This window comes from Hippocampus zosterae, unplaced genomic scaffold (genome assembly GCF_025434085.1).
Source record: "Hippocampus zosterae strain Florida unplaced genomic scaffold, ASM2543408v3 HiC_scaffold_22, whole genome shotgun sequence".
NCBI lineage: Eukaryota > Metazoa > Chordata > Actinopteri > Syngnathiformes > Syngnathidae > Hippocampus > Hippocampus zosterae.
In genome coordinates, this window is record NW_026262818.1 from 3,385,252 (window position 1) to 3,529,115 (window position 143,864).

The window sequence follows — 143,864 nt, forward strand, 5'->3', positions numbered from 1 at the left end:
GGCCGAGTTGAGCATGTTTTCTGAGTTTGAATGTATCTTCATAGGAATGAGTTGTGTGATCAAATTAATCAAATTGAAAGTATCTTCATAGGAATGAGTTATGTGGTCAAAGTAATGGTGATTTAGGCTTCAGGGGGTCATCCTGAACAAAATACATGTTGAAGTGTGTGCATAAGTCCTTTGGTTTAGGAATGAGTTATGTGGTCAAAGTAATGGTGATTTAGGCTTCAGGGGGTCATCCTGAACAAAATACATGTTGAAGTGTGTGCATAAGTCCTTTGGTTTAGGCGTGACACTCAATTTGAGATTTTATTGCTTTAAATGTATTTTCAGGCCGAGTTGAGCACGTTTTCTGAGTTTGAATGTATCTTCATAGGAATGAGTTGTGTGATCAAATTAATGGTGATTTAGGCTTCAGGGGGTCATCCTGAACCAAATACACGTTGAAGTGTGTGCATACGTCCTTAGGTTTAGGCGTGGCACTCAATTTGAGTTTTTATTGCTTTAAATGCTTTTTCAGGCCGAGTTGAGCACGTTTTCTGAGTTTGAAAGTATCTTCATAGGAATGAGTTGTGTGGTCAAATTAATGGTGATTTAGGCTTCAGGGGGTCATCCTGAATAAAATACATGTTGAAATGTGTGCATGAGTCCTTTGGTTTAGGCGTGACACTCAATTTGAGTTTCTATTGCTTTAAATGCATTTTCAGGCCGAGCTGAGAACATTTTCTGAGTTTGAATGTATATTCATAGGAATGAGTTGTTTGGTGAAATTATTGCTCACTTAGGCTTCAGGGGGTCATCCTGAACAAAATATGTGTTGAAGTGTGTGCACAAGTCCTTTGGTTTAGCTGTGACTCTCAATTTTTGTTTTTATTGCTTTAAATGCATTTTCAAGCCGAGCTGAGCACGTTTTCTGAGTTTGAAAGTATCTTCATAGGAATGAGTTATGTGGTCAAAGTAATGGTGATTTAGGCTTCAGGGGGTCATCCTGAACAAAATACATGTTGAAGTGTGTGCATAAGTCCTTTGGTTTAGTCGTGATACTCAATTTGAGTTTTTAGTGCTTTAAATGCATTTTCAGGCCGAGTGGAGAAGGTTTTCAAAAGATGTCTGAAGCCTAAATCACCATTAATTTGATCACACAACTCATTCCTCCCCTCCGTGAGTCGTCACCTTACCGTGGTGGAGGGGTTTGTGTGTCCCAATGATCCTAGAAGCTAAGTTGTCTGGGGCTTTATGCCCCTGGCAGGGTCACCCATGGCAAACAGGTTCTAGATGAGGGGCCAGACAAAGCACGGCTCAAAAGACCCCAATGATGATAAAAATAAATGGATCTAGGTTTCCCTTGCGCGGGTCACCGGGGCCCCCCTCTGGAGCAAGGCCTGGAGGTGGGGCTCGTTGGCAGGCGCCTGGTGGCCGGGCTTACACCCATGGGGCCCGGCCGGGCACAGCCCGAAGAGGCAACGTGGGTCCCCCTTCCCATGGGCTCACCACCCATGAGAGGGGCCAAAGGGGTCGGGTGCAATGTGAGCTGGGCGGCAGCCAAAGGCGGGGACCCTGGCGGTCCGATCCACGGCTGCAGAAGCTAGCTCTTGGGACATGGAATGTCACCTCTCTGGCAGGGAAGGAGCCCGAGCTGGTGTGTGAGGCAGAGAATTTCCGACTGGATATAGTTGGACTTGCCTCCACACACAGCCTGGGTTCTGGTACCAGTTCTCTCGAGAAGGGTTGGACTCTCTTCCACTCTGGAGTTGCTCACGGTGAGAGGCGCAGAGCAGGTGTGGGCATACTCATTGCCCCCCGGCTCAGTGCCTGTACATTGGGGTTCACACCGGTAGACGAGAGGGTTGCCTCCCTCCGCCTTCGGGTGGGTGGACGGGTCCTGACTGTTGTTTGTGCATATGCACCAAACAGCAGCTCAGCATACCCACCCTTTTTGGAGTCCTTGGAGGGTGTGCTGGAGAGTACTCCTGCTGGGGACTCCATTGTTCTGCTGGGGGACTTCAATGCTCACGTGGGCAATGACAGTGATATCTGGAGGGGCGTGATTGGGAGGAACGGCCCCCCCGATCAAAACCCGAGTGGTGTTTTGTTATTGGACTTCTGTGCTCGTCACGGATTGTCCATAACGAACACCTTGTTCAAACATAAGGGTGTCCATATGTGCACTTGGCACCAGGACACCCTAGGCCGCAGTTCGATGATCGACTTTGTAGTTGTATCATCGGATTTGCGGCCGCATGTTCTGGACACTCGGGTGAAGAGCGGGGCGGAGCTGTCAACTGATCACCACCTGGTGGTGAGTAGGCTCCGATGGTGGGGGAAGATGCCGGTCCGTCCTGGCAGACCCAAACGTATAGTGAGGGTTTGTTGGGAGCGTCTGGCGGAATCCCCTGTCAGAAGGAGTTTCAACTCCCACCTCCGACAGAGCTTTTCCCATGTTCCGGGGGAGACGGGGGACATTGAGTCCGAGTGGACCAGGTTCCGTGCCTCTATTGTTGAAGCGGCCAATCTGAGTTGTGGCCGTAAGGTGGTTGGTGCCTGTCGTGGCGGCAATCCCCGTACTCGCTGGTGGACACCAGCAGTAAGGGATGCCGTCAAGCTGAAGAAGGAGTCCTATCGAGCCTTTATGGCCTGTGGGACCCCAGAGGCAGCTGACGGGTATCGACTGGCCAAGCGGACCGCGGCTTCGGTGGTCGCCGAGGCAAAAACCCGAGCGTGGGAGGAGTTCGGTGAGGCCATGGAAGCCGACTTCCGGACGGCTTCGAGGAAATTCTGGTCCACCATCCGACGTCTCAGGAGGGGGAAGCAGTGCACCACTAACACTGTGTACAGTGGGGATGGGGCGCTGCTAACTTCGACTCGGGACGTTGTGAACCGGTGGGCAGAGTACTTCGAAGACCTCCTCAACTCCACCAACACGCCTTCCTTGGAGGAAGCAGAGCCTGGGGACTCTGAGGTGGGTTCTCCTATCACTGTGGTTGAAGTCACCGATGTGGTTAAAAAGCTCCTCGGTGGCAAAGCCCCAGGGGTGGATGAGATCCGCCCGGAGTTCCTCAAGGCTCTGGATGTTGTGGGGCTGTCCTGGTTGACACGCCTCTGCAACATCGCGTGGTCAACAAGGAGAGTGCCTCTGGATTGGCAGACCGGGTAGTCCCTCTTTTTAAAAAGGGGGACCGGAGGGTGTGTTCCAACTACAGAGGGATCACACTCCTCAGCCTCCCTGGTAAAGTCTATTCAGGGGTGCTGGAGAGGAGGGTCCGTCAGGAAGTCGAGCCTCAGATTGAGGAGGAGCAGTGTGGTTTTCGTCCCGGCCGTGGAACAGTGGAGCAGCTCTACACCCTTCGCAGGGTCCTTGAGGGTATGTGGGAATTCGCCCAACCAGTCTACATGTGTTTTGTGGACTTGGAGAAGGCGTTTGACCGTGTCCCTCGGGGAGTTCTGCGGGGGGTGCTTCGTGGGTATGGGGTACCGAACCCCCTGATACGGGCTGTTCGGTCACTATACCACCGATGTCAGAGTTTGGTTCGCATTGCCGGCAGTAAGTCGGAATCGTTTCCAGTGGAGATAGGACTCCGCCAAGGCTGCCCTTTGTCGCCGATTCTGTTCATAACCTTTATGGACAGAATTTCTAGGCGCAGCCGAAGCGTTGAGGGGGTCCGTTTTGGGGGCCTCAGTATTGCAGCCCTGCTTTTTGCAGATGATGTGGTGCTGTTGGCTCCTTCAAACGGGGCTCTCCAACTCTCACTGGAGCGTTTCGCAGCCGAGTGTGAAGCGGTTGGGATGAAAATCAGCACCTCCAAATCTGAAACCATGGTCCTCAGTCGGAAAAGGGTGGAGTGCCCCCTCCGGGTCGGGGAGGAGATCTTACCCCAAGTGGAGGAGTTCAAGTATCTTGGGGTCTTGTTCACGAGTGGGGGTAGGAGGGAGCGGGAGATCGACAGGCAGATCGGTGCAGCGTCTGCTGTGATGCGGACGTTGTATCGGTCTGTCGTGGTGAAGAAGGAGCTGAGCCAAAAGGCGAAGCTCTCAATTTACCGGTCGATCCACGTCCCAACCCTCACCTATGGTCACGAGCTATGGGTCGTGACCGAAATAACGAGATCCCGGATACAAGCGGCTGAAATGAGTTTCTCCGCAGGGTGTCCGGGCTCTCTGTCAGGTTAGTCCAAATTGACACTCAAGAATAACCAAAAGGAGGAGACAGGAGACTCGATTCTGGTACCAGGAGGGAACGAGGAGAGCGTTCGGTTTCAGTTCTCCACACGGAACCCTAACGATCTCCCCCTTCACCCCCTCATTTATTGGGAAAAGCTACTACATAGGTGTGTCCAACCTAAAGGGTGGGGGCTGTTGAACACACTCTGAACTTGTTTGACTATGTGTGTGTATGTGAGTGCAAGTTACGTACATGTGTGCAAATAGACATAAACATCCCGTTGCAGCTGGTGTTGATGGCTCCATTCACGGTTCAGCCTTGCTCGCTGTTTAGTCTTAACAGTTATCTCTTCCCAGCCACGTCCTCGGAAAAGTGGTTGCGACCCTAACTTCTCACACAGTACGGCAAGCAAAAGTGAGCACATAATGAAGAGCATATAATGATTATAGATGTGAGTAAATAATAAAGGATAAATCTTTATTGAAAGCATAAGCGTTCTTCATTGCAGGCAAAGCAAACTAATGATTGGGAGCATAAGCGTTCTTCTTTGCAAGCAAAATCAAACTATACTGACAGGCGGAAGCATTCTTCATTGCGAGCATAAAATGACGACACGAGAATCAATCAAATAATACGTGAATGTATGATTACTAGAAAATAATAAATCCAACATTCCCCCCTGTTCATCCTACATTTGCTCGTATCATCACACAGAACCTTCCCGAAGGACTTTATTCAGTGGAGTCATGCCGCACACGCAAACATAGTTACACCTAGGGGCAGGGAGCAAAACGACTAAAAACCATCTATGACCCCCTGATGCCGAAGTGAAATCACGTCATCTTCCGAAGAGGCATAATCAACCTCAGAATCACCGTCATCAAACAACAACAGAGGATACATCTCGTTCACTTTAGACGTCGTGGGCGCCACAGCCGCAGTAATAAGCCGGACAAGCAGCACTCTGATACAGGGAATGCAACAGCATCCACACAACGTCAAGACAGCTGCAAGAAGAGCAAAAGAGATTAGTACATAACACACCAAATCCTTGTACTCTCCAAAGGCTTTATGCCACCACTCCGCCCAGAAGGACGTATTCACGCCGGAATGGGCCCTTATCTTGCGATTCAGGGTGCGGAGGCCTTCAATGGCCCTGGTGAGGGCGCCATCAGGCGCGGTGTTGTTAGGTATGAACGTACAACACTGGTCACCAAACATCGCACATACTCCATTGGTCTCTGCCAAGAGCATATCAACCGCGATGCGGTTCTGAAACGCCATCAGGGAGGTGGCCGCCAATTGCTCTTTTATAGCCAAGACGGCTTCTTCAGTAAAATTTCCGAGCCTCTGGACGTTGTAGTGGAGGTAGTTGATCCTGTCAACATTCTTATTAGGGGTAACCCAAATGAAAATGGATTCCCAACCGGCAGCAATCTGGTTAACCAACTTATACTCATCTGGCACGCCACGAGGAACCCCAATTGCGTCTATATAGGTGGGATCGCCATCCCTCCAGGAGGCGGCACGCCGGAACCGGAGAAGGTTGCTTCCCGTCATCGACGATAACGCCGCCCCCTGTATATCCTCCGCTGTTGATGGAAACACAGTTACTGGCAAAAGCAGTGATACCAACGCACAGACACCGCTAGCACCCTTCAAAGTATCGTAAAGCTTAATTTCCCCACACCACCACCACACATCGCCTCTAGGAACAAGGGGTACCGCAACATCAAAGACGGCCCGACACCACTCGGAGCTCAGAAACCCCACCGACCGCCTACCCCCAGCCACCCTGACGCAAGTAAAATTCGCGCGCGCCACCTTCGCCGAAAAAATTGGTGTAACCGATACAGCCTTAGTCAGAGGGTACGTGATGTGCCATTGACGACAAGAATAGATTGGAGTTCTTTTTGTCATTATTTCCAGAAAACAATGATCGGGCAGCAATGTAGGAATTATCCGTAACAGCGGCCTCGGCCCCATACAGGTAACACAGCTATAATTCACCAGGGAGGAAGCATGCTCCATTAACAATAACCAGTTATTCCCGGTTTGAGAAACTCCGGTCATCGACAAAATTTTATCATCCGTTGTCACGTCGCTTTCCAATTTTACCGTAACGCCATGCGACCGAGAGAAACCGTCCAGAGCCTGAATGGGCTTCGCCAGGCTACGGGAAATACACAACTGAATCACGAAGTAGGGGCATCTCCCCCCATAGGGGCTCAGATAAAACACCAGACACGGTTCCGAGTCGCAAGAAAAACCTTGGAAAGTACGTATGGTCACTTGCATGCCCACTTTAACGTGGACCATATGTATTAACGGCCTCAATTTCCTAGCACAGCCGTCTGTGGTCCACTTACGCCAATTTGTCCCCGTTTCAGCAACTAAATTCGACCAAGCCCTAGATTTGTACGTCAAATACCATGTGTAACCTCGAGCATAACTACGGGCACTATACGAATGTGCTTTGGGCCCGGAACTAAATATCGTCCCATCTTGTGTCAACTTAATCTGCTCCCAAGGAATAGTCATCACAACAGTTGTGTTATGTGGGAGGCAAAGCTTTACTCCTCGTTCAATCTTGTTAGGTGTATTGTCCGACGCACATAGTTTAAAATCATGACCTGGGTGTATTGCTGTCTCTGTGTCTATCTTTATCATCCTGACAGAATATGAACGCTTAGCCCGATCAATAACACAATCCCCCCCCTGCACAGAGACAGCAAGCACCAAAACAAAAAGAAAGCCGACCGCATAACAGGAACGGGGGAAACGCAACAACCAAAACACGGACATGTCGACAGGAACAGTCCCTAATCGAGGGAGAGGTGTCTTACAAAATCTTCCGCCGGCCGTTTGATGTTTTCAGTAACTAAAATACTGCTCCCACCGCGTCACCGGTCTTGCTCACCTCCCCCGATGGATGTTCCTATCGAGATGACCTTCTTACAATGCGAAAGATGTATCCAAGTTCCCCTTTCCGCGATCCGCACGGCAGTCGGAGTAGACAGCAACACCTGGTGAGGGCCCAACCACTTCGGAGAGTCCCAATGCTTCCGTTTGATGCTCCGAACCAGCACCCAGTCACCAGGAACAACCTTGTCATCCTGTTGAGAAGAAGCACAATCGCCCTCCGGTAATCTCAAGTCATTCCTTGTTTCTAAAGTCTTTCTCATGTAATCAGCCAAATTAGCCTCATTATCTAATTCCCAACGCGCGGAAAACACCGGCAACTTGTATGGCCTCCCAAATAAAATTTCAAACGGCGACGGAGCCGCCACACCCGTAATATTAATATGCAGTTTAACCAAATCTATACACTGCGTCCATGGCCTATGGGTCTCAGCCATGCATTTCCTTAGTCTATTTTTAATCGTAGAATTCATTCTCTCCACCAACCCAGCAGATTGCGGATGGTATGAACAATGGTGTCTAAGGTTTATATGAAACAATTGCCCTATTTTATTAATGATCGTGTTCACAAAATGCGTACCATTGTCACTGTAGATGGTCTCAGGGATACCATATCGAGGTATAATATCCTTACACAAAGCTTTAGCCACCGTCAAAGCATCCGGGTGTTTTGTAGGGAAAATTTCAACCCATTTTGAAAAAGCATCGATAATGACCAAACAATACCGCTTCCCTTCGCTTTTGTTCAATTCAATGAAATCCATGTGTAATCTTTGAAATGGGTATGTAGCCTTAGGAAATTGACCCCATCTCGGACGTAAATTTCCCTGAGAATTATGCTGCGCGCAAATTAGACAGGCCCTACAAAAGGCAGTTGAATATAGATTAAACCCATAAGCCGTGAAATGTTTCTCAACCAGAGACACCATTGCCTTCGCTGAAACATGTGATGCCCCATGACTTAATACAGCAGCCCAATTAAAAAGGTTTTGGCAAAATAGGTTTCTTTTCAGTGCCGACATAAATCCTATCTTGTAACGCAGCCCCCTTTTTCTCCCACATTTTCCGTTCACTGATTGGACTTTGTTGCTGCATATCAAATAAGATATCATTTTGCAAGATATTATCATTTTGCTTACAATCTACAATTGCCAAAAAAGGTTTAGAGGCGGCATCTCTCGCTGCTTTGTCTGCAAGAGCATTTCCAAGACTGATGTAATCAGTGGCTGTTGAATGCGCTGTGCACTTACATATGGCGATTTGCCGTGGTAACTGAACCGCATTCAGCAAATTTGACAGAAGGTCCGCATGTGTAACAGGTCTCCCCGTGGAATTTACCATCCCCCTATTTTTCCAGTACTGTGCAAATACATGACATGTAGAAAACGCATACTGACTGTCCGTAAATACAGTAACAATCTTATTCGCCATCAGTCTGCACGCTTCAGTTAATGCCACCAATTCCGCAGCTTGAGCCGAGTAATGTGGTGGTAAAGGCTCGGCCTTTAATATTTTGTCTGCAGTTACCACAGCATATCCCGTTTGCGTTTTTCCATAAGCGTTCTTTTTAGATGAACCATCAACAAAAATGACTTCCCCCGTTTGTAATGGCTGATCACTCAAATCAATTCTACATTTCGTAGTTTGTTCCGCCAGTTCCTGACAATCATGTCGTTCACCATCATCAGGAAGTGGCAACAGTGTGGCTGGATTCAAAGTTGTGCACCTCTCCAAGGTGAGATGCGGCTGAGACAGCAATATCGCTAGACAAGACAAATGTCTCGCAGGGGACAAAAAGGTCATGTTTGTCTGCAGAAGCAGAGCGGCAACTGCATGGGGTACTCTCAGTATTAAGGTGTGAAATAGCACAATTTGGGAACTGCATTTTACTGCCATAGACGCCGCAACTACAGCCCTGACACAGTGGGGAAGTGCACAAGCCACACTGTCTAGCCTACTTGAGAAGTAAGCGATTGGTCTTAGCTTATCTCCATGTTGTTGTGACAAAACAGACGTCATGTATTCATCCCGACAGTCAACCATCTGAATGAAAGGCTTTGAGTAGTCGGGCAATGCCAAAGCAAGATTCGACGTCAGCATTTGTTTAATTTCACAGAAAGCTTCTTCTGCCTCTGTTGTCCAATGTAGCAATGATGTCATCTTCAGGTCCTTTTCATACATCAATTTAGACAGAGGGGCGACTATCTCCGCATAGTTTGGAATCCATCCCCTGCAATAATTAGTCAATCCCAAAAAGGACATCATTTGTCTTTTTGTCCGTGGTTTCGGTGCTTGCAAAACAGTTTTCTTCCTACTCTCCAAAATAGTTAGACCTGATTTACTGAGGCTATGTCCCAAGTATTTTACTTGTTCCCTACACAACTGTAGCTTGTTTTTACTGACCTTGTGACCCTCCTGAGCTAAATGATTGAACAACGCTAGAGTGTCTGTTTTACAAGCATCTAGATTAGGTGATGCTATTAGGACATCATCCACATAGACTAAAATTTGGCTCCCTCCTGGAGGAACGAATTTTGACATGCTGGCGGTCATCATCTGGGAATAAATTGTCGGGCTTTCACAAAACCCCTGAGGTAATCGCGTAAAAGTATATTTTTTACCTTCAAATGTGAATGCAAACCAAAATTGACTATCTGTATCAACTGGTACGGAAAAGAATGCATTACTAATATCTACCACAGTAAACACCATCGCATCAGGATCTAAACTATTCAAAAGTGTGTGTGGGTCTGGCACACAAGGTGCTCTTTGAACTACAGCTGAATTCACCGCCTGCAAATCAAGAATCAATCGCCACCCCACGGAGGGAGGAGCTTTCTTAACAGGAAAAATGGGTGTATTACACGGTGAATCATTACACTCCGTTATAACTCCTGCCTTAATCAAATCACTAATCACTGGTCTGATTCCGTCACGTGCATCCGATTTTAAAGGGTATTGCCTCACACAAGGCCTATATTCGCTTTTTGGTCTTATCTGAACAGGGAGCGCTCCTTTTATCAAACCAACATCCGAAGGGCTTGTAGACCATAAACTATCTGGTACGTTTTGCAAAAAGTCTCCTTCATCTGTGGTTAAGAGCAAATGAGGATGATCATTCTTAAATCAATAAAGGTGTGTACCTTCTCTGACCTGGACAGTCCAAAATAGTGGTTTCCTGTACACTTCAGCTCTTGCACTATACTCCAAACCTCTCCCGTCTGGCACCCAATCAGACATCAGTTGTCCTTCCTGGACAAAGGGTCCCAAGGTGGACCACTCCACCTCATGCGCTTTGTACAAAGAAATATGGGGGACAAACTTTTCTTTATAGAGTGATTGTAACTTTTCTGAGAGCCGTACTCCTGCAGCCACAGTAGAAACACCATCAAAATACAAATAGTCAATTGTTATCTTAGCAGGAGTAGCTCGATTTAGCGCTCTTTCGTAGTCTGAGTTGTGACCCTCTGTGCTCTTACGCCACAACACAACATGCAAGCAGTCACTCTCCATTTTCTCCTCCAGCTTGTTAACGTGTAGTAGCCCCTCAGACAGGAGCGCATCGCAGGTTAGCGAAGGTAACTTATCCGGCAAGTCCAATGTGTAATACAAAAGGACGGAGGGTCTGCCTTTTATCACATTGATGTTAGCCATTTTTATTTCATGTCGCCTCTTTATTTCTATGACACCTGTCGGTGATGGGACTAACGACAACCCTAGCAAAAGTAAACCATCTCTCCCCAGTAAATTGATGGGACACTGGGGCATCAATAACACCGACATTCTACAAGTCTCCCCCTGCGGATCTCTGATCCACACTGGGTCAGTCTCTAAAGCCACGGTGAGCATGCCGCTAGCTGCTCTAACAAACCTCTGCTTAAAGATGGTGGCACCAGGAAAAGGGTCCCTACAAGCTGTCTGACTGGCTCCGGAATCACACAAAAATGTTAGCGCTTTACCATTTACCATCAATGTTACTTCAGGTCTAACAGAAGTCTGAGCCAAAATCTCCTGCAGATTGAGCGCCACTTCTAACTCCTCATCTGCGTCATGAGTTATCTTTTGCTGAGACCCAGTCATGTCTAGTCATGCACTCGCAAATTTATTTTTGGGACAGTCACGGCAAATGTGTCCTGTCTCTCCACAACACCAACAAACTTTCTCCCTCCTCATCTTTGGCATGCCTCTGCTACGATGGCGGCTCTTGTTGTCATTGTCAGCCTCACGGCCACGCCCATTAAACATCAGTTCTTTTCTCACAAGGAAGCTGTCGGGTCTCTTAGATTTTTCTTGCAAAATTCTTTCAGCGTGCAATGCCTGGTTTATATACTGCTCAAGACTACCAGTTGGTTTGTCGACCCAGTGTTTGTCAATCCATTGTCGAATGGAACTATTAGAGTGGGCATGGAGAACGTTTTTCAACTGTTCTTGAAAAACACTGCCCGGAGTGTGGTCTTCAAGAATACCACTGTTGGCCTTAAAGCACTCAGTCATTCTGGTGCGGTACTCTTCAAAAGATTCACCTTCTTTTTGTTTCGCCCTACTGATGGTAGTATAATTTGCTCTCTGTTTATATTTATCCTTCGTACGTTCTGCCAGATCTCGCACCCTATTTATCAATTCACTGCTATCATGAGGAAGTATCATGCCCCCCTGCTTGGGGTCCCAGCCTCCCCGTACACTATGCCAATCACCCCGCATCGCCGCCATCCAAACTTGTTGCACCTCAACTCCATTTAGATGATATGATTTTCGCAGATCCTCCATTTCCTGGACAAATTGTACCACGTCAACCTTATGCGATGTAATGCCGTCTACGGCTTTTTTTACATCTTCTTGTGTCCATGTTCTATAAACAAGAATGACAGGCGACTCATCTTTTATGTCTGGATTTGCAACTTCAATCATGGGAAAAGCGTCTCGTACATCGCTCCTGGATGAGTCAACCTTAGTCGCAGCAGGGGAAAAAACACTACCCCAATTTTTTGAAAATTCCACTCCCAAATCTCCTTTTCCCCTGGTGGCCATCGGATGGCCCCCTCTGTAAGAGGGTGGAGGGGATGGTGGAAAAGGAGGAGATGTCGGAAGAGTCGGATATAACGGTGGTGTAACAACAGTATTTGTGGATGCCATCTCCAACGCATTTTCTCTTTCTACTTTCAACTCCAATGCATTCTCTCTTTCTACTTTCCGTTTTCCCCCTGTCAGTATACCTACCGGACCCGATTCGTCATCTTCTTTCCTGTGAAACATAACGTCTCCCTCACTTCTTTCACTTGCACAATCCCCTCTTTTCACTTTCTCTAAACCCCTCTTTACTTTCACTTTCCGCCTCTTTTCAGCCAAAGACACCCAGAAATCAATGTCTCCAAACCCATCCTTATCCATTTTCGTTTTGACATTCTTGCACATCGATCTAATATCATCCTGCAGGCGCATCAACGTTTGTATATTCAGCTGCCCAGCGAAATTGTATTTTTCTATCCACGTATCTAAATGTTTTATCTTCGAAGGACATTGGCTCTCTACGAATCTCCAGTCCTTACATGTTAACCGCGTTTTGGGATCACCTCTCTCCACTGTCTTACTATAATGAACCCCCATTGCGAATTAGGAGGTGGAACTTTGAGAATTTGGATAATTTGGAATTTATTTTTCAGAGTCAGCGATTTACCTAGGGTAACTAGGCTGACTGTTCCCTTGAACAGGGTGGCAATTTCTCCGACTGAGGTAATTTCCAACCTTCTACCACCAAGGTGGCGGGAAATTCTTGCCTCTGCTTCCTCAGACAGTTGCCACAACAAATGTCCTGTTCAGATGAGGTAGCGAACCTCCACTCACACAGTTACACAGTCACACATTTATGCGCATTTAATTTGGCTTTATCCTATTACCTTGACCAGAGGTAACGCACTATATAGAAATTATTATTATAAATGTCCCCACTGTGGGACGAATAAAGGATATCTTATCTTATTTATACCCGGGGTTTGACACACATTATTTACACACGGAGTTTAAGCACGTGCAGGACACCGTCGCCCTCATCAGTTTAGAGACTTGCACGGTCTGTATGCCTGATAGGGACTAGTATGGCTCAGGGCTTTGCGGCGCGCAAACACTCAATCACCGTTGAAAGAGTTCCTTCTCAACAAACCCCTCTCAGGCTCACACAGGGTCTCGAAGCAAGGGTTGGAACCAAACTACAACACCTGCCCTGAGAGTGTTTCAATTGAAAACAGGTTTAAAGACCCCGACCTCCGTCTTTACAAACCCGGCGCGCAAACACTCCTCGAGTGTCGATGCGGAGTTTAAGTACGTACAGGACACCGCCGCCCTACTTACCAAGAGTAGTCCTCTCTCCTCTGGGATTCGCTTCAACCCTCAGCCCCCAGACGAGGAGCCGAAACCCAGTCCCAGAAAAGGGTGTCTTTGCCGTGGCCACGGTCTTCCTGGTCCTCGACTCAGCCTCTGGAGGCGTCAGGTATGTTGCGATCCCGGACGAGCCCCCAAAAATGTCAGGTTAGTCCAAATTGACACTCAAGAATAACCAAAAGGAGGAGACAGGAGACTCGATTCTGGTAAAAGGAGGGAACGAGGAGAGCGTTCGGTTTCAGTTCTCCACACGGAACCCTAACGATCTCCCCCTTCACCCCCTCATTTATTGGGAAAAGCTACTACATAGGTGTGTCCAACCTAAAGGGTGGGGGCTGTTGAACACACTCTGAACTTGTTTGACTATGTGTGTGTATGTGAGTGCAAGTTACGTACATGTGTGCAAATAGACATAAACATCCCGTTGCAGCTGGTGTTGATGGCTCCATTCACGGTTCAGCCTTGCTCGCTGTTTAGTCTTAACAGTTATCTCTTCCCAGCCACGTCCTCGGAAAAGTGGTTGCGACCCTAACTTCTCACACAGTACAGCAAGCAAAAGTGAGCACATAATGAAGAGCATATAATGATTATAGATGTGAGTAAATAATAAAGGATAAATCTTTATTGAAAGCATAAGCGTTCTTCATTGCAGGCAAAGCAAACTAATGATTGGGAGCATAAGCGTTCTTCTTTGCAAGCAAAATCAAACTATACTGACAGGCGGAAGCATTCTTCATTGCGAGCATAAAATGACGACACGAGAATCAATCAAATAATACGTGAATGTATGATTACTAGAAAATAATAAATCCAACACTCTCCCTTAGAGATAAGGTGAGAAGCTCAGTCATCCGGGAGGGGCTCAGAGTCGAGCCGCTTCTCCTCCACATCGAGAGGAGCCAGATGAGGTGGCTTGGGCATCTGATTCGGATGCCTCCTGAGCGCCTCCCCGGTGAGGTGTTCCGGTCATGTCCCACCGGGAGGAGACCCCGAGGAAGACCCAGGACACGCTGGAGAGACTATGTCACCCAGCTTGCCTGGGAACGACTCGGGATCCCCCGGGGAGAGCTGGAAGAAGTAGCTAGGGAGAGGGAAGTCTGGGCTTCCCTGCTAAAGCTGTTGCCCCCGTGACCCGGTAGATGATAGATGGATGGATGGAACTCATTCCTATGAAGATACATTCAAACTCAGAAAACGTGCTCAACTCGGCCTGAAAATGCATTTAACTCAATAAAAACTCAAAATGAGTGTCACGCCTAAACCAAAGGACCTATGCAGACATTTCAACATGTATTTAGTTCAGGATGACCTCCTGAGCCTAAATCACCTTTCATTTGATCACACAACTCATTCCTATGAAGATACATTCAAACTCAGAAAACATGCTCAACTCGGCCTGAAAATGTATTTAAAGCAATAAAAACTCAAATTGAGTGTCACACCTTAACCAAAGGCCTTATGCACACATTTCAACATGTATTTAGTTCAGGTTGACCCCCTGAAGCCTAAATGAGCATTAATTTGGCCACACAACTCATTCCTATGAAGATACATTCAAACTCAGAAAATGTGCTCTACTCGGCCTGAAAATGCATTAAAAGCAATAGAAACTCAAATTGAGTGTCACGCCTAAACCAAAGGACTTATGCACACACTTCAACATGTATTTTGTCGGTGGGGGATGGGCGGCTAATTTGTTGCATTTCTTTCCCTCATCCCTTTTTCCACGGACGAGGGGTGCGCACTCTTGGTGTTTTGAGCTCTCAGCGGTACTTGATGTCTGTTGTAAAAGTTTGCTTTTCCAGTGGAGGTGCAAAAGCATCCAGCAGGCGGAAATCCCAGGCTGCTTCCTATCCAAGTGCGATCATGATCGATTTTCGTGCAGCGGGCTCCCTCTTCTGGCAAATAATAGTATTACAACAAGACGTTGCTCAGTCAGATCAATGTTACGGAAACGATTTCAACCCGTAGCAGAAGTGAAAGTTGAATGAGAAATGAAAGCGATAATTAATAGTAAAGGGGAGTTGATTGGTGTAGTGAATTGGAGGTGGGTGCTAAAGCTTACAGCACCTGGTATTCCCAGACGGTCTCCCATCCAAGTACTAACCAGCCCCGACCCTGCTTAGCTTCTGAGATCGGACGAGATCTGGCGTTCTCAGGGTAGTATGGCCGTAAGCGAAGGTCATGGTCAAAATTTCCCTCTTTATAGTTTACAAGCGCCTCCAGGTCTGGAGAATGGGCAAATTTGTTGCGATTTGTTCCCTCCTCCCCTTTTCCACTGACGAGGGGCGCGCACTCTTGGCGTTTTGAGCTCTCAGCCTGTCAGGCTCGCATCAGCTTTGCTACGAGCACGCAGCTGCAGTACTGTACTTGATGTCTGTTGGGAAAGTTTACTTTTCCAGTGGAGGTGCAAAAAATAGACAAGAGACTTTAAAATGTCAGCTAAATGGTGTGGGTCTCCAAGTTAAGGCTGAGGTGAAAATAATGAGAAATGAAAGCACGAAATAACGTGAAAGAATGCAATTCCAAAAATATGCATGGCAGACTGATTGAACACTCTAAATTGTCCCTAGGTGTGAATGTGAGTACGAATGGATATTCGTCTCTGTGTGCCCTGCGATTGGCTGGCAACCGATTCAGGGTGTCCCCCGCTGTAGATCTGTTTATTATTTTGTATAACGTCCCAATTACTCAGCCATTCTAACCCGCTGTTATGCCACCCGTCCACAAGGTGTCGCGGGAGCTCGGTTGTTGATTAGCAACACGAGGAAGCCTGTAACACGTTCTTGGTGCTGCTGAGTAAAAACCACTTTCAAGCTCATCAGGACTGGTCTCTTAATATCAAAACTACATGGTGTCAGAAGTGGGATCCTTCAAAAAGTCTGCAGGGTCCACGGAGACAGTCTGTGCTGGTGGTGAGCAAAAAGGACGAGATTTTACCTTCGTGAAAAGGCAGCGATGGCGGACGGATTTCGGCGGCCTGATCTTCTCATCTTCGACAGCAATGTCGCTGAAAATTGGCGTAAGTTCGAGCAAGAATATGATATATTCATAGCCGCAGCACACAGTGACAAAAATGCTAAAACAAAGGCCTACATATACTCCTAAATCTGGCGGGACCGGAGGCCATTGAAAGAGAGAGATCGTTCACATACGACCCAGCAGGTGTCAGACCAAGGCGTGGAAATAACCGCAGCGGAGTCACGGGAAGATCCGACATGTTTGAAAAGGAAGTTCAAAGAAATATGCAACCCAGAAACAAATATCATAATGGAGAGGCACGGTTTCAACGTGAGACATCAAAAGCCAGGAGAAACGATTGAAGCTTATGTGACTACATTACGCAACATGGCAAAAACGTGTAATTTTGGAGCATTGCAAGATGAGCTAATCCGAGACCGATTAGTGTGTGGAATTAACAGTGATAGCATCAGACGTTCACTTCTCAAAGAAACTGAGCTGACACTTGCCAAAGCAGTGCGCATTTGTCAAATAAACCAGCTCACTGACCAACGTAGCAAAATGCTAGCTGCTCCAAAACACGTGGCATCAACAAGTGTGGACGCTGTACAAATAAAGCGCAGCCACACATTTAAAAAGACTCACAACTTCAAAAAGAAACAAGAGAAAATACAATACAATACAATACATGCTGACTTATATTGGCGACTGAAATCTCAAATTGCAGAAATTGCGGTGGTTCACACGTAGCCAAACTTGACCAGTGCCCAGCTTTTGGACAACAATGTCACACATGCAAGAAGCCAAAACACTTCAAGAGCCAGTGCAGGTTCGCAAAAGCACACGCAAGAGGCAGACAAGTAAATCAAATATCAACTGATGATTCAGACAGTGATGAAACATTCACTATCGAGCACCTAACACTGGAGGGCGAGAATAGTCACAAGAAAGAAGGCTATTGTTCTGTTGCAGTCGGAGAGAAGATGCTAAAGCTCAAAGTGGACACGGGTGCGAAGTGTAACGTGATTTCTCTGAACACCTGCAAGGACATGTTTCAGCATGAGAAAATACAGCCACAAGACAAGCAGATCAATCTAATCGCTTTTGGAGGAACAAAGATCAAGTCTGCAGGCACGATTACTCTCAAATGCAAATTAGGAGAAAAGAGCTATGACCTAATTTTCCAAGTTGTGAAACAAAATGTGCAGTCAATCGTGGGACTCAAGGACAGCGTGAATATGAAACTAGTTAGTTTCAGCAAAGAAGTTTTTCACATTGATGCGATTCCAAATGAAAGCTTTGAGGAGAAAGTATTTAAAAAGTACAAAGATCTATTCAAAGATGAGCTTGGGGAATTACCAGTGACCTACTCGATGAAGCTCGCATCTGATGCAGTCCCAGTCATCAACTCCCCACGACACGTTCCAGTGCCAATGCAACAGAAGGTGAAAAGTGAACTCCGAAGAATGCAAAAACTTGGTGTGATCTAACCAGTTGACGTACCTACTGAATGGGTGTCGAACATGGTAGCCACTCATAAGAAAGAGGGTGACGATGTGCGTCTATGCATCGATCCGAGGGAGTTAAACAAGTCGTTAATGAGACCACACCATCCCATGCGTACAGTTGAAGAGCTTGCAGCACAAATGCCCGAGGCAACCGTATTTTCTGTCTTGGACGCGAAGAGTTCATTTTGGCAAATAAAGCTAGATCATGCCTCGTCCCTGCTCACAACATTTGCCACACCTTTTGGTAGATTCAAATTTCTGAGAATGCCATTTGGGATTAACACAGCTTCCGAAGTTTTTCAAAAGGCCATGGAACAAATCTTTACAGGTTATCCATGTGCAGTGATTGTCGATGATATCCTTGTCGGAGGAAAAGGGATTGAAGAGCATGACCGCAACCTCAGGAAAGTCCTAGATCGTGCAAGACAAGTCAAACTCAGGCTAAATCACAAGAAATGCAAATTCAGATTGAAAGAGGCGGGTTATGTTGGACATGTTTTCACAGACAAAGGACTGAAAGCTGACCCATCGAAAATTGCGGCGAGTAAAGATATGCCTCCACCTGAAGACAAGGTTTCTCTTCAGCGGTTCCTAGGAATGATTAACTATCTAGGGAAGTTCATTCCAAACTTGAGTGAACTGTCAGCGCCATTGCGCCAGCTGCTTCACAAAGACATTGTATGGTGCTGGACGCATCATCAACAAGAGGCGTTCATCAGAATCAAAGCGTGCATCACAAGCCCACCAGTGCTTCAGTACTATGACATAAAGAAGGCAGTGACCCTCACCTGCGATGCATCTCAGTACGGCCTGGGAGCTGCATGCCTACAAGATGACAAACCAGTTGACTTTGCATCACGAACTTTGACGGAGACGGAGAAGAAGTATGCGCAGATCGAGAAAGAGCTTCTCGCTGTTGTGTTTGCATGTTACAAGTTCTATGATTACATCTACGGAAAACCAGTGTTGATTGAAACCGACCACCAACCATTGGTCACCATCCACAACAAGCCCTTTCACACGATCCCAGCGCGATTGCAAAGAATGATGCTCAGACTACAGAAGTTCAACCTAACACTCGTTTACAAGAAGGGTAAACATCTCTACATTGCGGACACATGTCTTCAGACACTGACGCGCTACATCCTACAAAGTTGGCCCACACGGGTAAGCTGTGTACCTGAAGCGATCAAACCATTCTTTAGCTTTCGAGAAGAACTGACTGTTGAAAACGAGATTGTTATGAAAAATAACAGAGCCGTTGTTCCAGCTGTTCTACAGGAAGTGTACTTGCAGGAACTACACAAAGGACATCCAGGCATGGAGTCTATGAAAAGAAGGGCGAGAGACACTGTTTTCTGGCTCACAATCAACTCTGACATAGAGGACCAAGTAAAGTCATGCAGTGTTTGCAACAGCCTCAAGCCTCACCAACAAAAGCAACCACTGAGACTACACAAAGTTCCAGATCTACCATGGTCCACCACAGCTACAGACCTATTCGAATGGGACAACAATAACTACCTCGTACTCGTGGATTCCTACTCCGGATGGTTCGAAGTGGACAAGCTGGAAAACATGACATCGATGTGTGTCATCAAGAAACTCAAACGCCAGTTTGCAGTGCACGGAATACCTCAGAAACTATATTCTGACACTGGGACTCAGTTCACCAGTCAAAGCTTTCGTGATTCTTCTGAGTCATGGGAGTTTGAACACGTTACGAGCAGCCCTGAATTCCCTCCGTCAAATAGTCTCAGCGAGAGAGCTGTTCGTAGTGCGAAAAGACTACTGGAAACAACAAGGAGAGATGGAACCGATTTCTACCTAAATCTATTATATCTGCGAAATACACCCAGAGACAGTATCCTTGGATCTCCAGCTCAGAGACTGTTTTCGAGAAGAACACGGTCAACTTTACCTGTCTGCAAGAAGTTACTCAAGCCAAACGCAATAGCCACCAAAACTGTCAAGTATCAAAACCGAATCGTAAATATTTTGAATGAGATTAATTTTCTGTTCCTGAAACTGTTGCTAATTTGAATCAGCCACTTATTAGCCTTCATGTGTGTTTAAAAAAAAAAAGAAAAAAAGATTTAAAAGGAGGGATGTAGATCTGTTTATTTTGTATAACGTCCCAATTACTCAGCCATTCTAACCCGCTGTTATGCCACCCGTCCACAACGTGTCGCGGGAGCTCGGTTGTTGATTAGCAACACGAGGAAGCCTGTAACACGTTCTTGGTGCTGCTGAGTAAAAACCACTTTCAAGCTCATCAGGACTGGTCTCTTCATATCAAAACTACACCCGCCTACTGCCCGGAGACAGCTGGGATAGGCTCCAGCACCCCCCGCGACCCTAGTGAGGATCAAGCGGTTAGGAAGATTGATTAATTAATTAATTAATTAATTAATTAATGTTCTGGATAGTGCCTTGAACTCGATTAGTAATTAATGAATGAATGAATCAAATTAATTGATTAATTAATTAATTAATTAATTAATAGCATTCACAAACACATTTTAGACAATTGTTTGTGTCTGAGTGCCTAAGCAGTGTAATTGTAGCAGGTTATTGTATATGCCGTATCCATGCAGAAATGACATTTAAATCTATTCGGTTTGTCTTTCTCCACAGACAAACAAAAGTAAAGATGACCCGCCAATGCAGAATGTAGTTTTTCCACATTAAATCTTGTAAAAATATACCTCAGGTCCACTATGAATGATGATAGATTAAGCAAACTTGGTGTATTTAGCATTGAGCCTCGGAGGTCGATAGCACTGAATCTTGAATCACTTATTGATTGGTTTGCCAGAAATCACCAAAATTGAAGAATACAGTTGCTCTAATAGTAGGGCAGTTTACGACTGTTCCAAAAGATCTGCACATATGAATCTTTTATCAGCACTTAATTCAGTATTACTGTGATTATTATACTGTTTTTCATGGTCACTGTAATGTTATGTCTGCAAAGTTTTAAGAGTTTGATGGAAATAAAAAGTCAAATAAGATTTCAAATCTGTGTCTTTTTTTGCCCCGGGTTGAATGTGCCCCTTTATCAAAACCCCTGGCCCCAGCCAGGCCCACTCAGTGAAATTGATCTTGAACCGCCACTGTTGGTATACTTCCTCAGGGTAGTATTGCCATAAACAGAGGACGACCCCGAAATTAACTCCTTTGTTAATTAATTGTTAATTAACCTTTGTTAATCCTCTACAGTGACCCCAGGTCGGTGGGGAGGGAGCATTTTGAAGGTTGCGGTCTATGTATTTGTGGGTCTTCTCCAGGCTGCTTCCCATCCCTTTACTGTTTCAAATGGCTCACATCCTAATCGAGTTCAAGGCACTATCCAGAACATGTATCTTTGAATTTGAATGTGTATTTGATTTTGATTAATTGTTCAGCCTAAGTATACACACATGCACTTACACACACGCACGAGCATACACTGTTGAGGAACAGAGAACGAAACCCTCCCATATTAATATCTCAGATCTGATGATGCGTTTGAAAATACGAGTCTTTTGAAAATGTGTTTGACTGTATTCCAATTTAGATTTCAGAGGGATATTAAAAAATCCCTTGTTATCACACGAACAACACAAACATTTTACAGTACTTCTGGACACGCGAGACTGCCCCAGGATGTCAGGCAGGAAGTTGTAGTCAGATTTAATGTTGTATTTCAAAATAAAATCTATTTTTAAAATGTACGCAAGACCTTCAATGTCAACAATTTCAGAGAGAGATCAAAAAAATATTCCTAAATTACCACTTAATTTAACCGCATCGACGTCCCCATATTTATTTCAAGCTTTTGAAATGTACTTTTGCACAAGGTTCTCGGCGCCTTACCGTAATTCCGAGTATAAACATTCGAAAACTAAGTGGAGGCTGGCCTGACCGCAATGACAGGAAGTGCTCCTCTTGCAACATCACTGCCACGTCTCTGCAGCAGCAGCAGACGGGATGGGCTGTGGGGGATGAGAGGGAGAGAGCAGGAGTGACGGAGGAAATAGCGAAGAGAGGAAGGAAATAGCGAAGAGAGGAAGGAAATAAGCAGCTCCGGCTTGATGTCTTGAATGGCCTCTGTGAATCTCGTCGTAGTCTCTATTGTTTGAAACGTGGTCTTCATCGATGCTAAGCTCAGGAACAATGGACGAATTCGTTACCGAGGAGGAAGAGCCTTGGTACGACCAGCGGGACTTGGAGCAGGGTAAGATCCTCCTCTTTGGCCGCAGCATCCCAGCAGGAAACGGCCGCCGGTCGGTGTGCATCTCTCAGTGGCACCCGCAATACAAAGGCTTTCATGTGCACGAATGGAATATCACTTTTGCATTCAAATTTTTTTTTGTGGCGTAGTCAAAATTAGTATTGTTTAGTTGAGCCCTAAACATGTCTCAAAAGCAGACAGCGTGCGTGGCTGTATTTTTTTCTCCCTCCACAACAAAGCATTGAACGTCTGCCAAGCAGAGCATTTGCTTTGCTGGAAGTGGCCAGTCTCAGTATCTTGTGTTTTTTATTCGAAATGTAGATTTAGATCTGACATTTCGATGACGACTGGTTAGCAGAACATGAGTTTATAATAAACTCATGTTCTGCTAACCAGTTAACAAATGACATTTTGCCGAATGTCAACGGGTCCAGCCTATTGGTCAGTGTTGTATAGTGTAATGCACTTATTCTGTGCAAATGCGACCACTATTTCTGAAAAAGACACACGCTTTTTATTTGCCATGATTTTTTTTTGTTCCTGTGTGCATTTTTCTCATTAAAAATGCAGCCAAAATGATGTGACCAAACACGGAATATTTTTTCCATTTAATATTTTTGTGTGTGAGTGCTCTTCAAGGCACGGCAAAGAAGCTTTCTGTATATACCGCATTTCATACACAATATAATTCAACATTTTGAGATTGCCTGGCAACCCCGCCTACTACCCGAAGACACCTGGGATAGGCTCCAGCACGCCCGGCGCATCTTGTCAGGATAAGCGGATCAGAACTGGATGGATGAAGGGATGCATGGGTGTATGGATAATTCAATGTGCTTTACAAGGTTTAAATTGAGCATTTAAAGACAACAGAATCTAAGGCACTCATAAGCAAATAAAGGACAAGGAACTTTATTTTGTGAACTTACTACTACCACTACTACTACTACGAATAATAATAATAATAATAATAATAACAACAACAATAATAATAATTTGGACTCCTTCTCCCAAAGACAACTGGTTAAAATGTTTTTCCTAAATGTTTAAATCGAAGTTGTCGATTCCGAACTTACCCTTGATTTTTCTCCAGCACATCAGGTCTTATTAATAAACATCATATAAGAACAAGTACTACATTTAGTAATATTTATTCCAGTAATTAAAGATTGGTTTCAGCAACAGGTGGATTTTTTTTCTTTTTGGAAACATAGCTATAAATTGCAGTACATGGTCATAAAATCGGTCTCGTGCAAGTTTTCATGCGATGGAAGTATATGAAAGACCTAATATGCTCAAAGAGTCAAGACATTTTTTAAGTCAGAGTCAAAAACATGTTGAGGGACACATAAAGCCATCTCTGATAAAAATCTGCTGTTGACCAGTGATATTAACCCTTTCATGAACCTTGTAACCTGATAACATGAGAATCTGTCCACTGTCGTAAGTGCTGTCCCTAAAAGGGTTAAAAAGGCTATGCCAGTGCTTCATGCTGTGATGCTGAACCCCACTTACCTAATTTCCAGTCTCTCTTTCATGCTCAGTCACTGTGCAAAATCATCAGAATAATATATTCCTGAAGGTGAACCAGTGCTGATGCAGAAACTGTGCAATGCACCAAAATGACTATCAGCGGATGCCAAAAAGCCTCACATGGGATAAAATGGCTGTGTGTCAAAGTGTGCTGTGTCTAGGTGATGGAACAGAGTCATTGTCAGTTCTGTCCTTTGACCACGTTAGCATGCATCTTTGTTTGGGCCTATTGTGTGTGTGTGTGTGTCTGTGTGTGTGTGTGTTTCTGCCAGAATCTCGACTGGCTGAATTCCAGGAAGCAAATGCTTGGCCGTTACCAAACGGACTTGTTGAAATCAAATAAGAGGCCTCCCAAGCTCTTTCAGTGCTCCAGTTTCAGTGTTTACATTTGAGCAAGGACAGAGCATCTACATGTCACTGTACTGGGCTTCAACACATCACTATCAGGGGAGATATACAGAATTACTTGTCATCTATAACACAAAATGAATGCCTGAATCACAAGATAGGAAGAACAGAAGATGTCTTGTTTTCCACAATCCAGTCACCGGGGTGACACGAGCGCCAAAGTAATAATGCTTTTGGAAGAAATCAACAGGGGAATAGAAATACATGTTATGCGTGTCACACGATTCAGAGTTATCGTTTTTCATTCAGCTATTCAATCAGAAGAATGAAGGGAAAAGTTCAGGAAATTAATATTTTAAGCATGATTCAGTAATGTGTAACTCTTTGAGCTGTGGTGGCTTCCGCTTCAGGCCTGTTTGGAGCAAACCGACGTGAGTGTGTGGCAAGGATCGATTGTAATGTTTTCGAATGCAATTATTAGTATTGATTGGTCTGCTTCATTTTTCGCCTTTTTCTCTGGCTCTTATGCTTTCAGCTGTTTGCCTCTGTCAAGCAAAGGAGAAATTACAAATGAACTGATAGATGCTGAGACCCTCTTTGTTTGTTTGGTTTAGATCTCCCTTAGTTGACTCGGCTGTGGTGCGAGCTCGTCTGAGGTAGCTTTTTGTTTTTAATTTTGTGTATTTAAGAAATAAATAGAAGCAAATGCAGAGTTAGCATATCAGATTTTATTTGAGCAAAACTAGTTAAAGTAGTCTTGAAATTGTGTAGGAATGCTGTCAAATTTGAATTGCTGAAGCGCTTCGAAAATAAATTAATTTAGGGCTACACTACTGATTAAATCAAAACTATAGTTACAAATACAGTATGTCCTTTTTTGGGGGCTGTGAGAGGAATAAGTATTATATCATTCCGATTTCATTGTGTAATTTTTAGAGCTGTCAGTTTAGCGCGTTTTTATTGGCATTCATTTAAATCAGGCATGTCCAAAGTCCGGCCCGCGGGCCAAATCCGGCCCGCGGTCGAATTTCATCCGGCCCTCAGCCCCCGTATTAAAATCAGTGCCGTCTGGCCCGCAGGTTGGGTGCAATGGAACACGTGTTGCATTGACTGAAGTCTCGTAGACTGGTGAGTGATGTTTCATAGAGTACTGCTTCCCTCTAGTGGCTAAATGAGTAATAGCATTCACTAAATGAGTAATAGCATTTAGACACTAGAGGGCATCACTCACGAGTTAACAAGACATCACTCCGTGTTTATATTGACTGATATGTCATATTTCAAATTCCTGTTTCAAATGAACCAAAAGAAATTCTTAAGATTGTTGAAATTAAAATAAAAATGGAAATGTGAAACAGACTGGCTTACTAAAATTTGTTGAACAATATTGTTGTTCAATGTTAAGAATGTCAGCCAAGGTCGGCCCCCCGACATTTTACCACATAAAATCTGGCCCCGTTGGCAAAAAGTTTGGACACCCCTGATTTAAATGAATTTTAACGGGATTACATTTTTTCTCGCGAGATTAACGCGGTACACGTCACAAGCGGATGTTACGTTGCTCTATAAATACACCAGAAACAAAACAACAAGCGCGCTGCAGAAGTCCACGCCCATGTCTGTTTTGCCAGCCACGGCAGCGCGAGACACCGAAAAGTGATACTTAGAGTTTATGAATGGAAAGTTTACTTTTAAATAGTTGCCATATTGCTCCACTGACAAGACCAAAGTTATCTGTTCTTCTCTCTCTCTCTGTATCATACAGGTATACGATGTATGCCACTGACGCGATTGTTACTTGTTTGGAACTATTTTGTGTGGAAGGTTACAGTGGTCTGTGTCCATATAAATAGAGCGGGTGGAGCTTCACTGTGTTCGTCTGACAGCGACAGTGCGCTACGGTGGTAGCGACCTAGCGAAAGTAAAACGTCTCCAGTGTTGTCATCGAACCAAGTGTAGTCATTCGAAATGAGGTCTACACAAAACCGTAGAGAGACTTCCGCGCAAGAAGGACCAACACAATCAACATAGCCTGACTGTGTTCGGGGAGTGACCCCCCCCCCCGACCCCCCCTTCCAGAATGGTTTGCCCCCCGCCCCCCCTTCCAGAATGGTTTGCCCCTGCAGCACGGGGGAAGTGCGTGTGCTTGTTTGTACGGCCGGCAGTTTCGAATACAGCGTCACATAATGAACACTGGTGTCCGGTGTCTCGTTATTCTTCAACAAACACAGAAACAGACTGCTGTGTTGAAAGCAAACTTGAGAAAAACGAAGTATGCAACCATGGTTTAAATCCACTATAGGCTGAGTACTAGTGTACCTTAGATGTGCACTTTATAATGTTATATTGCTCTGTATTGATTTCATTAAAAAAAGCTGTTAGAGCAGCTGTTGTGTGACAAAATATTTTTTCACCGTTTTTGATGGACAGTAATATTGTGTGAGAGATTATGTGTGAATAACTGCACCAAGTGAAAAATTGTTCACGTAAAGTTGAAAATCGAAATTGTTATTTCAGTAAATATTTGCATTTGGCACATAGAAAACTGATTCATGATTCCATGTTGATGAGAGCATTAAAATGGGGACAAAATGGGACAAAAAATGTAAAAGGAAATTCATAAACGATATAAATGTGTGAGTAATCACGATTAATTTTTTAGTTCATTTGAGTTAATTATGACAGTTGCATTTTTAATTAGATTAAATATTTTAATCGTTTGACAGCTCTAGTAATTTTTTAAAGTCCTCTGGGTGAGATGATTGTATCACTATATTTTTGCATTTCTGATTATGATCCGACTTTGTACTTTTTAATGGGTTGTATACAAACAGACTCTGGAATGTCTACTTGTCCTTCAAGTGTGGAATTAAACAGTTCAAACTCCCCATTACTGAAATTTTTTTCTATGAGTGAGTCTGCCTGCTGCTAATTTCCAAATAACCACACCAAACCCTGACATGGTTAGCATTTGAAACATTTTCAGAGAGATTAGTGTTCGCTAAAAGCGTTAGCTTCTGATAAGTGGCATTCTGTATTGCCTCGTTAAGTTGTTGAGTGTGCGGTGGTGGGTATTTGTGTTTGGAGATGTGTCGATATGTTACATACACAACAGTGTAGTGTAGGAACTCCCGCATCCCTGAGTGAAAATGTTTTTGGTTGTCTTTTATAGTGCTCTGCTAGCTACACCCCCAGTTATCATAAATCTATACTTCCCATTAGCCGAACAGTAGAAGGAGCCCAAATTTGGGGTGGAGCTTCGAACGGATAAGGGCATTTACATGCAAAATGCGTCTCAACTTACAACATTTTCTATTTAAGAAATTTCTTCCAGAACCAATTACAGTAATTTCATAAGTAGCGGTTCAACTGTACAAGAAACAGGATGTGAAAAGTGTCCTATAATCTTTGAGGTGTTGTCCAAAATAACCCAAAGACATCCTGGAACGATGAAAAAAATATATGCTGTCAACCATGGCTGCAGTTCATAAAAATGAGCAGCTGCAGTGGTTTTTTTTGTTTTGTTTTTTTTCCCCGGGAGTTTAACACCCCATTTATTCACCTAATCCTTTTTGTCACTTGCATATCCCATAATTTTTCTCGACCTGAATTTCTCTACTTTCTATTAATATTCCATCATTTCATCCTTTATCGCTCTATTCCATTCTCACTTTCTGTGCCCTTTCTCGGTGCGCACATTATTTATTCAACACTTCCTTCATCTTTCCCATTTTTTAGACCTCCACCTGGCTGCAGAGCTGGGAAAAACATTGCTGGAGAGGAACAAAGAGCTGGAGGATTCGTTGCAGCAGATGTACATAACCAATGAAGAGCAAGTGCATGAAATTGAGGTAGGAGAGATAGCGATACAGTACTGGCAACTCTGTCTTCATACATAGGGTCACTGCCCTACCAGGGGGCGAGTCCCTCAAATCCTCCCACCCCCCAAGTATCCATCCATATTAGTGCTTATCTTCATTAGGGTTGCGGGTGATCCGGAGACTCAACTGATTTAGGGAGAGAGGCTGAGTAGTAAATCCTGGACAAAGCGCCAGCCAATTATAGTGTTATGCTATGGAAGTGGTTGGACCCCAAAGCAGGAAGAGGTCAGCATATGAATGAATTGAAGGGAAAAGAATCTTTTTTATTTCAAAAATTTAAAGTCATAAATAAAATGGAGAAATACAAAAACTAGCCCAAAAAAAGGGGGTACAAAAGGCAGTAGTATTGGTCGATATCGAACCAACTCATCTCTCTCTGTCTACATTCAGGGAAACCTTTTCTCTAGCGTATGTACATCTTTACGCAATATGGCTGCCGATATGCCTGTATTTTTTTCAAATTTATTTTTTGATGATTTACTGTATGAAATCTTTTTTATTAAATGAGTACAGTAAGTGCATCGACCTCACAGTGCAGTGGTGCAGGGTTCGACCTCCCCGTGTGGAGTTTGCATGTTCTGCTCGTGCCTGCGTGGGTTTTCTCCGGGTACTTCGGTTTCCTCCCACATCCCCAAAACATGCACGACGGGCTGATTGAACACTCCAAATTGTTTGTGGGTGTGAGTGTGAGTGCGGATGGTTGTTTGTCTGTGTGTGAACAAAGGTTTTCATCGACAAATACTCAGAAAGTTTTAGTCTAGTTTTAGATCCAAATAGACATCGAAGGTTCCCACCCAATAACAATAACTTTCTGATCTACTTAGGACAGTGGTTCTCAAATAGGAATGCTGTAGGTCCACTTTTTTTTTTTTTTAATAAGACGAAGGTACGGTCCCATGCACGGCGGTCATGGGGAGCAGGACTACATGCCCATTTAGTATGGTCAAGCCAAGCTTATACAAATCAACACACCTCACAACCAACCAATAATGGGGTGCATGAAAATAACAATTATTCACTTTGCCTGTACACAACAAATAATGAAAGGTATTGTGTTGAGGCACAGGAATTCCTGTATTTTGTTAGTTTGTAAGTTGTGCCTGCTTAGTAATAGAAGTAGCCCTTTTAGGGAAATAAGACATTTTTACTTTAACTTTGTTCAACAGTAGTTGTCTTTTTTCCCTTAATTTAACAAAAATAAAATACTCATTTTACCAAAATAAATACTAAACATGACAACAAAAATATCCTTTTGCAAAGAATACAACGGATAATTTTAACAAGCGATCGCGGTGATGCGCAGGTTAGTCCACAGATGCACAGTCCAAAAATATACAATGTATAACGTAAAAGTCACTTTATAATTTATTATTTTAACAACAAAGCGTGTGACGGAAAAGTGGTTAGAACTGCACGACTGTCCGTGTTTTATGTTATGTGTTGTGTTTATTATTTTACTTTATGTTAACTGTTTTGTAAAGCGCTTTGTTACAGCTGCCGCTGTTGTGAAAGCGCTATATAAATCAGCATGTATTGTATTGTATTGTATTGTATTGTATTGTATTGTATTTTATACAATTTGCAGAGGGTCCGGACAAAGGAGGTCGGCGGTCCGGTCGTGGATCGCGGTCCGTCAGTTGAGGAAGGCTGATTTAGGACTATGCAATACGCACAGATAAAGTGGTAACAATGAGAATCAAAATAAGCCAAGAACCAAAACATTTTCTTTGGCAATTATTGTGGCTTTATTTCTGTGAACCAACATGCTAAAGTGCAATGAACGTACACATGCCCAAAATATGAGCAATGAATGATGAAACTAAAGTAATCCTGTGAAGGTGTTTGCACATCTTAGATTAATTTTGAAATTCCACCCCAAAGTTATTTCTCCATAACTGTTTGTGAATCATGTGTACGGCAGCTGAAATCGTGTCCATCACCGCAGGGACAGGAATCTGAACCATAAAAAAAAAATACAATAATACTGTATATTCAGGACTAAGCCTAATCGGCAAGAATATGTGTGTTTATGTGTTTATTGCCCAGTACCTGTCCAAACAACTGGAAGTCCTTCGAGACATGAATGAACAGCACGCCAAAGTGTACGAGCAACTGGATGGCACCGCAAGAGAACTTGAACACACCAACCAAACACTCGTGATTGACAGCAAGGCCTCACAGCAAAAGATAGAGAGGTAAAAACCTCCGCTCTCGCTCAAATGTGGCGCCATTTTGTTTAAAAAAAAAAGTCCTGCATTTTGGATCAGGTTAACGGGGACAATTGAGACGTTGCAGAATCAGGTGGAGTCCCTTTCGGGCCAGGTGGAGCAGTTGCGGTCTGTGGAAAAGCTGAGAGTCAAAAGGGAAAAGAGGGAACGACGCAAGACCATCCACTCCTTCCCTTGTTTGATGGAACTTTGCACAGCACCCAGGTATGGTGGTCCCTCTGCTGTCTGGTGATTCTTGACAACATATACCTTGACTTGCTCCTGATCAGTAAATCAGCCCTCCTCCCGTCCTCCGTACTGCTCGGCCTATGGCGAATCCGACCTTTGTGACAAGGCACTCGTAAGCGGGCTGACCCATGTTGGGCGAGCTCTGATTCTGCCTGACTCAGCGGCCATCTGCTTGCTTCTACTTGTAAAAGACAAGCCCAGAGTGTGGAAAACATGTTCACGCCCTTAAAAAGAATGAAAGCATATTCAGCTATACTTAGGAATCACTTCAAAACAACCAAAACAAAGTTCTGTCCACAGACAACAATCCAAAATAATACAGATAATACAATTTAACATAAAACAGTCTTCATGTGGAGCACATGCACATTGTAAACACACCCAGCAGGTCCACTGCATTGACGAATTCAACAAGCAATTTATGAGGCTTCTGAGAAGCTAACACTATTAGCTAACACGAACCTGCACATCCAACTAAACTCACTTCAATTCTACTTACTGTGCGCAAAGCCACTACTATGTAGGGACTTTTGTGTTTTTTTATTTTGAATCTGTGTGGTGGTATGTGACTCAACTGTCTCAAAACAAGCAGCAGCAGTTTGGCAGATAACATAAGTAGATATTCTTCAAAAAACAAGCAATGTGCTGCTTTTGGCCAGTTTAGCTAACTGTCAAACTAAACATAAAACAAAAACAATTCAATGTATATTTAAAACAACGACATAGTGTCAGCCTTTTTGGAGTCATTGGATGGAGAGTACTCCTGCTGGGGACTCCCTTGTTCTGCTGGGGGACTTCAATGCTCACATGGGCAATGACAATGATTCCTGGAGGGGCGTGATTGGGAGGAACGGCCCCCCCCCCCGATCAGAACTCGAGTGGTGTTTTGTTATTGGACTTCTGTGCTCGCCACGGATTGTCCATAACGAACACCTTGTTCAAACATAAGGGTGTCCATATGTGCACTTGGCACCAGGACACCCTAGGCCGCAGTTCGATGATCGACTTTGTAGTTGTATCATCGGATTTGCGGCCGCATGTTCTGGACACTCGGGTGAAGAGAGGGGCGGAGCTGTCAACTGATCACCACCTGGTGGTGGGGGAAGATGCCGGTCCGTCCTGGCAGACCCAAACGTATCGTGAGGGTTTGTTGGGAGCGTCTGGCGGAATCCCCTGTCAGAAGGAGTTTCAATTCCCACCTCCGACAGAGCTTTTCCCATGTTCCGGGGGAGGCAGGGGACATTGAGCCCAAGTGGACCATGTTCCGTGCCTCTATTGTTGAGGCGGCCAATCTGAGTTGTGGCCGTAAGGTGGTTGGTGCCTGTCGTGGCGGCAACCCCCGTAGTCGCTGGTGGACACCAGCAGTAAGGGATGCCGTCAAGCTGAAGAAGGAGTCCTATCGAGCCTTTATGGCCTGTGGGACCCCAGAGGCAGCTGACGGGTATCGACTGGCCAAGCGGAACGCAGCTTCGGTGGTCGCCGAGGGTAAAACCTGAGCGTGGGAAGAGTTTGGTGAGGACATGGAAGCCGACTTCCGGACGGCTTCGAGGAAATTCTGGTCCACCATCCGACGTCTCAGGAGGGGGAAGCAGTGCACCATTAACACTGTGTACAGTGGGGATGAGGCGCTGCTGACTTCGACTCGGGACGTTGTGTGCAGAGTACCTCGAAGACCTCCTCAACTCCATCAACACGTCTTCCTTGGAGGAAGCAGAGCCTGGGGACTCTGAGGGGGGCTCTCCTATCTCTGTGGCTGAAGTCACCCATGTGGTTAGAAAGCTCCTCGGTGGCAAGGCCCCAGGGGTGGATGAGATCCGCCCGGAGTTCCTCAAGGCTCTGGATGTTGTGGGGCTGTCCTGGTTGACACGCCTCTGCAACATTGCGTGGTCAACAGGGAGAGTGCCTCTGGATTGGCAGACCGAGGTGGTAGTCCCTCTTTTTAAAAAGGGGGACCGGAGGGTGTGTTTCAACTACAGCGGGCTCACACTCCTCAGCCTCCCTGGTAAGGTCTATTCAGGGGTGCAGGAGAGGAGGGTCCGTCAGGAAGTCGAGCCTCAGATTGAGGAGGAGCAGTGTGATTTTCGTCCAACCAGTCTACATGTGTTTTGTGGACTTGGAGAAGGCGTTTGACCGTGTCCCTCGGGGAGTTCTGTGGGGGGTGCTTCGTGGGTATGGAGTACCGAACCCCCTGATGCGAGCTGTTCGGTCACTATAACACCGATGTCAGAGTTTGGTTCGCATTGCCGGCAGTAAGTCAGAATCGTTTCCAGTGGGGGTAGGACTCCGCCAAGGCTGCCCTTTGTCGCCGATTCTGTTCATAACCTTTATGGACAGAATTTCTAGGCGCAGCCAAAGCGTTGAGGGGGTCCGTTTTGGGGGCCTCAGTATTACATCCCTGCTTTTTGCAGATGATGTGGTGCTGTTGGCTCCTTCAAACAGGGCTCTCCAACTCTCACTGGAGCATTTCGCAGCCGAGTGTGAAGCGGTTGGGATGAAGATCAGCACCTCCAAATCTGAAACCATGGTCCTCAGTCAGAAAAGGGTGGAGTGCCCCCTCCGGGTCGGGGAGGAGATCTTGCCCCAAGTGGAGGAGTTCAAGTATCTTGGGGTCTTGTTCACGAGTGGGGGCAGGAGGGAGCGAGAGATTGACAGGCGGATCGGTCTGCTGTGATGCGGACGTTGTATCGGTCGGTCGTGGTGAAGAAGGAGCTGAGCCAAAGGGCAAAGCTCTCAATTTACCGGTCGATCTACGTTCCAACCCTCATCTATGGTCACGAGCTATGGGTCGTGACCGAAAGAACGAGATCCCGGTTACAAGCGGCCGAAATGAGTTTTCTCCACAGGGTGTCCAGGCTCTCCCTTAGAGATAAGGTGAGAAGGTCGGTCATCCGAGAGGGGCTCGGAGTCGAGCCGCTTCTCCTCCACATCGAGAGGAGCCAGATGAGGTGGCTTGGGCATCTGATTCGGATGCCTCCTGAGCGCCTCCCTGGTGAGGTGTTCCGGTCATGTCCCACCGGGAGGAGACCCCGAGGAAGACCCAGGACACGCTGGAGAGACTATGTCACCCAGCTTGCCTGGGAACGACTCGGGATCCCCCGGGGAGAGCTGGAAGAAGTAGCTAGGGAGAAGTCTGGGCTTCCCTGCTAAAGCTGCTGCCCCCGCGACCCGGCCCCGGTAGCGGTAGCTGATGGATGGATGGATAGTGTCAGCTAGCCTAATGATATCATACAGTGAGAAATACCAGAGGCACACAAGCTAACAATTAGCATCTATGTGTGAAAGTCATTGCCAAATGAATACATTTTGTTGAAACTTTATTTGCAAATTCATCATTGTTGTTTATCTCATAAGGCATTCTGAGTATTGACTTGACATGGTTGCATGCTGTTATTTTTAGCAATCGCTGTGGTCTGTTAGCAGCAATGAGCTCCTCCCTTCAGCTTTTTCAATTTGAGTGCGGTCAAAGAAATGAGAAAAGTGAGGAAGGAGCCCGTGATTAAAATTGAGAACAGTGACTCGAGGAAGCTATAGTTACTGTATTTTTGCACTATAAGGCGCTTCAGAGTATAAGCCGCACCTTCGATGCCTATTTTAAAACTGTTTTCACACATAGGATGCACTGCACTAATCATTTCATTCATTTCAATGGAGAATGTGATTCTCCCCGCTGTTCTGAAAGATTAACTTGCCCAAAATAGGCAGATGAAGGATTCACATCTTTAATTTTACACTTGATGGGTTGGCAGGCACTCCAGATACTCAAAGCAAGCAATTCCCCTCAAATATGTCCCCTTCAAAGCTCGTTTTTGTAAATTGTCTCAGGTACGAGGATGAATTTGTGGTGGGCAGGGCTGAAAGCTTTACTTTGGAACCGAAGCGTCAGCCATTCGAAGAGGAGAACAAGCACCTGAGAGAGGCGATATCAGCTCTGCGAGCGGCCATCCGGACAGAGCGGGGCCGCCGAGAGGGTGTGGAGAAGGAGTGCAACCATCTCCTTGCAGACTTCTCCCGCCTGCAAACACGCGTGCAGGTGATTGTTGCGCTATTTCTTTACGATGAGTCACCAACTTACAATGTGATTTTTTATGATTCTTATCCAAGGATGCCGAGCGTTGCCAGGCAAGGGTACGGGAGTTGGAAGTGGAGCTGCAGGAGCTACAACAGCTACGTCGCACTCGGACTTTCCTTCTTGGAAACGAAGACGACGGCGTAACTCTGACCCAAACGGTCCTCAATAGCACCCCGGAGACCGACACCTTCCTGGAGGGAGATGTTGTCGATACAGGAGGGGGTGTTAGGGAGAAGGCGGAGGGGGGCACCGGTGTGGACGGGGATGCTCTCCCAGAGTCAAACCCAGTCAGGAAAAGCTGTAGCGACACGGCACTCAACGTCATCATCGCCCGGGATGCGTCTGGCCGCAGGAGAGGAAGCTACGCATTTCACGCCAACAGCGTGAGGAAGAGAGGGATGTCCATCCTCAGGGAGGTCGATGAGCAGTACCACGCATTACTCGAAAAATACGAGGAGCTGCTGGGAAAATGCAGGCGCCACGAAGAAAGCCTTTGCCACGCGGGTGTCCAGACATCCCGACCTGTTTCCCGAGACCCTTCCATGAAAGACTGTGCTGTGGGCCACGTCCCTGCACCTCCGCCGACCCCGACTCAGTCCCCCTCCACACCAGAAGCCATCGAGATGATCGGCAAGCAAGTGGACGCAGTTGATAAGCGTCTGGGACAGAACGCTCCAGAGTACAAAGCGCTCTTCAAGGAGATATTCTCTCGGATCCAGAAGACCAAGATGGATATTAAAGCTTCCAAATCTCCAAAATCCATCAAATCTAGCAAATCCAGTAAATAGTGACGTGTCTCATTATACAGGACGGTTGTAGTACAATATCAATGTTTAGTGCTTCTGCGCTGGGAAACATCCACAAAGCACCAAGTCATATTGTCATACTGTATTTTCTGCACTATAAGGTGCTTCGGATTATAAGGCGCACCCTCAATGAATGTCCTATTTCAAAACTGTGTTCATATATAGGGCGCACTGCATTATAAGGCGCGTCAAATAGAAGCTCCAATAACGGCTGCCTGCGGTTGAGCTATGCATCCACTAGATGGAACTGCGCTAAAGAGAATACAGTACAATATAATATAGTTTATTTATATAGAGCCGAGCCATGCATAACTGGTCACAAACACAGACATGAAACATGTAAACACAAATGGCATTACAAAATTATACATGAAATACAAAAGTTATGAAGACAATTGATTCAACAAAAAGGCGCAATAAACCTTGTGGGCTCCTATCCTCAAGGGGCTAAATATCCGTAGAAGTCTTGCTTGTCTCCTTCTTTCGTTTCGACAGTAGTTAACTGTGCTTGGTGTATTATCATTGCTTCATAATGGCTGCGCAGAGCTCACAAAGTAGTTGTCTGTTGGAGTGTGTGTTGGCGAATGCAGATGTCAATTAGTGTCGGGCAGAAGACTGTTAGGTTACAATTGGTTCCTGTTAATAATCACCACAAGATGGCACTCCAACAGGGAAACAACTAAATGAGGACTATAAAGAGACTCTAACTAACGCCATTTGTAAGGTGCATCGGATTATAGGGCGCACTTTTCTGAAAATGTAATGCTTTTAGTTGCGCCTTTGTCAAAGGTTTTCTCGGACAGTAGAAGTAGAAGTTAAAGAAATGACTCGGCACACAGGGATAATTGTCTTCAATATCGATGGAAGCGGATCTCTGAGAACGAACGACGGTTTAGTTGCTCCGCGATTACACTTAGTATGCAAAATACAAGAAAAACACTGCCCCCGATATTTTCATGGCGCAACCCCGGTCTGGCCCCTCGGTCGTGATTGGTTACCTGTGTGTAAGCTTTGAACCACCAGTATGCTGGCACCTTTCTGTCGGGTCTACATTGAATCAACATTTTGCAGACGGCCAATGTTGCCTGGGCGGGACGGGTGTTTCCAAATCATCTTTTGTTGTTCAACCGCTGTTGCCGAATTATTCATTCCCCCTTTGTGACCGAGTCTAGCCCTCTCTCCTCTGATCGTCCACCTGCATTGACGTGCTAATTGTGGACTTCAACAGCCCTCCGGCCTTTGTGCACAGGCATTTGGGGGTGCTGGATACGCACCCAAACATTTAGATGTGCCCAAATTAAATGAAACTTTAAACATGATACAATTTTGCTCATAGATTCCTCTAACAGCCTTATACTGTAGTGCGGAAAATACAATACTCATCCATCCATTATCCAAATCACTTGCAGATGATGGAGCCTATCTCAGTTTACTTTTGTCGAGAGCCGGGGTAGACCCTTGATAGGGTGCCAGTCAATCGACGTACAGATAAACAATTCAAACTCACATTCACACCTATGGACAATTTATAGTCTTCAATTAAAGGGGAAGTCACATCAAAAATGCTCTCAACATGACTGAATGACTCAATTTGACTGAAAAGAAATTCCTTTAAAAAAAAGGGAAAAAATAGTGAAGCACTTCGTTTGTTACTGTTAGCAGACGACTGTAATGAAATACGAATAGGCAACAAAATTTGGACAATTTGCATTTTGTTCCAATAGCCACTCAAATGGCAAAAACGGGGGTTATCCTCTATCTACATTCATTCTGAATTTGCGCCAAAAAATGATTCGGCTGTTGATCAGCCCGTGACACTCCTCATTTTGCTCAATGCATCCCAAAATTGAGTGAGTAACACAAATTAAATTGTTGTGCATAGTTGTGCCACTTAATAAGTACAATAGGTCAAAGAGAAAACCAGAAATGAACAACATTAACTCATTCACTCCCAATATTTATGTCTTTTCACACTCCACACGTTCAACCCCAGATACTTTTTTTCTCCAATTTTTCCAAGACTTAGGGTAAAAAAAAAGAATTGGCTGGTACTGAATGAGTTAAATACACATTCACGTTTACGACTGTACTGTCACTAACCTACATTAACCATTTCATACACCCTGTAACCTGATAACATGATAAGCTGTCCACTGTAGTAACCACTGTAGCCGAAAGGGTTAATGCAGTAGTAAAGTTAACATTGCAGTAAATATTTGTTTGAAAGTCACTTCTGAAGTATAAAACGATCAAATGGAAAGCGGTGAGCATAGCGGTAACTGAGCATGCCTTCGAGTGCCGCACGATGATGTATTCTTCATCTTCAAAATGTTTCCCTGAACTGAGGCTCCCCCACATCCTATAGTACACGAGAACATGAAAGCTCACCATTATATACTGTAACCGACGTGAATGCATGTGGAAATATCAGCGATATGTTAAATCATGTTGTATTTGAAAAAAAAAAGGAATCTCTTAAAATTTCTGGAAAAATAACATTGGTTCATGTTGAGCCTACGGTGCTAGTTTTCCCATTACTTTTATTTTTTGTATGAATAAGATTACTTGTTTTACATCTCAATTTTTCTTTGTGGGAGTTGAATGGAAATAACGATATCACTATAAGAATATTGAATGTCAAGTTCTTACGATTGGCCAGTGAACCATATTTACTGTGCAGGTTGGTCGTGAACACGTTTAATCTTTGCTCAAGTAAGGTTGTGACTTTTGGGTTGTCCCTTTAGGGTCACCACAAATAGAAACATCATGATTTGTTTGGGCATTAAAAAAAGAATCATGTGGCGTCATAACATCTTTTGATATGATTTTATTCTAAAAACATATTTGATAATAGGCATGTTGAAGCCAGCAGTTTATCCTACACGCTCTCAAGTCATTCAGTCATGTTGAGAGCATGTTAGCCTACCCCACTAACCAACCTTGAAAAACCTTTTCATGAATTGGATGCCTTTTTGGGATCACGATTGCCTGCGTCTAGTTTAAAGCTTTACTTTAATGAATGTTTTTACCATGTTGAAGACAAAACCAAGCTTGAAAGAATTGTACTTGGCTCAGGCACATCGTATGTGTCACCCACAACATGAAGTTGTGAAGAACAGGATTTTGTTTTAATGAATTCTGGTGAGAAAATCAGAGCGTACGAAAATCCCTCAGTCAATAAAATAGGATAACTGTGATGCATTAAGTGCATTTTAAGTAAACTGTTAACCCAGTTAGAATGTCAAACTACCGACTTTTATGTTTTTGTTTCATCTGGAATTGTTTTGTGCCTCTTTGCTTGTGGAAGTGTACTTATTTTATGAGTGTATTTATTTTCTACTAATTCTACTTTGCTAATACTGCTTTATGTTTACTAGCCTATGACTATTACTGAGACTCCTTTTAGATTTGTCCTGTCAGCTTCATACCACTGTCTCAACAATGACCTATGATAATAAAGCCTTACACTGCATTCATGGTTTGTTAATGTGTTGCATTTGGTATTTGTGTATTGCATGAAGACACATGTCATTCATAACCCTCTTATTATCTTAGGGGGGAATTTGCCTCTATGAAGTGATTGACATCATTTTCATTTTGCGTTGTATGGGAAAATTACCTAATTTACCAAGTGGTTAAAATCACAGTAAATTAAATTATTATGAATATCAAGACTGTCCTGTCCAGTGCACACTGTTGTATGTAATCATCCAGTCGTTCCGATTAATTTAGATTTCGAAAAACAACCCGCATAAAAGTGTGGATTAATTCAACATGAAAACGTAAATAAACTTGAAGGGAAAAAGGAATATCGCTAATAAAATACGCGAAATCTATGATTCAAAACAACTATTATCAATTCAAAATAGTGCCAATATACGGTACTTTGGGACGAAACAATTAAACTTCATTGAAACGAGTTCGGTCCACACGAATCGAAGCTGACGTGTGGCTCAGACGCCTTCACGTTTAAACATTGGTACATGACCTGGCATAACTTTTTGTTTGTTTCATCAATTTGCCAATCTACACTGCTTAAGACTGACCAAACTGGACAAATGACGCCAAAATACTGCCACAAGACTGCGTGATATGCAGTTAAAGTACTGGTAGTATACTGCGTACGTACTGTTCAATGTTAGCTTAAAGTAGTCGCTGAGAAGCAATGCTATACAGTACTGTATTGTTATCTTACACGGTTTTGGGTTAAGAATGCGACGTGACTTTGCCACGGTACGCGTATTATCCATTTATCCATACAGTATTGTCAAACGCTAATACTTTTACAATATTTTTCGTGCGCCAGAGAATAGATGTTTAGTACATTTGGGTTAATTAGTGCTGTTTGCGTCGTACGACCGCGTGGCCTAATGGATAAGGCGTCTGACTTCGGATCAGAAGATTGAGGGTTCGAGTCCCTTCGTGGTCGGCTTTTTTTTTAAACATACATTTTTTGGGGGTCATTGAAAATTCTCAAACTCCTTGAACGTATTTTCAGCGCTAGAAATTAACGTCGTCGGCCAGTTCAAATTTACAAAAAAATCCTTATGAATTATATTATAAAGTGTTATTGAATATTTTACGGTATCAGAGCAGAGTGGCGCAGCGGAAGCGTGCTGGGCCCATAACCCAGAGGTCGATGGATCGAAACCATCCTCTGCTAACTGATTTTTTTCCCGATGGAATACGTTAATACTCGTCAGGTGGAATTTAGTGTGGTGTGAACATACAACTACTTTTATTATCCCGTTGTTCATGAATACAATTTTTGAGAAATGTTAAATCCAGCACCCACACGGAAATCCAGTAAAGCAGTCATTCATGACATTAAAAAACAATCAACCAACCAAATACATAAATAAATAAAACACGGTTATGTGAACACTACTCGAGTTTCTGGTCCAGTTGGCAAATGTTTTGCGAATGTCTATTATTAACAAGTCATCACCTGATAAAGAGTTGGCGGTAGGTAGCAGATTTCAGTGACAAGCAGTGTTGGTGGAAATTACTTCCAAAATGTTATAAGATAAGATATCCTTTATTCGTCCCACACTTATAGACTTCATATTAATAGCTATTTGCATTTGAAAGGAATACGTTTCTTTACAATATTACCACCTATGCAGAGTAATGAATTACTCTAAACCAGGGGTCACCAACGCGGTGCCCGCGGGCACCAGGTCGCCCGTAAGGACTAGATGAGTCGCCCGCAGGCCTGTTCTAAAAATAGATCAAATAGCAGCACTTACCAGTGAGCTGCCTCTATTTTTTATTTATTTATTTATTTTTGCTATTGTTGTTTAAATCAGACTTGCATGTAACTTACAAATGACAACATATATATAAAAACACTTAAAATTTAAAATGTTTTTTGTGTTTAATATAAATGAACTCTGACCTAGTATAGTTCATAGCGTTTGTTGCTCTCATACAAACAAGCTAGCAGACGCAACGAAACTGAGGAGAAGAGTTACCCCAAAAAATGGCAGAAAAAAGAAAGAAAACATATCATTTTCACGACGAATGGGAGGGAGAGTTTTTTTTTACCACTGTGAAAGGATCCTGCGTGTGTCTCATTTGCGGGGCAACTGTGGCGGTAGCAAAGCGGCACAATGTGGAGAGACATTTCACTACATGTCACACAAGTTACCACGCTAACTACCCACCGGGCAGCGCACTGCGAGCAGAGAAAGCCCGTGAGTTAAAGGCTGCTTTGTGCAAACGGCAGTCTTTTTTCACTAGACCGGTTAAAAACTCCCAAAAAGCAACCGAAGCCTCGTTTAGAGCTATGCAATTCTTGATTAAGAAAAAGAAGGCATTTACAGACGGGGATGTTGTCAAAGAAGTAATGATGATAATTGCTAAAACTGTGCTTGAAGACGAGAAGTATGGAACCGATGTACTCTCCAGTCTCTCCAATGTTCAACTCGGGGCAACTACAATCGTAAGAAGAGTGTCGATGATGTCTGGGAACTTGGCCGACCAGCTGGACCGTGATCTGGTGAGGTGCCGGTGGTTCAGCATCCAGTGTGACGAGTCGGTGGACGGCACCAGTACGGCTCAGCTGATGGTCTTTATCCGGATGGTGTTTGATGATTTCTCCACAAAAGAAGAACTTCTGACACTACTGCCCCTGAAGACAACTACGAGAGGAGTTGACATTTATGACGCAGTGAAGGAGTTTTTGGTGGAAAAAAAGGTGCCGCTGGAAAAGCTGGTATCAGTGACTACGGATGGAGCTCCTGCTATGATTGGCCGACACACAGGATTCGTTGCTCACTGTAAAGCTGACCCAGAGTTCCCAAACTTTCTGCAGTACCACTGCATCATACACCAGCAGGCCTTATGTGCAAAAGTGATCTGCTTTGAGCACGTAATGACACCCGTCGTGAAGATCATAAACAGCATCCGCTCCAGAGCTAAACAGCACAGAACATTCAAGGTACTTTTGGAGGACCTGTCAGCTGAATATGGTGACCTGTTACTGCACACAGAAATCCGATGGCTTAGCAGGGGACGAATTTTGCAACGTTTTTTGTCACTTTTGGGTGAAATCAAAGAGTTCATGCAGTCCATGGGTGAGGACACCGTGCTGCTGGAGGACACTGAGTGGATACTTGACCTTGCATTTTTAACGGACATTACTGGGAAACTGAACAGTTTGAACTGTGAGCTGCAAGGCAAAGGTAAGACTGTCGCCGATATGATAAGTGCTTTAAATGCATTTAAAGCTAAGATGAGCCTTTTCTCTGTGCATTTACAGAGAAAAAAAGTGCTGCACTTTCCCTCTGTGCAGATGGTGCTGAAAGACAATGCTTCTGCATCTGAGGCTTTTGACAAAGTTGCAGAAAAGTACTCTCAGGTCATAAACAGAGTTGGTCAAGAGTTTGAGAACAGGTTTTGTGACCTGGATCAGCTTGAGCCATGTGTGTCGTTCATTTCTAACCCTTTCATGAACGTGGACATATCATGTATTGCTGAGCAGTTAAGTGCAACATTCAGCCTGGATGCTGAACAGGTGGAGATTGAAATTGTAACACTGCAAAATGACCTCCACCTCAAAGCCCATCAGGCTGCACCAAACTTTTGGTGCCTTCTTGACACAGAAAAGTACAGTGGTGTATGCGCAGCAGCTATGAAGGTTGCAAGCCTGTTTGGTTCAACTTATCTTTGTGAATCAGCCTTTTCTGACATGACCTTCATCAAAAACAAACACAGAACACGCCTCACTGATGCACATCTGCAAGACTCACTCAGAGTTGCAGTGTCAAGTTACACACCAGAGTACAACACACTGGTTAACAGCATGCAATGCCAGGCTTCCCACTAATTGACATAGAAACAGATAAAAGATTTGGTGTCCAGTTCAAAGTGTGAAATGATTTATTTAAAAATTTGAGAGTTGATTTTTGTATTTTACATGAGTTATTATTTGTACAAACATGGTGCAAAGTAATTCATGATTTGTTAAAAAATGTTAGTGGCTAGCTAGTTAAAATGGGATATTGTGATTTCATAATACTGTTGTAGAAGTGATCATTTTCAAATGTTTGAAAAATATAAAAATAAAGTGTTGCATATTGATATTGATATCTGTTTCTATATATTTGTTGTGAGAAATCATTAACATGATCAGTGTTTTCACAAAGATAAATATCATTAATTATTAATAATAACATAGAGTTAAAGGTAAATTGAGCAAATTGGCTATTTCTGGCAAATTATTTAAGTGTGTATCAAACTGGTAGCCCTTCACATTAATCAGTGCCCAAGAAGTAGCTCTTGGTTTCAAAAAGGTTGGTGACCCCTGCTCTAAACTAATTTATTTTTTAAAAAGCTGGGCTTCATAGATTTAATATTTATTTAACTTGTCATGACGATCTTAAACTATATATAGGGTGTAATGTGAAATGTTTTGACTCTGTGGTGGGTGGGAGTTCACTGCCTTTGATTAATATTTATATCAATAAATATCCATCCATCCATTTTCAGAACCGCTTGATCCTCACTAGGGTCGCGGGGGGTGCTGGAGCCTATCCCAGCCGTCTTCTGGCAGTAGGCGGGGGAAACCCTGAATCAGCTGCTAGCCAATCACAGGGAACACAGAGACAAACAACCATCCACACCCACACTCACACCTAGGGACTATTTAGAGCAGCCTGCCATACATGTTTTCGGAATGTGGGAGGAAACCGGAGCACCCGGAGAAAACCCACGCAGGCCCAGGGAGAACATGCAAACTCCACACAGGGAGGCCGGAGCTGGAATCGAACCCGGTACCTCTGCACTGTGAAGCCTACGTGCTAACCACTGGCCTACCGGGCCACCCTTCAATAAATATGTATATTTTAAAATGTAATTATTGTAACTGATATTTGCTCCAGTAAATAAATGATCCCAGACCGTGCACCACAAAATTATCAACATACCCCAATTCATTTACACACTCGAGAACGTTTGTTTTGTTTAAAAAAAAAAAAGTTTTTAAGTATACTTGATCATTGGTACAACAAATAATACTAATAAGAAAACCCTTTATTAGTCTCACAATGGAGAAATTCCCAATTCACAGCAGCAAAGTTATGAAAGTAAGAAGTAGAACAACAAAATATAGGAGCTGCTTGAAAGGCAGCCACTCTCGCGGCGCCATTTTGAAGTCAAAATAACAAAAATAACACAAGACAACACATAGGACACAGACAGTCGTTCAATCTTCACCAGTTTTCTGCATACACTTTGTTGTCTGAAGCAGTTCTAGATGAAAGAGGAGAGGATCAAAGTGTCCTTTCTCCAGTGGATCAGAGACGTCATGCTGAAAATGTGCACACGTCTGCTACAAGCTAAGTTTTGAAAGCAAACACAAAGCTGTAGCATCCATTGACGAAAAGAGATTAGTTCACTTCTCCTGTCCCACGTAATCCGCTTCAAACTCCAAGCCGCGACTCCCAGCTCCAAATAGATGAAGTATTATAATAATTGGTCTATAGTGATAGATGAAGCATATTTGATAATTGGCCGAACAAAACTAGATAGCTAGCTAGACAGTGTTAAATGTGTGACTTCTACAGGCACTTGTACAGGCAAGTAGGTTTTGGGTGTCATTATGGTATGGTTCCTTTGATGGCGGCGCGGGCACCCTCAGTGGTTCCTCTTGTTGTCTGTTTGAGAGGGAGGAAATTTCATATGTGCTTTATGTTGCACATATAGCGCATTTGACAATAAAGTTGTACTTGACTTGGCTTATTATCGTCAATGACCTACTGGACTGATTTTCCCTATACTGTACTTTAAGTCACGGGTGTCTAATTCATTTTTGTCGCGGGCCACATTGTTACGGTTTGCCTTGGATGGCTGTTATGAATTTTGGGAAACCATATAAATGATTAATCACTCCATATATTACTTGCACAGCGCACAGCAAATTGATGCATAACTAGGTTTAAAATCAGAAGTCAAGAATAATTACTGTTATTGTGGATTACATATGACAATTTGAAATTTTGGTTCAGACTTTAGCAAGTATCATGGAACTTGACATGCTTGATTTGTGTTCGCAGGCTACATAAAATGATGTGGCAGGCCAGATCTGGCCCCAAGGCCTTGACTTTGACACCTGTGCTGCAAGTGATTCATTTTGTCGTACGGTCAGAAAATTGAGACGTGTTTTGGGACTCAGAAACTGTAATAATATTTAAAAATATTATGATGAGTAACTTGCTATTACTTTCTTGTCAAAATGTAATATATTAGAGTGACGTGTTACTTTTGTAACTCATTACCTTCAACACTAGTGAAAAGTACCGGTAATGCATTTGTCGATTCCAGTACAGTATTTACATTGAGATTCCTCCAATTTTTTATTTCTTTTTTAAAATCTGTTGACAGGGTGATTGGTCACATAATATTGAAGCGTTTTTTTTCAGAACTATTTTATTAAAGAGAAAATAGAATAAATACATTAAAGTTGACGTTATAAAGGTGGGCTGGAACATTAATCGAACTCCAGTCGCCTGCTCTGTTTGGTAGCAGAATGGATCTTCTTCTGTCTGATTCTCTCCTTGTTTCTGTTGTCTAACCTGAAAAACAGTTTCTCTACATAAGGCCAAAATCACAAAAGAAAGACAATCACAGTATTTCCCAAAATATTGATCAGCATTTAGATTTTCCGCACTTTAAGGCACTTCAGAGTATAAGGTGCACCTTCAATGAATGAGGATCCTAGTGAGGATCAAGCGGCTCGGAAAATGAATGAATGAATGAATAAATCCTACATATAAAATAATTTGTAACACAGCATATGAAAAAAACACAGACAGCTACAGTATATGAGTAAATATGGTTTAAAATTGTTACCTAGATTTCCATAGAGCAATATCTTCTGGCGTTGCCTCATGTGGCTTCTCGCTAGCTTCTGCAATGACAGCTGAGATCTTCTGTATGCAGTCATTGAAGTTCCTGTGTTGGCTCCTGCTCAGCTCAGAGGTCACGATCAACTCGCCAGCCTTGTTGGTTCGATTTTTGTTCTGCATCACAAGGTTGAAATGTTGTACACTTTAGTTTTATTTACAGGTTCTCCATTAATATGGTGAAAGTATTCTTCAGCACACCTTTTCCATGATTTTCTGTCGCACGTCTTCTGGGATCCAGTCTGCAGTTAACACATGGAATCTGATCTCTGTTTTCGTATTGACTGTGGGATGAAATTGCATTGTCAAGTTGGAACACACACACTAATTCACCGTTTGACTGTTGGAATACCTTTATTGACATGCTGACCACCAGGACCACTGCTTCGACTGTAAGACACGGTCAGACGGTCTTAAGAAAAGAAAGTGTTAATACAAAGTAGGCTTAAGGAAGTATTGTGATTTGGTTGGCAAATATTTACCTACTGGAACGAGTACTTGAACACCCTAAAAAAGGTTCACAATTATGCAGTCGTTTGTTTTGCATCATGAACCGTTTCAATCTCATTGAAATATTAGAAATGTACATTCATCATTTCAATGTAGCACGCTATTTGACTAACCTGGTTGTTATCGGTCCCTCGGTTTGCATAACCAGCGTTCGGCTGGAGAATGTTGTTAAGTTGATTAGTCTGAACACGCCTTGGTTTTACTTGCTGCGGAATCGTGGTGAAACGAGTTCGGACATTACCGCAAAGAAAAATACAGCATCGAGCTATGTGTGCCGCCATGATTACATTGACGTCACCGGATGTGACGAATAAGCCGTGAACGAGACGAGTTACTACTTTCGACATTTCTGTGGGGACAAAATGAGTATCTAAACATGTGTATGCTATTGATTTTAATAAAACACATTAAACATGATACTTAAATTAAAAGTTCTAATTCCACCGATGACAAGTTAGAATTTCAGGTTCCACCGAGATTTGAACTCGGATCGCTGGATTCAGAGTCCAGAGTGCTAACCATTACACCATGGAACCCTTAATGCCAATTCGACGGATATATGCAAATATAATGTCAGAAAAGGCTTTCTGCCGAGGCTCGCAGTAGGTAACTACCAAGGAGAGTGCTTTGTGAATGGTGCAATAGTAATTGTCCGTTCTCAAAACAAAAAGCTACAAGCGGAACGAAATACCGACGCTCTGTTGCATAGGGTTGATACACCCGGATGGACAGTCTGTGGGGAAAACAGGTCCGTTTATCTTAGAATTTGTTCCCATTAATTTCTCGAAAGAAACGCGTTTGCCGTGCAACGAAATAATAATTTGTAAACCGTCGAAACTAACCGTTTTATGATCAATGAAAATCTTTATCGTGGAATCGGTATAATTTTAGTATTTGTGGCTAACATTAGAAGATAATCAGCTAATCACTTAACATCAACAATTCGCCGACCTCCATGAGGTACCTTAATCATATTATTTAATGTCAGTAAAGCACGCGGTTAGTATCATTTGGCGTGCATCGAAATAATTAGCGGAACGTTTTGGCTATCGTCACAATGGTAAACACTCGAGAATGTAATATGGCGTGTTGAGACAGAATTCTTGAGCTTGTGATGCAACGTTGTAAGGGTACAATGTGGCAATTTTGATATGCTTTCAGGAAGTGGAGTCATGAATGACCCGAAGCGCCCGTTCAAGAGATTTTACAGCAGTCCATTACTCCGAGGCAACATTTATTCGTTTTGATTCCAAAATGCCTGGAATGGTGGTTTTTGGTCGTCGGTGGGGAATCGCCAGTGATGATCTTGTTTTCCCTGGAGCTTTCGAATTATTCATCCGCGTACTTTGGTAAGTATGAGCCTCAAATTATTCATGAAATCAACAATTCTATTGCATAGTCGTTAATTGTAACTCTGCTACTCTTTGGGATTGTGAATGTAGTTGACATGTTTCTCTCCCTTTGTTACGCCACACTTTATCTATTGTCTTTCATTTAGGTGGATTGGCACCGTCCTCCTGTACTCTTATCACAAGGGTCAATTTGATTGTAACGGGAAAGGTGTTCTTCACATCTACCTTATTGGACTCTTAGTGGTGCTGGCACTCGTCATTCTGTCACTATGTGCCATTGTATATGTCAGTGCTCAAGGTAAACCCCATACCATAAGAATTATTTTATCTGCTGTAGAAGTTGACATTTCTAGTTAATGTGGCTGCGCAGCGGCATGGTTTCTCCATGGACTAAAAAAAACATGCATGCTTTGTTATAGTCCTCTTCGATGTGAATGTGAGTCGAAATTATTTGTCTATTTATATGCCTTGTGATTTACTTGCGACTAGTCCAGCTACGACCCCTATCTCTTGCCTAAAGTTAAATGGTGATCCTATTGAGGAGAAGCGGTGCAGAAAAGGAATAGATGGACAAGAATTAAAAATACATTTGTCTTAAACAGGTAGTTCCGTCATGTCTAACATCCTGGGTAGTTTGTAAATTGCCACCTAGGAGTGCCATTAAAGGCTCATAAAACAACTTCACGCTGCATATTCAAAGGTTAGAGAGCACAGATGTTCAGCCGATTTCAAAAACCACGTGTTAAGTAATGGTGGTTCCGTTCTATGCCTTTCTTAATGACAGTCTTACGACACACAAATCCAGCTGCTGGTTTGCCGGTGTTAAGTTAATTCCATGAATGGCGATGATGTTTGTGTTTTCAGGTACCATAACAAATCCTGGATCACGACGCTGCATGCCTACGCTGGTGTACTTGCGAGCTCTTCTTTACCTCCCCGAGCTGATGTGGGCCTGTCTGGGGGCTGTGTGGGTGTCTGATGATGGTAAAGGTTGTGACCCAGCAACCGTGGGGGTTGTCGTCGCAGCAGTGGTTGCCAGGTGGGATATATTAGCACGCTTTATTCTGTTGTGTTTTAAGAGATGTTAAATACAGATTTTCTCCTCATATAGTTGGATCATCCTGCTTTTCACGGCTCTGGGTGTAATATTTGTCTTTGACCCAATGGGCGACTCTCGGCCTTCAGCTGCTCCCATGGAGCCCCTGGGAGTGCGACACTTGGAGAGCAGCGGGGGAACTCAGTTCCTTTCCACGGCGCGCTCGCTCGCTGTCAAGGTGTGGGAGAGCAGGCTCCGACTTTTGTGCTGTTGTTTGCCGCAGGACGAAAGCAACCGTGCGGCATTCTCCAGCATCTCACAGCTCGTCAGTGGCTTCTTCTCTGTAAGTCTCTTCCTTCACATCTCCTTGTAACGCGAGTCTGAGTGAGCAAATTTCAGAGAGGTGATATGAAACTGAGAGGAATCTGTTTTTAGAAGCCTGGAAGCAAATGGCATACAGACAAAAGCTGCAAAACTTTCCTATCGCACGTGATTGTTGACAGCTGGGCAAAGGAGTGGGATGTGGTATGACTGATGAAGGAAAGACACTTGAGGAAAAATCTGAATTCATTCCATGTGAGAGAAAGATAAATAGTGTGTTTTGCCAGCATAGCCCCACTCTTTCTTGCCAATGTCTTAGCATTTTTGTCAAATGATCAATTAAATAAATCCAGATTCTTACAAAGATCACTACTAGTTGTGTCAAATCTGTTAAAGCAAGGTACGGGAATTATACATGCCAAATGTATACGATTTTAAAACTAGCCTGTCAATCATCTTTTTTCCTATAAAGTTTTTTTGGTGTAATTTTTTTGTGTAAGGTTACAGAGTGGAAGTGGTGCTAATCTGTGAAAGATGTGATATAGAAGGCATACATCCTTAAAAGGATTGATTTTTTCCCCATCTTAGTATCCTATATTTATTGAGAATTGTATAATGATGGAATGATCTTGTATAGTTCACAGTGATAATTTTACAGTTTAAGCCATGCGAGTCCCAGTGACTCGGTGATCAGAAAAGTATGAGTCCCATTATGCATTTAGAGAGTCCCAAATTTCGAATTCTGAAATGGTCGACTTATTCAATTGCATTTGATAATAACAAACAACAACAATATACATTGACATTAGGTTTATTTCTTATAAACAAATGCTGCAAAAATTTTAATAATTCAGGCATACAAGATTTTCTGAGAAATAGGTTCTTAGTTCATCCCATGGTTGAGTCTTTGAGCTTATAAATTCTTCTCTTTTTACTCTGCTTCCGATGATGCAAGGCTTTCTCAAAGTCAATTTATCATCGCAAAAAAACTATCCAACTTTAGCTGCATCCTCTGTGATATCACCGCAACAAACTTTCGCAACACCTGTTCGCACCACTTGTTGCCAATCTCGTCTCGCGAGAACGGAAATCTCGTCACGCAAGATTATTTAACGCGAGATTAAAACAACAACGACGGCGATTGTCAAACTGCGATCATTGCTGGAAAAAAACATGTACCGTATTTTTTTGTTGTTGTTTTGACTGAGAAATTTCCTTGCGTCCCAAAAACGCACATTATTTGGAACTCTGCGTCCAGTGGGAAAATTATGCGTCTAGGATGCGAGACGCTAAGGTAACGAAATGGATGTATAATGATGGAATGATCTTGGGGTTTTTTTTGCTTTAATTATTATTATTTTTTTAAAATATGGCAGCCCTGAAAAGGGACAAGCCAAAAGGAGAAGAAGAATTTTTTTTAAATCCAAAATTGTCAGCCCTTGTTTATATAAAGATATTACAGGTTTAGAATAGTAGAATTTGCAGTGGCCCAGGCGGGTTTTCAGTAATTAATATGATCTACTATAAAGAAAAACGTGTATATTTTGGCAGCTTCTGTCGACGTATGATTTCGAAGATGCGTAAAATTTACAATTGTAAATTTGATGATTGTACTCACTCTATCAAGATGACGTTTAAATGTGAGATTGCTGTCCAAGTATTTATTTGAATTTAATTTACATTTTGGATTTGTACACGAATAAAGCAACCAATCAATCATCTTATCCTAGCACAGCAGCCTATTTTCCTGCAGGTCCTTATACGTTTGGGCTCAAAATATAAATCTGGACATGATAAAATATCCAAAAAGAATGAAATATAACAACATTAACTCATTCACTCCCAAAGACGTTTTTAAACGTCTTTTCAGACTTGGTCTAGAATTGTCTGGTACTGAATGAGTTCTAATATTGCCACTAATGCGGGAAAAACACTTCAAGGACACAAATCTAAAACAATTCATTTGATGTTTTAGAAGCTGGTATATGGTGTATCGCAGCGCCTTCTTGTGCTGCCTGACTTGATGACGGAATCCAATCCCCCCTGCACTGCCTTGAAATATTTGTGTGTGTTGCAGGACACAGATTTGGTTCCCAGTGATATTGCTGCCGGTTTGGCTTTGATACATCAGGAACAGGACAAGATGGAAAGAAGCAGAGATCCAGATGTCACCATTGATCACAGTCCATCATCTCCCATTGTAAGTAAATGTTTTTCCCCCCTAGTAGATTATATTCAGGTAACTTCTTCAATGACACTATTCAGTTCCGCTTATGTTAAGGAGATACATTTTGCAATATGAATGAAAATTGGAAGGAAGAAGATCTGGAGTCCGAGTTGGAGAAAGCCGTACACTTTATGCACTTTGCTGCTGCAGCCTATGGCTGGCCTTTGTACGTTTACTCCAACCTTCTCACCGGGCCCTGCAAACTTAGCGGAGACTGGTATGATTAGGTTGTCTTTTTAGTTACATCAAGAGTTTTGACGACATTATTTGGTATTGAACAAAATCTAATTCTGTTTTTAGCTGTAGAAGTCGTGCTGACGAGTTTGACATTGTTGGGGCAGACCACCTGGGTTGTAATTTTTCTTCCATCCTGCAAATCACTGGATTGCAAGACAGAGACTTCATTCATGTCAGCTTCCACAATCAGGTAGTTTCCCTTCATCCTTTTTGAAGATGGCGAGAATAAAGGTGAATTGACTTCAGTTGCTGAAATTCTTCCGTTCATTTTGTCATCTGAACAAATGTGTTTTAGATATACGAGATCCCCTTCTTTGTGGTGCTGGATCATAAGCGGGAGTCTATTCTTGTGGCTGTCAGAGGAACATTGTCATTGAAGGTGAGTTGTGCCATGTGACTCAAGTCGACTATCTTCGGATGATATCCTGTACACCAGGGATGCCCAATCTTTTTTGTGACCTGCTTTTTAAATTTTATTTTGTAAATACTTTTTTGTGAAAGTGAGACTGATAGGATGCTAAGGGTGGAGTGTGCACTAACACAACAATATATCATATTAATAACACGCACAAAGACAATTGTTTTTTTTCCCCCTCAAAACCACTCACGATCGACGTGCGAGCAGTCCGCGAGACACCTGTCGATCATGATCGACATACTAGGCACAACTGGCGTACATCATTGTGGCTTACTATTTCTGAGACATAGTGTGAGGAGTGGTCTTCAACCATTAGTCTAACAGCCCGGTACCATATGGCTACTACCTTGTTGGGAATGTTTGTGGCGCATCCTCATGTGTGCTTTATTTGATTTCAATTACATTCGTCAAGTTTCAGGAAAAGCACACGTTCCGGGATTTTGAAGCAAACTGTGCTCTCATGAACTCCTTCAGTACCAGCCATTTCTGGACCAAGTCTGAGAAGACGTTTAAAAACGTCTTTGGGAGTGAATGAGTTAAATAACGCCTCCCAGTGTTCCCGTGTTCCTTTGCAGTTTACTTGTGGTGTGCGCCATAAGTCTGAACAGTGAAATGTGAATCCAAGTTTGCAAGCCGAGGCACTTAAAAAAGAATCACAGTACACATAGAAGAGTATGACCCAATGTGTATTTCCCTGTGTCTGCCCTCAAGGATGCCCTGACAGACCTTTCTGCCGAATGTGAGAACATGCCCATCGATGGCGTGACTGGAGCCTGCTATGCTCACAAGGCATGTTCGTTCCCCAAACAAAGTTATTTCTTTTATTCTTGTTTGTTTTTGGTTTCACAAGTTTTTGAAAGTGTCCTTCTCTCTGGTTCTCGCAGGGCATCAGCCAGGCTGCATCTTACATTTACAGAAAGCTGGTCAATGATGGAATCCTGAACCAAGCGTTCTCCATTGTGCCAGTAAGTGGAATATTGTGAAAATGTATTTGCCCCTGCCCTGATTTCGCACAACTGTACTACCGCTAAACAGAAAGAGAATATTCTATCTGGCCCTATGTTAAGAAAAAAAATTATTTATACATGCTTTTTTTTGTTTTTGTTTTGCATGAGTACAAACTGGTCATTACCGGTCACAGCCTGGGCGCGGGTGCAGCTGCAGTGCTTGCCATCCTATTGCGCCACTCCTTTCCCACTCTTCAGTGCTATGCCTTTTCTCCACCAGGGGGACTCCTGAGGTAAGAAAGGCTCGTGGGATTCCCTGGGACTGAATTTAATGGTGGACGATGATGGGAGCATTCGTACCATCCTGAAAGGTCAAAAAAAATACATATATAATTATACCTTTTGTCTTCAAGTTCCAAGCATCCACTTTGGTACACTGCATGGATGCTCGCAATTATTAGATTAGATTTTTCGTGGCGTTTGTTTCCAGAATCAGAATTATCTATATATTATCATATTGAATGTCTTTGGAAGGAGCTGCAACATGCCTTTTGGAGAAGGTGTCCATCAAACTTAAGACAACTGTAGTCGTTTGCTCAGGAAAATATTAAAGGTTTCCAGTTTATTTTTATTTATATAGTGGTACCTCTACTTACGAACGTATCTTCATACAAAATCTTCAAGTTGTGAAATGCCATCCATCCATCCATCCATCTATCTTCTACCGCTTACCGCCGGGTCGCGGGCGCAACAGCTTTAGCAGGGAAGCCCAGACTTCCCTCTCCCTAGCTACTTCTTCCAGCTCTCCCCGGGGGATCCCGAGGCGTTCCCAGGCCAGCTGGGTGACATAGTCTCTCCAGCGTGTCCTGGGTCTTCCTCGGGGTCTCCTCCCGGTGGGACATGCCCGGAACACCTCACCAGGGAGGCGTTCAGGAGGCATCCGAATCAGATGCCCAAGCCACCTCATCTGGCTCCTCTCGATGTGGAGGAGAAGCGGCTCGACTCGGAGCCCCTCCCGGATGAACGAGCTTCTCACCTTATCTCTAAGGGAGAGCCCGGACACCCTGCGGAGAAAACTCATTTCGGCCGCTTGTATCCGGGATCTCGTTCTTTCGGTCACGACCCATAGCTCATGACCATAGATGAGGGTTGGAACGTAGATCGACCGGTAAATTGAGAGCTTCGCCCTTTGGCTCAGCTCCTTCTTCTCCACGACAGACCGATACAACGTCTGCATCACAGCAGACGCTGCACCGATCCACCTGTCGATCTCTCGCTCCCTCCTGCCCTCACTCGTGAACAAGACCCCAAGATACTTAAACTCCTCCACTTGGGGCAAGATCTCCCCCCCGACCCGGAGGGGGCACTCCACCCTTTTCCGACTGAGGACCATGGTTTCAGATTTGGAGGTGCTGATTTTCATCCCAACCGCTTCACACTCGGCTGCGAAACGCTCCAGTGAGAGTTGGAGAGCCCTGTTTGAAGGAGCCAACAGCACCACATCATCTGCAAAAAGCAGGGATGCAATACTGAGGCCACCAAAACTGACCCCCTCAACGCTTCGGCTGCGCCTAGAGATTCTGTCCATGAAGGTTATGAACAGAATCGGTGACAAAGGGTAGCCTTGGCGGAGTCCTACCCTCACTGGAAACGATTCCGACTTACTGCCGGCAATGCGAACCAAACTCTGACATCGGTGGTATAGTGACCGAACAGCCCGTATCAGGGGGTTCGGTACTCCATACCCACGAAGCACCCCCCACAGAACTCCCCGAGGGACACGGTCAAACGCCTTCTCCAAGTCCACAAAACACATGTAGACTGGTTGGGCGAATTCCCACATACCCTTGAGAATCCTGCCAAGGGTGTAGAGCTGGTCCACTGTTCCACGGCCAGGACGAAAACCACACTGCTCCTCCTCAATCTGAGGCTCGACTTCCTGACGGACCCTCCTCTCCAGCACCCCTGAATAGACCTTACCAGGGAGGCTGAGGAGTGTGATCCCTCTGTAGTTGGAACACACCCTCCGGTCCCCCTTTTTAAAAAGAGGGACTACCACCCCGGTCTGCCAATCCAGAGGCACTCTCCCCGTTGACCACGCGATGTTGCAGAGGCGCGTCAACCAGGATAGCCCCACAACATCCTTGAGGAACTCTGGGCGGATCTCATCCACCCCTGGGGCCTTGCCACCGAGGAGCTTTTTAACCACATCGGTGACTTCAACCACAGAGATAGGAGAGCCCACCTCAGAGTCCCCAGGCTCTGCTTCCTCCAAGGAAGGCATGTTGGTGGAGTTGAGGAGGTCTTCGAAGTACTCTGCCCACCGGTTCACAACGTCCCGAGTCGAAGTCAGCAGCGCCCCATCCCCACTTTAGCAGTGTTCGTGGTGCACTGCTTCCCCCTCCTGAGACGTCGGATGGTGGACCAGAATTTCCTCGAAGCCGTCCGGAAGTCGGCTTCCATGGCCTCACCGAACTCTTCCCATGCTCTGGTTTTTGCCTCGGCGACCACCAAAGCTGCGTTACGCTTGGCCAGTCGGTACCCGTCAGCTGCCTCTGGGGTCCCACAGGCCATAAAGGCTCGATAAGACTCCTTCAGCTTGACGGCATCCCTTACTGCTGGTGACCACCAGCGAGTACGGGGGTTGCCGCCACGACAGGCACCAACCACCTTACGGCCACAACTCAGATTGGCCACCTCAACAATAGAGGCACGGAACATGGTCCACTCGGACTCAATGTCCCCCGTCTCCCCCGGAACATGGGAAAAGCTCTGTCGGAGGTGGGAGTTGAAACTCCTTCTGACAGGGGATTCCGCCAGACGCTCCCAACAAACCCTCACAATACGTTTGGGTCTGCCAGGACGGACCGGCATCTTCCCCCACCATCGGAGCCTACTCACCACCAGGTGGTGATCAGTTGACAGCTCCGCCCCTCTCTTCACCCGAGTGTCCAGAACATGCGGCCGCAAATCCGATGACACGACCACAAGGTCGATCATCGAACTATGGCCTTGGGTGTCCTGGTGCCAAGTGCACATGTGGACACCCTTATGTTTGAACAAGGTGTTCGTTATGGGCAGTCCGTGACGAGCACAGAAGTCCAATAACAAAACACCACTCGAGTTCTGATCGGGGGGGCCGTTCCTCCCAATCACGCCCCTCCAGGTCTCACTGTCATTGCCCACGTGAGCATTGAAGTCCCCCAGTAGAACAAGGGAGTCCCCAGCAGGAGTACTCTCCAGCACACCCTCCAAGGACTCCAAAAAGGGTGGGTATGCTGAGCTGCTGTTTGGTGCATATGCACAAACAACAGTCAGGACCCGTCCCCCCACCCGCAGGCGGAGGGATGCAACCCTCTCGTCCACCGGTGTGAACCCCAATGGACAGGCACTGAGCCGGGGGGCAATAAGTATGCCCACACCTGCTCTGCGCCTCTCACCGTGAGCAACTCCAGAGTGAAAGAGAGTCCAACCCCTCTCGAGAGGACTGGTACCAGAACCTAGGCTGTGTGTGGAGGCAAGTCCGACTATATCCAGTCGGAACTTCTCTGCCTCACACACCAGTTCGGGCTCCTTCCCTGCCAGAGAGGTGACATTCCATGTCCCAAGAGCTAGCTTCTGCAGCCGAGGATCGGACCGCCAGGGTCCCCGCCTTTGGCTGCCGCCCAGCTCGCATTGCACCCGACCCCTTTGACCCCTCCCATGGGTGGTGAGACCATGAGAAGGGGGTGAAATGCATCAACAGGAAAATATTGCCTCTTGTTATGTAAGAAATTTCAAGATACCATTGGTAAAAATACTGTACTGTATAGTCCCCTAGTTGCAACTCAGAGTTTCATGAACGCAACATACTTATAGCTGCTCTGCCATTGGCTATTACCGAGCACCTTCCTGGCATCCCATTGGCTAAGACTGACTTCTAGTATGTGTCTGTGTGCAGATAGATGAATAGATTTTTGTCTATGCAGCGTCCTCATTATTTGCCCTTCGGTCCATGAGGCGTTCTGGTAGTTTTACCTAAATGTGAACCACCCAGAAAAAAGTGTTCACCAGTCGGGCGATCGCTCACTATGCTGACGTTTGCCTTGGACATTTTCAAAGGATTGTTATAAGCCGACAAAAGCAAACGGCCTTGGAAAAGTTCTTTACAAAACGGCAGGGAAAAAACACTTCTGAGAGAGAACATGAACTAAGAGGGCAAAAAACGATGAGGACACGGAGTTCAAAGTTAAATGACCATTTTTATTCTTTATTTTTTACGTTATGCACAGCTCTCATTTATTGCGCAATAATCTATTTGTAACATGTATTTGTTACATATTTAGATTTTGATTGATGTTACAGTTTTATGCTTTAGAAAACATTCATTCATTCGTTCATTCATTCATTCATCTTCCTAACCGCTTGATCCTCACTAGGGTCGCGGGGGGTGCTGGAGCCTATCCCAGCTGTCTCCGGGCAGTAGGCAGGGGACACCCTGAATCGGTTGCCAGCCAATCGCAGGGCACACATAGACGAACAATCATACACGCTCACACTCACACCTACGGACAATTTAGAGTGTTCAGTCAGCCTGCCATGCATGTTTTTGGAATGTGGGAGGAAACCGGAGCACCCAGAGAAAACCCACGCAGGCCCGGGGAGAACATACAAACTCCACACAGGGAGGCCGGAGCTGGAATCGAACCCGGTACCTCTGCACTGTGAAGCCGACGTGCTAACCACTGGTCTACCGGGCCGCCTTTAGAAAACATTTAGGTCTGAATTTTGGCATTAGGGCATTTACATGGAAAAACGCGATTTACAAAATTTTCTAGTGAAGAAATTTCTTTCAGACCCAATTAATTTCGGAAATAGAGGTACCACTCTACTTCCATTGGACCACAAAAATAAAGTAATGACTAATTTTCATGAGTTCATTTTCACGAACCCTTTCAGGGACAGCAGCCTCTACAGTGGACAGCTAATCATGCAATCAGGTTATAGGGTGCATGAAAGGGTTAATTTTCAGGAAAATGTAATTTATTATTCCTTTGGTTGTTTTCATGTTATTACTGTGGAACTGTTTTTTTTTCTTGAATGGAAGGTTACCAACAATTTTGTATTCATTTTATATACAGTAAAGCCTTAGCTGATTACTCCAAGGACTTTGTGGTCTCTGTTGTACTGGGAAAAGACCTGGTTCCACGGTAAGTGTGTCACCGTCACCAGTACTGGTTTTTGAAAATAGTTGACTTAGTGCACTGATTGAATGGTTTTTTCAATGTACTACATCATTATTTGGACGGACTGTGTATCATCGAAGGTGCAACAGGCTTGTGTGTTGTAGTTTCCCAAAATGGACTAAATGGACACGTCGTGGTGTCGAGACTTTTATAGACGCATGTGTAATGCGGACTATATTTAGCACTGCTCTGCTATTACATGCGTAGAAACAAGGACAACTGACAAGCTCAACATTTCGTAGCCTTTCACATGATTCTCTCGTGTCATTACTATATTGTGAAGTCATATTGTCCCCCCCCTCCCTCATATAGATTGAGCCTACCCAATATGGAGGATCTGAAACGAAAAATACTCAAGATAGTATCAAATTGCAATAAACCCAAAGTAAGAAGCCATTCAAACAATAATACAGCCTTAATATTAGTTGTGTCTCAATGTCAGCTGCGTGTGTGTGTGTGTGTGTGTGTGTGTGTGTGTGTGTGTGTGTGTGTGTGTGTGTGTGTGTGTGTGTGTGTGTGTGTGTGTGTGTGTGTGTGTGTGTGTTTTGCAGTACCGCATCCTTTTGCAGGGATGCTGGTACGAACTGTTTGGTGGAGAACCAGATGACTCTCCTTCTGAAATGGTGAGCAGGAGGGAAGAGGAGCTTAATCTGCCTCTGCTTGGTGAAGAATCACTTTTGATCCACCAATCGTCATCCTATCAAAGCCTGGCGTCGGACGACTCACCTCTCCACACTGTGCCACACATGCCTTTCTTCCTACCTGGACGTGTTCTGCATATTCTGGAAGATGGGCCCACACGCAGGTTTGTCGCCTACAGATTTTTTTTTAATTCCTAAAATGTATATTTCATATGACTCTCAGCCACTGTAACAGGATGCAGATATGGACATTAACACTGCACTTAAATGTAGGAACATTTAAACAAAAATCTGTATTCAATGATTTGATTAAAATGCATTTCACATAAAGGTTCGATAAAAATCTGCCCGAAATAACATTTGAAAAACAAATGGTTCTTCAAGATTAAATGCAAACATATTGCACTAAAAAGTTAAATACAACTGAACATTATAAGGAAATATTTATCTTGCTTACCTGCAGACATGTGGAGTTGATAAGATAACCTTCATTTGTCCCACACTGGGGAAAATACTAATATGATACTAATGACCTTGGATTTCTTGAGCACTGCTACTTTTTCCCGCGCATTCAAAACTTGTCAACAGAAAATATATTTAGTCTCCTTTTTTTCACCCTTCTTAAATATTGGCCATTTTCATCACCAACATTTCTTTTTATGGCAGGTTGTGTAAATGACTCGGACTTCGTGACAGCATATCTTTTCCTTCGACTTTGTGTCGCTTCAGAAAGCTGACATGAGCATGAGCTCTCTGGTAGTGATTGAGGAAAAAAACAACAAAAAAACTATATAAATAGGGTTATCCTGGAATAGATGGTATTTATTCTTAACATTCGAAATATTTTCCTTTTCTCCCAGATCTTGTTTCTCCCAGGTCCGATACCGTGCCGAGTGGTCGAATGAAATGGCCTTCAGGAGTATTTTAATCAGCCCTAGTATGCTCGTGGATCACATGCCAGATGCCGTGCTCCGAGCCCTCAAGAGCCTGACCAGCGACAAGCCCTACTCGCTCTGCCCGTCATCCTCCAACCACAGCCAGCACAATGTTGTCTGAATGTACCACACAAACAGGCCTGTCTGTTAATTTGTAAATAAGGTGTTTGTCTTTCTCCAAGTGGATTCTGTGCCCTACGATCCTGTTGCTATGCCAATATTTTGTTGCACTTTTCCCAACAGACCTGTGGAAACGCCATTGTTGTTGCAATCTGATAGGAAAATGTTTTAAGAAAAAGGCACATTGGATTTTTTTTCTTTGCACTTTTAATCATTTTATGGTTTCAGATGTACGATGCATTTCTGTGAGTTTTAATGGCATAATCTCTTGAATGTGCTTTGTGTACAATATTTCTCACGTTTGTACTGTTTATATCCTGTAGTATATGTTTGTGTGTGTGATGTGTTGCTGGCAGACTGTGCCCTTGCCTAACGCGCAAGTGACCACTCGTCTTCATAGCTGGTTGGAATGATAAAGGATGACAGCTTAATAGGAATGTCTTTTGTTTGATAGTGTTGAGGAATGGGAACTGTCAATTTGCTCTTGGCCCTTCCTTGGTTACAGATTGACAGTTCCCATTCCTCAACAATAGTCTAAATGTTACGTCTTTGTCTAGTAATTGTGTTTTCCTGTTTTGAGATGTCAGGGTGAACAGTGCCTATGCTTTATGGTAAAAAAAAAAATTGTTTCGACAGAAAAAAAACCCCTCCTATGTTCTGAGTCTTGCTCAGGATTTCTCCAACTGATGTTCAGTCGTGTGTTGTTGCAAATACAGTAGGAGAAAGACTTTCAAATCAGTGCAAACTGACATGTCATTGATTTTTTTCACTCCCAAAACGGCAGTACAGTATTAAGGTTTGGAACTTCTGATGCTTTCATCTTCCAGTTATATATCGTATTCAATAAAATGATGCCAATAAAAGCTTTTGTGGAATGTACTGACGTCCTCTTAGTGGCCGCTATTAATTTATCTAAAATCGCATTTGGAACGTAACGATTCGAAATACAGGTAATGAGAAAATCGGAAAGTTTAGTAAATCCCTTAAAACAAGCGAAGCCTGTGAGTCAATAGGGTGGAGGCATAAATCATTCATAAATGTTTCCACAATGACTAAGGATCGGCTGCAGTTCTGACCCATCCTCCCCGCCCGCTTTAGAATGACGGCACTGCGAGGGACCTTCCCCAACGCATGAAATGTTCATTGCCCTCGGAAATTCAATCTTCTTACTTTCGCTCTCGACGAAATTGAGAATGTCGAGGTCTGTTTCTGTACATAATTCTCTGTACCGTCAAATTCAATTTTGATACTTTAAATTGTAATATAAAACAATGTTTAAAAAAAACCTATGTAATCCTATTTAAACGCATACACATACATGCGCATCCGGCGCGGTCAGTCACAATTTAGCTTGAAAAAGAACGATCAATAATTGAATCAGATTAGTCAAACAGGCTTGTGGATTCGCATTCTTAAATTGTAAAATCATAGTCAAACATGATGTGTATTGTCTGTACATGCTTATGGTTCGGCGTAGTTCAATACGTCCTAGTCTTTCCGATTTCTCCTCAATGCAACAGCAGGAGCTCATCTGTTGGACAGTGAAACTAATCAGGAGCCAAGTAAAGTCTTTTCAGGACTGCTAACAACAACAAGCCTAGCAAAACTCTTCAAGTCGTCTACCGAGAAGAGAAGCTCGGACAAGCCAAACATTATTGGCGCTCAGGGCGGACTGTTTCTCCTACGTTACAGCACAGAACACTTGAGTTATGCTTTAGAAACAAGCTCTACTGCTTCGAGAGGAACAAGGCGAACAGGCTCCGGACGTCAATCCGAAACTCGCGGCTAGCTCGTTCACATTAGCCGGGGGAAGACGTGTGCGGGTAGCGGCCAAAAAAATGGAGTTGGACGACGTCGTCCTCTACCAGGACGACTCCTGCAACTCGACCATGATGTCCGAGCGGGTCTCCGATTTGGCCAGTTCCATATACCGCGAGTTCGAGCGGCTCATCGCGAAGTACGACGAAGACGTGGTGAAGGAACTGATGCCGCTCGTCGTCGCCGTTCTGGAGAACTTGGACTCGGTGTTCACTGTCAACCAGGAGCACGAAGTAGAGCTGGAGCTGCTGAAGGAGGACAACGAGCAACTTGTCACCCAGTACGAACGAGAGAAGTCGCTGAGAAAGCACATTGAAGAGGTGCGTTTCCATGGTACACACTCTGATTTGCCGCCACAATTTGTGTAAAGCACATAATCCAACTAATTGTTGAAATTAAGATTAGTTCTGAACTCTAGCTTTAGCTTTAGTGTTTAGTTGATAGAGTATTTGTCAAGTAAATTATTTTTAAAAAAGGACACGCATACACACACATGCACACTGTCACACACTATTTTTGTAAATCTGGGGTGTGCAGAAATCAATCAAAGCAAATTTTGTCATACAATTTCTAATCAATGATGGCTTCAGTGTTTGCTATTTATGATACAAAACCTATGTAGTGAAGCGTGCCATTAGAGATGCTTTTCATCAACAATATGCGAGTTTAAAAATGTTTGCAAAAGATATGTTAAATATTGCATAATGGCATTACTAATTACTATTAGTGTTGAGATGCTTCACTTCTTCGACAATAATCCATAAAAATAATTTTAAGGGCTTTCCCTAGCCAAGTAAATTTGAGAATTTTCTCAAATTTCTCAACACATTTTCGGTTGGGTAATGCAAAATATTAATATTCAATGTCTTCGGTGGTAAATATTATTAACCAAATTTAAGTTGTCAGATCATTGTAAACATATTGAGAAAGCAGGCCAAAGTGTCCGATATTACATAATTCACATTTTGTCAAAATTTTTTACACTGAATCCATGTGATTGGTATCGGCTGATAGCACTCCTGGTTGATCAGTAGCTTTATTGGCACCTTAAATCCCTGATCAGAATATCCCTAGTCATTAATACTTGTTGGAATATAGGTCAGTTATGGTGAATGGTATTTTTAATCAGATGTTTTAATTGTCGGAGCTTGAAAGTGAGCATTGAAAGATTTGGGCTCTTGTATTTATTTAAAAACATGAGTGTGTGTGCATGTATGATTGTGCAATGTGCATGGTAGAAGTGTCACCAAGTAAATAATTTTGAGTGATTTATTCTTTGAAGGATTAATATTAAATCTATATACAGTAAAACAATGTATATACCACTGTAATTAAAAAAAAAGTTATCTGTACTGCTAATCCTCACGAGTGTGCTTGACCTTTGCTTGCACTGTGAGGCGGATGTGCTAACCAGTGGTTGACCGTGACACCCTCTATAATGTTCTTGAGAGAATTTTAAAATTAGCTAAATTAAAAGAACATTTCAGGAAATGAATTTCTACAGGTTGGCTTTGCTTTGAGTGTGCTGCGGTCCAAAATTTTGATGCGACTGTGGATAGGCCTAGATGGGGTGGGGGGGGGGGGGGTAGGATGCTAAGCTCCAAAAGGGGGCGGGCAATTTCTGGTCAAGCTTATCTCAAAAAAGTCCTTAAATCACAAAAGATTATTTTCAGGGGATGGATTTTAGTGCTGACATAATTTTTACCTACAGACCTATTATATAAGTTCCAACATTCAGCCCACTCAAATGCTCCTTTAAGTGAATTCCTCCTTCCATTCATGCAAATGTATTGCAATGACTTTATAACACATATTTGTCTTGTTCCTAAGAAATACACTTAGGGTGGGTGCGCAGGTGTTGTGCAGAAGCCATGGCAGCAAAAGGCACACTGAAAACTTGTTGACCCACTGTGCTTTCCTTTTGTTTTGTTTCCTAGCCAATCAGCACTTGATACTTGACCATTCTCCCACATCGCCCTTTTGTTATGGATACAAAGTCACCTTTTAAGTTAAATGTAAGGCTTCAGGGCTCACAACGCAGCATTCAGTTGCCCGTACTTGCATTATTTGCAACTCAAATTTGCTTGTAAAAAGACATTCACCACAAATCTTATTTTATTTACCACGAAGAAAGAGTGAGATCAAGGATACAAGCATCACCCATACACCCCACCATGCATAGCATGGTGGGAATGAAAAATGAAAGGTCTGACATTCGCCATTCAAGCACTAAGTGGTATGACGAGTCCTGGCTGCTATTCAGGCGTATAAATAGAAACTTTCAAAATTAGGTGGTGGAACTCTGTAAATTCAGTATCCAGAATCATCCAATCAGCACTTTTCTGGACACTCGTGACTAAGCAGTTTAGAGACGAGAGACCTTCTTACATCCGGGGTTTGTTGAAGTTGTTTGTTTTAAACGGATTCTATCTTGTGTGACTGAACTCTAAATAGTCTCAAGGGTTCTTCAAACTTCATCATACAATGGATGGCTAACCATCCCACCTATGACTAGGGCTGGACGATTATGGAAAAAAAATAACAATCACAAATATTTTGATTGAGATTGAAATCGTAATTATTAAAATAACAAATCAGATTTTAAAAATATACATAGCAGCGGTTCCTGCATGTTTTAGCTTCTTCGGCATAGTGTGGCGGCAAGCATAGATGGAGTCCACACAGAATGAGAACAGAAGAAGTTGCTATTGAGCTCTATTTATCTAAATTGTTTTTGATTGGGAAGAATTTATTCCATTAATGTTAGTGTGATCTTACCTGTGTGTATACAAAAATACAAAGTGACAACAGAGCGCAGGTTTGGATGTAGAGCACAAGAACACCAAGTAACAACAGACGGCAGGACTGAATGCAGAAGCCCTGAATGCGGCTTGACGTTCTGCCAACATGTAACTGAGCTTTAATACTGAGATAAATCAAGCAATGCCCAATCTTGTTTGACAAAATGAAGGACCATAGCGACCAACAACATCACAGATCCAACCCAAAACACGGCCTAAACCAGTCATAATAGCACCACCCCCTCAAGGGGCACCACACGGTGCCCTACACGGCTTGTGAGGGAAGTTCCGGAGGAGGCAAAGGTCGAGGATGAGGGACCTCGAGACACAGGAACACTCCTGGGGGCCGTACGGAAGAAGATCCGAGGGTGCTAGATGAGACTGGCTTCAGGAGGGAGATATGGAAAAGGAGGGTGAATCTAGGCCCAAACTGTGACCAACATTGGAAAGGTCAGACTTGACTGGAGGCGGGGGGTACATATCCTGTGCAACCCGCTTGGTGCGTTCCTTCAGGGTGAAGCGAATTCTGCTGAGTTGCATTGGTTAAATTCCTTGGGGGCAGTAGGCGTCTCGTGCCTTGTGAAAGGTTGGCCGATCAGTCAGGAAGCAGAGCGCACCAGGGTAGGATGGGTGTGCAGGTTTGGTGCTGAGGGGGTGTTATCTAATGCTGTTGGAAATCCTGATCACAAAGGGAGATGAACCGCTCGAGAGACATGGGTTCATCACGAGTCGACAGCTGATCTTAGTACGAGTTGCTTAGACGTCTGTGGTTGTACTGATATGAATGCTATTGACAAACTTGTGCACTTAGAACGCTCTAACAATGCCGTTTTAACCCCTCACACTGACTGTATGCGTGCACTCCTTTTAATCCTCTGTGGGCCTCCTGTTTGGACCATCCCACGCACAAACATCATCAAGCATTTCGAACAGCCCTGATCCACTGCTGGCAAGGGCTGTTACACTTAATCTGGTTTGGTATTTTTCCAAAACCTTTGTAATTAATCCCAGGAAAACCCATCTTGCTTTTTCAGGGCAGGAAAAAACATTGGGGAATGGACATTGAAAGGCCCTTTGATGCCTTTTTGCATGTGTTTTTCCAACAGACTCTGGTATTTTCCTATTTGTTGCTTCTACATTGCAAGTTAGATGTTGAATGACAAGTGCAACAGGTCACGAAGGAGTGTTCAGATTATTTGTCTTGTCATGACATGTTGCGAAAGCGCGAAAGTTAACCATGGGCCCCCAGAATGTCAGGTAAGATTGACAGGCTCACGTCATCTTTGGTTCTTCTGACATTAGTGTGAAATACTTCATGCCTGGGAAAGCTGCTCTCGCAATAGTCTAACGTTAGCTCGCATGTTATGTAAAGTTGTACATATCTGATGATGTTATTTTCAGATAATCAGATATTGGAAAGTAAAAAGATCACAAGCACACACCCCTTCATGTTGTGCCTTTATGTACCAAACCAAACTTTATGTATGGCGTCACAGTCTCTTGAGTTGTTTCAGTGTTAGTGTGTTCCTATGCCATCTAGTGGTGATTATTAGCAGCAATCAATTGTAGTGTAAAAGGGTCCTGCAGTCACCAACACAAATTCAAAGAGACAACTACTTTGTGAGCTCTGCACAGCCTTTGTGAATCGAAGATGATACCAAAAGCAGAGTTTAACTACTGACTAAAAGAAAGAAGGAGACAAGCGAGACCTCTAAGGAGATTTAGCCCCTTTTGGATGTGAACCCATGAGGTTTCTGTGCCTTTTTGTTGAATCAGTTGTCCTCATAACTTTTGTCTTTCATTCGTTTTGTAATGCCATTTGTATGTATATGTTTCATGTCCGTGTTTGTAATCAGTTCTCATTGTTACAGCTGCACGGGTTGTGAAGGCTCGATATAAATAAAACTTTATTGTATTCTATTGTATTCCCTTTAGCATAGCACCATCTATTGGATGCATAGCGCAACCGCAACCACTATTGTAGCTTCTATTCTATGCGCGTTATAATGCTGTGCGACCTATATAGGAAAACTGTTTTAAAATGGGCCAGGGCGGCCTGGTGGTCCAGTGTTTAGTGCGTTTACCTCACAGTGCGGAGGTACCGGGTTCAATTCCAGCTCTGGCCTCCCTGTGTGGAGTTTGCATGTTCACCCGGGGCCTGTGTGGGTTTTCTCCAGGTATTCTGGTTTCCTCCCATATTCCAGGTGTGATTGTGAGTGCGGATGGTTGTTCGTCTATGTGTGCCCTGCGATTGGTTTGGCAACCGGTTCAGAGTGTCCCCAGCCTACAGCCTGAAGACAGCTGGGATAGGCTCCAGCATACCCCGTGACCCTTATGAGGATAAAGCAGATCGGAAAATGGATGGATGGATGGAAGGATTTGGTCATCACCTTCGGAGTGGATCGCCATGCTGCGCTTAGAACTTGGTAATGATAAAGTTGACCAAAGCATTCGTGTAGTAGACCACCATGCATTCCGATTGGCTACAATGTAGCTGCTACGTTGTAACCATGCACCGTCTGTACTCGACCGACTACATCAGGTTAAAGTTACACACATGCAACGTATAATAGTTATTGATTGTATGAAAATTTCCCGTATGTCTTTTTTTTCTCTGCAAACCCTGTTAGATATGCAATTAACAGCATCGGTTTTGTTCCATTGTTTGTTGTTGTGGTCTTCCATCGGTCAGTCAAAAATGCACAAGCACTGTGATGTCCAGACTTCAAAGAGGTTCTTGAGAGGACATGTTGAGAAAACCCACAGCACTCTCCAGTCAAACACCTTGAAGTCGGTCAAACATCTTGAATAGTGGAGTGCTTCATTATTTGAGAAGCACTGCACTATACCATTAGTGACTTTGACGCTCGCTATGATGGGAAAAAAGTTTTTACCCCAACTTGGCCTTAATGGGAAGTCAAAACATTCTTTCCAACATGTTCTATGGGCCCCCGCCAGTCTAAACATGGTATTCTGTTTAATTTTGTGTTTTTGCGCTATGAGTTTAGAAACAAAATCCACCAAAATTTATCCATATCTGGAGGTGGGCATTTTGCCTCTTGCTTCGACTAAAAATAACATCACATTCTTGTAATAACTTGTTGCTATTTATCTTAGGATCAGGAATGCTTTTTGCATGATTAGGTCTGACATCTACCAAGTATACAGTATATTGAATTTATCAACAGCATCATTCATATTACTGTATCAGTATTTATGTAATTTTCTATTGAATAAGGTGGCCTTTACTGATGAGATTATTTAATACATCCCAGATAGCTTTAGTATTATGTTTATTTTCTAATAGTTTAATTAGTGTATATATATATTTTTAATTGTAGTAATCCCATTTAGGGGGCAAGTGACATTCTACCAAATAATCACATTAACTTCAAACATTCACATTATTCAAGTTAAATCCCTCTTGTCACTGCTCCAAACTCAGCGGACTAATTCCAATTTAGAGGTTTATCTAAATAGCAAAGGAAAAGGCAAGGCAGGAAATCCTTCGGAAAAACAAGCACTTCCCTTACTTCTTTTGTCCAGTCAGGGGTGTCTGCTGACCTGCAACAGACGGTCACTTACTGCAGAGTGCAAAACCAGGCATTATATTTAACCTGATACACAGTTCAGGTTTCTGATATCCTACTACCTAACAGACTAACAAATCATTGTTCTGTAAAGTGCAGTTCAACACATGCTTTGTATTTGATCGACTGCCGACAACTTTGACAGGTTAAGGTGCTACAGATTGTGGAGTTGGATATATTTGGACACATATTCTACCCCTTGCATTTAAACATCTGTTTGATTTGTGATTGTTTGATGGTTCATGGAAATCTTTGGAAGCTCATTTTTGAAACCAAAGAAAAACAAGCAACAGTACACAATAGTTGTATTGTATTGTAGTATGTGCTGTATGTACAACACATTTTACTTTATCTATATATTTTTATTTAATGCCAAAAGTCAGAAATGAGCAGGTTATGAAATTCTTATGTAGCTTTTGAAGGTTGTTGCAAAAATCACGATTCCATCATGAGTCTTTTGAAATGCTTATCTAAGCCACGCTACCAGGAGGCAGTTTCCCCGGACTCACAGGACTGAACGTCCTCTTGTCAGTAGTTGTGCCCTGTTGTGGTCTTCCCAGAAGGACCCCAGCAGCAACCAAGACATTTGCAGAAACAAAGCGAGTTCATGTCAGCATGTCAATTGAGCGGCGATACAGTGGTGCCCTGTGTGTTTGGTTGCATTCATGCACTTTCGCCTGAGCCACATGTGTTAGTGTATTGGAATTCGGGGACAAAAGGAGCATTATGCATGCGATGTTGGAGGAAGACTGTGACAGTCAACGGGGAAATCCATTCTCTGGAGAGTTGTCTTATGTGCGATCGTACTTTCTTTGTCATATGATGAGCTGCAGGGTGAGAGTAAAATGGTGAGTTTTGCTATACAGTGAAACTCCTCTACAACGAAATCATGTTTGCAGCATGCCATTTTTCACAACAGGGGGTTTTCACTGTAGCAAATATGATCTCAAATGTAAACACGTGTACACGCACACACAAACGATTGTGTACTCTTTATTTTTACTCCAATCGGGCATAAATATGAGCATACACTTATTTGACACTTCATATAGTCAGCATAGAAAGATAAAAAGGGGAAGAAATTGCGACATTTACGATCAGCATTCACTTTCACTTACGTCAATTTCTTGTATAATGTCTTTCATGTTGTTTCCACCGTCTTTCATTTTGATCACTTTTACCCTCTCTTGCAGCGTCAGAGCACTTCTTGTCTTAGCTGTAGCAATCTTAGCAATGCAATTCTTGCTGCGTCTGAAACTAACAATAAAAGTTGTTAGTTTTGCAGTAGAGGTCGCTGTTGGATTAGACTTTGTTGTAGTGAATCTCGTCGCGAGGCAAGAGCAGAGAAAATGATTTCATATAACGCAACAGGGGCGGCCCGGTAGTCCAGTGGTTAGCACGTCGGCTTCACAGTGCAGAGGTCCGGGTTCGATTCCAGCTCCGGCCTCCCTGTGTGGAGTTTGCATGTTCTCCCCGGGCCTGCGTGGGTTTTCTCCGGGTGGTCCGGTTTCCTCCCACATTCCAAAAATATGCATGGCAGGCTGATTGAACACTCTAAATTGTCCCTAGGTGTGAGTGTGAGCGTGTATGATTGTTCGTCTATGTGTGCCCTGCGATTGGCTGGCAACCGATTCAGGGTGTCCCCCGCCTACTGCCCGGAGACGGCTGGGATGGGCTCCAGCACCCCCCGCGACCCTAGTGAGGATCAAGCGGTACGGAAGATGAATGAATGAATGAATAACGCAACAGGGGTTTTTTTTTGTTGCATGGGAGGCAGGAAAGTGGGAATGGTGTTAATGCATGAAATTTTTTTCACACTAATGGCTGTTTTCGACCATGTAGGTTTCATTGTAGAGAAGTTTCACTGTATAAAACAAAACATGGAGACAACTAGGTTTACAATTGAGAACAAAATGTTTTATTTTTTATTTTTATTTTTTTTGGGATGCTGCATTATTAGTCAGCCATATCCTCAAATGCAACACACATCACACGTGTGGCAGAATTAAAAAAAAAAGCTGCAGACCTTTTAAAAGGAACACCCTTTGGGAGATTTTGTTGGTGAGGGCAACAATGTGATATTCTTACAAAAAGAGGCTGCTTGTGGCAACGTACTCAGGTGATCCTCATGTGTCTACAGATGACACCCACCCCGAGGTCAGAGCTTTATATCAATAGGGGCCCGTGTCACAAGACTGCATGTTTACAAGCAACACGCATGAACTGAATTCCTGAGTGTCCATCCAGCACAACTTTCAAGATTTAATGCCTGACCCACTCATTACTTGAAAACTAATGAAGGATTGCCTTCAGAGAAATTTATGGTCGTGTTCCACTTTTAGTCTTTCAGATGCCGAAATCATGATTCATTAACTTGCAATATCTAGTACACCAGAATGGATCGGATGAGATTGAATACATTGGTACCTTGATTTAACAAATTAATTGCGGGAATGGGTCGTCCGCGAGAGTAGATTGTATATTAAATTGAAGTACTTTTTTTTCTGACAGTCAAAACGCACATGCGGGCCGTGATCATGTTCTGAGTGCTACCCTAATTAATAAATATATATAAATTGGGGTTGGGGTGGGATTATAAACAGAAATGATTCCTCTATTAGAGTTGATCCTCGCATGATCGTAGCTTGGCGAAGTGGAGGGCATAAGAGTTGAGAGTTGAGTTGAATCGGCAAAAATCATAAGTGCCCTTGGTTGTCTGTTGATTGCTATTTATTGTTTTATTTGTTTATATTTATACATTTATATCTTTGTCTTTTTTTATGCAGTTCAGTTTCACTCCCCATATTTTTAGCTGTGTGTGTTTTCAATGCAGGGGATGTTTGCACTGGGGTTGAGAGGAAAAAAATGTCATCTGTGCTGTATGTTGTACATAGAGCATATTTGACAATACGGCTGACTTTAATTGACTTGACTTGAGAGTGACAGACAGGTTAGCAATTGTGACTCCTTCACATGACGTCAGCTTCTAGCTTTGCAGTTAGCAAACGTAGCAGGAGTGGAAATGCTTTGTATACTTTATAATATTTCTCACTTTTCAAATACTGTACATCACGTTGTGATTGTGTACGCCACGTTCAGTCTATTGTCATATTGGTCAATGCCGAAGAACCAATGAGGATGACGTAGGACATGTGACACTATGAAGAAAAAAAGAACAAAAATTCTCACATGCCAGACTTTCATCATCGTGGTTTTAAAGTGCCCTGGATGCCACAGGACCAATCATCGAGTACAGTATGTCACACTACCCGGGCTACGACTTGTCAAGGCAACTGAAACTCGTTTACAAGACACTATGACACGCCCGTCAGCCCGTCAGCTACATTCCTGTCGTCTGACATTGGCAGAAGTTAGCTCTGTGAACCTAAGCTAGCAAGGTTAGCTCGACAATTTAGCTCATCTATTGCTGGTCAAATACCTAATGTCCGTTCTGCATTTAATTGAGAAGCCAATAAATAAAGCAATAGATTAGACACCATGTCGACTGTTAGTTTGAAACTAAGCTGAGACATCGATACAGAGTCAAACATAGAGTACTGCATTAATAAGTCACAGAATACTTTGGCGTTTGTCTCTTCCATATTTGATGTGGCAGCGCCCTCGTAATTTAAGGCACTTCAAATTCAAAAGTGACAACTTACATCTTGCATGAAGTCAATCCCTTTCATTCATCCATTCACACACACACAAATTCGATATGGGTAAAAGGTTGGCACCAGAAGCAACTAGTTTAGTTTTTTAAATCTGCTGATTATAAAATGATTGTGCCCACATTCAGCCGAGTTTAGAATTTATCACCACATTAACAGCGTTCCACTCACAGTCACTCACACATGCAAATCCACATCAGACACGGCCTCGCTGTGTGGCTGGGTTTCTTTGACACCGGAACCGGCATCATCCACCTGTTGTGGCGGCAGATTAGATGACATTGATCACAGAAAGTAGGTGCTGCGCGGCCCGTTTTCTCACGCCTAATCACGCACAAGCAAAGGCTTTCTCTTTGCCATTGGTTACCCAACTATATTTCACAGTGGTTGAGCAATATGCCTTTGAAAGCCAGAACCATGCCACTGCTCAATCATTTGTACAACTAAAGTCACAGGAGCAAAATGCTGTCCCATTGAGGGAATTTCTAGAGTAACCTGAAAGTATTAAAGCTGCTTTTTTAAAAACATTTCTCAGTGCTTGCTCACCACATATAAAAAGTGAACTAACCATCCATATACATCCATCCATCCGTTTTTCTACCGCTTATCCGCGGTTGGGTCGCGGGGGCAAAAGCTTTAGCAGGGAAGCCCAGACTTCTCTCTCCCCAGCCACTTGTTCCAGGTCTTTCTGGGGGATCCTGAGGTGTTCCCACGCCAACTGGGAGACAGTCTCTCCAGCCTGTCCTGGGTCGTGCCCAGGGCCTCCTGTCGGTGGGACATTGGTATATTAAGATATTTTGTGATGTTTTCTTTAATCAATGTATATCTTCTCAGTGAAAAACTGCTTTGAGATGATTGCATGACTTGGTAGCTTTCTTGCCTAAGCAACTTCAGAGATGGACTCTGGAGCCTGCTTTGACGACTTCAGAGATAACTCTGACGACTTCAGAGATAAACTATTGAGCCTGCTTTGACGACTTCATAGTCTGCTTTGCGTGAATTGTCAAAACTTGCCCGAGCCACCTCATCTGGCTCCTCTCGACGTGGAGGAGAAGCGGCTCGACTCTGAGCCCCTCCCGGATGGCCGAGCTTCTCACTTTATCTCTACGGGAGAGCCCAGACACCCTGCGGAGAAAACGCATTTCAGCCACCTGTATCTGAGATGTCATTCTTTCAAAAAATTAAAATAAATAAATAATAATAATAAACAAATAAATAAATAAATAATTAGTGGCAGCACTGTTTTTAGTACTGACGACTTTTCTCACAATTCTGACTGTCTGGGTTTGAATCTTGCTTATCGTCATGTGTTTGCATGTATAGCAAGGTTCATTGAAGACATGCAATTGTCCATAGGTGTGAATGTGAGTGTTAATGTGTGTTATATGTTCCCTTGCTGGTGACAAGTCCGCAGCGCTGAACTTCAGCTCACCTGCGACCCTTATGGGGAAAAAATGATAGACGATGGATGGATGGATGTAATGTTTCTACCCCAAAAACAATTATGACGTTGGAATTGATCGTGCTTCTATGAACGTCAGTTCTCTGATCATTGTTTTCTTCTCCATCTGCAGCGATACATTGCAAATGAAGACTCCTTGGATGGGGAGAGAAAGGATCTCAAAGGTCGAGTGGCGACTCTCGAGTCACACTCGCGGCAGCTTGAGCTAAAAACAAGAAACTATGCAGATCAAAGTAAGTGTACTGTGTTGTATTGGAAGAGATGGGACAACTGGGACACTTCATGAACTGTAATAAAATATTCTGGGTCAAACAAACAAACTAGCAAACAAACCACGCAATAGACAGAAATAAGAGACTGATTTGGAAACTGACCAATTAAAATTGCAGGACAAGACATGTTTAAGAACATCACAACACCGGGAGATAATCTTCAGAGGCCATCAAGCAAAAGCCCTCATGATGCGTGCATGACTGCCTTGTTGACAGTGCGTGACCGCTTGTTTGTTTCGACAAGACATTGTAACAGTTGTTTTTTTTTTTTTAATGAAGGGAAACATTTTGCCGCGCGTATTGCAGTGTGACACTTCTTCTTTTCGCGTTTGTGTCACATTTGGAGTTTCACTTGTCATACATTCTGTTTGCTAGCAGAATTGGGAGCAGTGTGTGCTAAATCAGCATGCTGTTGGAGTGTAGTCCAATCAGTGCTCTTAAAGCAAAGGTCTTTTGTAGTGGCTCTTATTTACTGTAACTTAACAAATCGAGGTACTTTACCTAAATGTGTTCACCAGTCGAACGATCGCTCACGATGCTGTTTGCCAAGGATTGTTAAAAGCCGACAAAAGGAAACGTCCTTGGATCAGTTCTCTACAAAATACCAGGCAAAACCACTTTTGAGAGAGAACATGAACTAAAGAGGTCAAAAAAACCCGATGAGGACACGGTGAAAAGCTAAATGACCATCATTGTTGTTCTTTACCCGCTTCTTTTGTGCAATAATGTAATTGTAACATGCATTTGTTACATATTTTGATGCATGTTTATGCTTTAGAAAACATTTATGTCTGAATGTTGGTGGTGGTGGGGGGGCTTGGAACGGATTAGGACATTTACATGCAAAACGTGTCTGTACAAGATTTTCTCGTTAAGGAATTTCTTCCAGAACCAATTAATTTCATAAGTAGAGGTACCGTTGTCATGTGTTAATCATTTCACACGTAAGTCGCTCCAGAGTATAATTTGTTCCCCTCGGACTATGAAAAAAAACTGCGACTTCTGTGTCCAGAAAATATGGTAATCGGTGCCGCCAATTTAGCGGCTTTGTGGCGATACAGTCTTCAGCAACTTTTCCAACACTGAAATGAATTTTTAAAAAGCGACTAGTCATTTTTTATGGCCTAAATGATTTGAAAAGATTTATGGAGAGTCTGAGAGAAGGTGTTGTTGACACTTGCACACAACCACCACAGGCAAATTTATCCATATAGATATATTTAACACTTGATGGGTGGGCAATCACAATTTGTATACAATTAATGAAAGATCCATTTTCCAGCATGTGTAACGTTGGAATAATTGATTTTTTTTGTTTGGATGGCACGTTTTCTATGAATTTCACATTTTCATAAAATTGTGCATGTGTGACATTTCCTAGCATGTTTTGTAAGCGTTCTAACTTACAAAAAGATAGGCTTCCTTGATCTCAGTCAGGTGTTGTGTATTGGAAAATAGTGATATAGGGGCCCCTTCTGGTCATGAGCTTTCAACGCAGCAGTCAACTTTAGCCACATTGAGTTTAACTTTCACACTTCTTTCCCTTCTTTTCACCAATTGTTAAATCATATGCGCTTTGGTTTCTAAAAATGTATTTTTCTTTTATGCAGTCATCAGATTTGAGGAGAGAGAAGCGGAGCTCAAGAAGGAGTACAGTGCTCTCCACCAGAGACACACGGAGGTATTCTAGTTCATGAGATCAGCACGCAAGTGTGTCTTCATACGCTTACAGTGACAGCCCAACAGTTTTTGTGTTTTAATTTAACATTGTATTCAAATGAGTTAGAAATTAACCATTGCTTGTCGGAATGTTATGCTATGCAAGCAAGCACCCTCAATGGAAATAAATAGGTTCAATGAACAAGAGCCTCATCTACAAAATATAACATTTCAACCACGTCACATTTTAACAGATGATCATATTGATGATGAAAACGTATTTGACCTCACCTTGCAGATGATCCATAGCTACATGGATCACTTGGAGCGAACCAGACACCAGCATACAGTACCAGCAGAGCCCTCCGATTCAGGAGTAGGCACATCTGCGAGAACGCGGTAAGGCCCAACAAGAGGTCAGCTCTTCATATTGTGTCAATGTGCTGTTGACGCAAGTCACAAACAGCTGATCATGATCATACGATTTTCGTGGAAAATGATGTCATCGTTAAGCGAGATCAAAGCCATTTATTCCTGATCACAAAAAACAATCACTCACAGCTCATACTTTTCAGCCTGCAGCCATTAGCGACCAGACTGTATGTGGTGCAGGGCCCTATTTTATGACTGTCAAACTATAGTGAGCTACTTTCCATTCTAGTTTTCATTTAACATTTTAAGACATGCTGATGAACCTGGGAGCGCCCCAAAGTTTTTGCTAACATTCCATTCTGTTCCTCTTTAGAAGTGGCTACTTGGCCACTAAGCAGTCTTGTAATCTCTGTACAGATGTTTACAACATCCCTTTGGTTTCCCACAGGCTCTGCTGTATTCCTTATTTCTTTCTTTCTTTCTTTCTTTCAGTCCTGGTCAGCAGTAGTCAGTCACTTTTGTGCCACCCGGATGTACCCTGGTGCCTGCTGTTTTCCATCATATAATGAGAGAGGAAAAATAATAACATTCCCCTCATGGCTCAGTCTCTTGTGTACACATAACCTATTTTTGCTTTAAAGTCACGAGCAAAGTCTCACACCCACATTCAGACAAAAACGTATGAGTTTGGGAGTAGTGCAGCCAGGAAGCTGCTGCCTGAAGTGAGGCATATGGAGCAAGCTGCATCAGCATCCGACGAGAGAGAGGGAGATAGATGGATATAGAGTGAGAGAGAGAGAGAGAGAGAGACACGTCAGATCATTCTGTACTGCACAGTGCCTGCTGGGTCACAGCTCGGCAAAGGACAGGAAAAGGGACAGAGCAACAAAAACAGGTTCACCAGAGGAAGACAGTGGTGGAGTTAACCAGCCTCTCTTTGCTCTCCATGCAGCATTTTCTTCTCTCTGTCTGCTGCTCTGCTTAGCTTAGTTTCTGCTCCTGAATTTCTGTTATTGTTACTGCTGCCTGCTTCCATTCACTGTCTCCCTCACAACTGAGTTCTTTTCTGCTCTGGCTCCTAGCTACAAGGCTATACAACAGCTAACAGTGTTTGATTTTGGGTCCAACTTTGGTTAAATCTGTTCTGTGGTGCCCATCGCTGCGTTTCACTGCTTCGTCTCCCACAGACGTTTTGACACGATTGAGGCGTGGGGCCATGAGCCCCGGGTGCATGCTGCTTTTTGTTTTTGGCTTTGTTGGGGGAGCGGTGGTCATCAATTCTGCTATACTGGTGTCACTGTCAGTGCTGCTTCTGGTTCACTACTCTGTTGCTACTGGCGGCTTACTTGCCCTGCCATCTTTGTCCTCCATACAGCGTCCCAGCAGGTACATTTATGTGCGTAGAAATGGCTTGAGTGGAAAAGTGTATTTTTCCTGCTCGCCAGCCACTGTAATATTAACCGTTGAAGCCTGTTTGAATGGTAAACTGGCACTGTGTTGTTCCCCAGGAGGTAGTGCTGGGCGATGTGGATAAAAACTTAAAGCACGATAGAGGCCATTTTCTATCACGATAACAATACACCACAATACATTTTCAGTTTTTTATCGGTCTGTGATCTGATCCGGTGTATGTTCTATTATTGTTGTGATATCTCCCAGCACTAACCGCCACAATAAGTAGGCCAAAAAAGAAAATGTATGGAGAGAAAATGCTTCTAGTCAGACTTGTGTTGTCAAATAATACTTGTCAACAAATATTGCCCAAATTTTTAAATAATAAAAATACATTTTAGAAGTACATAAACTTTTCTAGATTGTTTATGCACTGATTCAGAATCTTCCCTGTTTTATTTTCTCTAACACATCTGGTTTTCATAATAACATAATCTGTAATAGTTATGAATTAAGGGTTAGGTTCATCAGCAGCTGGATTTTGTATTTTTTTTAAGTCATAGTCATAAAAAAAAGTTTTAATCTGTTTTGGGACACATCAAGCCATCTCTGATTAACATTTGCCTTTGACGAGTTTAAGCCAGCAAATAAATGGATTTGTTATTGTGGGGGTTGATCAAGATTGCTGCAGGACCTTGAGCAGGCTGTTTTTTTGCTCAAGCTATTCTTACAAATCAGTTACAATCCCCTTCAGCCTTTTATTACAAACCAAAAAAGAGGATGTATGCATCGCTAACATTTTGGGGGACCCTAAATGTAAATAACAGTGGTTGGCCTTCATCATTCACTGCACTTGACTGATAGGGAATATTTTGGTTTTGTTTAGCACAAGTCAAGATTAGTGCCCCGCGAGTGACCTGTCCCGCACTCTGCTGAGCCGTTTCCATTGTATTTGGAACACTGTCGTTCCTCACTGCTGCTTTATCGCAGCTACCGTTGTTGTCCTGTACGATCTCCATCATACCTCTTCACTGAAAGGGAGAGCCAGCATCGAGTTCATACTATGTTGCAGGGGTGTTGCAAACGTTTCCCACCATCACCTGATTCGCCCTTTTCTTTTCGAAACGCGAAAGGTTGCTCTTAGGATCCTATATGTATGTTAAATCGCTCCATGTACAGCACTTTGTATGCAGCGATGGCTGTTTGAAAGTGCTCTATAAATACTGTTGACTTGACTTGACTAAAATGCTAATCCTTTAAATGTAGTGTCTTTCTTTTTGTTGCTGTAATTTTTAATTTGGCAGCCTCATCGAAATATGGAATTCCTTCAAATTTTTAATCATCCACTGTTCATTGTATTGTTCATCTGATGATTCTATGTACTCCAGCCTCTCTTTTCAAGGGAACAGGTTATCCTTGTGGTTCTTATCAACTTGCAATTGTAATTTATGTCCCTCTATCTTTTTTTTTTTTTTGCTGTCATCTGAATTAGTGTTCCATTTCTCTCTCTTGCCATTGTGCATCTAGGAAGGATCGACCTATCTCCATGGGCATCTTTCAAGTACCAGGGATTGATGGCATGAGCACTGACCTCCACAGGGACCCCGTGGATGTCCAGGCTGAACCTTGGAGATTCAATAACATCAGCCATCCAAGGTCTAACACCAGTCTCAAGGTATGCAACATGCGCCTTCACAGTTACCAATTGAGGCCGCCTTTTTTTTTTAATGATGATTTCTAATTAAGTTAAATTCAAATGTGAAGTGGTTTTCTTTCCACCGAGTGAAGACATCATAACTTGGCTCAGTTAAATGAAGGTTCGAAAACGTTTTTACACTTCTGTTTTAGAGAGAGGATGTCGTGGGTATTGAGAATTTTGAACAGCTTGAGTTGTCACTGAGTGGCCTGGAGCCCAGTAAGTGGAGGAATTAGTGCCATTCAGGGAGGGAGGGAAGGACAGGGAGGGAGGGAAGGACAGAGTCTCTTCACATTGTTGCTCTTAGAAACCAAACTGCAAGTGAGACGGCATCAATATAAATGACTTGCTTACACCAATGTTAAGCAAGTCATTTATTTTTTATTTAAACAAGGACCACCACATCTAAGTGAGCTCTCTTAAAAGTTGGGTCTTTTCAATGATGATAATACTCAGTTTTTGTGCTTTTGAAGCACACGATATTTGTTAACTGTGGGTTGTACCTGGCAATGCGCTACAACATACTGACAAAATGTCATATTTTGTTTACCTCTTTTAATGACTCTTTCAAAATATAATACACAACGCATTGTATGATGCAATTCTACACCACATAAATACATCAACCTTAATTAGCATACTGTTAAAACAGAGTTTTATATGTGCCGTTTTACTTTTCAAACATTATACACCTTTATGAAAAGGCACATCAGCAATTTAAGTCCTGAAATTCCATTGTCCCTGGGAACAGTATACGATAGCATATTTGTTGCTGTGATTTATTTATTTAACTTATTGATTTGTTTTTACTTTCCATCAGCAGAGTGGCTATCGATGCCGTGGATGTTCAGAATCAAAATAAAGCAGGGTTGGAGCACTTGCTTACGTCTAAGAGCTGCGGAAACTTTGTTTGGTTTTGAAAATATGTCATTTCTAACAGTCTCCATGCCAGTTGGACTCATTAGGGGTGTTCACACGGCAACTTTTACTGCTGTGCAGCAGCGAGGCTGCCCCCATAGAGCGTTCACCCGTACAATGTTACACCGGTGTCGCCCCTGAAAACAGCTTAAACCGGAGCAAATTTAACCCTGCTCACGGAGGTGGTTTAAAAATTTACTCCTTAGTAAATGCTCATTTACGGCAGTGGGGGGGGGGGGGGTAGATTACGCAGTCGCGCCGAGTCGCCAACGCGAAAGGTGGAACCAAAGTGCGTGATTTAACATTCTAGTCGGATCCTATAGTGCGCCGCGCCACTTAAAAATGAGCGGGAACATGAGAAGCAGTCCGCAGAGAAGGAAATGACCACGACACGAGTGCTATTTGCACGCGCGCGTGTGTGTGTGTGTGTGTGTGTGTGTGTGTGTGTGTGGAAAACAATGAAGATGCAAACCTGTGATTTTCTCAAACTAACCTACCTTGCTTGGCTTGAAGCAACAAGTCTCGACATTAGCTCAGCAACTAACTACAAAGTACAATATGGTTGACTGCTTCAGTAAACATTGTCATACAAGTGGATGATTGCATGCAATGAACTAATTCAAACACAGTCCCCACGCAGCGCCAGCCTGAATGCCCAATAACTGCGAAACGTACTGTTTTTCAGTTGCTTATTTAAATTTTTGTTTTAGATATTGCTTGTAATTATGAGTTTACTCCCAAGTTAGTGAATTTACTACAAACTCCCTAGGTGGGTGATGGTTAAAGTTAAATTTGGTCACGTGAGAACAGAAATCAGAAACCGAAGAACCCCTGTAATCGACTCATGCCTATCTCGTGCATCAACATGGCTGTATAAATGTAAATGACTCGTGTACTTCCCATTCCTCTTTAGGATGAACTGGCCAACATGAGCCGCGATGGACCTAAATCCAGCACTCCAGCCAAGGAGGGAGGCGTCTTCAAACATGTTCCCTCACCAGCACAAGGAGGAACGTACAAAACCAGCACCCATGTGTCTCAGACGGGTAGCTTGACAAACAACTCCACCTCAACAATGAAAAGTGGTCAATGCCAAACTTCAGCGCCGACATCGCCTGGTGGCAATACAAGTCCTTCAATTGAATCTGTAGCTACACCTCAGGGACACGGTGACCTCAACAAGAATCTGGACGGCAACATTGTTAAACCAAACCGTAAGAGCATTTCAACCGTGCAAGGTCAACTCGGACAGGAGAATGAAGAAACTGCAACTATGCCTCATGAAGGCAATGGTAACAGCACTGCAACTCAGAGCACACAAAAACACATTTTACAAATGCTTATTTAACTTTGATGTTTCTCGGCTGCTTGTGTCAGATGGCAAAAACAACCTGGAAAAGTCTGAGGTATTGGTGATTATCGAGTCCACTCCAGAGTTGGACATGGACCTTGATGGCTGCCAAGGAACGAGGTACAGCTTTATGACCGATATACAATAAAATAATAATGACCTTTGTTCTAGATAGCTCGCTAGCTAGTTATGGCTGTAATAATTACAACAACAAAACATATTTTTTGCAAATTTGTAAGACAGAGGCAGCACAGCGTTAAGTATGTGCCTCACAGTTCTGAGGTTCAGGCTCTGTTCTGTTCTCCGAAATTCCTGTGTGGAGTTTGCGCGATCGCTCTTGTTTCAGTGATTTTTCTTGGCGCACCCTCTCCCTCCGACGTTCTAAAAACATGCATGTTCGGTTATTTATATATCGTGTATATATACAGTATAACAACTGCTGGCATTTTCGCTTGTCTCTTCCTTGGAAATTAGTCTGTTGGTATGGAAGGATATGTTCAAGAACTTGGAAAAGTCTCTAAATATAGAAAAAATATCGCAAAGTTTGCAACCCTGCAGACAAAAATTCTAGTCCCGGTTTACTGCCTCGCTTGCACTGACCTACATGCAGTTAAACAAAAAAAGAAAAAAGAGATCTTTTGAGCCAGATGTTTATCAATAATAGCAAACGAAAAACTGGACTGGTCCACAAACACGGACACCCTGATTAGGAAAGGACAGAGCCGACTCTTCCTACTCAGGAAACTGAGGTCTTTTAGGGTTCAGGGGTCACTCCTTAAGACATTCTATAACTCGGTGGTGGCCTCGGCCATCTATTATGGCATTGTCTGCTGGTCAGGCAGCATCTCGGCCCGGGACAGAAAGAGACTGGAGCGACTGGTCAGGAAGGCCAGTTCTGTCCTGGGTTGCTCCCTTGACACTCTGGAGGAGGTGGGCAACAGAAGGATGCTAACTAAGCTAAAAGCTATGATGGCCAGTCCCTCCCACCCCCTCCAGCCCGCCCTGACAGCACTTGGTAGCTCCTTCAGCCAGAGACTGTTACACCCGCGCTGCAAGAAGGAGAGATACCGACGTTCGTTCCTACCGACTGCTGTCAGGCTGATGAATAAAAAATAACAATCATAATAATAATAATAATTAAATGATGTGAAGGAAAATTGTAAATAGTACTGCGATTTATCCATTTGTGTTCATATTGTATTTAATTGAAAGATGTTTGTTGTTGTTTTTTTTTCTCTTCTTCTTTCTACATACATTCTTGCTGCTGGAGGCTGTAAATTTCCCCATTGTGGGACAAATAAAGGATATCTTATCTTAAACCTTGTTAACAATGTTTGTCATTGTCTTCCCCCCCCCCTTAATCTGTCCAGCACACCCACTAAAGGTGGTGTAGAGAATCTAGCATTCGACCGGAACACTGACTCTCTCTTCGAGGAGTTGTCCTCTGCTGGAAATGACTACATAGGAGATGTTGATGATGGAGCAGACCTTTTAGGTAATTTGCCTTGCTCGCAAATTGTGTGTATTCGGCCGCCATTGCAGTCACCTCTGCCTCTCATTTTCATGAAATGTCTTTTCTTGGCTGCTGGGCTTTATCACCCCGACAGATGAATTTTCTGGTGTGTATCAATTAAGAATAGATCATCTCCACCATCGGTTTTCTTTTGTCTTCTTTAATATTCAGTTTGGTTTTAGATATTTTTGTTAGTTGTGGGGTTTTTTTTGTGATTACAATGGTGAAATTGTGTTTTTAGAGTAGAAATCACGGGATAAGAACATCAAGTGTACAATCATACTGATAATCTGATCAATAATGTTTTTAATTTTAATCCGCAGACTACAATTTTTTAGGTAAGACATAGTTTCATATAGATGTCGCAAACTTGTCTTCATATATGTTGTAATGATTTTTAAAAACAAAGTAAATACATCAATTACAGTTGATATCAACGTGATTTTTCAGGAATGGGTCGTGAAGTCGAACATCTTATCCAGGAGAACGCCCAACTTCTGGAGACAAAGTTAGTACATGGAATATGCAGAATAATAGGTGGTGGCATGATTTACAGTATGTTTTCACTCTAGACTTTTACTGCGAGGTAGTTTGAAATAGATGAAGCACATCTAGGGGGGCAAACCACTAAGCAAGGGTCACCAACCGTTTTGAAACTGAAAGGTATTTCTTGGCTACTGATTGATCCGAAGAGCTCCCACTTTAAAGCACACTTTGGAAATTACTATTCTGGTCCACTTCTTTTGAACTCATTAACTTCCAAAGACGTTTTTAAACTGAATTGGCTGGTACTGAATGAGTTTTAATTTGATATTGTGAATTTTATAATTACCGGTACTGATTATTGATGTGAAGACACTGATCATGTTTGATTTCCCACAATTTGTATCAGCAAGGATTCAACAGCTTATGGTACAAATTGCTATCAATAAGCAGCACTTTATTTCTATAAATCTCAGCACGTGTTTACTTTGGAATGTTCACTTCGATAAATATCCTAGGAAATCACAATGTACCATTTCTGGTGAGCTATGTTTAAAAGATGCCTACTTGCAAGTCATATAAGGCGAATGGGTACCCCTAGACACCATGCTGATAACCCCCTGCTGTACAGTATCGACCAAGGGCTTTGAAAGAAAATCCTGCCCCCACCTTTGTTTTCAGAAATGCCCTCAACGTGGTCAAGAATGACTTGATTGCTCGAATGGACGAGCTGTCCTGCGAGAAGGAGGTCCTCCTAGGGGAGCTTGACGCCGTCACTCAGGCGAAGATCAGACTAGAGGAGAGGAACAACGATTTAGAAGATGAGCTGAAGAAGTCTGTGAATTTTTGCAGTTTCACATTTTGATCTCGCGTCACACAATGCGCAATTGACGTTGAAAATGTTCCTTCTTTTTAGAGTTCAAGCTGAACTTGGGAACAGCAAACACAAGTCTAAGACAGAGAATGAGGATGATGTGAGTTCTTGGTCATCTGCAGTACTGTCTGCATGTGTGGGACTGCTGGATTGAGAGAGGAAACCACAATTGAACGAGATTAAATTGACTTGTCTCATATAGAACAACAAAAAAAATCTGTATTTAACCCTTTTCTGCACCCTGTAATCTGATAAACATGATTAGCTGTCCACTGTAGTAACCGCTGTCCATGAAAGGGTTAAACACAAATATTGATGTTGGTTGTACAGAGTGATGTGCCCACAGCACAGCGGAAACGTTTCACCAGGGTGGAAATGGCCCGAGTCCTGATGGAGAGGAACCAGTATAAGGAGAGGCTGATGGAGCTGCAAGAGGCTGTCAGATGGACAGAGATGATCCGGTAAGATTAGAATAACATCAGACAATATTGTAATATCAGCTTCATCTTATTAAACGATTTAAAGAGGGCTTTCAAACTGAGGTGGTTTGGACTGTGCTTTTGTACAACTTAATATTTACAGAGATGAAACATTTAGGGTCAAAATCACTCATTGTGACCGTTTTATCCCCTAATATTTGTACTGTACCGTATTTTCCGCACATAAGTCGCACTTAAAAGCATTTGATTTTCAGAAAAGCCGACAGTGCGCCCTATGACCTAATGCAACTTATAAATTGTGTTAGTTACAGTCTCTTTATAGTCCTCATGAAGTTGTCTCCCTGTAAGTGTTTCAATGCCATCTGGTGGTGATTATTAGCAGGAACCAATTGTAATATAAAAGGATTCTGCCCTACACTAATTGACATTTGCATTCGCCACCATATACTCAAACAGACAACAGCTCTGCGCAGCCATGATGAAATGATAATACTGTACCAAAAGCATAGTTAACTCCTGACTATATGAAGGAAGAAGGAGACAATCAAGTGTTCGAAGGATATTTAGCCCCTTGTGGGTGTGAGGCCACGAGGTTTGTGTGCCTTTTTGTTGAATCAAATGGCTTCATGTTTGTCATTCATTTGTTTTGTGATGCCATTTGTATTTATATTTTTCATGTCCATGTTTTTGACCAGTTATCACCCTATAATAAACCCTGTATATTTATGGACTTTGTATTATCCTGCATACATATCCTGAGGGAGCTACATATGGATCAATATTTGGATTTCTTGGACGTAGTATTTTAAAAGTTCTGTAGTTTCCGTGCTCGCCACTTAGTCCTTGTGCTGTCTTTGTCTAACTTTTTTCCTAGCCTCCTACCATATTTTTCATCCGAAGAACTAACCATGGAATTATAGTTGGCTAGTCTCTCGATGTAATCGACAACATTTTTTCGACGAAAAGAGCGGGCAGTGGCGAGCCTGCTTGCCCTGCGGGGACACTTCCTGCCGGATACCCCCTGGATCCATGGAGAAAGTGGAGACCGGTGTGCCTGGCAGTACTGTCCGTGGAGGATGTGGAAGACATCTACATTATTGGCCTTTTGATAACTGGTATGCTGCTGTTTGGTATTGGCAGCTTTCTTTTCTATCGCAAAATTCAGCCGACAGGAGCGGCTCTATTGGAAGTGAAGAAGCTGCCGGTCACTCTGGCTGGCTTGGCGCGAATGTCCAACACTCAGACTCAAGCGGTGACTGAGCTCAACCGCAATATTGTTGCGGTTTTGGAGCGACTCCGCGAGATCGACAACAACATGGAGAAGTTGGAATCCGCGCTGCGGAAAGAGTTTTATGATCCCACTGATTGGCGCCAGTGAGGAGATACAGACCAAGGACAACGCTATCTGGCCTTTCCCCTGGATGGAAGTACGCATGGAGTCTAGGGCCCCCCCCCCCCCTTCCTTCTCGGCCATGGACTGATAAGCCGGGACTGTCTTCATGATGAGCAGACCTCGACGAAGCAGCTATGACCTTCACACGCATACACAACCCCCCCCGTGACGTGGTTCAATATGCGGAGCGCAACGATGACCGTGCAGCTGGTCATTTCGGCCGCGTCGCCGTTACACCCTCCCACCCCCCTTTCCCATTCATCCTCCCCCCTTATTACATGTTATGTCTTGTGACTTGTTGTAACTGTCATATGCTTATTTATGTACTAGGGTCTTTTTTATCCTGGACTTAAATTATCCTCGGAAGAGGATAGTTCGAGCGTGTTTTTTTTCCCCTCTCCCTACCCAGCGTTTTCCTTTCTGAATTCTGATTGTAATTTCCCCATTGCGGGACAAATAAAGGATATCTTAATGTTTCTATCCATCCATCCATCCATCCATCCATCCATCCATCCATCCATCCATCATCTACCGCTTATCCGGGGCCGGGTCGCGGGGGCAACAGCTTTAGCAGGGAAGCCCAGACTTCCCTCTCCCTAGCTACTTCTTCCAGCTCTCCCCGGGGGATCCCGAGACGTTCCCAGGCCAGCTGGGTGACATAGTCTCTCCAGCGTGTCCTGGGTCTTCCTCGGGGTCTGCTCCGGGTGGGACATGCCCGGAACACCGCACCAGGGAGGCGCTCAGGATGTATCCGAATCAGATGCCCAAGCCACCTCATCTGGCTCCTCTCGATGTGGAGGAGAAGCGGCTCGACTCTGAGCCCCTCCCGGATGACCGAGCTTCTCACCTTATCTCTAAGGGAGACCCCGGACACCCTGCGGAGAAAACTCATTTCGGCCGTTTGTATCCGGGATCTCATTCTTTCGGTCACGACCCATAGCTCGTGACCATAGATGAGGGTTGGGACGTAGATCGACCGGTAAATTAAGAGCTTCGCCCTTTGGCTCAGCTCCTTCTTCACCACGACAGACCGATACAACGTCCGCATCACAGCAGACGCTGCACCGATCCGCCTGTCGATCTCCCGCTCCCTCCTGCCCCCACTCGTGAACAAGACCCCAAGATACTTGAACTCCTCCACTTGGGGCAAGATCTCCTCCCCGACCCGGAGGGGGCACTCCACCCTTTTCCGACTGAGGACCATGGTTTCAGATTTGGAGGTGCTGATTTTCATCCCAACCGCTTCACACTCGGCTGCGAAACGCTCCAGTGAGAGTTGGAGAGCCCCGTTTGAAGGAGCCAACAGCACCACATCATCTGCAAAAAGCAGGGATGCAATAGTGAGGCCCCCAAAACGGACCCCCTCAACGCTTCGGCTGCGCCTAGAAATTCTGTCCATAAAGGTTATGAACAGAATCAGCGACAAAAGGCAGCCTTGTCTGAGTCCTACCTCCACTGGAAACGATTCCGACTTACTGCCGGCAATGCGAACCAAACTCTGACATCGGTGGTATAGTGACCGAACAGCCCGTATCAGGGGGTTCGGTACCCCATACCCACGAAGCACCCCCCACAGAACTCCCAGAGGGACACGGTCAAACGCCTTCTCCAAGTCCACAAAACACATGTAGACTGGTTGGGCGAATTCCCACATACCCTCAAGGACCCTGCTATGGGTGTAGAGGTTGTCCACTGTTCCACAGCCGGGACGAAAACCACACTGCTCCTCCTCAATCTGAGGCTCGACTTCCCGACGGACCCTCCTCTCCAGCACCCCTGAATAGACCTTACCAGGGAGGCTGAGGAGTGTGATCCCTCTGTAGTTAGAACACACCCTCCGGTCCCCCTTTTTAAAAAGAGGGACGACCACCCCGGTCTGCCAATCCAGAGGCACTCTCCCTGTTGACCACGCGATGTTGCAGAGGCATGTCAACCAGGACAGCCCCACAACATCCAGAGCCTTGAGGAACTCCGGGCGGATCTCATCCACCCCTGGGGCCTTGCCACCGAGGAGCTTTTTAACCACATCGGTGACTTCAACCACAGAGATAGGAGAGCCCACCTCAGGGTCCTCAGGCTCTGCTTCCTCTAAGGAAGGCGTGTTGGTGGAGTTGAGGAGGTCTTCGAAGTACTCTGCCCACCGGTTCACAACGTCCCGAGTCGAAGTCAGCAACGCCCCATCCCCACTGTACACAGTGTTAGTGGTGCACTGCTTCCCCCTCCCGAGACGTCGGATGGTGGACCAGAATTTCCTCGAAGCCGTCCGGAAGTCGGCTTCCATGGCCTCACCGAACTCTTCCCACGCTCGGGTTTTTGCCTCGGCGACCACCGAAGCCGTGTTCCACTTGGCCAGTCGATACCCGTCAGCTCCCTCTGGGGTCCCACAGGCCATAAAGGCTCGATAGGACTCCTTCTTCAGCTTGACGGCATCCCTTACTGCTGGTGTCCACCAGCAAGTACGGGGGCTGCCGCCACGACAGGCACCAACCACCTTACGGCCACAACTCAGATTGGCCGCCTCAACAATAGAGGCACGGAACATGTTCCACTCGGGCTCAATGTCCCCCGTCTCCCCCGGAACATGGGAAAAGCTCTGTCGGAGGTGGGAGTTGAAACACCTTCTGACAGGGGATTCCGCCAGATGCTCCCAACAAACCCTCACAATACGTTTGGGTCTGCCAGGACGGACCGGCATCTTCCCCCACCATCGGAGCCTACTCACCACCAGGTGGTGATCAGTTGACAGCTCCGCCCCTCTCTTCACCCGAGTGTCCAGAACATGCGGCCGCAAATCCGATGACACGACCACAAGGTCGATCATCGAACTACGGCCTCGGGTGTCCTGGTGCCAAGTGCACATGTGGACACCCTTATGTTTGAACAAGGTGTTCGTTATGGACAGTCCGTGACGAGCACAGAAGTCCAATAACAAAACACCACTCGAGTTCTGATCGGGGGGGCCGTTCCTCCCAATCACGCCCCTCCAGGTCTCACTGTCATTGCCCACGTGAGCATTGAAGTCCCCCAGTAGAACAAGGGAGTCCCCAGCAGGAGTACTCTCCAGCACACCCTCCAAGGACTCCAAAAAGGGTGGGTATGCTGAGCTGCTGTTTGGTGCATATGCACAAACAACAGTCAGGACCCGTCCCCCCACCCGCAGGCGGAGGGATGCAACCCTCTCGTCCACCGGTGTGAACCCCAATGTACAGGCACTGAGCCGGGGGGCAATAAGTATGCCCACACCTGCTCTGCGCCTCTCACCGTGAGCAACTCCAGAGTGGAAGAGAGTCCAACCCCTCTCGAGAAAACTGGTACCAGAACCCAGGCTGAGTGTGGAGGCAAGTCCGACTATATCCAGTCGGAAATTCTCTGCCTCACACACCAGCTCGGGCTCCTTCCCTGCCAGAGAGGTGACATTCCATGTCCCAAGAGCTAGCTTCTGCAGCCGAGGATCGGACCGCCAGGGTCCCCGCCTTTGGCTGCCGCCCAGCTCACATTGCACCCGACCCCTTTGGCCCTTCCCATGGGTGGTGAGCCCATGGGAAGGGGGCTCACCACCCATGGGAAACATCTTAATGTTTTAATCTTAAAAACATTTTATTACAACTGCAACGGTTGTATAGCCTCTATATAAATGGAGCTGCATTGTATTGTGTTGTATTCCTTTTTGCGTAGCTCCATCTAGTGGATGCATCATGTAAACCGCAGACACTTTTACAGTTTCTATTGTATGCGCCTTGTAATGTGGTGAGCCCTATATATGAAAACAGTTTTCAAATAGGACATTCATTGAAGATATGCCTTAAAATCCAAAGCGCCTTAGACGGCAGAAAATACGGTAGTTTATTTGAATAATTTTTTTGCACTCATGATTCAGAAGATTCACAGAAATACACCCAAAATATCACTTAACTAACGCACTAGCCAACTCACTGAAACTGTTAGCATTGTGTTTTTTGTTTACATGTCTAATATTTATATATATTTTCCAACGTAAGCTGTTGCTGGATGATTTTAAGAGCAAAAAATCAAATAAAAGGAATCTGTTCAGACATGATATTGATTTATATATTTTTTACTCTTAGGGCATCAAAGGAGAACCCAGCAATTCCAGAGAAGAAGAAATCCAGCCTCTGGCAGTTGTGAGTTCCTCCCATTTGTGTTTGCTCGAATACCAGTCATTGTGATTTCTTTGTTTTGTGTTGATTTTCTTTGTGTTGATTTCCCTCTGTATTACATATTGAATGGGGGGTTCTCCAGGATGTAGGTCAATCTGTCACGTTGAAGTGCAAATCATGGTTTCTGATGTGCTCATTTTCATGTAGTATAAAAATCTCAACAGAGGAGAAGCCTGTTTTGGAGCAGTGAATTCAGCCAAGGCTGTTTTTTTTTCTTGCGCAGTTCTTCTTTAGGTCTTGGTTAAAACTGGTCAAAAGAACTCTCATGGCAGTATAATCATAAGACACGAGTGATTGACTGACGTCTTAATGCGGGCTCTTCTTTGTTGGGTTGCAGGCATGAGTTTCGTTTGTTGTGGAGCTGTGCATATTATTGAAAAGATTTCTGGATAGCAGAGGAACCCGTGGAAAGAACTGACTTCTGATTATCTTACTATTTCTCCTTCTTTTGTGTACTCCTCTATAATCTGCCTGATGTCGTGTGTCTGTGTCTAGGCGGTATGTTGGGAGTGTTAGCTGTAGGTCATGTCTGAGTTAAGATTACAGGCATTAAGGTTTTACATTTGAGCTTTAGAGTACTAACAGACTGTCACAGGCTACCAATGCAAACTACAGTGGTAGCTCTACTTACAAAGTCTCTTCCTATGGAATTTTCAAGTTACGAAATGCCTCAACTGGAAAATATTGCCTCTTGTTAGGAAAGAAATTTCAAGATACGAAAGGTTAAAAAAAATACAGTATGTTCTACTACAGTATTCTCAGCTCTGTTCAGCTTTCCTGAACTCAAAATACTTATAGCTGCTCTGCCATTGGCTATTTCTTCCTGGCATCTCATTGGCTAAGAGGGACCTCTACCGTATGAGTCTATGTGTGTATATTCAGGTAGATGGAACTGTGTCTATGCAGCGCCCTCATCACTCGCCCCTCGTAAATGTGTATCACCCAGAAAAAGTGTTCACCACTCAGGCGATCGCACTGCATTGCAATGGACATTTTTGAAGGATTGTTATAAGCAGACAAAAGCAGACAGACGTTCATTACAAAATGCCAGGCAAAAACCACGACCGAGAAGGAACATGAACTAAAGAGGGCAAAAAACGATGAGGATGCAGTTCAAAGTTAAATGACCATAATTTTTATTCTTCAATCTATTCGTTGTTTTTTTACATTACGATCAACCATCATTTATTGCGCAATGTTTCATATTTTGATGCAATTTTTATGCTTTAGAAAACATTCATGTCTGAATTTTTAGGGGGCTTGAAACAGATTAGGGCCTTTACATGAAAAACGCATCTCGCCTTACAACATTTTCTAGTTTAGAAATTTCTTCCAGAACCAATTAATTTCGTAAGTAGAGGTACCACTGTACTAGTTAATGTCAAACTTGGCTTGAGTAGTTTAGGCTGACTGGATGTCACATGTCCTGTATGAGTTTGTGAATGCAATCTAACCTTCTGTTTAGCTCCATGCATGTTAAATGAGTGCATGTCATCTCATGCCTGAAATAGTGGGGATACGATGCACTTGGTGTAGGAGTGGAGAATTTGTGTGTTCAGCGGCTGTGTTCTCTTTGCTGAGGATACTACGGTGTGAATGGGTGTTGCCGAGACACAGATACGGTTAACCTGTTATGGCTTTCTAGTTGCAGTTAATGTTATAACCGACTCATAATAAAATGCTATCTTTAAGTTGCATAATTAAGACAAAGACAGCGCTAACAATTTAGGGTGAGAGGAATGTGTTTTTGTTCAGTGTTGCATTGTGCTGTCAATAACTTCCAAATCCATCGCACTAACCCTACACCCCCATGCTCCCCTGTTTCATTGCTGCAGACATTTTTTTTGCCTGTATAATCATACAGTGCAAATCATTATTTTGACATATTCATGTTTATCCTTGTAATTGTTACCTTTTTTATGGAGGCTGGCATGCGAACAATTTGTCACCGACCTTTAATTGCTCAAACCCTCCCTCTGCTGGAGCCACTGCTTGTGTCCATCCCTCTATATGTTTGTCTGGATGCTCTTTCTTCCCTTCACTTCCCTTCCCTTCCCCTGCCCTCCTCCCTGCCCTTACAACTCCAGTTTCAGCCGTTTGTTCAGTTCATCGGGCGGCGCGTCAAAGAAACCTCCCGCTGAAGCCCCGGTCAACTTGAAGTACAATGCGCCCACATCGCACATTCAACCGTCTGTCAAGAAGAGGAGCAGCGCCTTGCAGCAGCTGCCCAGCGACAAGAGCAAAGCCTTTGATTTTCTCAATGAGGAGTAAGTCGGACACAAGAGATTGACGATTAATTAATATATTAATATAATGTACACATATCAGCCAATTTTGAGACTTTACTCAAAAGAAAAGGTGAACAAAACGCAAGTCAAATCAGTCCTTTTAACCATGATTCAGAATTACAAAACACATTTGTAAAAGGGCTGTCGATATATACCACAGATTGGCAGTGGAGAGCACGGTCTCCAGGCGAGAACAGAAACGGGCACAGTATCAGCAGGTTAAAGCCCATGTCCAAAAAGAGGAAGAGGGCAGACTGCAGGCTTATGGCTGGAGTCTCCCCAAGAAGCACAAAGTAAGTAGAAACGTTCCTTCAGCCTTTCCTTCATGCCACTATAGATTCTGAACCTCTCACTTATTTCTTCATGGAATCTCTTATTGTCTTGTGACCTGTTGTAACTGTCATATGCTTGTGCAGGAGTTTTTTGCCCAACTCAAATTATCCTCAAAATGAGGATAGTTCGAGCGTGGGTTTTTTTTCTCCCCCTCTCCTTCCCTTGTGGTTTCTTTCTGACTTCAGGGTTGAGTGAACGCTGGCGCTTTTGGCTGCCACTGCTCAACCTGTATTGTTTTGTGTTTTTTGTTATTGTAAAGTTTCCTTGGGTGTCTTGAAAGGCGCTTATAAATAAAATGTATTATTATTATTGTTGCTTTTAGCGAAAAAGAGTGTTGAAATATTAAGCATCCACCATTAATTGTTAGATTCTGTATTGTGTACGGTCAATCATATTTTTGGGGAGAGTTTACACTGTTGTGGATGAAGCTTTGGCAGCATCTTGAAATGTCATTTTCTTTTCACAGAACAATGGTGGTCAAGAGAAGATGAAGGACCTACCTGTCCCAGTTTTCCTTCGACCTTTAGATGAGAAAGATGCCTCGATGAAGGTATGTTCCTTTACTTTTGCTACTATACAGATGCTGTCTTGTGGTTTGACAACTACAACATAGGTTTCTTCTACACCAGGGGTGCCCAATTTGTCGATCCCAATCGACCGGTAGCTCGCGGACTGGTCCCAAGTCGATCGCGAAGGGTTTGGGGGCGGGGGGGCCTCAACACCCTGTCAGTCTCAGTTTCTCAAAAAGTATTTTCAAAATAAAGTAAAATAATAAAGCACGGTGGCCCCTGACCTGCATCACCGGAAGTTGTTAGCGGTCATCGGTCTTTAATTGCAGCTCGCAATCAGAGCTGCTGCGCAATATCTTTTATTGTTAATATTATTCTCATTCAGAGTTTGTTTCATGTACACTTCACCGGGGCCACTGGCAAAGAATGGGAATCTGGATGGTTGGGAGAAGCATTTTAAAACGGTACACGTGAGCTGTGATCGTTAACACGTTGCAAAAGTGTGTCCTCTGCGTCAGGTCTAAATGAAGGTAGCCAGTGACTTTCACAAACACACAAACTCTTGTGTCTATATTATATTTCTGTTTCATTCATCTTAGGGGCCGTTACGACTGTTGCTCATCATGACAAGCGCGTGTAAGTTCGTGCGCTTGCACGTGTGTGCTTTAACGGGTCGATTGCAGGAGGTTGGTTGATCGAAAAATAGATCTTTGGTTGAAAAATGTTGGGCACCCCTGTCCTACACAATCTAATGAGATTTTGAACAAAGAGCAGCATATTTTCCTTTCTTTGCATCTGTATAAGGCAAGTTAGGTACTGTAGTCTACCATGCTTGGAGGTCTTAATATGTAATTCTACACTAATCTACCACAGCAATACTAAAGATAGTGTTACATTCAAATATAATTGACTGAGGGTTCTGCTGTCCACTAAATACTTTGTGTGTATATTATACTATAGTAAAAATTCTCAAGTCTCTTCAGCAGATTACTGCCCAGAATAAGTAATGTTGTGATAGTACTTGTTCATGTGTTTGAGCGAACTTGTGTTTTTGTGCTTCAGCTGTGGTGTGCTGCTGGCGTGCATTTATCTGGAGGTAAAACCAGGGATGGGGGTTCCATCGTAGGAGCCAGTGTATTTTACAGCAATGTGTCAGGCCCAGAGAGCCCCAAAAAGAAAACAGGATCTCATAGCAGCTTGGAAAAATTGGATCAAGAACTCAAGGTTAGAGTCCCCTCATGTTGGTTACACTTACAATCTTTTTCTCAAAACACAGAAAATAACAATGACTAAATTGAAAACATGCACACCTCTTCTGCATTATATGAAAAGGAACAGCAAAAAGAACTGCAACAACACGATGAGTTGTCATCGTTGGTGTGGATTTGTACCAGCACCCAGTCGACTACTAAAGCTGTTGTCATTGATGCTAACCAGCCCGGAATCATCCTTGACAGCTTCATTGTGTGTGATGCCCACGTCCTTTGTATCACCAGTGTTCCAGGTCTGTTGCCGAGTATTTTTATAGAACGAGAAAATGGTGTGTTTTTGTAAAGTGAGGGAAACTACAAGAGCAAATTTCTGCCGCAAAAATAAATAGATAAGACTTGCCCTGTGGTTGACTGGTCCGCCTCACAGTGAAGGGTTCGATTCCGGCTCCGGCCTTCCTGTTGCAGAATTTGCATGTTCTGCCTGTGCCTGTGTGGGTTTTCTCCGGGTACTCCGGTTTCCTCCCACATTCCAAAAACATACATGGCAGGTTAATGGAATTCTCTAATCTAAATTGTCTCTTGGTGCGAGTGTGAGCGCGGATGTGTGCTATGCGATTGCCTGGCAACCAGTTTGTATTGTATTGTATTGTGTCCCCCGTTGAACTTTTTAACCTTTTGCCACATTTCGGGCCTGAAACATAAAGATATGAAATAAGATTTTATTTTGTTCTCAACACCAAGTGGCACACAATTGTGAAGTGTCACCCCCCCACACACACACACTAAAAAATGTGATATTATTCGGCCCCTTGACTGTGAGTGCACCCAACTCACTCCAGAGGTTCCCTGACAATTTCAGATTAATCCATCGTTGACCTAAATGATGATGATAAATTGAGTCCGTCTGTGTGCAATCTCATCTGAATATTAACGCAGCTGCTCGGTGATGGTCTCAGAGGTCTGTTAGAATATTGGGGAGCACACAACATCATGAAAAACACCCCAGACAGGACTGGGATAAAGTTGTGGAGAGGTATTAAAGCAGGATTAGAATATGAAAAGATTCACACATCTCGTGGGGCACTGAGCCTGTGACAAAGGTTTACCTTCCTACAAGACAATGATCCTAAACATAAAGTAAAATCGACAACGGAACGATTCAAAACGAAACATATCCAGGTGTTAGAATGGCAAAGTCAAAGTCCAGACATGAATCTAAAGGGGTGTTCACACGGCAAGATTTGCTCCGGTGCTACTGGAACATTCATTCATTCATCTTCCGAACCGCTTGATCCTCACTAGGGTCGCGGGGGGTGCTGGAGCCTATCCCAGCTGTCTCCGGGCAGTAGGTGGGGGACACCCTGAATCGGTTGCCAGCCAATCGCAGGGCACACAGAGACGAACAACCAACCACGCTCACGCTCACACCTAGGGACAATTTAGAGTGCTCAATCAGCCTGCCATGCATGTTTTTGGAATGTGGGAGGAAACCGGAGTACCCGGAGAAAACCCACACAGACCCGGGGAGAACATGCAAACTCCACACAGGGAGGCCGTAGCTGGAATCGAACCCGGCACCTCCGCACTGTGAAACCGACGTGCTAACCACTGGACTACCGGGCCGCCCGCTACTGGAACAAATAATAATAAAAAATAATAAATAAATTCATTCATGAATTCATTCATCTTCCTAACCGCTTGATCCTCACTAGGGTCACGGGGGGTGCTGGAGCCTATCCCAGCTGTCTCCGGGCAGTAGGCGGGGGACACCCCGAATCGGTTGCCAGCCAATCGCAGGGCACACAGAGACGAACAACCATCCACGCTCACACTCACACCTAGGGACAATTTAGAGTGTTCAATCAGCTTGCCATGCATATCTTTGGAATGTGGGAGGAAACCGGAGCACCCGGAGAAAACCCACACAGGCCCGGGGAGAACATGCAAACTCCACACAGGGAGGCTGGAGCTGGAATCAAACCCGGCACCTCCGCACTGTGAAGCCGACGTGCTAACCACTGGACTACCGGGCCTCCCGCTACTGGAACAAATAATAATAAAAAATAATAAATAAATTATAAAAACAAATCAAATATTGGATGAGTCCACTTCACATTTGCATGCCACTTAGGTTGCCTCCAGAAGTTGCACATTCTCTTGGATGACGTTCAACTTCATGACCCATACCTACACGACCATCTTGAGATTCCATTCCTAAGTGATCAAGTCATTGAAGGGCTCAAATCATATCTTAAAATTCCTTGATAAATGGATGTAACGTAAAAAACTATTTGTGATAGGAAAACATGTGGATAAAAGAATGTGGATAAAAAGAAATGTATCTTGACTAACTTTTTTGGGATATTTAATATGGCTTATGACAAAAATCTAAATACCAACTTTTTAATCAGACATGAATCCAGTAAATATGTTGCTGGTGTTTGTGCTTCTGCAGGCTTCCGAATGGCTTCCAAAACCTCCGTTGTTATGGACCGATCGTTAATGTAATATAGTCGTAGAAAGTTTCATGCATAAAGTTTTTTTTTTTTACCTGGTTCGGGAATTTCTGTTTGACCGAGATCTGCAAGTGGTAGATAAGATTTCTCCCTCTATCTCTCTCCCTCTCACTACCTGCTCTGCAACTTAAAGTAACTGAGCCACCTGGCGTTGAAATGGCTGTCATTACAAGTCCAAATGAAATGAATGCAATCATTCACATCGAACCATAATTATGTACCAACCTTCGGCGGGCCGGATTAAAAAGACCAAGGGGCCGGATCCGGCCTCTGGGCCGTAGTTTGCACACCCCTGCTCTAACACTTTTTCACAAAACCGCAATTCCCATAGTCTTCTGGTCAAGACACTGATAGAGAATCTTTCATTTGATGTCTCCACTTTGGAACAATCAGAAGGCCCTCAGCCAAGGCACATAATTATAATGAGTACACGATGCAGCATTAAAGAATGCAGCCTATACGTAGCCCACTCCAGTTCTAATGGGTGTAATGGAATTTCATCTGAAAGGGTGTTCATTGACACTTATTTTTTCAGTTCACTAACAAAGGTGAAAGGCTATGCCTTGTGCTCAAATGAGTCCCCCATTTATTTTCCCAAATTGATCCACAATTTGTGGTTTTTCAGGTGCCAGAGAGACGGACTATCCAGCAGGTGAGGAACTCACCTTGAGTTCAGAGACTGCGCCCGTCGAAAAGGCCTGTTTGTCCAACAGCAGTAGCAGCACAGCCAGCAATGATGCCGTGCTTGGAGGCATCACTGTCGTAGGCTGCACAGCTGAGGGAGCAACGGCTGTCCCTCAGACAGCAGACGGTGCAGGCAAAGAAAACGGAGAGATGGGTAAGTGAGTTAATCTTTTTCATCACCAACTCCGCTTTACTAACGGTTGTGACTTTTGTAGAAACCACTGAGGAGAGTGAAGGGTCTGCCCGTCAGAGAGGAGTATACAGTAAATATGCCTTCACTGATCCTTTGGGGCTGCAGGAGACAGCAGAGGCTTCCACCAAGTCCTTGCAAAGGTAATCTGGTGAATAACCCAAAAGGTGTCTCAATAAACGTCAAAGTGATGTACAAGTCTTCATGTCACTGTCTTCCGATGGTTGAGTTCAACGTTTAGATAATATGAATGCAATGCAACTATGCTATCAGTGTGATTAACCCGTTCATGCCACCTTGTAATCTGATAACATGGTAAACTGTCCACTACAGTGAAACTCCTCTACAACGAAATCATGTTTGCAGCAAGAAATTTTTCACAACAGGGTTTTTTTCACTGTAGCAAATTTAATCTCGGATGTAAACACACACACACAAACACACTTATTTGTACACGCACACACAAATGTATGTTTACTCTTTATTTTTATTCCAATAGTGCATAAGTATGAGCATACACTTATTTGACACTTCATATAGTCAGTGTAGAAAGAAAAAAAGGGAAAGAAATTGCGAAATTTACGATCAGCATTCACTTTCACTTACATCAATTTTTTGGATAATGTCTTTTATTTGGTTTCCTCAGTCTTTCATTTTGATCACTTTTACCCTCTCTTCCAGCGTCAGAGCTCTTCTTGTTTTAGCTGCTTGATATCCAAAGGTCCATTTTGTAGCAATTTTAGCAATGCAACGTTCTTGCTGCATCTGAAACTAACTCAACTCAACTGTATTTATAGAGCACTTTCAAACAGCCATCGCTGCATACAAAGTGCTGTACATGGAACAACTAACATAGACAACAGGGGTGTTCACACGGCAAGATTTGCTCCAGTGCTACTCAGAGGCTGCCCCAGTAGAGCGTTCACACGTGCAAATTAGCTCCGGCGTAGCCCCGGAAAACGGCTTACTCTGGAGCAAATTTGATCCACCTCAGGGAGGAGGTTTAACAATTTGCTCCAGAGCAAATGCTCATTTGCGAAGCAGCACCTTTGTAAATTTGCATGTGTGAACGCAACTGGGTTAAATTTGCTCCAGAGCAAATGCTCGTTAAGAGTTGATTACGTACGGTGAGAATGCGTTGCTTTAGTGCTCTGTCGGACTTCCGTCATGTTTTTGTTTAATAACGACACAAGACTTGGCTGGTAACAGTCGCAAGCACCTCTTGGGTTATACCATCTCAACTAGAATGGTGGGGGGATAGTCCCCAAACGTCATCTTTCCTTTTATAGTAAACTGGACTGTTTCGGAGTTGTTTGTGTAGTTTGTTCCTTTGGTGTGTGTTCACAACCCCCCGCCCCCCATTTAATTTATTTTGTGATTTCCTCTCTTGATTTTCTGTTTGGTGCATTATATGTTTGCTTTTCTGAGTGCCATTGAAGTCATCGTTGATTTACAATTTCGGGGGCGATCACTCTCGAGCAGAAGGCACGGAGACCGAGAAGGATGTGCCTGTACAGTAGTCGCTGGAGTTGTGTAAAAGTTTTAAAAAGAACCAACACGACAGCTCATTTGTTTTCTGTCGTTTTGCTCCGCTGCAGAAACTGCCGTGTCAAAGCCAGTGGAGCTGCACCAACGCTGTGCCGGTGCTGACACGCTCAGCGGCTTTGTACGTGTGAACGATTGACAAAATTTGCTCCGGTGTAAAATATATCGCAATGAAATACATCAGTGCAGCGCCGGAGCAAATGTGTGCTGTGAGAAAACCCCTTACAGTAAAGCAACAAATCGGTAACAAAGAAGGGAGAAAGCACCGAACAGCAAAACCAAGGACAAATCTGAGTCAAATGCCAAAGAATACAAGTGAGTTTTGAGGCGGGTTTGAAAGATGGGCAGCGAGGAGGCTTGCCGAATGTTCAGTGGGAGGTCATTCCAGAGAGAGTGACCAACAACAGAAAAGGCTCGATCCTCTCTGAGCCTCAGCCTAGTTCTCGGTACCTCCAATAATGTCTGGTCCTGAGGCGCCGGGCAGGTGTGTAGGGGCGGATGAGCTCGGAGAGGCCATTTAGAGTTTTGAAAACAATAGCAATAACAAATATTTCCTGAACTACTGTGCATGTGTAAACCAGTGTGGTGGTTGCTGTGGCTGTTTCCGAATGAAGCAGTAGAGGTCGCTGTTGGATTAGACTTCATTGTAGTGAATCTCATCGTGAGCTAAGAGCAGAGAAAAAGATTTTGTATAACGCAACAGTGTTTTTTTTTTTTTTGTATGGGGGGCAGGAAAGTGGGAAAGATGTTAATGCAGGAACATTTTTTCACAATAGGGGGTATTTTCGCCCTTGTAGATTTCATTGTAGAGGAGTTTCACTGTCCCCTGTCCCTGAAAGGGTGAAGAACAACACCGGTCATCAGCCCCAAGCCACTTGCATTGCACCGTGCCTAATCTGCGCTGCAAAATGATCAATCAACCACAAAATGTGACGGAAGCGGATTAGTCTGCCTGGATCTGTTGTCCTGGTTTTGCACAGAATTTAGCGCATGTCCTTCAGCATTCCTGTCAGTCCCACCGTTTCTATTGTGAGGCACTCTGGTCGGACTATTCGTCCAAGCTGCCTTGCATGTGCAGACTGAGTGAAGTCCACATATTTAAAGGGATTTTTCATATATGTAAACTATTTGCAGCAGTAAAAAGTTATACGTTGTCGATTATTAATAGAATAACCTTATTATTTTTAATGTACCGTATTTTCCGCACTATAGGGTGCACCAAAAAGTCTTCAATTTTCTTAAAAGCTCACCGAGCGCCTTAAAATATAGTGCGTCTTGTGTATGGTCATTACGGTAATACGTCGACTCCAAGAGGGCTCCTTCCTGGAGACATGCTTCCAATGTTGTAACTTGCTGTTGGTTCAGTAAACTGTGTCGCTGCTTTATTAAATACGTTTTTGTTGCGGCTCCAAAAAAGGAAAGCTGTGGTGGTGTTTTTTTTTTTAAAACAGTCTCAACAAATGCAGGTAAGTCTTTGTCCATCTATGTGCCTTCTGTTCTTTAGTTCGACTCGAGGTGCGTTCAAGACCGCCTCCGAAAAACGTAAACTAACAATTACTTCAATGAAACTAGGAAAATTGAAAATAATACATTTACACTGAAAAGCAAGAGAGGATATCACAAAATAAATTATATAGCCCCGACTACAGAATTTATGTTGTGATTTCATCAATTGTGAATACACAACAAAGGAATAAATAACTACTGACATCAGGTCGTTCTGTAGTTAGAGCAATAATCAAGGAAATGGCAGTGCGTTTTTCGAAGGCGGTCATGAACGCCTTTCGAGTTGAACTGAAGAGAAGGCACGGAGACGGACAAAGACTCACCTGTATTTGTTGAAGAAAGGAGAGCTGTGTTTTTTTTTTAAACAGACTTTATTAATGGTTATCACAGTCTGAACAAATACAGGTACTTTACGTCTATGTCCATCTGCGTGTCTTCTCTACTTCTGTTCCACTCAAGAGGCGTTCATGGCCGCCTCCGAAAAACATAAATTAATGATTAGTTGAATGAAACTACGAATAAAATCAAGCGAGGACATCGCAAAATAACTTCTTTAGGGGGATATAGAATTTACTTTATGATTTCCTCGCTTGATTTTCTGTTTTGATGCATTATTTTCAATTTTTGTAGTTTTCATTTAAGTACAGTAATAGTTAATTTAATTTTGTCAGATGCGGTCATGAACGCCTCTTGAGGTCATGAACGCCTCTTGAGTTGAATGGAATGAGCGTAGCGCCATCTAGTGGAGGCATTGTAGATTGCGCCTTATAATGTGATGCCTCCAATTATGAAAAAAAAATAGTAAAATAGCCATTCATTGAAGATGCACCTCATAATCCAGCACGCCTTTTTGTGCGGAAAATACGGTACTTTTAATAACTTTAGAAACAAGTTTAAAAAAAATATGGCTGGCAGCCAAGCACGTCATGTGATAACCAGCACATGTAAAAGTTGGACTGCAGCGACATATAGACACAGAGCTTCACTGAGTGGAATACATCCAAAGTTTTAATCCTGAAAAACATGAAGCCATATGATTTCCAGTTAATGCTAAAAAAAAAAAGTCTACTGATTGAGATTACACTTTTGATGTGAAAGATGTAAAATACATATTGGAAAACGTGTAGACCAAGAGATATGCAGACATGTTTGCCATTTCGTTCGCTCACTACACAAGCATGGACAATGCCGTAATTACTGTTCTCCGACCTTGCGTGCATGAAGATCACAGGACAGAGCTGGCCCTCTTGACCAGTCTATCCAGTCTCTCTCTTTCCCGGGCTGAGATGCTGAATGCTTGATTTCTCTGCTTAGTCGAGAGTGTGACCTGGGAAAAGCTGGCATGAGTTCAAACTCCACTGCTGAGGAGCAGGATCTGATGAGAGAAGAGGCTCAGAAGATGAGCAGCGTCCTGCCCACGATGTGGCTTGGGGCACAGAACGGATGGTGAGAATCAATTGACGTTCATTTTATGGTTTGTTTTGTGAGCAGAAAATTCAATCTGTGTGTTTGTTGTATTTCTCCAGTGTGTATGTCCACTCCTCTGTGTCACAATGGACAAAGTGTCTCCATTCTGTCAAGCTGAAAGACTCTGTACTAGGCATTGTGTAAGTTCATTTAGATTTGCTAACTGAAAAGCTCTGCCAACCTAGCATTTGATGTGGTTTTTTTGTTTTGTTTTGTTTTTCTCGGTCACAGACATGTGAAAGGGCGTGTCCTGGTTGGCCTGTCTGATGGCACGTTAGCCATCTTCCACCGTGGAGCTGGTGAGCAGACGTAAAATTCCATCGCTAAAATCACCGTTAACTTGTTTTCTCCTATTTAACTTGTTTTTGTTGTTGTTGTTTTTTTTATGTTCCAGATGGGCAGTGGGATCTGACCAACTACCACCTGCTCGACTTGGGGAAAACTCACTACTCCATCCGCTGCATGACTGTGGTGCACGACAAGGTGTGGTGTGGTTTCAGAAATAAGATATATGTGGTGCAGCCCAACGCTATGAAGATTGAGGTAAAGTAACATTCATGTTCCATTTCTGGTTATTGAATGTTTTCAAACTGTGGGAGTGAAAATAATTTCTTTCATCATGTTTTCACATTGCCTGCATTGGCTGTTTGGTTTTAACAGAATTTTTAATGTCTGGTTGATGAATTTTGACAGAAAAGAATGAACTTTCTCTCACCTATAATACATTAATTCATGTTGCTAATTATTTTAAGAGAACACACACATTACTGTATTTATTTGTAGTCACCCCAGAGCAGAAGCTGTCAGTCAAAAAATATATTATGGAAAAGAAAATTCCATTCTGTAATTTTGTTGGCGGCAGCGAATAAGTTTTGTTTGGATTTGAAACTTCTGTTTCTCATGACAAAAAAAAATTGGAATCATCATAAATCATTGCAGCCACTCCATTTCAAAATTTGGCACCAATGCAGCAAAAGTATTTGCCAACTGCCAAAAGGAAGTAGAAGGCGAAGAAATAGAAGACGAGGACGAAGTAATCGAAAATGAGGATGAAGCAATAAAAAATTGTGAAATAGAAGAAGGTGAAGAAATAGAGGACGAAGAAATAGAAGCATACACAGAAATATAAGATGATAAAATATAAGACAAAGCAGTAGTCTTTCGCAAAAAAATGCATGATGCATATCAGTTTTCTCATGTCAACAAAGAAGGGAAAGTCTCCCCATCCAGCACGTGAGTTTAACTTGTGCGATCCGACACGGCGCAGGAATCCAGTTAAGATGAGTCATTTTAAACTAAAAAGGAAGACTTTGCTGTAATTACAGGAGGTAGTTTCAAATACAAACGGAACTTGTTCGCTGCTGTGATTCGGGAACGGGGATTTTGAGTATGAGTCCGAGCTCTAATTTTAATATGTGCAAGTCACACCTGAGTATCAGTGGTAGGATCAGCCACACTATGAAAAAAAGTGTGACTTAGAGTCAGACAAATGCGAAATGTAGTATAATTTTATTCTGCTCACGATTATGTATGTAAATTTGACCCTGCAGAAGTCGTTTGATGCACACCCCCGTAAGGAGAGCCAGGTGCGTCAGTTGGCATGGGATGGTGACGGGATCTGGGTATCTATCAGGCTGGACTCCACCCTCAGGCTCTTCCACGCCCACACTTTCCAGCACCTACAGGATGTGGACATTGAGCCTTATGTCAGCAAGATGTTGGGTTGGTTCATTGTCTTCAATGTATTCTGGAGCCACCGTTGCACACAGGTTTCTGGGAAGGTCAGGGATGCGATGTTTTACAATGATTTACGCACTTTTTCAGGTACGGGGAAACTGGGCTTCTCATTTGTGCGAATCACGGCTCTCATGGTGTCTTGTAACCGTCTGTGGATTGGTACTGGAAACGGAGTCATCATTTCGATCCCTCTCGTAGAGAGTGAGTATTGAATTGAATCTGTAATCAATTAGTGTCTTTGTGGATACCTTGACATTATCATCTGTAAACCAACTCAGATTTTTTTAGACCGATAAATGGATAGATGACATATGGGATGAGTTAGGTAAGGCTATGAAAAACGACTTCTGGACGACTTTGAAGAAATTCAGGGTTCCCAATTTTTGCTTGAAATAATTTGCATAACTTTTCCGGGAATTCTGCAGGACTGTTTCATCTGTCACAGAATGAGTCAAGTTGTCACAACATACACTAATAAATTCCAGCCCCAAAATTTGGACAAATGTTATTTTCTACAATTGTACATTTAAACAGATTGTTTCATTGCTTTCACAACCGCTGCAGCAGTCACAAAACACTTTAGAGAACAGGTCATTTTAAAATGACAAAATAATCATAACAGATAATAAATACACGTGAATACACATAACATAAGACATGGACAGTCATGCATTCAGAACCACTATTCCTGCGTATACTTCGTTTGAAGCAGTTCTGGATGAAAGAGGAGAGAATCCGTGTCCTTTCACCAGTCGATCAGAGATGTCATGCAGAAAATGTACACATGTCTGCTACAAGCAAAGTTAAGTTTGAAAGTAAACGAGAAGCTGCAGCGTCCATTGACGAAAAAAGAGATTGGTTCGCTTCACTTCTCCCATCCCATGTAAAATCCGCTTCAAATCCAAGCGGCAACTCTCAGTTCCAAATATGCAGCTACGCTCCGTGCCGACGCTCCACGCCGACACTCCTCTCTCCTCAACCTCGGCTCCACCAGCCATCCATTCAGCCGCACCAACGCAGACTGGCCAACAGCACCGATATCTCCACTGAACAAAACGGGGCCTTGAAAAATGCTGGCTTTTGCAGGTGCAAAAAACACAAGCGGCCCGGGGCTATCCAGCGGCGACAGTCAAATAGCATCGATGTTCCCCCTGTCTACCCACAAGGCAGAGAGAAACAGTGGAAGGGAAAACAATTTTCCAGGACAACTCGAGTGTTTGCAGGACGTTTTTTTTCCTCGCGTTCCATGACTGTAAAATTGGTCAATCACTTTCCAGGTTTTGTAGAACGTGTGGAACCCTGAATAATGGGTCCACCAGGGAAGCACTGCACCATTAACACTGTTGACTTTAAATTGTGACTTGCTGTGGGAGAATACTTTGAAGACTTCCTCAATTCCACCGACATGCCTTCCTTTGAGGAAACACAGTCTGGGGACTCTGTGGTGGGCTCACCTATCTTTGGGGTTGAAGTCACGAGGTGGTTAAAAAAACTCCTCTGTGGGCAAAGCCTCGTGGGTGGAAGAGAGCAAGAGGAAGAGAGGTTGCAGAGCTCTCCTGGTTGACATGTCTTGCCATAATTTTGACGCCGGAGACAGTGCCTCTGGATTAGCAAACCGGGATAGTGGTAACCTTGTGTTAATTTTTGCAGCTAAGCCTACGAAGGGAACAGGTAGCCACCCAGGGAGTGAGATTCGCGTCTACGGTGATGAGAGCAGTGACAAAGTAGCTGCAGCGACATTTGTTCCATACTGCTCCATGGCCCACGCGCAGCTCTGTTTCCATGGACACCGCGATGCCGTAAAGTTCTTCACCGCCGTCCCAGGTAAACCAAATGGAGTTATCAACTTGGTGCCCTTGAGCCACATGAGTAGACTGTGGCTCTGTTTTAATAATAGCTTACCACTATCTGTTTTTTTTTGAGGGGGGTGTTAGTGTTTTATTTTTTTTAATTAGACTTACATTGTGGTAAATTTAGAAATTAATTTTTTTTTAAAAAGGGCTACAAGTTTGATATGAATGTTAAAATTAATTGGCTCAAATTATTTTGTGGGGAAGTCATCTGGTAATTTCATTGTCGTGTGTGGATGAAATCAGATCCATTTTTCGATCTGTTTTATCCTCACGATGGTCGCGGAGGGAGGAGGGTGCTGGAGTTAGCTGTTTTCGGGCAGTAGGCGGGGTACACCCTGAACCAGTCGCCAGCCAATCGCAGGGCACACAGAGACAAACAACCATCCTCAATTTAGAATGCTCAGTCAGCCTGCCACGCATGTTTTTGGATTGTGGGAGGAAACCACAGTACCTAGAGAAAATCCACGCAGGCCCGGGGAGAACATGCAAACTCCACACAGGAAGGCCAGAGCCCACGACCTCTGCACTGTGAGGTCGACGCGCTAACCACTGGACCCACCTAGAAAATTATTTTTGGACATGTGTGTCAAACTTGTGTCCCTTTGCATTAATCATCATCCAAAAATTGTAGCTGTTTAAAAAAACCCTGCCATACATAGCCTTTATACAAATCATCTTCAATTCAGTCTTCCAAATGATTTTAATTTGCACGTTAATCAATAAAATAACATCGACAGGAAACGGATTTGATATCAGGCTAGATGTAATCATTTGATAGACTTCTCCCTGAGTCTTTGTTGTGCACTTAGGGGACGTTAGAAGATTAAATATAAATCTGATTTAAGTTGATGAAATGCTGTAATGTAACGGGATATTGATTATGAGAGTGTAGTGATAATATACAAGCAAAAAGGTATTGTCCTGTGGAAAGCAGATGCTGCACTGGTGGATCATGAGAAATGGAGTTCCAACAATTGACACAATTGAAGTGTGTTGATGTTTCTCAGGTCATGCCCTTCCATCCACATCCAGCTGTGGAGATGACAAGACGTCAGATGCCCCATCACAGGATAGAAACAAGTCTATGTTGGTGATGAGTGGGGGGGAAGGCTACATAGATTTCAGGATGGGTGAGTTTTACTGTTCAAGACCATGTTTTGCCTTGCAAAATTAAACATGGGGAATCTGGTTAATATTGAGTACGGAGTATATGAATGAAGCAGAAAATTCCACCCATGCAAAATGGTAGCGCCCTGCGATATATAAACACAGATGGATTTTTCTGCTGATTTCGTATTCCATTGCGCAATATTAATCAGAATACTGTGGTTCGACCAGTGGGGGCACATACAAAATTGCAAAAGGCAATTTCTGGTTTGACTTCGGCTTTAACCCTTTAAGGGACAGCGGTTACTATATGATGCATTAAAGGGTTAATATTATGGAAAATCATGTTTTGGGGGTTTTTCCCCCTTTTTAGTGCTGGCCTAATCATCAAGTGTGATATAAATCTATTGTCTGCTTATTTCTGAAAATGCGTCTGTGAACGAGACTGTTAGGCAACAGAGTGGGTAATTTACAAAACCTGAACACACCATACACGTGTTTTGTGTTTCGAGGATCACTGTATGTCAAATCAGCTTTTCCCATTGAAATGAATGGACATACAATTCATCCATTCTCACCTTCTCCTAAAAACACAAAGCTTTTTGTGGTGCATTTTCTGAAAGAAACGTACCTTCATAACATTGTACTTTATAAAAACATACATTCATTTTTTAATTAAATAGAATAAAAAGAAACAGTTTTTGCCACATTGCATCAAATAAATGCTGCTCCTGGTGTGCCCGATTTGTCCACCTGGGGGCAGTATAAGACAGACACTACAGTACAGATAGACCTGGCCTGTTCATTGACATGTTATTGAAGAAATTCCACTTGTGGTCTTAAGTCCTTGTCTCTCTGCAGCAGCCAATTGGCTTGCAGCAGGGCATGTCCTTCGTAGAACCCAATGGGAGGTTATGATAACATCTCAGTGCTTCTCGGAGTGTGGTGCTAATATTCATCGTTATTTGCCAAAATGCCGCTGTTGTAAAATGTGAGTTGAGTTCACAGGAACGTTTGTATCTCAATTTTGAGCTTGCAAGGTAAAGCAAGTCATAAGTTAGGTCAGTCACCTGTGTCTTAAGCCACCACCGTATGTTAGTAAGACTTCTGGGAACTTTAAAAAAATAAAAATAAATAAAATGAAAGCTTGCAGTGGTTCTAGAAGACCACGTGACATCTTTTTGTGTCTCCAGGGGACGAGGAAGCGGAAGCGGCGGAAGTGGAGGATGCCCCAATGAAACTTCAGTCCCCGCTAACAATAGCTGAGCGCAGCCACCTCATCGTATGGCAGGTCGTGGACAATGACAAATGAAGCGCTGACCTCAGCACCCTCAGACCTGCCTCAAGCACTTTGTTTTTCAAAGCCAAACAACGAGAAGTTATGTTGGTGCGTCTTCACTTATTTGGCCTAACGTTTTCCTAGTGAATATGAAAACCTTATTTATTTATTCAGCACATCTGTTCTTCACATCAGTCATAAAAACCCAAACATAAACCAGCCATTTTTATGAGAAATGTCTGGTTGAAGGCAAGTCAGACTAACTGTGTTTCTTTGAAATAGTGTGTAGGCAATAATGTAAAGCAGGAAACAAACCTTTATGGACAGAATTTCTAGGCACAGCCGAAGCGTTGAGGGGGTCCGTTTTGGGGGCCTCAGTATTGCATCCCTGCTTTTTGCAGATGATGTGGTGCTGTTGGCTCCGTCAAACGGGGCTCTCCAACTCACACTGGAGCGTTTCGCAGCCGAGTGTGAAGCTGTTGGGATGAGAATCAGCACCTCCAAATCTGAAACCATGGTCCTCAGTCGGAAAAGGGTGGAGTGCCCCCTCCGGGTCGGGGAAGAGATCTTACCCCAAGTGGAGGAGTTCAAGTATCTTGGTCTTGTTCGCGAGTGAGGGTTGGAGGGAGCGGGAGATCGACAGGCGGATCGGTGCAGCGTCTGCTGTGATGCGGACGTTGTATCGGTCTGTCGTGGTAAAGAAGGAGCTGAGCCAAAGGGCGAAGCTCTCAATTTACCGGTCGATCTACGTCCCAACCCTCACCTATGGTCACGAGCTATGGGTCGTTACCGAAAGAACGAGATCCCGGATACAAGCGGCCGAAATGAGGGTGTCCGGGCTCTCCCTTAGAGATGAGGTGAGGAGCTCAGTCATCCGGGAGGGGCTCAGAGTCGAGCCGCTTCTCCTCCACATCGAGAGGAGCCAGATGAGGTGGCTTGGGCATCTGATTCGGATGCCATCTGAGCGCCTCCACGGTGAGGTGTTCCGGTCATGTCTCACCGGGAGGAGACCCCGAGGAAGACCCAGGACACGCTGGAGAGACTATGTCACCCAGCTTGCCTGGGAATGACTCGGGATCCCCCGGGGAGAGCTGGAAGATGTAGCTAGGGAGAGTGAAGTCTGGGCTTCCCTGCTATAGCAGTTGCCCCCGCGACCCGGCCCCGGATAAGCGGTAGATGATGGATGGATGGATGGATGGATGGAAACAAACACAAACTCAACAGGGTTTCCCCCCCCCCCCTTTTTTTTTTTTTTAAAACCAAAAATATAGTCGAGTGTCTCTCCCCAGTCCACGACATGGATTATTATTGTCTCCAAATATGCAACAGATGGCACAGACAGCATCCAGTTTGGTGCCTTTTGGTTGACATTCGACTCCTCAAAGTGGAATGTGTTCGGACAAATGAACACGTTGGCTGTTTTGCATAAAACTGCTGTGCCGAGGATGAGTCCAACCAAATAAGCGGCAGAGGATGCAAGATTCGGTCGATCAAAAGAGAACATTGTGACACGGTCATGCGTGTGTTTCCAAACACTTAAACTCCGACAGCTGGAAATGATCAAGAAGCATGCTGGCAAAGGAACGGGGAAATAGAAAAGATGATCAGCAATAAGGTTGGAGGTTTTTAGTTACAATTTTTGTTTTCCTTCATTTCACTCATTTGCAATACCCCCCCTGCCCTTCAAATGTAAACAGTCCTCCAGCCGCCTTAGGCCGTTCCCAGCATATATTTATTTTTGGCTTGAAAGAATGTTACGTTTGCTACCAAAGGATTCTTCATTAAAGCTCGGCACGCTCTGAATTAAACGAATCGTGTCTCATGAGAATGCGGCGCCTTTCGGTCACAAAAAATAAAATAAAAATCAGCCTCTGTTTTGCTAACGCGCATATATTTTGTAAGCAAACTCTTGGTGTAAATAAGATGTAATTTTCAGACTTCAATTTAGAAATTGTGGTGGAATATTTTCATAGAATGAGAAGAGCCAAAAAAAAAAAACTATTGAGTGCGTCCACCCAAGCATTGACACGTGCAGCGATGTGAACAATTCTTGCACAAAATATTTGCTTTTATATGAAAGAACTTTTGAATGTCTTCTTTTATGATGGTGGCGGTGGTGGTCGAATGACAGCGAAACTGTTTCCTGCCCTCTGTCCTTTGACACTGCAATGGTTTGTTTGTTTGGTATTTAAGAAGATAAAATAAGGTCTGTCGACAGCGTTGCGCGTCTCAGTGCTTGTGTGTGTGTTCTCTTCGGTAGAAGATAGACATGTAATTGCAGTTTAGCCATTTCAGTATTTATTTTAATGATTGAGCCTTTGCAGTTCAGAGTGTATCTTTTTTTTTTACATTAAATATAAATTATCCAGTATGTATGAAAGATGATTGAGGACGGCTTGGGTGATTGCGGTTGTAAAAGTAGTCATACTTTACTGAGCTATGCAAAAATATCCGCAGGGAGAAGAGGGATGTGTGGTGTTTCCTCAGCAAGAGGTTTTCTAAAAATAGACAAAAAAAGGCAAAGGAAATTTCATCCATCCACATTCTGATACTGAGCACTTTGTCCAAACACTCTTCTCCCTCCTCGGATTTACATAAAGCGATTGTCAGAAACTTGCCAGGGACTGTTGCAGTCCCAGTTTGCAGTACACAAACACAAATATGTACTCCTACATCTCTCGCCTTATTTTTAACAATCAATTAAAAACTATTTTGTGGGCAGAATGAGTTTGCCTGTTTTTTTCCCCCATTTTAATGAGGTGGTTTCACAACTCAAGACTTAGAAACAAGTCCTGAAACATTCATGCTAGTTTATATTTTTGGCAATTGCATTTTGGCATCCCCCACACATTTCTGTATCAAGACTTCTGTCATTTTAATCAACCCTTTCGTATGATAAGCTGTCCACTGTCCACCCTTTAAACCAAGAGTGCCCTCTAGAGGAGTAAAATATTGTCACAAGTGCTTTGTGAAGCTTCATTTGTGCGTTCCCACTTTATTTGTGTTTGGTGCCATGTATTGGTTAGCCAGCACTGCTTACTAATTGATGATCTTTGTTTCACGTCACAATCATAGATTGGTCAATGATGACCAAACAAAATAAAGATTTGTGATTTAAATATTGAAGTGATAGGCCCGAATCAGGAGGACAAACCAGACACTGCACAATATAGTTGCTCAGGCTAATTTTTCGGACATTTCATAATCGGGCCTTCGCTGACTTTGATTTGGTCTGATTCTTTTGTGGACGTTGCTTTAGCTGATTTGACATTTCTTGGAGTCTACTTTTTTTTTTACTTGTAGCACTGCATGTAAATATACTTCTTTGTATGCTCGTTCCAATCACTCAAACTTGCTTTTTGAAATAATACAACTTTGACTTCTGCTAAGGCAATTCATCTGTTACAATGTTTTTTTTAAAGCATGAAAGTGCATTTCCCCGAGTAGAGCAATACACCACACTCCGAATTGCATTTGTTTGATTCCCAGAACTAATTTGTTTCTCAGCAGCAGAGACCCCAAGGCAGTATTTCATTTGTGTAAGCTTCGTTATAGTTATTTATTTATTCCCAGAGTTGGGATTTCAGCTTGACGTGCCATATTCACTGCAACTGGGCATGACCAATTGAATTTGGACATGATAAAATGTTCAGTTCCTTGTTATTTAATACAGCCAACTTGGACTCCCACTGGGAAATGGAAGGTTTCTTCTAGATTAAAAAAAAAGTTTCATACATATTTTGAAAGAAGAAATGTAAACAGGAACTACTTAATTCATAGCAGTGAGGAATTGAGAATAAATTTAGATGTGCTATTTTGATAACTGGCTGATTCTCAGTCGTGTTAAATCAAGCTATCAAATACTGTACGCCGCAAATACGCAACATTACATCATCCCGGCGTCTTTTGTTTTGTAAAAATTAGTCTTCTAGCTTTCACTTTCAGCCAAATTGATCCCAAATATCATTCTTTTATGTCTAATCCTTGGGGACAGGGTTTAGCTGGAAATTCTGTAACAGGCATCATTTCTGTACAACATTGTACCATATTGTCGCTGTCCAGTGGGAATTCCCCCCCCCCCCCCCAAAAAAAAACGCGTTATTTCCATTTTTGTCATATTTTAGTTTTTTATATTCATGGGGTGTCTGCATTTCAAATTCAGGGAAAGATTTGACTTTGTGACTTGTGTGAATTATCAGCTCCACCAACAAGAGTACAAGACGCAACGCCTACAGCCCTACACATTCTCATTCTATCAATTACAAGAGCTGCATCAAATACAGTACTCTGCAATTTCAAACGAATGATGCTGTGGTTGTTCTTGGTTGCAGTCAAAGTAAATAACGTCCTTAAGACTGATCACGAATGTGTTCAAATCATTTTGCGACTCGGTGGACTTGCCACAGAGAGGATTAGAAGTGGGGCAAAAATGTGATAAGTAATTCCAAAGTATCTCCAGTCCACAGTACTTACTTTTTCTTACAACTCTGACCTACATAGACACGTTGAAATCAGAGCAGCATTTCCAGCCAATAAGCAGTCACGTGCTGGAAGTACAAGTGAGAGTGCATTCATGAGCCTTGAATATGTAAGTTGAGGGGTTAGTAATTTTTGAATGGATGGCTCTACTTTACGAAACGGCAAAAAGATTGATTGCGTTTGAAGTCAGCTTTATTAGGGGGGGAAAAGATGTCTACATCGCAGCAGGATCGAAATCACACTCTCGGCAACAAAAATCACTTCCTGCTTTCCCTTGCTTCAACAGCCAATCAGAAACTATCAACATAAAAACACGTCTAAGCAATTATTAAACAACAGAATGCAATTTAGGTAATTTTAACATGTAATAATATGATGCGCAAACAGAAAGTGATAATTAATAATCTAACATAAGCTTACAAATATAGCAGCTCGAATATAAAGACAAATGAAACATTTCAAAATGGCTCTTGTATTATCTTTCTCACACGTATACCACCAAACATTCCAGAAGGTTTATTACAAAATCTACTTGCCGTTATGAATTACTCAAAGTTCAAATTTGATCTTAATATTAGCTTTCCGTGGGAGATAACCTTTTACTTCCAGTTATAATAAGCACACACCGGGAGCTAGGAGGTGCTATAGCGCCATTATAAATCTGTGTAGCCCTGGTAAAGCCCTCCACTGGAGCTGGTCCATGTGGCCCAAAATTCATCATTTATCAATCGCGTCCCTCCACAATAAGGATATATATCACGATATAAAATTAAGGTTAAAAAATATTTTGAGCTCATAATAATTGCATAAATAATTCACTTTGGTATGATTGAATTCTATACTCCATTCGAGAAGCTAAATTGCTCCAAATGACAGTCAAATAATGACAGTCAGATTAATTAGGATAACATCTGATATTTTAAATGAAAACACCGTACTATAGGCTTTCATTTAGTTCACGAGAATTCATTCAATATCTGTGTCCATGAATTAATTAGCCATTACCGATTCTGTTTTCAACCGCAGAACGCAAGTGCATTCAATTAGATTCATCAAATGTCATCCGTCAAAATAACAACTCGGTGCTCAAGTGACAAATAGCAGTGCTGATAGATTGAGTTGGATAAAATCTGCATGGATAACAGTTTAGAATTTTAATTTCCTGTCTCCACTTCTGCTGCTGTTTTAAGTATTTATTATATTACCAGAATATACTGCTCTTTTTAGCTGATCTATGCAGTGACGTAGCAACTTAATTTCAGCCTTTTGGTTGCTGTATATGTTTCTTTACGCTTAATTTCTCTCGAATCACTTATTGCCTGGTATTTTGCTATTTTGAGTGAGTGAGTGAGTGAGTGTGAGAGAGAGAGAGAGAGAGAGAGAGAGAGAGAGAGAGAGAGAGAGAGAGAGAGAGAGAGAGAGAGAGAGAGAGAGAGAGAGAGAGAGAGAGAGAGAGAGAGAGAGAGAGAGAGAGAGAGAGAGAGAGAGAGAGAGAGAGAGAGAGAGAGAGAGAGAGAGAGAGAGAGAGAGAGAGAGAGAGAGAGAGAGAGAGAGAGAGAGAGAGAGAGCTTATATTGAATACATTGTTTATACCACTCACCTACCATCCCGCACTGTAATTTAGATTTTTTAAAAAATAATTTCATGAAAGTTTAAAAACATTAAGTAGTTCACCATTAGTAGCCATTCTGTTCTGAGTGGGGATAGCGGAATAGATGTTGAAAAGCTAGGTCCCCAGGACAAAGTTCTGAGGCACATCTTAAGTGAGGGTTTGATTTAACAAAATTTTGCTGAAACGAAATTATCTGGAAAAGGATGCAAAACGGGGGTGGGGGGGGGGTCCTCGGTTTATGATTGTACAAATTGATTGAATTCCTTGAAAACTGCCACAGGCTCCTGGCAAATTAGGAAGACACAATTTTTTCAAATCTTAGTGAAAAAAAATGCCAATTTCTAATTTTCCTGGAAGCGACAGCGATCTCTGTCAACTTTCTCTTTAGACGCTACAATCTTCATTTTAGAAATGAGGGCGAAAGGGCTACATCAGGATTTTCAATTTATTCTGAGGCTTAATGCAATGAGCGTGGCTAGTTCGGAGTGCGCTTGTTCTGAAAGCACAGACAGCGCCAACAGGTCTGCTGCCATCTTCCGGTAAAATATAAAATAGCTTTTTTGTACAGATGTACTGTATTATCAACTGTGGTCAACAGTGCTGATGGGCCAAACTTTATTATTTTTATGCCAGATGTTGATGGCTGGTGGAAATTTAAACAGGGGACCGCAATTGTTCCCTGCACCGGACTATGGACATGCCTACTCTCCAAACTGGAAAACACAACCTTTCTACTCCGTACTTTGTCAAAACAGGCTTTTACATTCTCAGTTTTGTTGAATGAATTGATTAATTGTAGGATATCTAAAAATTAAAGTGACTTATTACAGTATTTCTGCTTTTCCCAGTTTTCCATTTTTATTTTTTTGACTCGAGTGTCAGTAATTCTTTTTTTCCATTTGATTGTTATATTTTTTAGTCAAATATTTACTGTGAGTATAACTTTACTAGTCCATGATCCCAGAATAGCGATAGACTAAGCTTGGCTCATTAAAGCTTACTTACAAAAATTATTAAAATATTGTTTAAACTTCATTTTTGAGAAATGTTTGTTCTATCTTTTGGCATTCAAGAAAACACACTTCAATCAGAGAATTGTTGTGTCTCCCATGTGTCTCCCTCAACTGATTATCGCTAATCAAATGAATAAAAACACAAATAAAACCAACATAAATTACTTTGTACCTATGTAACGGCTTTAAATAAATAAGCAAAGTCACACAAGAATGCTGACAAGGTTGTTCCTTGGGGTTAAATGTGCCTGCAGGCGTGGACTCCTGCTCCTGTTGCAATATAAAAGTAAAGTGCATGATGGAGATGGAGATTGTTGCTGTGACGACGCAGAAGAGACATGGCTCTTTCCGACAGTCTTCGGGGGTGCCAGGATGGCAGGAAGTGCTAGCTGCGCATGTACGTCGAAGCAAGTTTACAAAAAATAAAAAAATTCGAAATGTGATGTGGTAGCCTCTTGACACATAAGTGGGATTCATGGGCAGGATGAAAGTAAAATGTCACAAAAAGGAAAGCAAGGTTAACCCTTTAAGGCCCCATCTAACCGGATAACATGATAAGCTGTCCACTGTCGTGACCGCTATCCCCGAAAGGGTTAATATTGCTATGCTGTAAAATGCAACAATATCTCAATTCAGTTGTTTTTTTTTTGTTTGTTTTTGGCTGGATCCTTGTGAGGACAGAATATTGAAAATATAATCTTTCAGCAAGAATTACAGTACCTGAAGTAACGAGATTCACATTTAGCCATAGGTTTGAAGTTTTAAGTCGATACAAGTACACAAAGCAACCTTAGACTCTCCAGCCAATGTTGGGAGAGCAGCATCATCAAACATTCATGAGTGAGAAAGAACATCTGAGGGAAACTGAACGAGTGGAAACGGCAAAAGAGGCGGCGATTCTAACAAATGTAAATGGCAACAATCTGGATGAGGTGTGTGCGCTAATGTTTTTCATGCTATTATTTGGCTGCAGCAGACACCCGGCTCAATCTAAGTCAACGCGACCACCGTTAAAGTACTTGAAAAGAATGTTCATCAATGTATTCAAGTCTGTTGGCTGAAAATCAACCATCTTCTATAACTCAACAACAGCTGCTATGATTCCACTGATTAGTTCGATGAGTCAGTTAACATTATCTTGCATTAAAATGAGAGGTAGCAGTTACCACGGAGACGAGACTTCAGTGTGTGTGTGTGTGTGTGTGTGTGTGTGTGTGTGTGCTGGGGAAGAGGGGAAGGGGGGGCAGGCAAAAAAACATAACAGCTTGACCTTGCCTGTAGCTCCCGTCATGTCTACTCAGGATTGGCTGCAGTTTGAGGCTAGGCAGGCGAATATACAGTCGCCAGTTAGGGGAGCACATGGAATGCTGACATATGACAATGTAAAGGAAAATAAAAGCTTTAGCACTGGCATATATTGTTTTAGGAAACAGCCTAATTTTGTTCTGTTGTTTCAGGGCTTACTAGTCCCAGTGTTCAGTAATTCTGTCCTAACAATTTAATTCCCCTCATGTTGGTTACACTTACAATCTTTTTCTCAAAACACAGAAAATAACAATGACTAAATTGAAAACATGCACACCTCTTCTGCATTATATGAAAAGGAACAGCAAAAAGAACTGCAACAACACGATGAGTTGTCATCGTTGGTGTGGATTTGTACCAGCACCCAGTCGACTACTAAAGCTGTTGTCATTGATGCTAACCAGCCCGGAATCATCCTTGACAGCTTCATTGTGTGTGATGCCCACGTCCTTTGTATCACCAGTGTTCCAGGTCTGTTGCAGAGTATTTTTATAGAATGAGAAAATGGTGTGTTTTTGTAAAGTGAGGGAAACTACAAGAGCCTTCCTGTTGCAGAGTTTGCATGTTCTGCCTGTGCCTGTGTGGGTTTTCTCCGGGTACTCCGGTTTCCTCCCACATTCCAAAAACATACATGGCAGGTTAATGGAATTCTCTAATCTAAATTGTCTCTTGGTGCGAGTGTGAGCGCGGATGTGTGCTATGCGATTGCCTGGCAACCAGTTTGTATTGTATTGTATTGTGTCCCCCGTTGAACTTTTTGACCTTTTGCCACATTTCGGGCCTGAAACATAAAGATATGAAATAAGATTTTATTTTGTTCTCAACACCAAGTGGCACACAATTGTGAAGTGTCACCCCCACACACACACACACTAAAAAATGTGATATTATTCGGCCCCTTGACTGTGAGTGCAGCCAACTCACTCCAGAGGTTCCCTGACAATTTCAGATTAATCCATCGTTGACCTAAATGATTATGATAAATTGAGTCCGTCTGTGTGCAATCTCATCTGAATATTAACACAGCTGCTCGGTGATGGTCTCAGAGGTCTGTTAGAATATTGGGGAGCACACAACATCATGAAAAACACCCCAGACAGGACTGGGATAAAGTTGTGGAGAGGTATTAAAGCAGGATTAGAATATGAAAAGATTCACACATCTCGTGGGGCACTGAGCCTGTGACAAAGGTTTACCTTCCTACAAGACAATGATCCTAAACATAAAGTAAAATCGACAACGGAACGATTCAAAACGAAACATATCCAGGTGTTAGAATGGCAAAGTCAAAGTCCAGACATGAATCTAAAGGGGTGTTCACAGGGCAAGATTTGCTCCGGTGCTACTGGAACATTCATTCATTCATCTTCCGAACCGCTTGATCCTCACTAGGGTCGCGGGGGGTGCTGGAGCCTATCCCAGCTGTCTCCGGGCAGTAGGTGGGGGACACCCTGAATCGGTTGCCAGCCAATCGCAGGGCACACAGGGACGAACAACCAACCACGCTCACGCTCACACCTAGGGACAATTTAGAGTGCTCAATCAGCCTGCCATGCATGTTTTTGGAATGTGGGAGGAAACCGGAGTACCCGGAGAAAACCCACACAGACCCGGGGAGAACATGCAAACTCCACACAGGGAGGCCGTAGCTGGAATCGAACCTGGCACCTCCGCACTGTGAAGCCGACGTGCTAACCACTGGACTACCGGGCCGCCCTGAATGAATGCATGAATGAATTTAGGACTACCGGGCCGCCCGCTACTGGAACAAATAATAATAAAAAATAATAAAATTCATGAGATGCATGCATTCATTCATTCATCCATTCATTCATTCATCTTCCTAACCATCTTCCTAACCAACATCTTCCTAATGAATGAATGAATGCATGCATTCATTCATCTTCCTAACCGCCTGATCCTCACTAGGGTCAATGTGGGCTCAGAACAACTAGGGGAACATTTGAGCATGTCATACATGAATACATGAAAAACCAAATGATTTTTTACTGTTTTTCATTCGCCTTGTTCCAAACTCTGCAAATCACAATCGCGGCGCAGAAGTCTTTAAATTTAGAATTCTGAAATATTTGAAGAATGAAATAAGAAAGAAGATGGTGTGCCCATCTGTGTTCTGTTGTCTGTGTCTGCTAGCCGATTGTGCTTCTGCGTGTGTAATAGAAAGCTAAAAGTAGTACAGTATATTTAATAATAAACACTGTTTTCAAATTTGCTCAGACCAAAAAGAATCATTTATATACATTCCTAGTGTTTTTATTCCTCATGGCCTGATCTCACTCTCTCAATCACACGGTTCTCCAAATAAGAGTTCAAGCATACTTGCATGTCAGATTCAATGCGTCAGATTTCATCTTCTGTTTTACCCAGAAGCAATGATGTTCAATATAACACATTTCCTACAACGTCCTGCACCGTAGCTGATTCTTTACTTGCATTCCCAGTTCCCATTTGCCACTTTACAACTGATCATGTTCAAATGATGATATTTACGAATACATTTATATCAATTGATTGTCCCAAAAAAAACCAAGCAAACAAACAAAAAAAAACCAGGTATGGTAGACAGCATAAGACTTTGTATTTCTGAGCGAGGTTATGTAGTACGTACAAGTAAGGCCTCATTAAGCTCTCGCTGCTCTCGTTTGTTATGGCGGAAGGAGGTTAGCTCACTCCTTCCATCTGCTCGTGCTCAGTGGCATCTCCTGCCTGCTGCACAAGTGGAGTACTGATTAACCGGCTGGGTCCTCGGGACGACGGTAATTAAAATATGTGATGGACTCAGAAGACTGCTTCAGCCCTGTTAGCGTCTCTCCCTTTAAAGATGCCAAGCGGCCGATTCTCATCCCGGCCTGCCTGCTGTTTATATTACCAGCAGGATGGAGGAAAATAGGGCAAAACAGACATCTGCAGTCTCCTTCGGTATCATGTTGTTATGTCGTGGTGTTTCGATGGAGGAAAAAAAATGGTGAGACACGAACTAACTGAAGTAGTTATTTACAGCCCCAATACCATGAGACAGATTGTACAGTACTTTAATAATTAAATTAATACTTTGTGACGTGGCGTAATGAACTACTACATCTGCCTCACAGTTCAGACGTTCCATTTTAGAATCTTAGCTCCAGCCATTCTATTGAGGCTCTGCATCGATTTCCTCATTCCAAAACATGCATGTTTTGCTCATAGAAGATTCTAAATCGTCCATCGGTTTGAATGTCAGAGTGAAAGGTTGTTTGCTCGTGATGTATATGATATATAAAAATATATTTAGAATGAAAGAGAGAGAGAGAGAGAGAGCGAGAGAGACAGTCAAAATACATTAACACGGTTGGCCAGGAGGCGCAAAATTTCTCCCATCGGGAAAATTGATGACTTATATTGAATACATCGTTTATACCACACACCTACCATCCAGCACTGTAATTTAGATTAAAAAACATTAATTTCATGAAAGTTTAAAAACATTAAGTAGTTCACCATTAGTAGCCATTCTGTTCTGAGTGGGGGTAGCGGAATAGATATTGAAAAGCTAGGTCCCCAGGACAGAGCTCTGAGGCACACCTTAAGTGAGGGTTTGATTTGACAAAATTTTGCTGAAACGAAATTATCTGGAAAAGGATGCAAAACGGGGGGGGGGGGGGTATTACTGTTTTTGATTTTTTTAGGTATCTTTACTGAGATGGTTTCTTTTTTTTAGGGGCGTCCAACTTTTTACAAAGAGGACCAAATTTGGTCAGGTCACCTTGTCATAGTTTACATATTTCAGGTTGTTTCTTGGTATTGAATTCCTTGAAAACAGCCACAGGCTCCTGGCAAATTAGGAAGACACAATTTTTTCAAATCTTAGTGAAAAAAAATACCAATTTCTAATTTTCCTGGAAGCGATTTGGGATTTAGACTTCTGACATGCATTTCAGCTGTTCAGGTACATAGGATACTGCTAAGATGGGCAATCGGCATTACTGTTAGTGAAACCAGATTTTCCAGGTGACCCATATGACCATTAGCTCTGTTCTCAGTGTTGTGTTTATTCGAAAATAAATTGAAGTTTTATATTTTCTCAATTTAAATTTTTCTTTGTGTGTTTTATTTGAGAATTAATGAAAACGTTTTATTTTCATTTTCCTACCTGTGATATAGGTAGCAAAGTGAAAATTTGACATAAAGTATGTCAAATAAAGGGTTAAGTGATTGCCCCTAAAAATAAAGATGTGCCCTTCCTTTGGCAGCAATGATTTGAACACCAGCTCAGTGATATGTGGCTTTCTGTTCAGCCCGTGTATTGCTGAACGGGGATTAAATCCACCGCGAATCCCCCGCCGAATGGAGAAAAAGTCCTTAAAAATGGCTAAATTGGTCCACAAAAGTCATTAGAAGGTCCATAAATAAAAAGCAAGCGGAAGAGTGGGAACCCTGGAATAATGTTTTGGCATTCCAGAAATGCAGGCTAAGACAAAGTGCGATAAAAATATTTCTTTAATGAAAAGCGCATCGACAAAGTCCTAACAGAAATGGCTGGCCACAAGGATCCAGTCTTTGTCTTTGCCATTTATTCCTCATTGTGGACAAGGTCTTCGGTTCCACTTCAACCAAATTATATATATGATATATATATAATTATATATCATATAATTATATATATATATATAATTATATATCATATATATAATTTATATATGATTATACTCAAAAAAATTATCACAGTGACTAGGATTAAGGCGTGCAAAATGACTAAGTAATAGTCCATATGCTGCTTCACTTTTATAGCAGCAGGCTTGTTCTGGTAAATTTCCACTGTCCTCTAGATTGAAAACAAAATGCATATTGGGAAGAAACAGCAGCTGACTGTTTCATTGCAGCAAATGTCTTGCAGAGCATTCTGTGCCAAGCAGTGACAAGTGAAACTGAACCCTTATGGACTTAATGCTCTAATCACCTCGTGGCCGTAAAGTGATCCCATCATAGCGTGTCTGCACTGTGGTCGATGACGATTGCAATCTCCCCTTTTTTTCATACGGACGGAAAAGAGGAAATGCAAGAGGGGATAAAGAGGGAATGCACTTGGGACAGATGTGAGAACAGAGCAGTAAATAGTTGTATTAGGTACATCGACATTAGGTACTTGGATATTTTCTAACACTACATATAAGCTGCAAAAGCTTAAAGCTGTCCTTCAGTTAACCAAGATTTTTTCTTTTTTTACTAATCTATGCATCCAATGTGTCATGGGAACACTTTGGGGAAACACATTTTCTGTTCAATTGAAATTGATAGCAATTCATTGAGAGCTCTGACCTAAATCGCAATCAAAAATTTAGTTTGGAACATTCTCTCAAACTCGACAAAAGCATCAGAAGCTTGCTTGCTAATCAGAGCAAAAAGTCAGCAACGCGAACAAGCGGGGTCGAAGGTGGTCTCAAATTTCCGCAGAAATTTTTCAAATCAGTGAACAGTTAAGATCCTGAATACATTAAAGAAATACTAGTCAAGTCAAGTCAAGTCAACAGTATTTATAGAGCACTTTCAAACAGCCATCGCTGCATACAAAGTGCTGTACATGGAGCGATTTAACATATACAATAAACAGTAAGACGAATCAGTAATAAGTAATAAGTAATAAGGCGGTAGAAAGCACCAAGCAGTAAAATCAAGAGCAAATCTAAGTCATGCTGAGTCAAACGCCAAAGAATACAAGTATAAATACAAATAGTGTAATATAAACCTAGTAGATTTCTGAGGTTAGAAGACTCGGGTCAATTTGTGGAGCCCAAAGTTCAAACCAAACATGGTGAATCAGCATTCAGCTGTTTGGCAGCATGCATATGGAATAGTTTGTAATACTGTAGAACCGATGTCAGCCACAAGTTTAAATGCTTTTAAAACCATGCCGGTGACAAAGGTATTCTAAAGCATCTCTATGATTACAATCAATACAAATCCGCAATGTTATTCTTGCATTGTATGTCATTTTAAAGTGAGCTACTTTTTATTTTCTTAATTTTGTCTGTTTGTTTGTTTGTCCTTAGCTTTTTTAATTTCCTCAACCCTTTTGTTAGTAAATGCATTTTAACGTTGTCCTTTTACGTCTGTGAAACACATTGAGTTATCTCATATGCTATATAAATAAAGGTGGTCCAACCACCTGCTGCCTTGTAGGTTGGGTCTCTTTAGACAAAGGCTAGGAGAAGGCAACTCTGAATCCAAATCCCCCTGCTGCCTCGCAGGGTCTGCCTCTTAGGCATTGGCTACGGTGGTACACCCTACCAGTGTACCCGGAGTGGAGCCCCGACAGGCAGGGTCAGACACGCAGTTAGCGACCCTGGCAACTCCTGCAGCAGACCCGGTCCCAAGTGTATTGGTTCATCCTCTCCCTTGGGCTCCGATCGGTGATGCCGAGAGGGGGACACTACAGCCTGGGCAACTCGGTGTCTCCATATCTCCCGCCCAAGCCTTTGACGCGCACTGGAGAGTGGTCTCCACCAAAGTCGCAAGACTTCGTAAAGCAACCACGGGAAGAGGCAGTTACCGGTTCATTAGAGCTCCAGCCAATTGGCGTGGAGCCGGAGCGCCAGGGGCCTCGTCCGTCGGTGGGAGGAGTCATCGCACTCCATTGGCTAGCTACCGCCCGCCCCAAACTGGGCAGCCCCCGGTCAATAGGGTGCTAGCCCGTCACACTCGCCTGCTCTACTGGGTGCGTAGAGAGCAGGGGAAACCCGGAAAGCGAGTGCCTCCATGCACCAGGCAAAACACGCAAGAGAAAGAAGTCCCCAGCACTTCGCATAGCAAGCTGGAACGTCAGAACTATGTGCCCCGGAATGTCCCCCGACCCGACTCAGATCACTGACCTAAGAAAGACCGCCATCATTGGGAAGGAACTGGCCTGCTGGAACATCGATGTGGCCTGCCTCCAGGAGACACGCCTGCCAGACAGCGGATCTCTTAGGGAAGAAAACTACACCTTCTTCTGGCAGGGTCAGCCGCTGAAGGAACCGCGCCAGCATGGCGTGGGCTTCGCAGTGAGGAACTCCCTGCTCCACGCAGTGGAAACACCGACCGGCGGCACGTCCCGTCTCCTCTCCCTGCGCATGAAGACCACAGCAGGTTATGCCAACATCATCTCAGCCTACGCCCCCACCCTGACGTCCTCCCCAGAAGCCAAGGATGAGTTCTACGAAACTCTCGAAAATGAAGTGAGACGTATCTCCAAGACCGAACTCCTCCTGATTCTCGGCGACTTCAACGCACGTGTGGGGGCCGATTGGCAGGCTTGGCCCTCTTGCCTCGGCCCAAATGGAGTTGGCCGACTGAACGAGAATGGCCAACGCCTCCTCGAGCTGTGCTGCCACCACAGCCTCTGTATCACCAACACCTTCTTCGCAGGCAATGACCGCCACAAGGTGTCCTGGAGGCACCCTAGATCCCATTGGCACCAGCTGGACCTAGCAATTACAAGAAGATCCAGCCTGAACGCCATCCTCCACACGAGGAGCTACCACAGCGCAGACTGCGACACCGACCACGCCCTAATCGCCAGTAAGGTGAGGCTGCAGCCTCGCAGAATCCACCACGCCAAGACCAAGGGTAAGCCGCGCATAAACACCTGTGGCACTGCCGACCCGGAAAAGGTGAACTGCTTCTCCACTACATTCAGAGATAAGCTGAAAGAGAAATATGACAACACCACAGAAGACCCCATGCGTCTCTGGGACCAGCTCAGAAACGCCATCTACGACTCTGCAATGCTCGCCTTTGGGAAGAGAGTGCGGAAAAACGCCGACTGGTTCGAGGCGCACTGGCTAGAAATGGAGCCTGCAACAGGAGTCAAGAGAAAGGCAATGCTTGAGCACAAGAACAACCCCTGCCCCAACACCCGAGACACCCTCCGTGCTGCCAGGAGTAAAGCCCAGCAGTCAGCCCGCCGTTGTGCTAACAAATACTGGCAGGACCTCTGCATGGAGATCCAGTCAGCTGCTGACCAGGGCAGGACCAGGAGCATGTATGAGGGGATCAAAACGGCAACGGGTCCATCATGCAACAAAACCGCCCCTCTCAAGTCCAAGACCGGTCACACGATCCAAGACCAAAGCAGGCAAATGGACAGGTGGGTCGAGCACTACCTAGAGCTATATGCAACTCAAAACACCGTCGCAGGAGCAGCCCTTGACTCCCTGCCTGACCTTCCACTCATGGAGGAACTGGACAGCGCACCCTCGCCTGACGAGCTTGCGAAAGCAATCGACGCTCTAAACAATGGCAAAGCACCAGGCCAGGATGGCATCCCCCCTGAGGTACTGCGGCATGGGAAACACACGCTCCTGCAACCGCTGCACCAGCTTCTGAGCCTCTGCTGGGAAAAGGGCCACATCCCCCAAGACATGAGGGACGCCTCCATTGTCACCCTCTACAAGAACAAGGGGGGCCGCAGCGACTGTAACAACTATCGGGGCATCTCTCTGCTCAGCATCGTTGGGAAGGTGTTCGCCCGCGTCGCCCTGAAACGGCTTCAGCGCCTCGCCTCACGAGTCTACCCCGAATCGCAGTGTGGCTTCAGGGCTAAAAGATCCACAGTGGACATTATATTCTCCCTCCGCCAGCTTCAAGAGAAGTGCCGCGAGCAGCAAAGACCTCTGTTCATTGCCTTCGTTGACCTGACCAAAGCGTTCGACCTGGTCAGCCGGAGCGGGCTATTTACCAAAACTGCTCACCGTTATCCGCTCCTTCCATCAAGACATGCAAAGCACAGTCCGCTTCAACGGCGCTACCTCCCAGCCATTCCCAGTCAGCAGTGGAGTGAAGCAGGGGTGCGTCCTTGCACCAACCCTATTTGGAATCTTCTTTTCCATCCTCCTCCAGTATGCCTTCTCCGACTGCGAAGAGGGGGTATACCTCCGCACACGGCAAGATGGTAGCCTCTTTAACATGGCAAGACTGCGCGCCAAGTCTAAAACCTACAACATCCTGGTAAGAAAACTGCTGTTTGCAGACGATGCTGCCCTCACTTCCCATAGTGAGGCAGGACTCCAGCACTTGGTGAATAGACTCTCGCGTGCGTGCAGGGACTTCGGGCTCACGATCAGCCTAAAGAAGACAAATATACTAGCCCAGGGAACCACCGTCGCCCCCTCTATTACCATCGAGGACACACCACTGCAAAATGTCGACTCCTTCACCTATCTAGGCTCAACCGTCACATGTGCAACAACACTCGACGCCGAGATCAGCTCGAGGATTGCCAAGGCTGCCGGTGTGATGGCGAAGCTGTCGAAACGCGTCTGGGAAAACAGCCTTCTCAGTGCAAAAACCAAGGTTATGGTGTACGAGGCCTGCATCCTCTCACGGCAGTGAGTCATGGACCTCCTACGCTAGGCAGGAACGGCGACTTAACACCTTTCATCTACGTGCCCTCCGGCGGCTGCTGCGCATCAGGTGGCAGGACCGGATTCCAAACACCGTGGTCCTCCAACAAGCCGGCCTCCTAAGCATCCAATGCACCTTGATGAAGAGGAGGCTCCGCTGGATCGGCCATACCTTCCGCATGGACCCCACCGTCTGCCGCGGGAAATCCTCTATGGCGAGCTGCTTGAGGGACGCCGGAGTGTGGGCCGGCCCCTGCTGCGCTACAAGGACACTGCCAAACGTGACCTAAAGGCGGTCCGGGTGGATCCCAACAGATGGGAGAGTGCAGCAGCAGACCGAGCCACCTGGCGCAACACCATCCGCATAGGGGTCGCCGAGGCTGCGGCGGAGGAGCAGGACCGGCCCTCACAGAAGCGGGCAGCGGGAAAGTGCCGCGCAGCTGCTCCACGCACCACCCCACCATCCTCAACATTCATCTGCGTGAAATGCCAGCGGGAATGCCACTCAAGAATAGGGCTCTTCAGCCACTCGCGCTCATGCGTCCAGTACCTAATCCCCCCCTACGCGTCGACCATCGCCTTTCGAGACGAGGATGCTATAGATAGATATATAAATAAAGATGCCTCGCCTAATCTTGTGGGTTTGTGTGATGTCAGCTGACAGGAGCAAAATTAATCTTTTACTATGAAGTGTTCATGCATGGTTCTACTGTTGGATGACTACAGTATTTGCAAAATAACAATGATATCTACGTGATGCCCAATTCAGATCTTTTTATGGACTAGTTCAACTAACAAAAACAAATGTGATTTCTAATGTGAATGCAATGCTTTCGGTCACGCGACAGGCAATGAGCATGTCGAGCGAAAAAAAACCCCCAAAACATTACGTGCCGCAGTGTTTAAGGCTCATTTTATCATCTCAAATCGTCAGAGTGGTGAGGCGGGAGGAGTTAGAATTATTTTGGGGGATGAAAGGGAAAGCTCGATCAACCCATTTAATGGGCATGGCTATTAAACATGATGTCAGATCATTGCGGCATGTCATAAGTGAACCATCTGCATCGCTGAATTACTACCATCACCACAAATGTCCACTTTATGCATCGTGTTTCAAGTGGGATTAAATGAAAGTCAAATGTAAAGACGACTACTGTTACTCAAAACAACTTTGCAGATTCACGGACTATGTCAGTCGTCTGTCGAGCACTCCCTGCTGCTCAGGCGGAGTGCATATTGGACTTTTGATGAAGTACAGTGGTACTTATACTTCCAAAATTAATTGGTTCTGGAATAAATTTTTCAATAGAAAATTTTGGAAGTTGAGACGCGTTTTCCATGTGAACGCCTTAATCCAGTGGTGTGCGGATGAGCATTCATACTACAGATGCATACATATGCATCTGTCGAGCACTCCCTGCTGCTCAGGCGGAGTGCATATTGGACTTTTGATGAAGTCTGTCCCTTCCCCCAAACACAAACTGCAACCTCTCTCACTGAGGACTTCTTCGCCTCCCCCTCCTCTTTCGACCAGCTCTCATCAACCCAGTATGTCACCTGGTTCCTGCCTGTACGTCACAACAGAGCAGGTAAGGAACCAACTGAGGAAGATGAATGTGAGGAAGGCAGCAGGTCCGGACAAGATCAGTTCCCGGCTCCTCAGGACCTGCTCTGACCAGCTGTGTAACATTGTCCAGCACATCTTCAACCTGAGCCTGAAGCTGGGCAGAGCTCCACAGCTGTGGAAAACTTCGTGCCTGGTCCCAGTGCCCAAGACCCCCCACCCTAAGGAGCTGAACAGCTACAGACCGGTGGCGCTGACGTCTCACCTGATGAAGACGCTGGAGAGACTCATCCTCGCCTACCTTCGACCGCTGGTGAGCCCGTCACTGGACCCGCTGCAGTTTGCCTATCAGCCTGGCATCGGCGTGGAAGACGCCATTATCTACCTCCTCCACTCAGTGCTGTCACACTTGGAGAAGGCTGGGAGCACTGTGAGAATCATGTTCTTTGATTTCTCCAGTGCCTTCAACACCATCCAGCCCAATTTGCTGGGAGGCAAACTGCAGAACGCTGGAGTGGACCACCATCTCACAGCATGGATCATAGATTACCTCACAAATCGGCCGCAGTACGTGAGATTGCAGAGCTGTGAGTCGGACCGGCTTCTCTGCAGCACTGGAGCGCCGCAGGGGACTGTTCTGGCTCCATTCCTGTTCATCCTCTACACCTCGGACTTCAGACATGACACTCCAAACTGCCACCTTCAGAAGTTCTCCGATGACTCTGCGATTGTTGGCCTCATTACAGAAGGGGATGATCGGGAGTACAGGGGACTGACAAAGGACTTTGTGGACTGGTGCCAGCAGAATCTCCTCCAGATCAACCCGAGGAAAACTAAGGAGTTGGTTGTGGATTTCTGCAGGAAAAAGTCCTCACCAGCACCGATGAACATCCAGGGTATGGACATAGAGAGGGTGACCTCCTACAAGTACCTTGGTGTTCTTCTCAACGACAAACTGGACTGGTCCACAAACACGGACACCCTGATTAGGAAAGGACAGAGCCGACTCTTCCTACTCAGGAAACTGAGGTCTTTTGGGGTTCAGGGGTCACTCCTTAAGACGTTCTATAACTCGGTGGTGGCCTCGGCCATCTATTATGGCATTGTCTGCTGGTCAGGCAGCATCTCGGCCCGGGACAGAAAGAGACTGGAGCGACTGGTCAGGAAGGCCAGTTCTGTCCTGGGTTGCTCCCTTGACACTCTGGAGGAGGTGGGCAACAGAAGGATGCTAACTAAGCTAAAAGCTATGATGGCCAGTCCCTCCCACCCCCTCCAGCCCGCCCTGACAGCACTTGGTAGCTCCTTCAGCCAGAGACTGTTACACCCGCGCTGCAAGAAGGAGAGATACCGACGCTCGTTCCTACCGACTGCTGTCAGGCTGATGAATAAAAAATAACAATCATAATAATAATAATAATTAAATGATGTGAAGGTAAACTGTAAATAGTACTGCGATTTATCCATTTGTGTTCATATTGTATTTAATTGAAAGATGTTTGTTGTTGGGTTTTTTTTTCTCTTCTTCTTTCTACATACATTCTTGCTGCTGGAGGCTGTAAATTTCCCCATTGTGGGACAAATAAAGGATATCTTATCTTACAGTGGTACTTATACTTCCGAAATTAATTGGTTCTGGAATAAATTTCTTCAATAGAAAATTTTGGAAGTTGAGACGCGTTTTCCATGTGAACGCCTTAATCCAGTGGTGTGCGGATGAGCATTCATACTACAGATGCATACATATTGAAGAGGCCCGTGTTTGAATAAAAAAAAATACAATTGTATTGTTCACACTACATGAAAAAAATCAGATACTGTATGTGTAGCATATGAGCAAAAAAAAAATCTGAATTGAGTTGCAGTGTGAACATAGTCTCAGAATTACAATTTATTATATGCGTGTGTGTGTGTGTGTGCGCGCGCCTGTGTAGTGAATCCTTTCCCAACTTTTTGTCCTTTTACTTAAGAGTTCAACGAACAGAAGCGATATGAACAGTTTCTTTAGTAGATTAGTGGTTGTGCAACTCGAAGGCGATTATATATTATTCACCGTGATGCAATACATTTTTTTTAAGACGACTGTGTGTCAAGTGCAGTCTAAATTGCACATCTTTCGCTGCTTTTCCCCCTGTTGGGTGCTTCAAAAACAAAAGAATCTCATTTGAATGTACCGGCAGGCGATGCATCCCGGACAGACAACAAATCCCATCAAGTCGTGTTGCACCTCGGTCAAAGGCAGAGAGGCTAAAGGTTGACTGGAATGATGAATACAAAAGAAGATATGAAGCTGGAGAAGAAAAAACAACAACGGTGAAAAGTGAAATTCAGCTTGAAGAACATTGTAAACATTGCTGGTTCAAGTTTGCAATCAGACCAACTGCGGACGTGCATGCATTTGAACAAATTAATCAAAAAATCTGTCACCGATGAGGAGTGTATCACAAGCAACCGTGACAGGGCCCTAAAAAAATTCTATTTGGCGGCTGCACCAACCCACTTCTCCCACTTAAGTTCTGTTGTGCCATGATGAGCGGAGGAAAGTCTTAATCTACTCATGTTGACACAAATAAAAGATACTGCAGTTGCTAACTATTTTTCCAGGCTATAATGCAAATTCTGAGCATACAACCACAATTGCAAGACAAAACATGCTCCACTGCATTACTTTCTAAACACACCCTATGTTATAAACCAATCACCATCTCTTGCTTGAACTGTTTCCATATGGACTGTACGCATTGGGCTCCAGCATTTCTTTTTTGGGGCACGCTGACCAACTGAAAGGGTGGTGGCCTGGTGGTCGAGTGGTTAGCGCATCGACCTCACAGTGCAGAGGTCGTGGATTCGATCCAGGCTCTGGCTTTCCTGTGTGGAGTTTGCATGTTCTCCCCGTACCTGTGTGGGTTTTCTCCAGTTACTCCGGTGTCCTCCCACATTCCAAAAACATGACCAACTGAATGTTTTTGAACGGTCAGAGTGGAGCAGGACTGTACGTCCGAATGCAATCCTAATGAGTAACAGTTTTGAGACACCCAGTTATATTCCAACAACATCACTGCCTATAACGGCACAGTCCTGAGCACTGAAATAGAAAAAAAATCCCCAAATATTAATTATTGTTTTGAAGCTCAGAAGAGAAATTGGCAATATACACATGACTATCTAAACCAGGGGTGTCAGATTTTTATCGCAGGCCACTTTTGAGTTACATTTTCCCTCAGAGGGCCGTTATGACAGTGAAACTACTAACCAAAATTATTGCAAAATCTCAGCATAATTTGTTACACATCACAATTTGACATTTCGGTACATTTTTTGAGCAGAGATCATGCAAGTTGACACACATGATTTTCTTTTAGGTACCACGTAAAATGATGTGGTGGGCCGGATCTGGCCCCCGGGCCTTGAGTTTGACACAGCTGATCTAACCTGTCTGTGTTTTTTGGGCGAACTTTTAATGTGGGCTCTCCTCCCTCAGCCTTTGAACCTCTGGCCCTATGTCATTCACTTTCTTGAATTTGTCACGTTCCGTGCCTGCCAGCAGGTGGCGGGTTTTTTTCCCTCTGCCTACTGCACACCTGCTCTTAATTCCAGGGTGATTATCAGGCCTTTTTAAAGTGGCTCTGGCAGCTCATTCACTGCCGGAGAATTCCACGCCGTGCCATATTCTCTCGTGCTCTATTTCGCTATTTGTTATTGACTCGTTGCCTTCTTGCCTTACGGCCGATACTCTTGTGATTCGCGTTTAGACTCTAAGATTTGTACTTATCGTATTTTCGCCAATTCAGGCCCTCCTCGTGTTTTGTTTTCCGCGAGCGTTTTCAGTTGTTTTTTCCTTCTTTGTTACTCCTGGTCCTTATTTGATCAGCGTTTTTTGTTACCGTTTTTCCCTGTCGGGCTCTTTCTGTTTTTTGTCATTAGAGACACTTTTTGTTTGACAAGATTTTTTCGTTGTCTGCTTTCCGGGGATCCAACCCTTTACTTCCTTGTTCTGCACGGAGCGATCTGTTATCGCTTCGGGCAGAACGTGACAGAATTCAGCACCCGTGTGTTAGGAAACATGTTCCACATTCCCACAGATGCCAAGGTTACTATTTACTGTGCCGAAAGCTGATCTGCACTCACTCAGGCTTGTGTAAGAGGCTCAGCACGTATTAACCTGCTCTCAAACGGTACATAAACACACACATGCCCGTGGGAAAAGGATAAAAATTAGGGCGAGAACCTACGGCAGTTGCATTTTGAGATTCCTGAAAATTTATTACTCAACTTACGTCGTAGAAAAGGAACACATTGATGTTTTTATAGTGTGAATGATTAGTCTTATTGCAACCAAAAATGTGAAACGCCAGTGTTAAAATCAGTTTACTGATTTGACCTCATTCAACCGGCAAAATGCAGCTCTTGTACAGGACAGGCAGGCGATTATTTCCTGTAGCTTTCAAGATGTTCTAAATGCTCACAGAGTGAAATATTAAAATGGGACAGATTCTGTATATTAATCCTTTCGCCAATAACGATAAACTGTAACCTGATCACACGATCGGTTGTTAACTTTTGTAACCCCTGTCCCTGAAAGGATTCAAGAGCCAAAACTATGTGACGCACTTCTTCATCAACAAACTAATCAATTGGAATCCTTATATTACCCAGGGGGTTCAAACTGCATGTGTTTGAGGGCAACAAAATAGACAAAACAACAATGAGTAAGCTGATTGGCTGATAGGACAGACAGGGAAGGGTTATGCAGGTCCCATGGCAGATTGTTTTTGACGAATGTGTCAAAATCATCAACCCAGATTCTATTCAACGATGTTCTTGGCGCTCTGTTGGGCGCTCAGGGCATTGTGGTTAGTCAACTAGCCACAATTTATCACATCACAACTCTCACCTCTTGTGGCCAAAGTAAAAACTGCAAATCTCTTTGTAGATGATCCAACATTAAAGGAGAAAAAAATTCTTGCAATTTTTTAAGATAAGATAAGATAAGATAAGAAAAACCTTTATTAGTCTCACAATGGAGAAATTCCCAATTCACAGCAGCATTTTCAGATGCAACTTGTATTAATACGACAATCCAACAATTTTTAAAAGTCTCACTTTCAACACTTCAATGTTTCAATTCAATCTGCAGAGATTCACATCAACAATTTCCACAGAGTTTGCTCGATCGAGTTTCTGACTTCATATTTCCACGTGGCCACAATGATCATTGGTGACGATCCAAACAGATTCCATTTGATGTACTCGAACCTCCATATTCTCCTCCGTGCAATACACACACAATCCTAAACTGACATCCCAAATCCCTACGAAGGTCAATCATAAGGTTCCATGTCACAATGTTAAAATGGGCCAGCAGCATGGTAGCCTAGTCTTCCTCTTCCAACTGTCTGATGATTACACTGGCTGGCAGGGGACTGGACACTTGTTAAAGGTCATCCACATGCAGTAGATGCTGCATCATCAGCTCCATTCCGCTGATTTCTCCTTCGCCCCACCACCACCACCACCCTCACCCCCGCCTCTGTCCAAATACCATGTTGTCCACTGGTGGCTACTAAAAAATATTTTAATAACATGATTTGTAGCCAGTATTATGTTTGGAACAAAGAGCTGCGATGCTGGTCATAACAGAGACCAAAACAGACTGCAGTGTGAGTGAAGGATACTAAAATAGCAGACCTATGGTGCTTTTTGGCATGCTTTTTTTCTGTTTGGGTGTCAAATGTCTTTGTTATGAAAGCAATGTACCATAATAGAATAGAATAGAACCTAATTAATCATGCATTGGGAAAATCCCAGATTTTCAACAAGTCAATAAATTGTCTTTCGCACTCAGGTCAGGTGAATGTATCATAACACTAGTGATAAGAACGTACAGCAGATTTATACAGCCCTTGATCACAAACGGTCTCAACGGGCTTCACATGCCCACAATTGACAAATATTCACGATATCTCGTGACCTTAACCCCCAAGAGGGCAAGGAAAAACTCAAAAAGCCCCATTTTGGGGAACAATGCGAAACCTTGAGAAGGGGCCGCAGATGGGAGAATCCCCCTTCCAGTCTGATCAGGCTGCAATGGATGCCGAGCGGGCAACATTTGACACAATGTACTGTACTGTACAATGTTAGTTAGAATGGTGTAAAATCCATTTAAGATGAAAACGCTGCAAGCTTTCAGACAGGTGCCCCCCCCCCCCCCCCCCCCTCTGATTTGGTCAATGAAGAAATCTTCAAAGCAGTGCCTCGGAGTGGTCGACCCAGCTCTTGTCCAGGTCAGTCGGTGCAAATCATGTCCATAACAATTGGAGCAGAATTCGTACAATCCAACATCCAATTGGGTCATCATCCCCAAAACCCTTTACCAGGTCAGGAAGGAGAGGGGAGGATAAACGGAAGAAACAGCAACACACACATAGAATTCCTCAAAATGCAAGAGTAAAATAAAGTCTTAAATTGTGTTTTAAAAATTTAAACTGAGGTAGCTGCTCTAATTTGCATGGGTAGGGCATTCCAGAGCACTGGAGCCCGAATAGAAAATGCTCTTGAACCTTTGGACTTCTTTTTGGGTCTTGGAATCACTAAAAAACCAGCGTGTTGTGAACGAAAAGTTTGGGGCAGAACATGAGGTGTCACTAAGTCAAGAAGATCGGAAGGTGCTGATACATTTCCAATTGTATTGTTTAATCTCAGCAAGATTACAGCATCTGCACAGGTTAGTTATTTCTAACAGCATATATAGTCATGTATCATCAGCATAACTATGAAAACTAATGTTATATTTATGTAGCGCTCACAGAGCGGAAGCATATAAATGCTGAACAAGAGAGGGCCAAGTACCGATCCCTGTGGGACTCTACATGTCATATTACAAAACTCAGAAATCGTATTCCCATAAATTACATGGTGCGTCCTCTCTCAGAGGTAAGAACTAAACCAAGAGAGAGCTGAGCCTGAAATAAGATCGCGAAGATCGAGTACTGGTATAATAATATTAAATCGGTGTTAGCAGCCACGTAGTAGTCATTGAGGTGTTGCGCTATGACTTTTTCAAGAATTTTCACAAAAAACGGGAGATTTGAACAGGTTTAAAGCTACAGAAGCTCTCTGGGTCAACATTTTGTCGCTTAAGAGGAGGTCAAATAACAACAGTCTTAAATGCTGCTGGTGCAATCCCAGATGAAGTGATAAATTAAGAACATAAAAGATGGATCGTCCTCAAATCATAAACAGATCTTTAACAATTTTGCCAACAAGTGGGTCGGGCAAGTTTTCTGTTTTGCTGCACTAACCATTTTTGTAGGATTTTCAATAGATACTTATTTTTTTAAATGAGAAAGACTTGTCAGGCAACTATTAGCCCTAAAACCCCCCTTAACATTGTTCATTGCCGAATCTGACCGAGGTTTTGGAATGAGGTCCTTAATATCGGCCCTAATGAGTTGAAATTCAGAGTCAAAAATGTTGACCTGAACGAGGGAACCTATTTGAGGTTGGCTGTTGTTGCGTTAACAATGCCACTGTATCAAATAAGTAATTGGGGTTATTTTTATTTAACCCTGGCGAACCCACGGAGTCAAATTTGGCCCCTATAAATTCTGCTGCTCAAATGCTACCATTAAATCTCAAAGGGTCAAATTTGGCCCTAATCCTAAATTAGGATTAAATCCTTAAATATTTGAAAGAACATATATTTTGGTTTTCAGCGAACATATAGCAGTCATTTAATGTAAAATTCATCATTTTTCAAAGAACAGAAGGGGTCTCGGGTTCTCCAGGGTTAAACTTGAGTATTATTGAGAAATAATAATTTGACTAAAACAAGTGCTTCTTTCTATTTCAGCAAGCTATCAGACCATGCCTGATGGATGACATCAAGTTTCGTCACACGCCATGTGGCTTCCTACATAATTGTTTGACTAAGTCGGGGGTCGGCAACACGTGGCTCCAGAGCCGTATGCGTCTCTTTAGCGACATCTAGTGGCTCCCTGGAGCTTTATAAAAAATGTTTAAAAATGGTAAAAGATTTTGACCGTAGGCTAATATAGATCAAATAGATATAGATACATGTTGAAGCTCCAAAAAAGCTCCGTACCTTCTTTCTTCTCGTTCGACTCGAGAGGCGTTCAAAGACAAACTCCAAAAAACGGAAATGAATGATCACTTCACTGACACTATGAAAAGCAAAAATAATGCACCAAAACAAAAAATCAAGCGAGGAAATCACAAAATAAATTCTATGAGGGCGTTTGTGAATACACAACAAAGGAATGAATAAACAATTCTGAGACAGTCCAGTCTCCTTCACCTTTCTTGCTTGGCTCTCGACGAAGGCGGACGCTTTTGCTTTCTGCTCCTGTCCCCCACTCCCCACCCACCCTTCCCTGCTCGCCACTCAGTCCATGTGCTGTCTTTGTCTGATTTTTCCTAGCCTCCTGTCGTATTTTCATCCCAAAGATAAACATGGAATTGGTTGGCTGGTTTCTCAATGCCATCGACAAAATTTTCTCGACGAGAAGAGCAGGCAGTGGGGAGCCTACTTTCCCCTCGGGGACTTTTGTCAACACTGTCCGTTGAGGATGTGGATGACATCTACATGATCGGCCTTCCAATAACAGGTATGCTGCTGTTTGGTGTTGGCAGTTTCCTGATCTATCGCAAAATTCAACCGACGGGAGCGGCTCTATTGGAAGTGAAGAGGCTGCCGGTCTAAGGATGGCATAGTGCGGATGTCCAACACTCAGACTCAGACTGTGCTCAACCACAAACTGTTGCGGTTTTGGAGTGTCACTGCAAGATGGCCAACAACTTGGAGAAACTGGAATCCGTGCTCAAATATTGAAAGAAATCGTGGATTTGGTTGATCGACGTGACTTAAGAGACATAAGCCACGGACTCAAGATTGTCTTAAATTGTTGGCCAGCCTGCTACTAAAACAACATCTGCTATCTCAACCTTCCCCTGATGAAAGTATGCTCAGAAGCTAGTCCCCCACCATCACCACCTCCTTCTCGGCCATACACTGATATGCCAGGACTGTCTCCACGAGAAGAACTTGACGTACCAGCTGCGGCCTGACATACACACACAACCAGGCAATCACTCACGCATACACTCCCTTGTGTCACCGCCTTCATTGTTTATGTCTTCTGACCTGTTGTAACTGTCATATGCTTATGCAGGAGGGGTTTTTTTTTTACCAAACTCAAATTATCCTCAAAATAGGATAGTTCGAGAGTGTCCCCCCCCCCCCCCCCCCCCATTGCTTCTTTCTGACTTCCGGGTTGCGTGAACGCTGGCGCGTTTGGCTGCCGCTGCTCAACCCGTATTGTGTTTGTTATTGTAAAGTGTCCTTGGGTTTCTTGAAAGGCGCTTGTAAATAAAATGTATTATTATTATTATTATTATTACATATAGCATGTGTTTCCTTCATTGTAGGTTTTATAGAAGGCTTTTATTTTTTTGCGGCACTAGACATATTTGCTGTTTGATTTTTTTTGTCCGATATGGCTCTTTCAACATTTTGAGTTGCCGACCCCTGAACTAAATAATGGTCAAGTATAGCAGTGGTATACAGTCGTATGATTACATTTGAGGTTGAAAGCCCCCGGCTCAGTACCAAATCTATAGTGTTACCATTTTTATGGGTTGCTTCATCTATTTAACTGCGTGAAACCAAAAGTATCAATGATTGCCTTTTGGCTCACTTCCTTCTTGACCACAAAAGAACGATAAAGAGTCCGTTTCACTGCAGACGTTGCACCTGTCGATCTCTTGTTCCATTCTGCCCCTCGCTTATGGACAAGACCCAAATATACTTGAACTATTCCACTCTTTGTGTTTTCATTGCGTTTTTACCAACATATTCATCGTATTCTTAATGTTTATACTTGTTCTCTTTCTTTCTTTTTTTTATGCCATTTATCCATGGTATATTTTGGTTAAATTGGGATATTGACCAAGTTTTACTTTTATCAGCTCTGATTCGCCATGCATTTGTCATGCTAATAACCTTAAAATATGACTCAGTGAGTTATTTTATGAAGCAAATAAATGCTGTTTCATCCATCCATTTTCTAACCCGCTTATCCTCACAAAGGTCACGGACATGCTGGAACCTATCCCAGCTGTCTTTGGGCAGTAGGCGGCGTACACCTTGAACTGGTTGCCAGCCAATCGCAGGGCACACATAGACAAACAACCATTTGCGCTCACAATCAAATCGCGGGAAAATTACGAGTCTTCTATTAATCTGCCATGCATGTTTTTGGAATGTGGGAGGAAACCGGAGCTCCGTAGAAAACATTCAGATGCATTCAAAATAATATTACGATAATTTAGAAATAAAATTTTTACTTCAGTGTCCAATAAGACTCTTGCCACCAATGTGCAGGTTTCGAGCCCGGGGCCATGAAGCATAACTATGCCTGGTTGGCGCTTCTGACCTTGGGCAACTCCGGAGTGGAAGAGACTCCAACCCATCTCGAGAAGACCAGTACTAGAGCCCAAGCTATTCGTGGAGGTCAGCCCGACCACATCTGGCCGGAACCTTTCGACCTGACACACCAGCTTGGGCTCCTTCCCTGCAAGAGAGGTGACATTCCGACCCACGTCTGTGCAAAGAAAAATGTTGCCCGTTAATTGTATTTGTTGTGAGGGATCTTATGAGCCACACTTTGTCTGGTGCCTCAGCCAGGGCCGATTTGCTATGGGTGACGCGGCCAGGGACAAACCCGAAACAACTTTAGTCCTATTTTCACTGGGACACACATAGACTTCCATCACGATCAGGTGTCTCAAAGAAGAGGAACAAATTAAAAAAAAGGACAACAATGACTTGAGTGGGAAGTAAATTAACCCTGCCTGCACCAAGTTTATTTTAACAGACAGGCTTCCAATAGCTGCAGGTTACCATTCAAGTTTATGAGCATGAGACCAAGGGTGTCTTATTTCTATAAATGTGAATGGGCATCCTACCTGGGTTGCCTGGTTCTCATTCAAGCGACTGGGCATGCTAGTAGGGGCAACTAATACTCATTCAAGTTAGCTAGCATGCTATCAAAGGTGCCTCGTTCCAAGACCAGTGACTGCACCACTTCACCATCGGCTAATATTTCACATTGAAAAAAAAGTTAAGACTATTTTTACTTCAGTTGCTTCAAGTTAGCCGGGCCGAACTAACCTGTCAAGTAATTCCACACAATCAATGACATTTTTAGTAACTAATGAATGAAGTAATTGATTTTTATGCCCAACTTGTATTGCTGTGGCATAAACTGAACCTAGGAAATATGGACGGAAATGTTGTTAGGAACAAGCACTCATGTACAGTTGCACAACCAAAAAAAGCCCCACGTTCACCTCCACTCTCTTTGCTTTGCAGCTCTCCCTTGTGTCATTGCTTTCCTCCTCCATTTCACAGATGCTCACCACTTAAATCAACGTAGGACTGTTGTCCTTGTTCTTGAGGATAAAAGCTAAAGTCGGTCAAATATTGCCTTTGCAGATTCAGTGATAAGAGATGTGACGCACTCACCGAGGTGTCCTCTTGTTTGGCGTTTCTTTTCTTTTATTCTTTATCTCTTTCTTTCTATGTTTCTTTGTTTTCTTATTTTTAAAAAAACATTTTTTTTAATTCAAGTTGCTTTCATCAACTGTTTGGCCAGGACAGAAATGATATGAGGAAGAGGAGGATGTGTTAGAAATAAGACTGAGGCTTTCATTCACCTGCTTTAAAGCCTCCGTTCATATGCTAATTTGATGCAGATGCACCGTGTGGTCTAAATCAGTGGTCCCGAACCTCTGGGCCACGGATTGGTTCCGGTCCGTGGGTCATTCGATACAGGGCCGCACAGAAAGAATAAATAACTTAGCATATTTCCGTTTTATTCATTTCGGAATGTGAAATGTTTTATTTTGAAATATTACCAGATTCTCTGTTACATTCGTCTACAATATGTCACTCTTGACCCAGGTCAAGGCGCGCTTCTCAGTCACGTGATAGGTTACCGCTAAAATGAAACCCAGAGGTAGCATAATGGGTATAAAATAAAGGTCTTTGGGAAGAAGAAAAGGCCAAGCCAGGAGACAGCAGAAGAGCCTACAACTTAAAAAAAAGAAGGCTACATTTAATAAACAGTACAGATTTATCTCAACGGGAAATTCACACGCACCAAATTCGCTCTGCATAATATGCGGCGAAGGTGAGTCGTATTTTTCATGCACTTTGTATGTGCGGTGAGTCTTATTTGGAAGGCAGGTTTAAACTTTACCATAGTGACCAGAGAGCATTGCGGCCAGATAGGACGTTCTTGTGTCATTATTCGTGTTTATTATGTTTCGAAAATACCACAGTTTTCATCCCGGTCATATATTATTTTGTTGTATTTACCGCTGATCTAAATTATTAAGCAAATGCTGTTTTGGTTGATTTTTTTTAAATAGTCCAATGTGATTTACACATATTTTGGTGTGTTTGGGAAGCAGAGGAGGGGGACTTTGCCCGCATGCTTTACTGTCATTGCCATTATCACGCTTGACGTGATCATGCTTCTTTATTGTGCTTTTCGAAAGGCCTAGTAGTCTATAATAGTTAAAGTGGTGGGACTTTGAGTTGTGTGCAGTGAAATTATTGCTACTTTTGCTGGTGGTGAATCCGGCACTCTAAGTATAAAAATGAATGCTATTAATAATACGCTGGTCTATTGCAGCTTTATGCCAAAATGCATTATTGAGTAATGTGATTGTCTGACAATAACAAAGGCGCCATATTTTTTTCATCTGGCTTTTGTTCTTGCTTAATAGGACAGTTCAACACGATTTATCTTATGGTTCCGTGGGCTGGATGCAATTATGTGTGTGTGTGTGTGTGTGTGTGTGTGTGTGTGTGTGTGTGTGTGTGTGTGTGTGAGTGAGTGAGTATGACTCATCCTGTATGCTTCATACGCAGAGCAGCTAAAGCTTGAATTGCATCTTTCTCAGCATGGACAGGTGTGTTGTCTTGCATTACGATCACTTTTCTGCGAAAGACACAGAACCGTTTTTTTTAGATCATTAGAGGGGATGATTCGTTCGAAATATTTTCCGGAGGTCATTTCAAAACCTTCGGACACCTTTGAGGAACCCCATCGTTCCATCTGAAAACACGACTCGATCAAATCCTTCTTGATGTGGAAGGCATATTGTTCACAATAAACCTTCTTGCATGATTGCAAGCCTTTGCGGGACCTTGAAATGAGAGATTAATTGGGAGTAACGCTATAATTTAATGTCGATATCATCCGATCATCTGTGGCCGTGTGTCTTTTTGAGGGAGTCGTTTCGATAGGCCTTAGCTCTCGTCAGTGTCATCTGCTGTTGCTGCACTTCCCCGGCGACCGACTTGTGCTGAGCTGGCTCTCACTCATTACCTTCAACTTTTGTTTGTCATTGTAGAGCGCAACATCTGCAAATCCTGGTAAATCAGTTACTTTCCACACGAAATGGACATTTCTTGGGCCGAGCTGTCAATGTGACATTATGCAGACCGTTAATAGGGAAAAGAAAAAAAAAAGACTACTGATTTCATTTTAAAACCCATTTATAGCTGAATTTAAAAAAAAGAGCCTTTAATGTCATTGGTTTCATTATTTTTGACAGTTAAATCGCCTTTGCTTTATGAGTGTTGCTGACAAGTAGTTGAAGTTCCTCTATAGCAAGAAAAAAAAAATCGCGATTCAGCTCATCCAATTATAATGTGGTCTTCGTAGGCAGGCAGGGCAACCGGGACACTTTATTACGGACTTATCTTTACAAGGCCTTGTCACATTTGCGCTTCACCTTGTTGCTTGCACTTTCCTCCTGCCATGTCCCTCAGAAGATTGCATTTCTGCCACGAGGACGCTAAGGTGTGTGTTTTTACAGTTGATCGAAGTGGTGCAGTATTTAAAGTGTAATGTCGGGCATTGGAAAAATGTTGGCTTCATGCAAACTACTTCGTTCTTTGTATTTTCCCATCATGATTTCCGACATAAGCTCCGATTCAATGCGGAAACACCACAGAGGCGGGATTCACTGATGGCTGAAGCTGACTTCACATTATGTAACAGATTTTTCCAGAGTCTGTGAAAAAGATAAAACAAACCTTGAGCGCGTTTGGAAACTCCCTATGATGCCCCTTGTACTACTCTTTACAAATGAAAGGAAATGATTTTCTAGTCACCCACTTTTGGAACACTTATTGGAGACTCAAGCCCTGCCGTCCTTGTTTGAGCCGTTCCTTCAGGATCTAAGACCAAGCTTGATCTGTGGGACAAAGGCTAAAGTCACGGATACCTGCGCTTCAATGCTGATTCACAATTTTCCCTGCATTACAGACTAGTTCTGGTTGCCTCTGTGGATCCTCCTTCATTATCATTTGCTACTTGTCAGACATACAAAACATTGTCAAACTCAAAGCTAATGAATGAACACAAACAAGTCACCGTGGCAGGGTTTGCTGTCCCTGATTCCCTCGCGGTCAGGTTAACTGACCAGATGGCTATTTTGATCATCTGAAAAAGTTACTTTTGAATGAGGACTCTAGTTTTCAGAAATAAAAAGAAAGTGTCGGTTGAGTACATTAAAATATTTTGTGAGTCCAGTAGCTGAGTCAGAGACTAGTTTGAGTCAAATGCAAAGGACTTTAAGTCAAGTCTGAGACAACAAAAAATGTGTTGAGTACGACAGCCCTGTGTGTGTGTGTGTGTGTGTGTGTGTGTGTGTGTGTGTGTGTGTGTGTGTGTGTGTGTGTGTGTGTGTGTGTGTGTGTGTGTGTGTGTGTGTGGCGATGCTATCACAAGCACTCATGGTCAGGAATTGAAGCCATAGGCTCCAAGTGCCCACATCCCAGAAACCAAATTTACAGCATTCGCAAGTGGGGATCTTGCAGTTCCTTCTAAACATACTGAAATGAAATAGACCTCATTGGATTTTGATGGCTTGGCGATCACGTATATTTAGATGATTGAAGGAATTACAATCTTAATGTTCAGAAAATGGTTGGATGGATGTGTCGCTAACGTTAGTTTGAGGCTCCTGTGTTTTTGCCTCACCCACACAAAATCATTCATTTTCATTACCAGTCAAGGAGAAGAATCAACCAATTACTTTTATAAGTCTATTAAGCCTCTCGCTGGCTGCCCATGCAGTATAAACGCTTACATTTTTCATAGTAACAGTGGTAAATAGCACTAAAACGGCTGTTAAATGACACAAAATAATTTGAAAATGCAGTTTTTTAAAAAGCCCCATCCTTGGGAAACACTGCTTCTCATACTTGAGCTATTTCACCAGACCTCATTTAGCTGATCGAAATTCAGATCTCATGATTAACACCGTGGGCGGAGAGATTAAATAAATGGAGAGAGCCTCTCACAACTACTGAACTAATTTGCCCCAGGCTGTCAAGTTCACAGTGTTGTCAAAATACATTGAAGGCCAAATCCTGCATACAGACTCTTATTTGAGGCAGGGTGTGTGTGTGTGTGTGTGTGTGGGGGGGGGGGGGGGGGTTCTTCTTTTTTGGTTGCAGCTTGCATTTCAAGTAGAAGAGTGGGGTTGATTATCTCATAAAATCTAGGACAGGAGTGTGACGTGAGAAGACAGTCTTTTTGAAACGCCTGCCAAAGAAGTGTTATTGAGTCTCTCCATCGATGTGATTGACAGAAGCTTATTTCTTTATTTGAAAGTTTGCAGAAGATGCTTTAGATCTTCATCATAAATATCGAAAGATGAGGCAGTAGTTTGACTGGTACATTAATCTGATTTTTTTTCTGACAGTAAAATATGAAACCTCTATCTCGGGGGTGTATAAATTGCTTGCATGGACATTATTCTATTATTAAAGAACAATATGTCACGTATTCAAGTCACTTATGGGATCCCAAGGACACGTGAGCAACAACCTCACTTCTGCGCTCCTGTCTCTCCTCCACCTCAGGCCCTTGTTGGCTGAGACAATAATCCAACAAAAAGGATAGAAAATGGATGGATGACAATTTTGAGGTTGCTACGAATAAAGGTTAGCACCACTACAAATGAATGTGAGCGCCAGTTTACTGAATGTATGGCCACCAAATTTGGCGTACAATTGGAGTAAATTTGACATCTGTTACTTTTTTTGCCCCATTCATCTATCCATTTTCTTTACAACAACCATTCACTGTCAACACTAAGAAGTTATGTTTGGGAATGTGGGAGGAAACCAGAAAAAAAAGCAATGTTTTAACAGTGATTCAAGCACGGATCTCTCGACTGGAGGCAGACATGCTCCACTGGCGACTGTGCTGCTGTTTGATGTTTTTACATTACAGTGATCCCTCGCTTATCGCGGTTAATGGGGACTGGTACCACCCTCGATATACGAAAGTCCGCAAAGTAGGGTTCTTTGATTTGTTTATTTATTTTCATCTTATTTTAACAAATGCATGTTACAATTACATTATTGCACAATAACTGAGAATTGTGCATGATGTAAAAAACAAAGGATAAAGGATAAAAATGATGGTCATTTAACTTTTAACTCCGTCCTCATCGTTTTTCTGCCCCTGTTCTCTCTCAGAAGTGATTTTTGCCTGGCGTTTTGGAAAGAACTGATCCAAGGACATTTGCTTTTGTCGCCTTTTAACAATCCTTCGAAAATGTCCATGGCAAACATCAGCATGGTGAGCGATCGCCCGACTGGTGAACACTTTTTCTGGGTGATTCACATTTCCTTAAAACTATCGGAAACACCTCATGGCGCGAGGGGCAAATGATGAGGGGCTGCATAGG

General features: G+C 43.5%; 5 protein-coding genes, 1 long non-coding RNA gene and 3 other non-coding genes across 16 annotated transcripts in view; 5 read left to right on the plus strand and 4 right to left on the minus strand.

The window, feature by feature from the left end:
- Positions 1–15,514: 15,514 nt before the first annotated feature.
- Positions 15,515–15,633, minus strand: LOC127594657 (5S ribosomal RNA). The gene has a single exon (XR_007960891.1). It is a non-coding gene; the product is annotated as a 5S ribosomal RNA (ribosomal RNA).
- A 6,288-nt stretch (positions 15,634–21,921) lies between these two features.
- On the plus strand, positions 21,922–35,597 carry LOC127594593 (cerebellar degeneration-related protein 2-like). Its single transcript, XM_052056469.1, has 6 exons — positions 21,922–22,144; positions 27,761–27,873; positions 29,950–30,098; positions 30,171–30,335; positions 34,182–34,389; positions 34,461–35,597. Exons 1-6 carry the CDS (start codon positions 22,066–22,068, stop codon positions 35,214–35,216), a joined length of 1,470 nt encoding a protein of 489 aa, XP_051912429.1. The 5' UTR covers positions 21,922–22,065; the 3' UTR covers positions 35,217–35,597.
- Positions 35,598–39,590: 3,993 nt separating this feature from the next.
- trnar-ucg (transfer RNA arginine (anticodon UCG)) lies at positions 39,591–39,663 on the plus strand. The gene has a single exon. It is a non-coding gene; the product is annotated as a tRNA-Arg (tRNA).
- Positions 39,664–45,166: 5,503 nt separating this feature from the next.
- On the minus strand, positions 45,167–46,467 carry LOC127594602 (peptidyl-tRNA hydrolase ICT1, mitochondrial-like). 2 transcript variants are annotated; one of them, XM_052056485.1, is made up of 6 exons: positions 46,264–46,467; positions 46,127–46,147; positions 45,993–46,030; positions 45,842–45,924; positions 45,588–45,757; positions 45,167–45,310 (listed from the first exon to the last, which is right to left on the minus strand). In XM_052056485.1, the coding sequence occupies exons 1-6, from the start codon at positions 46,290–46,292 to the stop codon at positions 45,226–45,228; spliced, it is 426 nt and encodes a 141-aa protein (XP_051912445.1). In that variant the 5' UTR covers positions 46,293–46,467; the 3' UTR covers positions 45,167–45,225. The 2 variants fall into 2 exon arrangements, with proteins under 2 accessions (XP_051912445.1, XP_051912444.1); XM_052056484.1 differs by having other exon boundaries at positions 45,993–46,052; positions 46,123–46,147.
- Positions 46,468–46,614: 147 nt separating this feature from the next.
- trnaq-cug (transfer RNA glutamine (anticodon CUG)) lies at positions 46,615–46,686 on the minus strand. The gene has a single exon. It is a non-coding gene; the product is annotated as a tRNA-Gln (tRNA).
- A 58-nt stretch (positions 46,687–46,744) lies between these two features.
- Positions 46,745–59,903, plus strand: LOC127594589 (diacylglycerol lipase-beta-like). Of its 5 annotated transcripts, none has more exons than XM_052056448.1 (16): positions 46,745–46,898; positions 47,312–47,499; positions 47,649–47,800; positions 48,367–48,541; positions 48,614–48,881; positions 50,937–51,059; positions 51,176–51,303; positions 51,387–51,513; positions 51,619–51,702; positions 52,453–52,530; positions 52,626–52,706; positions 52,851–52,981; positions 57,809–57,877; positions 58,226–58,298; positions 58,465–58,718; positions 59,415–59,903. In XM_052056448.1, exons 2-16 carry the CDS (start codon positions 47,327–47,329, stop codon positions 59,608–59,610), a joined length of 2,112 nt encoding a protein of 703 aa, XP_051912408.1. In that variant the 5' UTR covers positions 46,745–46,898; positions 47,312–47,326; the 3' UTR covers positions 59,611–59,903. The 5 variants fall into 5 exon arrangements, with proteins under 5 accessions (XP_051912408.1, XP_051912412.1, XP_051912407.1 ...); XM_052056447.1 differs by having other exon boundaries at positions 46,778–47,210; XM_052056449.1 differs by having other exon boundaries at positions 46,778–47,210; positions 52,854–52,981.
- Positions 59,904–61,112: 1,209 nt separating this feature from the next.
- On the plus strand, positions 61,113–107,789 carry LOC127594584 (C-Jun-amino-terminal kinase-interacting protein 4-like). 3 transcript variants are annotated; one of them, XM_052056429.1, is made up of 29 exons: positions 61,113–61,747; positions 73,064–73,184; positions 74,834–74,904; positions 75,181–75,281; positions 78,174–78,321; positions 80,174–80,552; positions 80,638–80,731; positions 81,982–82,106; positions 82,575–82,632; positions 83,289–83,441; positions 83,524–83,581; positions 83,812–83,942; positions 89,400–89,456; positions 91,580–91,759; positions 91,941–92,073; positions 92,580–92,663; positions 93,685–93,846; positions 93,955–94,126; positions 96,975–97,187; positions 97,249–97,366; positions 101,589–101,720; positions 101,801–101,881; positions 101,973–102,040; positions 102,136–102,284; positions 103,292–103,463; positions 103,566–103,679; positions 105,129–105,302; positions 106,339–106,461; positions 107,632–107,789. In XM_052056429.1, exons 1-29 carry the CDS (start codon positions 61,448–61,450, stop codon positions 107,748–107,750), a joined length of 3,990 nt encoding a protein of 1,329 aa, XP_051912389.1. In that variant the 5' UTR covers positions 61,113–61,447; the 3' UTR covers positions 107,751–107,789. The 3 variants fall into 3 exon arrangements, with proteins under 3 accessions (XP_051912389.1, XP_051912391.1, XP_051912392.1); XM_052056431.1 differs by having other exon boundaries at positions 80,174–80,546; XM_052056432.1 differs by lacking the exons at positions 61,113–61,747; positions 73,064–73,184; positions 74,834–74,904; positions 75,181–75,281 and adding an exon at positions 76,064–76,640.
- Positions 107,790–107,865: 76 nt separating this feature from the next.
- LOC127594606 (uncharacterized) lies at positions 107,866–108,993 on the minus strand. The gene is made up of 2 exons (XR_007960838.1): positions 108,929–108,993; positions 107,866–108,032 (listed from the first exon to the last, which is right to left on the minus strand). It is a non-coding gene; the product is annotated as an uncharacterized LOC127594606 (long non-coding RNA).
- Positions 108,994–137,466: 28,473 nt separating this feature from the next.
- Positions 137,467–143,864, plus strand: part of LOC127594597 (protein Tob1-like) — a 51,152-nt gene continuing 44,754 nt past the window's right edge. Inside the window, exon 1 of the mRNA XM_052056475.1 lies at positions 137,467–137,667. The gene's annotated coding sequence lies outside the window, so the exon portion shown is untranslated. The remainder of the gene's footprint in view (positions 137,668–143,864) is intronic.

Coding starts and splice junctions, on each gene's coding strand:
- LOC127594593 (XM_052056469.1), top strand. CDS start 22,066: ATGCTAAGCTCAGGAACAATGGACGAATTCGTTACCGAGGAGGAAGAG. Junction 27,874..29,949: donor AGCAAGTGCATGAAATTGAG/GTAGGAGAGATA, acceptor TTTATTGCCCAG/TACCTGTCCAAACAACTGGA. Junction 30,099..30,170: donor TCACAGCAAAAGATAGAGAG/GTAAAAACCTCC, acceptor ATTTTGGATCAG/GTTAACGGGGACAATTGAGA.
- LOC127594602 (XM_052056484.1), bottom strand. CDS start 46,431: ATGGCGGCACACATAGCTCGATGCTGTATTTTTCTTTGCGGTAATGTC. Junction 45,925..45,992: donor TGGTCAGCATGTCAATAAAG/GTATTCCAACAG, acceptor TTCATCCCACAG/TCAATACGAAAACAGAGATC. Junction 45,758..45,841: donor GACAGAAAATCATGGAAAAG/GTGTGCTGAAGA, acceptor CTTGTGATGCAG/AACAAAAATCGAACCAACAA.
- LOC127594589 (XM_052056448.1), top strand. CDS start 47,327: ATGACCCGAAGCGCCCGTTCAAGAGATTTTACAGCAGTCCATTACTCC. Junction 48,542..48,613: donor GTCGCAGCAGTGGTTGCCAG/GTGGGATATATT, acceptor CTCCTCATATAG/TTGGATCATCCTGCTTTTCA. Junction 52,707..52,850: donor AAGCGTTCTCCATTGTGCCA/GTAAGTGGAATA, acceptor GTTTTTGTTTTG/CATGAGTACAAACTGGTCAT.
- LOC127594584 (XM_052056429.1), top strand. CDS start 61,448: ATGGAGTTGGACGACGTCGTCCTCTACCAGGACGACTCCTGCAACTCG. Junction 73,185..74,833: donor AAGAAACTATGCAGATCAAA/GTAAGTGTACTG, acceptor TCTTTTATGCAG/TCATCAGATTTGAGGAGAGA. Junction 101,882..101,972: donor GACTCTGTACTAGGCATTGT/GTAAGTTCATTT, acceptor TCTCGGTCACAG/ACATGTGAAAGGGCGTGTCC.